Here is a 144,179-nt window from a genome sequence, read left to right as displayed (position 1 = left end):
GTTGGCTAACGTAACTGGCCTAACGTTACAAAACGGTGGATGAGTAAAGGTTAAGGTTAGCTGAAACGTCACGCAAGGTCACGGCCATTTACCAGTACACACCGATCTTGGGTTTAGATAAACGTTGTGCTCAAGCACACCTGGGACCAGAGCTATCTGCATCCTACTTAGCTAATGAGGTACATTTAAGTATGGGTATAACAACCATCAGTTAACTACGGTCATTCTGAATTTAGAATTCCATGTAAAAAAAAAAAAAATGGGTGAGATGTAATTTTCAGCAGGGCATCCTGACTACATCTTTTGAACAGCAAGAATCTACTGAATTCCTTACAGTGACAGATGTTTTCGAAAATGCAGTATTCTAATAATTAATTATAATGTGCATTGACGTGCGTTGTCCCATCCATGTAGTCATCATTATGTTTTACAGCTGAACCTATACTTTGCCAAAAAGACATTGCTCCACTGGTGTGGTGCTTCTAACCTTAGGTATGACAGGGACAACGCGAATATCCTTTGCGCAGGAGCGCCCTCATGTTTGTGTACCTATTACAGAATTTTAGTATGTCACATGATAATTTTGAACCAGTTAATTCAGTTTGAAATGGATGCTGTTTTTTTCTCTCCTTCACTCACTTAATGGGCTACAGTTGTGAAGGGTTTTAGGCTGGTAAATCCTATACCTAACCTATAGTTGGAAATAGGCAGAAGTGGCCTTACCATCATGGTTACATTCAAGTTTACCTGGACAAAGGTTTGTGGAAATGAGTTATTACAGACCATTTTAGGAATATTTTGGTTCACACCAATATGAATATAAGTAAAAGATATATGCGGTGTGGATCCTGTCAGGGAAGATTAACTTTAGTGATAATTCAGGTAAATAGTCAAGCAATCTCAATAGATCTTCTCAGGATTGAGACACCTGTAAAAGGGTATCTCAAGTCTATACCTGACATTCTGTGGTTCATGCCCATATGCTAAGTTCTAACAGGTAGGGTTCTCCTGTTCTCCTGTTTGAGCCTGCATTCTGAATCCACTATCAGAGAACTTCCAAGTTTTTTTTTTTTTTTTTTTTTTAAATAAAGGTCTCACATAGATATTATATGTTCTATATTCAGCAAAAAAGCTAGACATTTGAACTCTTTATTCACGTTGATTGACAGCGTATTTATCCTTATTAGACATAGATATTCAACCACACATGCAGAGTGTAGGTGGAACTTTGCAGAGGCTCAGTTTCATAATGAGTGTCTCCCCTAGCACAGTAACTCTCCATTGATAATGCTAAACTGTGTAAGGCCTCTTAAGGACCATTAGTGGCTTGCATATAAAGTCACACACACTGAGTAAGCTTCATTGATTTAAAAAAAAAAGAAAAGAAAATTGAGTCTAAACATCATTAGTAAAACAAGCCAATAGAACTTGTAATCCAAACCGGTCTAAATCAAGCAAATAATTGGGCGAAGGAAAGACAACATCAGGGACAAGGGCTGCAAAGAAGTTAAAAGATAATTCTGAGAATCTTCAAGGTGAAGTTTTGGGAATTATAATGATGCTTGAAATGAAACCTAATATCAAAACAACTGCTAAACACACACAGTAACACTATAGTTATGTGGTCATTATCAGTTATTAAGCTACATATATACAAATGATATCTGAGCCTCTGGGGTCACCTTTTACATACATTTAAGTGTGTAATTGTCTGTACTAGAAATGTCTGTACCTGCTTAACCTCCCCAGGCAATTACAGCAGATATCAGGTGAACATTTCTAGCAGGACTGACTAGATAGAACTGTACTCAACTAGAGGAAATGAAGTCATCAAGAAATGTCTTCTAAATAAAAAAAAGTGCAAAAGAGGACTGAGCCAGTAAGCTTTATTGTACACCAGACCACCTCAGGGATTTCCACAAAGTGTAACATTTCATTACAGTAAATAACACACTTGCTAATTCTTGCGTTCTAGCTTTTGTGTTATTATTAGCTAGACCAAGCGTTCTAACATTTGGGTTTTAATCATGCATAGTCATGATTTTTTCCCCTCTCCATGGTAAATGTGAAATGTGTGACATGAAAACCAACATGGAAGCAAGATCAAAATGGTTGATGTAAGACACAGATTGGTGTAAGACACTTGGTAGTTGGCAAATGGTTGCAGAATGTTTGGAAAGGAACTAAAAATACCTAAAAATTTAAGGATAACCTGCAAGAAATGATTAACTCTAAACCAATGTGAGCAATACATTTCAATGATTTATTTTGCACAGGTTGGGTAGTAGTTTAACTACTTTACAAGCTCTGTGATGTGTTGACTCCCTTTAAATATGAAGCACCTAATGCACCACCAGAGTCAACAATGTGAGAATGTTGGAGGGTCACAGTTTTCTGTGTTTTTGCAGGGTTATCTTTTGGATGGGCAGCAGTTGTTTAGGTTTTCTGGAGTTTAAATATTATTAACTCCTTTTTGCAGCTATTTCCCTTCATTCTCCCCTGACTGCAAAATGCACTGGCCATCAACATTGCCTCAGGTTAGTTTCATATCTACAGGTGTAGCAGCCATGTCTAAAATATGAACATGGAAAAAAAGCGGAGTTGAGGATGGTGCAGTGTCATATTTACAAGGGCAATCCCTTGAACTGGGTATGACGGCAGCATTAGTTGGGAAACTGTCAAATATTCTTGATTAACAGTGTTGTAGAGGAGTGATTAGTTGTAGCCTTTCCACCAGACAAATATATATGACATGTTTCTTACTTCAGTTTGGAAACAATCGGACTGGTTTGCTGGAGGATTATATGTCATAATGGGTCAGCTACATGATGTTGCTTGCCTGTGATAGAATGGCCTTTTGGAGATATGGTCCAGTCACAACAGCTAAATTTTCTTGCATTTCTGCCTTTCCTCGCCCTTTCCCACAATCATAACCTTTGCACAGAATACAAGTGCACAGTGTAGAAGACTGTATCAGCATGACCTTTCCAGATGGAAGTGTCTTGAAACATGACCTCTACAGGGCAGGTAGGATTTTCTTTGCACCTTAAAACAACTGAAGAACCTATATAATGCAGGGGCAACAATTTATCAATATGTAATCCAACAAAATGTGCATAGTTCTGACTGCATTATATTTAATTTGTAGACATCTCACTTCATTTTAGATTATGACAAGATTTTTCATGTGAACTGACATTAAATATCCCAGAAAAGGGGGCTTTTTGGAGGGGAATTACATTCAGCCCCTAGAGGGCGTTCTAACACAGTTGTGTTGCTTAAAAGAATGGATGCTGTTATTGAACACTGGAAATTTTAGGGACTCAGTGCAGAAATTTTCTTGCATATTGACCTATAACATGCTGCATATCTGCTTTGTGTTTGGGTTTTACTGTACATATTAAAATATTTTTGTTAAAAATATATAGTTTTAGTGGTATGCCTACACCTAATCACATAAATAACACAAATAAGTACTTCATTAAGGAAACCTTCACTTAAAATTATTATTACAACTAATGTGATAACTGATCAGGCACACACGTACACATATACAGTACACTGTATGGACAAAGGAATTTGGCCACACCTGTTTTTCAGGGTTTAGGCTAGGCCCCTTATCTCCAGTGAAGGGCAATCTTAACGCTTCAGCATACCAAGACATTTTGGACAATGCTATGCTTCCAACTTTGTGGCAACAGTTTGGGGAAGGCCCTTTTCTATTCCAACATGAATGTGCCCCAGTGCACAAAGCAAGGACTATAAAGACATGGTTTGATGAGTTCGATGTGGAAGAACTTGACTGGCCCGCACAGAGCCCTGACCTCAACCCCACTGAGCACCTTTGGGATGAACTGGAACAGAGATTGCGAGTCAGGCCTTCTCATCCAACATCAGCGCCTGACCTCATAAATGCTCTACAGAATGAATGGGCACAAATTCCCACAGAAACACTCCAAAATCTTGTGGAAAGCCTTCCAAGAAGAGTGGAAGCTGTTATAGCTGCAAAAGGGAGATAAACTCCATATTAAAGTATATGTATTTGAATACAATGTCATTACAATGTAATGGTCAGGCGTCCAAATACTTTTGTCCATATAGTGTATATAAAATACTCACAAGATGGCGCTCAAAGACATGGTATAAACTCAGAGTACAAACTTCTTGAAAAACGGATCACATCCATGGAAAATACACATTATTCTTTAAAGGGAGGGAAATGGTGTATTCTCATGAATATCTCTAATATGTGTTATCCACCTATTAGTATACAAGCATGAGGTCCAATTAATATTTTGTAACCTAAATGGCAGAGTTGAAGTCATCCTGGGTTATACATCTTATGTTCAAACCAACTGAAGACTTACATTGCTGAACATGTAATAAACAATTTTATAAAATATACAATTGATTCATATAAATAGGATATATTACTAAAATGTCTCTATCACCTTATTTTAAAAAGGAAAATCCAAATGTGAAAGGCACCTAATTAATATATTTTTTTTAATTCATACAGGCTATATGTCTTTAAAGAGTGTCATTTTGTGACTTTTATTCCAAAAAGCAGTCCAGTAGATATATTTAGCTTTCCTAATTTAGTTGAATAGCACTCTGCAATGTACATATTGTATGTTGCAGTTGTTTGAATAAGATGACTATTTTTTAGATGGCAGAGAACAAAACATAACTACATCACATTAAAAACATTTCAGATGTGGGCTGGTCAAAAATTAAATATCAGTAAGGATGCTTGTATGGGACACAGAGCCAATGGAGCTATCAATTTAATGATCCGTTGGCCTACACACATTTGAAAAAACACTTTTAATCTCCAATCCATTTGAGTCTTCTTTCCGTTTGACAAAAGGGTTTATTAACTGGTAAGTAACTGAATATTTACCAAATATCATACATTAAATTATTTACATTATGGTAAACATAAAAAATGTACATTTGTGTTCATTCATGTTATTTTCCTTGTCTTTATACATCATTGATATGTTGATGCATGTTGCACATTCATTGCAATATATGAAAAAGGCCTTCCATAGTAGTAGGACGGAGTGTGAATAAAACACTAAAAATATAATTAACTTAGGTGATGCCTGGATGTATTTGCTGTATCTATAAAGTATTTAGGTTCCAGTAAATATGCTGCAGTATCTCGTTGACACCTCAGCCACTAAGTGTCATTTTTACAGAAATTGCATTACAATTAAAGTGAGATGTCACAGGCTGTTTTTCATATTTTTGCAGTTTGTTTAGCATCATTGCCAGCTACCTACATTACATGTACATGTACATGTTCAAAAAATGAGTTACCTACCTGTGTCTACCTTTCATGCAGTTATGAATTTATAAGGGTTGTAGTGGAGCATAGTAGTAAGGAGCAGGGCTTATACCCAAAAGTTTGCTGCTTTGATTCCCTGCTTAACCCAGAATTGCCTCAGTAAATATCCAGCTGTATAAATGGATAACATGTAGAAATTGTAACCCATATAAGTCACAATGGATACGAGTGTCTGCTGAATGAAAATAATGTCAATGTTAATGCTATAACTAAAATGAATGAATAGTGATACTAGCTGGCTCCATCAGTCTTCACCTCCCTTTTCAGTTACAGCCCAGGTGAATGACCCCAAAGGGACAGAGACTTCTTATTTGTATTAAAACAGGATACCTGATCTTATTAACAAGCCAGCACCAAGTTTGCTGTTTTAGAATCAAATAAATCACTGTATAATGCTTCACTGTAGTCCAAACAAGGAGCTGCACTAGGCAGATGTTGCATGGTTTCTGTGCAAGTTTATTAAGCTTTTGATCAAATGTAATGGCTTCTCTCATTCACTGTGTCTACTGTTTCAGCCAATCCACATAGTGCTAAGGTCAGTAAATTTGAACAGCATCTAACACCGTAAAATACAACCACAGTTTTGTAGCTGGTGCAAGAACATATCTGATTGACTGAATCAGTGGCCTGGTTGACCCATCTGAGAAAAGATAAACACTTTCTTTGGAATTTTTTTTTAATAAGCGACACATTTAAATTGTCTGTATAAATAACTCATTACTTAACTGTCGTTATTCTTGAACAGTTGAGCTAAGATACTATATACACTCGTTGTAATACATCTTGACCACAAAGCATGGGGGAAGCACACATTTGTTCATCCTGAAAATAAACCCATTCCTCCACACACATTTAACATGGGCTTCTTTTGTTGTGGGGCAGAGCAAAGTGCATCTGATCAATTGATCATTTTGAAGCACAGTTGACTGTCAGGGGAATATTTTATACATGTCTTCCAACAAATACCGTTTACTGATAGAGTCAATTCATTGTTCCCTTATTTCTGTGTTCAGCACTGTAATATCAGAGGATGCATGGAGATAGTAGTTCCAGCATTATTTCAGGTAAAAGCATTAAATGCTGAGATTTTTTTAACACTTGGCCAAGATGTTTCACACAAAACAACTCAAAACGTACAATACCAAAATGTGATCATTGGCAAAATATAATCCCTCTGCTCTGAGGTTTGTTCTGAGCCCTGACAGCTGTTTAAGCAGAGGTTGCTTTTTTCATTCCTAACTGATTATATAGAGTTGTTTGCTTGTAAGTCTGTGGGTTTCATCATTATGTAATTCTTCTTCTTTCTTAAGGTTACAGCTTCCTCTACTCTCTCTTCTGAGAAGTCATTAAGGTAAACAACAATGGTATTTCAATGCCTGTGTTTTCAGCATACAGCATTTTATTAAGACACACTCTGGATTAACTCTATTTTTATGCTGAGTGTCTAGAAAATGTGATTATTCCTTGTCCTCCACCTCTGTACCTTATGTCACCTCTGTGTTTCAGAGGTGACATAACCTACAGTGAGTGTATTGAAGGGTATCAAAATTGCACAGATGTCAACACAAGGTCTGTTCTGTTCAGACTTGGTGACCTGCAATTGAACTTTTACTTACTCTGTATTCAATATATCAAACATAAAAACACATCCCAAAAAGGTATGTCTAAATGCACATTCACCTGTTCATCAGAGGTTGCATAGTGCCAGATAATAAAAATGGACTTTTAACTAGCAACAGTCTTAAGTTCATGGCACACTATGTCCTCTATTTTGGGTGCTTTGTTAAGAGTAATTAATGTAAGGTTCAAAAGTTCCCAGAAATAGAGTTAAACTGTCTACTTGAATTCGACAAATGTGGCAAAACAATATTGTACACTGCCAACATAAATACCGAAGTGTTGATACTGCATCTCCATTGCAGCATTTTCACATCATCTCAGTTAAAAAAAGAAGAACCTTTAAAACTCAAGGCCACTGGCTTGACTGGCTGCTATCCAATGCTCAACACACCATGATGGAATTAGGCCCAACGGCTGTCAGAATTGTCATATTTGGATTTTTTCATCAAATACTGTCTGATTTCTCATTGATTTGTGGGATTATGGGAAGGCCAACTGGAGGTTTTTTCCATGTTCAAGTTGAGAATATTATTTTTTTGTTCACCTCATCTTTTACGAGCTGGAATTAGAAGTGTAGTCATTTAACGACGAATTTCACCGATGCAGTTATTATGTAGTTGTTGAAAAGGAACTTAATTCCTTACATTGATTACATTGACTTCATTGGCGTATGTGTAATGACCTACTGGCGTTAAGCTGTGCGTTGTGTTAACCCAGGCTACGAGTTAGGCCTACAGAGACCATTTTCTTGGTGGAACACTGAGGGATATCTGTCCGCATAAATGGTTCTGCGTTGGCACAGGCTGCGTTTTTTTTTCTCCCACTCCCTTCGATCGGCTTCCATTCAAATTTGGGTCAGGGGTGAGGGATCCCAACGTCACAAGCTTGCAAGATGGCGCTCGGAAGGCTGTGAGATGAGAAAACAGGGTGGTAAATTGAGAACGCTCCTGCCGATGTATTAAGGTATCAAATCATTATTCCTGTTATCTTACAGAATGTGAAAGGTGTCGGATGCAATCTTAGTTCGGATCGGCTTGCATTGTGTGTGAGAAATATGAGATTTATCATATTCTGCTTGCTATCGCGTGCCAGCAAAAGGGGCTTCTCTTGTCTAATGCCTACTCCTAGAGAGCCAGTAATACCCGCTTGGCAAGATGTGGTCGCTTCGGCTTGTCTTGCTAACCCCGCAATGCAAACGCTAGCAGCAGTGCGGGCTCGGAAAGCACACCGCTGCCGTTGGCTGCTTAGAACTTGCATGTTGTGTTCTGTTGTGAGGTGTAGTTTGTTTATTGTCGTTAATTGATGTTTTTAAAACTCTCCCTTGAGGAATATATATTTGTGAATTCATAGCTAGGTGAACTGGCAAATTCAATTAAGATCAACCAAGGATCCATTTCATCTCGTGCTTTGCGATTATCAAGCCCTTGTTTTCTTCGTTTTTTTTTTTCTTTTTTAAAAAATCTGTTAGCAGAGTGTCTTTAAATCTCGAATGCGCAGTGCAAGGTTGGCATGGAAATCGCTTCGGTGGACAAGATATAATGAAAACAGTGGTCGAACGGTAATCAAACAATCGCGCATCATTTTAAATTGAATGATTGAATTTCAGTATGCTACGAATCAGGTATTGTTTCGTGTTGTTAATGTTGAATTTAAGCCCAGTAATCGGCGACACCGGCTTTCTTTGAGTGCTTCATTCGAAGCGATGTTTATTTCCTCGATACATTTACCCTAATTACAGCACGAAGTGTAAACATTGTAATCTCTGGCATTCTCTATCTTTGACCATTCCATGCTTTGATAGATAGTAACATGGTAATTCAATGTAGCAGGGACGGGGTTTTGATTTAACGTGTTTGCTGCGAATATGTTTAACAATTGTTATTTTCTGCGCTTTGTTGTCGGAAGTTTAGGTAGAAAATACACGACGTAGTTGCTGTCGACGCTGTCTTCATTTGTGCATATGTTGGTATTGTATTTGAAGCGCGATCATTTGCGGAAGATTTGTTAATGGATGCACAAGCAGGTTACTGTTAAAATGTGTTATTGTGCATGTTCATTCATAACTGTGAATAGTTGTATGAATGACAAGTTCTTGTAGCCTACCGGAGAGAGGGGGATCTGTGGTTTGTATCTGTTTCTCATTGACCGGAAGGAAAGCTGTCTTTCTGACATATGTTTGGGCAGTTGCGCTTGCCAAAATAAAAGCAGACGGCAGGTTAACATAGATATAATTTATACAACAAGCAGGGTACGCACGTCCTGTACATCACCCTGAACGTTTGCATTTTTACCCAGAATTTTAATATAGGTTCACGTTATGCTATAGCAGACCCTGAATAATGCGTCGTTAACATAGTGAATAGTGAAACAAAACGTGTAAATAATGTTTAACTGATGTTTTCACCGTGGGATGATTAAGTATTGCACTATAATGGTTTGGTGAGGAGAAATGTACGGCACAGTTGTGAATGCTCAAAGGCTCCAGGTTTTTTTTTTTTGGGGGGGGGGGCTAATGGGCCTTAAATATTCCAGGGTCTGAAGGAGGTAAGGAGGTGAAGGAAGCGTCTTGCTCGGTGTAGAGTCACAACATGTCTACACTGTACTGTGATGCTCCCAGCTGTGAGGCAGGAACTTGATAGAATCAAACTATCCGGTGCTCTTTTTACTGGGTGTCTCTAGGCTTGGGAATCAGCTTCCACTTGCTTAATTGGTACGGCAAATCCCCCCTCTCAGGTCTAATGTAAGGGTAAAACTTGCTGAAGTCTGTGCTGATTTGCCAAAGTTGGTAGAGCGAGTAGTTGTTTACAGTGGAATAGGGGACTCTTGTACTTACTATAAGTATATTAGTGACTTAATGGATATAATTGGTCACAAGGACGGGGCACACAAATAGCTGGGTTAATGGGCCCCTAGCACATTGCTGCCCACTAGACCTACCGCTGGGTCACACAAACATATTCAGTTGCTTAACAGATGCAAACAGTCAGAAGAGTGTCATTATGGCTGTGCAGTTAGTTGGCAGCAGGCATGTGAAAGGGTATAATCGTTCTTAGAGAAATCCCTTGTACCACTGATGCCAGGATTATGGCAGATTATTTGTGTAATCAGTTAAGATTACAGGTTAAGTAAATTGTTTTGCTTTTGTTGCTGTATTTTTTCCACTGTGTTGGATATCTTTCAATTTCAATTTTATTATTAAAATACAAGGGTGGGGTGGGGTTTGGTGTCTGTAGAGCAGAGTGGCAACTCCAGGTGGGCTGCATTTATTTATAAAAAAATGCTTGAATAGTTAAATATGTAAAAGCAAATGTTTCTGAAGTAAATGTCAAAGCATTTATTTTGCATATTTATCTAAATATATGGACAGCTTTGTGCCTTAATTGTCATCCTTTAACCTGCATTCACAAAAATGAGAAGTGCATAGAAACGTCAGCATTGGGTGAATCTGAATCCAAAGTCTCTAGTGTGATGCATCTGGTGGGTTGTGATGTTCGTTGTAAGGTGTGCACAGACCAGACCCCTTTTGTAAAATGTGCAAAGATGACGTAAGGCTTAGAGTAAGTATCCGTTTAGCTGCATAGCCAGCATTAACAATGTTTTCAGCCAAGGCAATTATATCGCAGATTAAACTGTTTTGTAAGAGCTGTAGCCGATTGTGCCCGTTTCCAGTGGTGATTTCCATAAATGGTTCTCAGGCTGCTGGGAGCTTCACCATATAAGGCTTTTCACAAATGATTTATGAAGACTAATGAAAGAAGCCACAAATACTCCATTCTTAGGGTCTTCATTTCTTGCCAGTGTAACAAATATGTATGACAATATTCCTCCCTGGTAAGAGCATTCCTTTTCATACAGTGTAGTAAACTGCATGGAGGAAAAAAAATTCCACAGCAAATCTAGATTGGCTAGTTTAGCTGGAATGTTTTTTTTAAATATATATTTGAGTTGCATTGTGTCATGAGCACTAGAACAAAGCATGGGGCAATACACTAAAAATGGTGTGGGCAAGATTATGGGCAACCAAGTATGTGAAGTAGCGTATAAGAGCTACCACACCTAAACAGCATATTGCATTAGGGAGTAATGACAGACTACCTATTAGGGCATAAATCTCTCTTTGTGGAGAAAGTGTTGGCATAGTGGAATTGCTGTTCGGGCCCTTTTGCTTCCTCTGATGAATCCCGTCAAGTAATGCTGTGTCTATGGCTGGTGTTCAGTTTCTTTTTTCTCTTCAGTCTTACTCAATATGATTCACCTAATGCAGCTTGGTGGGTTGTAACCTGAGAACAACGTAGAGTGCACGTGATGGGGCGTGCATGAGGCTGACTGTGATGTGCAAAATAAGAGCCGGGCGATGAATGCAGAAAATATTTTATGTCCATGTAGGTTATGTGTGTACGTAGTTGTGGTGTGCATTTTTGTCCACTTGTCTCTGAGTGGAACAGTGACTTTCTTGACTTCTCAACATATATACTCGTCCACTCTGTGTATTTGAATTATTTATGATATTGAATGCTAAGGACTCTCCTGCAGGCAGTTTGAGTCTGAGTACTAAGGTTGTTTTTTTTTTTTTTTTTTTGCTTTAAACCATAGATTCTTGCTCAGACTGTACTTTAAGATAACAAAACAAACTGGGTGAAAGCAAGCACTGTGCTCGTCTTCAAAACAAGGCTGTAAGATTCAGGGTTGTTCAGGGTAGCTTGCTTAAGAACAGTGTGTAAAAGTGTCACTTTGATGTGATGTTTAGGTCCCTTTGTGCCTTGTCATGGTTCAGGGTTTTGCCTTTACTTCACATTGGTTCACATTAAAGCAGCACGTAATTTAAATTTTGATTGGAGTCCTTAAAGGGCGCCAAATGGGGAGAAAAATAAAATCAGAGTAAATGCGTGGTTGGATGCACCAAACATTAATCAATCTGCCTTTGAAAAGGCCATTCACTTAGTGTGTGCATGGGATGTCCAGCTAAACAGGGTGTTATTTTAAATGTGTCTTTAAGGCTTGTATCATGGGTTCTGAAATGGCGTGAGATCACATGACAGAAGAAGCCTTGTCAATTGCCCATCTACAAATTGCTAGCAGCCCCACACTATGGCAGAATTCATGGAAAATGCACCAGAGAAGATGTTGCAAGGACTATGTGTCACAAAGTACGAGCATGTGCTGTGATGTTTATCGTAATGGTAACGCACACACAGCAAGCTGTAAGGATATAAAAACTGGCAGCAGTGATAGGTTAAAATGCATACATGCTCTGATGAGGTCATTTGCAAGGGGAAATCACATAATAAAGTGTAGGCCCTCTGAATTACATCTGTATTTGTCATGGGTATTGAATATTTGAGCGCGGCTTATGTACACAGCAAATGATTCGTGCACCACTTGTGTTCATGACCTTACTTCCACATGGGCAGGAGAGGCCCTGCAACACCCCTGATTGCAGTTACGATATATTTGCACACATGATGCAAATGATAGTGGAGGTTTTTGTAGGCAGCAGTTTCTGTAAAGGCTACTTCAACTGCTTTTTGCCAATGATTTTATTTATGAACTGCATACCTAAACATTTTTTGGCAGTCATGTTACCCACATTGAAATGTAAATATGGTGTGAATTGATAATGATACATATTACTTGCTTACATTTTTCTGAGCAGATCATGAATGCTTGTGGTTCCTAACCACCTATTTTTTTTGTAGCTTGTGCAGCTTTGCAGTTGTTGCGATGATGGCTAAGGTGACCTGTTCAATGGGTAAATTAACAGCTAGCTAACTAGACATTGTCACATTGCAAACAAAGTGTTAGCTACTTTGCAGCCTGCTAGCCACGTTTTTGGCTCATACCAGCTCCGCGAAAATCCCCCCCCCACCCCTTGTAAATACTTGTGATGTTTCAATTTGTTCTGGGTGGTCCTAATTCTTTAGTTGCGGTATTTTTCTTAATAACACGATCGAGTTGCTCTGAGTTGAGGTAACATTAGCCATGTTGGCCTTGAACATGACAAGATCGCTGGCTGCCCCGGCGATCCCTACATCAGGTTATGTATGACGAAAGAATGTTAGTGCAAGCCCACCCGGAACCCATACAGATTGCATTGCAGTGCCTGCAGTTTGAAAAAAAATTGCCTTAGCATGAGAGTCTATCAGAGCAATCTGGGTGATTTTCAACCAGACTGTAATCGCCCGGAAGGGGCAGTACTCCACGGAACACGATTTGACGCTGATTGGACTGTGATATTCAGAGGCAGGACAAACTGTCTAGAACAGTCACAGCTAGCGTAACACTGTGATAGAATGTGATAGAAAAATTCCCTCACTTTCCCCCTTTGGTGATGCGTCGCCTGACTGCCCTAAGGAGCAAACTGCCCCTGGTACAATTGCAATTTTGACAAGGAGAAATAGACATAGTAGAATGCAGCTATACTAGCGAAATACCCATGAAATATCCTGGTAGATTTCGTCAGTCTCATGACGGTATCGAGACTTTTTTTTTATCGTAATATCACGAAATTTGATATCGTTACATCCCTACTGTACACTAATTCTTATTTAATTGGAGTTCAGTGGGGAAAAATTAAACACAGTCATTAAGTATGTATCCCAGTGGTTACACTCTCTTCAAGATTGTTTGGACACGAAAAAGAATCACATCATGGATGCATGATAAAGATGTAGTTTTTCTAAGCATGCTAGGCTGAGACTATATAAACTGCACGTAAAATAAAAACAAGTGTAACTAAAAACTTTGTAGTTTAAGCTGTGGTATTTTTAGATGTGAGAGATGGGTTAAACACATCTGTGTTTAGTGTTTATTTTAAGTTGTATAAAATATATGAATAGCTGTTTTTGCTTATTGATAGAGTAAAGTAGTCCTTATTTATTACTGTTAAACTGGCTTACTCTGACCAGAAAAGGGGTAAATGAAGTACTGTGCATCTATAGCACAGATGCTTGACTGCTTTAAGCAGTTTACTTCTTGTACAAACACATGAAGTAGAAAAGTATAGCTCTAGCAGTCGCTGTAAAAGGAAGAAACTGTTAAAGTAGCTTGGGTAACTCCCTTTGTAGTGCACAGTGCAGGCAATAATATCAGTAAACAGAGATAAAATTGCACAAGTGAGGAGAAAAAAGTAAATCAACCATTGACTATAATCAGTATGATTATATAGATTATGGACATAGATTTTTTTTTTTGTTTTCTGAAATATTTGTGTACTAATGTGTTTATTATTTTTAAAGTATTTATTAAGGATTAAAAAAAATATATTTTCTCAATGCTTAAAATTTTGAAATGTGACAATGGAATAGTCTAAATATTATTTGTATTTAATCTATTTATATTTAATGTTATGTTGATTGTTTACATTAAATATTAGTTTAACCCCAGCATTGACTGAATGCTGAATGTATGGCTCTACTCATGGAAGATGAGATGCCCCATCACAATGTGCAGTCATATTTTTGAATGATTTTTTACTTTACTTTTTTGTGAATTGACATATTTTGATTTTACACAGTTCGAGACCCCCTACTGATCCTGCGACCTTCCTCACACAGAAGGTTGTCCTCTGACCACAGTATGTTTACAGTTTTGAAGCTTTAATTTGTGGTTTGGCACAGACACCACTCCTGAAAACCCCACCACAGCAGGGGAACTCTGGCAATTCAATTTAAAAGGGTCTGGCATAGTCGCAGCTTTTTTCTTCTTCTCTTTTACCACTTGCTTAATTGAATGTCATATTACCGCCATGTAAAGATGGAGGACTTCATTTTCAAGTGCTGATGGAGCTGAGAAGAGATAATGCTGTATGTTCAACAGATGTCTTATCATCCTGTTTCTTTCCGTTTTTAGACACAAAAGGAATCCTGCGGATCAGGGGGAGCTGGGGGGTGAGGGATACTGTTGCTGTGTAGCATGTGTTCACTTTAAGGATGAGATTGCTAATTATCAGTACAGACCCTTTGTGAAGAATGGGAGTATAAATTAAAATTAAGGGGTGGAGGGCCTAGTGGGTTTGGGGGTGGGGGGGGTGGGGTTGGGTAATGGTGGTGGCTCCCTGCAGTGGCATGCACTTCCGTTTGCAAACTTCAGAGTCCAGGTGCTCCGTACTCGGGCAGGAATTCCCAGTATTTCCTGCATTCGGGCACCATTTCGTCTGAGGATGTTTCGTTTCTCCCCGTGCTAAACCGCGCACGCGCGCACAGCTGCACGTAAGGAGCGCGCTTCTGTGCTTGAGGGTTTTGTTTCAATGTGTCACGCCTTTATTTTCCCAGACGAGCTGGTGTTTGTATTGGAAATACACTGCAGAACCAAAACACGGGCAGCCTGGTGTGTCAGAAATTAGTATTAATTGGACTCCTCTCATTTAGCCCGCTGTGTAAATGATGGATTTGGTAATTTTTCTGAAACTCTGGGGTCAGCTGCATCTCTCGCCATAATTTTTGGGCTTGGAATAGAATAGACATGTGGAGCATAAATGAGGTGCTATTACACTGGCGACATACATGCCACCTAAAGCTGCCACTGATTTTATTTATGGGTTGCATGTGTTTGATTTCCAACATGATATTAAACTATCAGAACAATATACCCATGTGCACTACACAAAATATTCTGGGGTATTCTCACCCTCTTATAGAGGTAGACTGAATCTTTTTTTTGTTTTTTAAATATTTTTGTCATCTTATCGGGATGTTATCTTGATATGGATACCAAGCAAATATGTTCCTTTCATATCACATTAAGGATAATGTTAATGACTCAGGCTTTATTGGTGAGATTTTACTTGAGATTTTACTAATTCAGTTTCACTTTCTCTTGTATTTGACAAGCTTCTGTTAAGATGAAGGGCGAGTGAGAAACGAGCCTTCCTTGCAGATTTCACTTTGTTGGTAAGGAAAGTTCACACAAAGCTCATCAGATTATTATATAATTATATTGTAATTATACAGTCTGCCCATTATAACACTTATGTTACACTGGGTACAATGAGAGATTTATCTGTGTACAGTCATGTTGCGTGGAAAGGGAATGTAAAGCCCCAATGACACTAATCTGTATGTGGGATTGCTGTGGTATGTAGTTATTAACTAATACAGCAGTGGTTTTGACATGAAGTGATTTCCCATGTTGCCACAAGGAGATATTGCGCTGACCTTACTCTGGACTTTGCCTGGCCTTGCTTTATACAAGACCACAGGCTCTATGATCAGGACTACTTGGTGAGCAGCTTGGGGGCGTACCTCTTTGCCAAAAATAGACTGGCAGCATCTTATCAACTGCAGTGTGCAACTCCCCGATAAAAATATTACTCAGAATGTCATAGTATTTGTGTATACTGTCAGTGGGGGGTGATGTGATATTGAAGCTCGGCAAAACAAAATGTGCTGAAAAATTTAAGAGGTGGAGGGAGGTGTTAACCCCAAGCCAGTTTTGAGCAAGGCTTTTAATACCTATTTGCTGTTAGCTAGTAGAATCAAAGAAATTTGAAGCTAAAATTTGGGGAACCTGCAGCTTTTGTTGTGTTGTCCACATTCTTTGACAAGAGAGACAAGTCTTTGGAGATATGCTTGACATAACATAGTTTCCTCTGAGAAGCAGCTGATCTGATTTTCAAGTATCATTCTTTGACCAGGGGAAAGGAACTTGGAGGAGAATTTCATTCATATTGTAAGTACTTCATATAAAATGTGTGCAGGTGGGCTTTGGCCAGTGCTGCAAAGTTCATATCAAAGTTCACAAAAATAGTTATATTTCAAGATTTTGTTTCTGTTATTCTGCTATTGCATTTTATCATAATGTATTAGATAAAAATGTTAAAGCGGGTGAGAGACAGATGGCATGCAAATTTGCAACTGCTACTGTGAGTGCTGAGTGGATATAATAGTAGTTGCTTGTTATATCTATAAACCACAGATAACATGCAGGATGCGGTGAGGTACCAGGGGATCATAACATGTCAGGATATAGCCGAATGCAAATCAACACTACATGTCACTACCAAGTATTCCTTTTGCTTTTGCTCCAATATTTGAGTGGAATAATTCAGAACAACCTAAATCGTCAATCTCTTAAATATTTGATTTTTTAAAAAAATTGGTATAGTTTTGATTGTTACAGAAGTCAATCAAAACTGATACTGTGAAAGAATGTTTATATTTAGAATTCCTACAACTTCAATCAAATTTTCTTTTTGCGCTAAAGATGACTTTTTATGTACCTTATACTAATCCATTTAAATGAAAAAATTCTAATGTATTTTTCCCCCTGAAATAATGTATGTAATGTGGTAGTGTCACAACGCAAAATTTTGTGGTGTTTTGTACGGGCTTAATCCTTCATAAAACTCCATTTTTGATGGAGCAAAATGAAAGTGCTGGAAATCTTTTGGGTCGCAGGATGAAAACCTCAAATTGGCAACTAGTGGATTTATTCACATATGCACCTTCAGTACAAAGAAAAAGTTCTGTTTTGGTGTGCTAATACTGTATGTCATAAGGTGCTAATCATAATTATTATAATTCTTCTTAATTGCACTTATGTGTTTTCAAGGATATGGAAGTGCTTTTGATGTGGTGGGAGGGGCTTAGCTCAAGCGGCAGCAGTATTAGGCACCCACACGGGTGACTCAGAGCAGCCATTTTGTGCCAGAACCCTCATTTCACCCGTGCTTCTAAGGTGGAGAGGGAGGGGCTTACCCAGTCAATTAAAATGAAGAATGATTAGATGCCTAGATTGGGGAGTTTCACAGGGGACACAGGGGAACAAAATAAAGTAATTGCAACAAACGCTGTGGGGTCTTTTATAGGATATTCCAGACCAATGTAGTCATTTAAGCCTCATGTACAAGGTGGTCAAGGTGGGCAGGGAAGAAGAAAAAATATGGCAGTGTGCGGTATTAAGTATTCCCCAGTTATGGAAAGGCCTTGTGGAGCTGTGTGTTCAGAATTCCTTCCCAGCGCTGTCTCCACCACGTGGCCCTGCCCTAGAAACGGCGCACAGGAGAGCCTTCGTCCGACCAGACGGCGAGCTTGTTTATGCAGCCCTTAGCGGAGCTCTGTACCCACGTGTCACCAGGCTGCATATAGATCAGCCTCAGTCCATCAGTGGCTCCCATATCCAGCAGGCAAACTGGGGAGGGGCTGGCCCCCTTTCCATCCTGAGCTGGCTTCCTTCAGCTCATCCCCCATTACCGCCCAGCGCAAAGCTGCTTGAATTCCTCTGCACAGTGCCCCCAGGGCCTAATGAAAACCAGCGTAGTGACCACGGTCACACCGTGCGACCGGAGTGGCCTGTGTGTAGGTGAGTGGGGGCGGGGTTGCGCTTTACGCAACATGGAAGCGAGTTTGCAGTCGGACCCAGGTCGCACTGTACACCTCCCAGTTTGCTGACTGCAAATGTTTGGCCAGAAGTTCTGGTGCATTGGAACGAATGAAATCTTTGTTTCACCATCAGTGTTCAGATGAAGAAAGAAAAAAGAAATGTTTTTCAAATTAAATTTCATCAAAGATTTTTTTTTAAGAGTATAAGGCAGTGATGCTGACCTTCCTTTGAATATACAAATAAATTGAATATACGTGCCATTTATGCAGTTGAATACATGCTGCTGCTGTCATTTTAGAGGCTTGCTGATGAGGATGATTTTGTTTCACCTCTGATTTCTTTTTTTTGATTCAGTCCAAATTGTGAAGACATTCAAATCACCTGTGGTTGTAGGGCTAAGAGAGGAGCCAGTGTGTGCTGAATGTCCAGATATGTTCAGGGCATGCCAGACATAGGCATTTCAAAGGCATGTCTGCATGGAAACTGGATCATGCTGTGTGGCCATGCTTAAAAGGCAGCTTCTGCTGGTTTATTAGTAGAAAGAAAGAAATCCCGGCTGTCCTAATTCTGTGGCATGATAAATTTGAATTGGCACATTAATCCCCTGTCATTAATTTCTCTCTCATCCGGACCTCGCAGCTCTAATTGCTGGTGCAGTTGGCTTTCAGATCTTGGGGTTGTTCATGGTTCAGCGGTGTGGCAGCTGGGCAGCCGCATGGTAGCTGTGTGCCGGCGCTGTGGACATGCTGAAACCGCAGGTTCAGCCTGACAGTTGGCCAGAACCGCCGTACAGTCCTGTCCAAGTTACTCATTTACTCATCTCCACCTGTGTCCGGTTTGTGGTTCCCTTGCTACTGGCTGCCCAAAAGAGAGTATTTTTTTTCTCTCTGGTTTGTTGGCAATTATGAACAGAGATTGTAACCACAGTTTGGCAGATGTTATCACCGCATGCACATTGGTGTTTATTTTATTGCTTAAAATAAGGTGGTACTGTGGCATAGTGGTCAGGGACCTGGGTGTGTGAGCTTGAAACGCTGAGTCCTGCTTCGGTAGCTGATGTTGAACCCGAAGCACTTGAATGGACTTTCCTTACTGAATATCTTTATGAATGAAAGGTGTGTAAAACCTGGATCGTTGTGTATGTTGGTAAAATGATTGTTTCATTTGTAAAATTAACTTAACCTTTGGAACTGTCTGGACCAGATTAGAGTGCATGAGGGGGGCACTTTTTGAGATGGCTTGTGTCTGATAGATACAGTATTAATATAAAGGTATACAGACCTAGTTCTCAGAGTGATGTGATAGCGATGAGTCTCAATAGTGAAACTACGTTCAGGAATTATGCTAACGACCTCAAGCTGGCAAGCTTGTATTGCAGCATTGCTGACCTTGTTTTAATGTAGGAACTCTTGAAACACTGTTACCAAAAGTACAGATTTTTATTTTGCATGAGAAAACAAAGATGAATGCATGGCCAAAGCAGGCATACTCTTATTAAGCATTCTTGCATGCTTTGGTGATTGAGGGAATTATGTGTCTGGACAGCAGGAAGAGAGTGTGCCCAAACGTAAATAGATTTTAGCTGTATTATCACTGTCTGTTGTGCATTGCCAAAAGGTTTTTAGTTCTGTGTAATGGCTAATTTGGGAGCCTACCCTGCTTTCCTTCCACAGACTCGAATAGGAGAAGTGCTGTCTGATGAGATGCAATCAGGATCAAAGGTGCCTTTCAGCGAGGTTGTTTAAGCCCTCGACTTTCCTGACAACGTTGCAAGAGGCTGTCATGTTGCTTGCAGCTTCTCTGTTAAGTTTCCTGTCATGTAGGGTGTCACTTAGCAGCCCCTTTACAAATGCAACCACTGAGCAAAGTGATAAATCTTTTCATTTTTGTCCCTTTTTTTTTTTTTTTTTTTTTAAAAGGTTAGTGAAGATCTTTTAGGTTTTTGTATCGAAGTCTTTTGCAGAGTGAAGGAACCACTTTTGCAGTGTGGTGCTCTGGCAACAGCGTGATTAAACTGAAGGAATTACTGAATACTCGATGCTTCCACCATCCATCCCTGTGGAGATCTCACATCTGCTATGCTCGCTGTTCAGAGGGGAAAAGATTAGTAAGAATAAATCAAGGAACTGATAGGATAGGAAGCAGTTTTAATACATTTTATTATGAAATGAAACCTCCCGCTACTTGAAAACAAAAATAGGACTATCACTGTCTTTGCGTTTGCAGATATAATGGGTGGCTTTGAGTTTGCCGTTGATGCCTTTAAAATGAGAAGCACTTTATCCCCCATTTTGGGTTATTTATAGGCCATCTCACAAGACAGATCTCACTGGAGACACTGATAAAGGAGCAACACAGTCGAAAGAAAACGTTTTGTGTGAAGCTGGCTGCCCTGATAATGAAGATGGCTATCAGGGCAATTTTTTTTTTTTTTGCCTCAAATTCTTCTTTGAAAGACTGCCAGGGGCCATGCAATAGGGGCTCGCTTGTGTCATCATTTTCTTGAGAAAAGTCAGTTAATTTACTGATCTGCTAGCAGATTGTTGGCCTCGCAGGGTGAAATGTCTGTTTGAATTAAAGGCTGTTTTCCTCCCACATGGCCTTCTAATATGTTACAGTTGTGATACCGTAACCCTTTCTGATATCAGAACCACAGCAACACCTGCGTGATAATTGTTGTGCTGACCATTCACAGATGTGTGTTGTATAAGTTTATATGATAAAAGATTTTCAGTGTTGATAAATGAATATGAATAGCCCGCAGAATATTATTTCCTGCTTTTGGAAAGTGCAGAAAACTGTAAACTACAGGAATATAATTAGTAATTGACATTATGAAGAAGTAATAATTTTGCCTGGTAGTTTACTTATTCTTAGGAGTTATGTTAAGCAGAAACATGACAAAATTAATATCATTAATAGCTGCTGTAGGTATTGGGATATTGAAACCCTTGTTGGGGTACTGGAGAGAAATTTTACCCAGGGACAAGATGGAGACTTGAATTTATTGAACTTTCTTCTGACAGCTTTTCATGATCTGTGTTTATTCCCTTACTCTTGATAAGAAGAAAGTTGACCTAAAATCTGAAATTTGAGACTCATTGAAGATTTCTCGTATTTTTGATTTTATGGAAGCCTGTTGAAGGTTTGCTCTTGTAAAAGAATGCACACTTAGGCGTAGGTCTGCTGAGATCTAATTTGGTTTGGATTGAGGGAAATTTGTTGTGGGGGTAGGATGTTGATGGTAAACAATGGCTACCAACAACTTTACCCCATATACAAAAATGTGAAAATTTTTGTTTTTATGCCACTTGCGTCTCTAAGTGCACACAAACCATTTTTTAACACCTTGAGGCACCTGGCTTGGGGTGCAGCCTTGGACGATAGCCTTACATAGGGCATACATCTCGGTGTTATCTGCACTTGCAGTTACCACCATTGTGCCCTTTCAGTCTGAAAGTTCAAAATCCATTGCACCCAAAGAGATACGATGCCTCAAGCCCCTGAATTGCATCTGTAGTAGTGTTTTTTAGAGGAGGGACTATATGCAGTTATACTACAATTAGAATGGTTTCAACATGCTCATTTTGTCTTGGTGACTCATGGAGCTGGTGGATGTATTGTGCTTCTAATGTTAAGAGAATATGTGCCCTGGATTAAAAAGGGCTAAGTTTTTGGCCTGTTCTACCCATGGTATGGACCAGTGTATCCCTTTGTCTGTCATTCTTTGTCCCTCTGATTCACCCCTTAAAATTGGTGGAAAGTAATGATAAATGATAATCTTTTGCATAGCCATGACACCATTATTGTGGTCTTACATGGGTAGAAAATGCTGTTCTCATAACGCAGCCAGCCATTTGCCATTATATAGCACTGAATACCTTTAGAGTGTGTCCAGTCAAACTTTAAAAAAACTTAAGTATTGGTTTAACTAAGTAGTAAACAGATTACGCAAACGCCTGAGGAACTGCACGGCTTAGTTTATTCTGGATCTGTCTTGTCTCACTCTAAAGTGGTTGATGTGGTTTGGCAACACCCTGCATGGCGGGTGATACTCAGCTGATAAGTGATGAGCCAAGAAGTGGGTGGCAACTGCAGGCAAACCGCCGATGGGTAACCTGACTCTCGTGTGCATGCCAGCCAGACATGCTTCCCCCCCCCCCCCCCCTTTTCTCCCCCTTTTGCCTATGCAAATTGTGGACGCAAGCCAGGGCCTGCCAAGAAGGAGGCCATCGGGGGCTGGTTTACGACTGCTCGCCACACCCTAGCCCTGTTAAGGAGTTTTTCCTAGCTCAGGTTGCGCCTGATCCCACCCACAGCCCACCTCGTAACATCTGATGTTACCTGGCACTGGCGGATGGTGCCAGAAGTATTCTTGTAGCACTTTGAAAAATTATAGTGGTGCGTCAGGAGAGGGGATCGGAGAAAAAAGTGCCGTCACGCCTTTCCTGTTCCTCCCCTTTGTGCCAGAACAGTATATTCACGTACAGTACAGAACCTGATACCTGTGTGTTGTGTGGGCTTGAAATGGGAGAAGGCCTTTGAGCTCCCCCAGAGCAGTGGAGTGTGTGCCACATACTTTGTGTCAGGCAGCAAAATTTTTAAGTATTATTTATGGTTGTTGTACTTAATTGTTTTACTTCATTTTAGGACAGCGTATTTTACTGTTATACACTGAAGCATTTCTGTCCTTGTTTCAGATATTTTTTCAGGTCAGGGGGTGCTGGGTTATTTAGATTCTGTCTGCTTTGCCTTGCTTGTGCACTAGAGAAAATTACTACAAGGGCCTAATTAATCACCAGTATCTCATCCATTAGCCCTGACAGACCAACCATCTGATTTGCATTAATATGCTGTAATAATATTTGCAAGTACATTGGCTAGTCAGTTGTGTGCTGCACATCAGAAAGCAAGCGCTCGGTGCTCTCTTGCTTTATATGCTAAATGAAATGAGCAGCCAGGGTTATTTCTTCTGTTTTTGCATTATAAATGAGTCTGTGCATCATATTTCAAACCCCCCATCAGACCACCCAGTCCTGCACAGTCTCGTCAAGACTTCAGATACAGCTCTGTATCCTGACTATACATTGTCAGTGGCACATAGTAGGCTATCAGCCATTGTTTTGGTGTGTTAAAAGTAGCTAAGTAATATTACTCACAGTTGGAAGTATAGACTTCCCTGTCTAGACTGTGTTTACCACAGAATGTGTTATGCACCATATAGATGCCATTTTTGCTGATCTGTTGTAGTGGTAGCCTTTTAGTAATATTTAACAGATTAAGCTCTGACCAATGACCAACTACTATAGACTGCACATGTCCTGAAAACCCTGTTGATGAGAGATAAATCTTTACACTTGCATGAATTTTTCCTAAATATGGCATGGATATATCAGGCTACCCTCTGTAGTGATGTGGGAAGCAGTTGTAGAAATCTGATGTACAACTTTTTGTATCTGATGCACATACATGCACACTCTCACACACACCTTTTATTTGTCATCATTTGGAAACAAGCTCCTAAACCTTATGCAACATGTTATTGTAGCTAGCTAGCTACTTGTTAACTGCTATTGCTGCTGTCTAACTGCTATTGTAAAGCAAGCCAAAGTGTAAGAATGTCTTAAACGATTGTATAACAAAATGTGCCAACATGCACTTAGTTTAAAAAAGACAAAAGATCTCCAACAGACCTCAGCTGATTTATAAATCTCTTGTACAGCAAATGTTTTCATTTTTTTTATTTGGTAAATGAATGGACACACAAGTCCCACATGTTTGTTGCACTGGTGATATTCTTGTATTTGTATTCTTGTATTCTATCCTCCACTTGCCAGTGTGTATAGTAGGCATGTCATCAGCAGCCCCAGGAGTAGGCTCTTGTGTCAGTGGCCTTGATAATGTGTTATATTTGCGGGGCTTTCCCTTTCACACCTCTTTGAGGAAAACATAATTATCCTTTTTTCAGTTTAACTGCGCTGGAGCAAATTGTGTGCTGAAACCAGTTCTGTCACCCGCCCAGGGTGTTTCCTTGTGTAACTACCAATATGTTTGCTTGTTTGTGTATTTATTTGTAGAGGGTTTCTAAAATTTATTTCAAGAAGATCTCTTTGGCTGTTCCTTTTAAAGAAATGTGAAAAAATAGTTTTCTTTGGCTGTGGTCAGTATTGTTCTCAAATATATTTCTGTTGTATACTGTAGCCTGTTGAAAGCAGCACTGCCTTTTGTGAAGATGCAGGTAAACCATACTTCACAGTATCCATCATATTTTCCAGAGTAGAGAAATGGCAAGATGAAAAACTCTTTCTTTGGCCTCTGTTTTTATAAAGAATTTTATCTCCAAGCCAAGCTTGTCTAAGATGAATACTGTAGTGATCTGAATCTGCCTTCCGTGCTCTGTTGCAAGTTTTCATTCGAAAATGGAAAATGAAATACAATGGCTTTGATATTTTTTTGATACTATTCATGACACTCATGAATAAATGCATTATAGACAGAACAAGGCCCTTTGGATACATTTGGGTGCTCTTATTAAAAGGTTTTTGCTCTTTTGTAGAAAAAAAACTAATATCAGCCAGAGGCGCATTTTTTATGTATATGAAACTCACTTCCCTTTCTTTCTTTCAGGTTGTACAGGTGAGGGAAGAGAAGGTGGAAATGGAATTGCCAAATCATGCCAAACAATTGCTGCTGCAGCTGAATCAACAAAGAGCTAAAGGCTTCCTGTGTGATGTGATCATAGTGGTGGAGAATGCTCTCTTTCGAGCGCACAAGAACATCCTGGCGGCCAGCAGCATATACTTCAAGTCCCTCATGCTCCACGACAACTTGATCAACCTTGACACCGACATGGTGAACCCGTCTGTGTTCCGGCAGGTCCTGGATTTCATTTACACTGGCAAGCTCTTGTCGTCCGACCAGACCACCGACCAGAACTTCAACGCCCTCCTGACGGCAGCAAGCTACCTCCAACTCCACGACCTGGCTGCCCTCTGTAGGAAGAAGCTAAAGCGCAGCGGAAAGTCACTACCCAGCAAGCCCACCACCCCGAGTGTTGGGCGGCCACTCCGTAACCAGAGGCTGTCCTCCACGCCGGTCACTCCAAATCACTTTTCAGGTTCAAAAAACTGTGAGAAAAAGCCACGTCAGGGCGAGCTGCTGAACGACAAGCTGTCAGATGACGAGATCCTCATCAGCAGCTCCCAGCGCAGTGGCTCTGCTAACTCCCTCAGCCTGGCAGCCACAAAAAATGGCAGCAACGGCAACATTAACAGTAGCGGTGGTGGTGGCAGCGGTGACCAGGAGCTGGGCCTAGACCTCTCCAAGAAGAGCCCCTCAGTAAGCACGGCCACAGAGGAGGTCAGCCCCAACAGCAACCCGCAGGAGTCGCCCCAGTCCGCCACAGCATCCATAGCCAACAGTGCCTCATTCGAAGACTCCGCCACCAACTCCCAGAGCCTGGACAGCGGTGAGCCCATGGACCTTGGAGAAGGAGGGGGTGAGGACAGCCAGTCCCTCCCAGACGCAGGCCAGCTGCGCAAGAGCTCACGCCAGATTGCCCGCAAGAAGGAGTGGCCCAAGAAGGAGGGGGCCGGCAAGGGGGAGGAGGCGGAGCTGCCCGTGCCCAATGGCGTCGCCGGCGGGACGAAGGCAGTGGGGGATCAGCGGTCCAGCGGCGGCAGCTTCAGCTCGGACCAGTCATTCCGCTGCAAGGGGGAGGATGAGGAGGACGTGGAAAACGGGAAGGAGCATAGCGATGAGAGCGGGCAGAGCGAGGGCGAGGGTGGCCACACCAGCGCCAACTACGTCTACCGGCAGGAGGGCTTTGAGCCCGCCTTCGGGGACAACCTTTACGTCTGCATCCCCTGCGGAAAGGGCTTCCCCAGCTCGGAGCAGCTCAATGCCCACGTGGAGACCCACACTGAGGAGGAGCTGTACATCAAGGAGGAGGACGCCTACGGCAAGGAGGCGGCAGAGGACCTGTCGGCGCAGACGTCCCCGGCGTTCGGCGGCGAGTCGCGGCCCTTCAAGTGCTCAGTGTGCAGCAGGAGCTACAAGGACCCGGCCACCCTGCGGCAACACGAGAAGAGCCACTGGCTGACGCGCCCGTTCCCCTGCAACATCTGCGGCAAGATGTTCACCCAGCGCGGCACCATGACCCGCCACATGCGGAGCCACCTGGGCCTCAAGCCCTTCGCCTGTGAGGAGTGCGGCATGCGCTTCACGCGGCAGTACCGGCTGACGGAGCACATGCGGGTCCACTCGGGTGAGAAGCCCTACGAATGTCAGCTCTGCGGCGGCAAGTTCACCCAGCAGCGCAACCTCATCAGCCACCTGCGAATGCATACCTCCCCGTCATAAGCCAAAGACTTCGAGACATCCTCGTTCTGGAAAGCGCGCACACACATCTGTGCCCCCAACCCCCCCCCCAAAACCTGTTCCCCTTCCTGTGATGAGATTGGTGTGTGCGTGGATTCCTGACAGGACAGGAACGTGAACCTCAAACAACCCAACACACAAAGAAACTTGGGATGTAGAGAGGGGCGTCTCTGTTTTCGGAGAGCTCCGCGGTTGAGCAGGTGATTTGTCAAACTGGCAAAGTATTAATACTTGCTGTGAACATGGCTGGGGTGCTGCTGTTGTGTCATGACCACTTGAGACGACCAAAACCCACATTGCCCTTTTTCTCCATCCAACATATTGTCCATGGAAATTTGTACACCAGAATACTACCAAAATATCTGCCTGAATGTATTGCAAAGAGTGATAATTCAAACAGTCAAATATTATATCTGTGACATTATTTTAGTGTTCATGTAGGTAATACATTTTCCCTCAAAATAGATTGAAGTAATTTAACTTGTAAGTAAAGCAGAAACACACTCTGTGTTACAGTACTGATCTGGTCTGGTAGCCTCAGTGGTCTGAAGTAGTACCCCAACATACACAACCACCTTGCTCATGGTCCTTTTAATAGGATTTTAGAAAGGTGGTCTTAAGTTATGTTTATTTACAGTCAATGGGTTATTCCAGCAAAGAAAAATTAAACATAGTGGTACATGTTATTGGAAAAACTTGTTGTAATGTTAATGTGAATGTTTAAACTGGAAGTTCTAGGAATATTTCTTGTAGGGGTGGGGGTGGAGGTATGGGCTGGGGGTGGGTTTTGCTATAGGCTGGAGTAGGTACCATTTATTTTTGTGTTTGTATAGCTTTCTCCCCTCACTAAAAAAAGAAAAAAGACAGGTCTATACGAATAGACTTGTTACCTTGCTACCTCTTCATCCTTCAGAACAATATATGGATTAGTGGAAATGTAGGGGTGTCCTAATTGTAATTAAATGTATAAAGTCTGTAGAGTAACATTTTAACATGATGCTTTAACCTGCCCATCTCTCAACAAAGGTTTTAATGCTAGATTTCTATGAGGTTTGATACCGGTGATCGTTGTTTTCTTGTCAAAAGAAAGGATAGCTTTTCTGGTGTTGTGTATTCAGGTCCCTCCTCAAAATGTACTGTAATTTCCTTGCCTGGAGCAAACATCTTAAAGTAGGGTAGCTTTGCAGAAGTATGTTCCAAAGAGATAATGAATGTCAAGGATCTGACTAACAATAAATACTAAACTTTACTAGCAAAGTCCATAACCAAAGTTTTAAAAATGAGTAAATATACAGTGTAGCTGACTAAATTATTTTTTTTTCCTGTACATTAAAAAAAAAATCTATCCTAGACCAAGAATTCTGTAGTGGGAGGTTTGAATGTTGATGCATCACTGTATTTATGACCAATGAAAGTCTGTGTATTTGCAAGTAAAACTTCTGCTGATTGGTGGGCCGGTCATTCTGTAAACTTTCAGCCTCAGAAGTTTGCAGTGTTCCCTTGAATCCATTTATTTCCCTTGTTGTAATGTTACCTGTCCTCAACAGGATGTTTAATTTCAGTGCAGACCAAAAAAAAAAAAGAATTAAAAAAAGAAAATGGTGAAATTTTAAATGTAATGGTGTGGAGTTAGGCTTGTAGGTTTGGTTTTTTTCTTGATCCAGACTTGTGAAGCTTGCATTGAAAGGCAAACAGAGACACTGGACATCTAGCCTCTCGCTTTTGACAGAATACATTTTTTTTTTTTTTTTTGGGGGGGGGGGGGGGGGGGGGGGTAGATTTAACTCCCATTTTGACCACTGCCACAGAATCATTGTAAAAGCAAATGCGACTGTTTGCAATGCAACTGTTTGATTCAAAATTCTGCAAGTAATCATACAAACTACAAACCATGAACCCTATAGTTGTTAGATGTCTTAATATTACTGAATAACAGTGAAGTCAGGAAAAACCTTGTAAAAAATTTTGCTCTCCAAATGATACAGTTGCTCCAGCAGGCTGTTCACACAAGATCCAGTGTGTCGGGTCCCGAGCAGAATTCTGCAGAGGGTACCATCAATGCAAGTCTTATAAGCATTCCTTTATGCTTGTTTAGTCCCCCAATTTCGTTCTGTGAAATGTATGTCCACATTGCGATGCAGCAACGGTCATTCTGAGCTATTGAGTGCGGTTTAAGGCAACTTCATCCTGGTGTTCTTTGATCTTTCTACATCACACCCCATTTTCTCACTTGCTTTCCTGAAAGAGGCTCCCTCCGGTCTCTCTTTTGAAATAAGAGACCATATCTGTTTGATTCATATGTACATGCGAATATATAATATATTTAAAATATAATTGTACAATTTAAAAAGAACCATTGATTTAGTCTGCTACCAAACCACCAGACCCTTCCCAGTTTAGCTTCCTGTCCCAGTTTTATTTGTGTCAGGGGCCATATGTGGCCTTTTGGAGGAGGTTAATGAAAAACTCTTGCAGTACTGTGCAGACCGAGTTTATGGGCCTCCACTTGATTTGCGGCATGTGGTACTTTGTTAATTTCCCAGCAGCTTTATGATCACGCTTCCCGTCCCCTTGTTTTTTATTTGTACTTTTATTTTCTTTTTTTTGATGAATCAAGCATGTATTTCCTGTTAAATGTGTTTTTTGTTTCTTTTTTGCTTCATTTTCCTGATAAAGCAAGTAGTACACCGTTTGTGTCCAGTTGCTTGGCAACACATTTTTTTTTTGTTGTTCTCCCCCCCCCCCCCCCCCCATCTATCTGAAAACTTCAGGAGGCCAGGATGCATTGCCTTAGAACAGTTGTGTACTACTCAGCACTTATTTAGTACAGCATAATGTCTGTGAAGCTAAGGTATTTTGTATAGCAAGATCTGTCAGTCTCTCACAAAGATGTTGGCACTGACTTAGAATGACTAAAAGGACCGCAAAAAAAAAAAAACTCCAAACTGTGACAGTAATACTACTATACAAACTTCAGGGATGGTTCTGTGTCTTTGAATGCAGGACTTTCAACTACATTTGTATGACATTTTATTGTATCAATTTCTGTATTTTGTCAAAGAAAAAGCAAAACACTAGTTTCATATTTAAGACTTTAAGAGGTGGGTTCCTTTTTTCAGTGAACGCAAAGAGCCTTCACCAAAGGCAGGGCAGCTCTAAATAAGATAGATACACTTTTAGTTAAGTTCCAGAGCGTGTTAAAGAAAATAATAGTTTACGTAAAAATTTTGAAAAGAATAGCTCATACCCAAATCCACAAACTTTTTTAAACCAAAGCACATTTGAATGAATGACACCTTGTGTGGCTCAAAATAGACGCGTATGTATTTATCTCATTGTTTACAAAAACTTTTACAGTTTCAGACCTCAAGCTAGGTGAGACCAGTCTGAGATGCTTTTGCTTTTCCAAAGGTTGCCGATACAAAAGCACCAATGTTGAAATGAGGTTTAACTGGCCTTGTCTACTGGCTACACTCAGGCTTCAGTGAGTCAAGAGTCTGGGTTTTTTGTTTTTGGGGGGGGTGGGCAGGGTGTTGCCAATATTTCTACAAGGAAATAGTCCCTAAGGAACTTTTTCATCGAACATAACTTGAGCTGAATACTACTTGGGTGTTAAGAAAAAAAATGTAAAATGTTTACATAAATGAGAGAAATAAAGTGGTACCTCAGAATAATCCATTTAGGATTCTTTTTTACCTTTAAGAATATCAGATGTAATTGTGGTATTGCATGTGAACATTTTTATCAGGTGGGGTCTTACTGTGACTGTCCCTTTTATTGATTTTTTTTTTTTCTTTTTTCTCTGGTTTTCTGACTGTCTGTAGAGGTGGAAAGCAAATCAATTCTGACTGGCCTCACTCCAAACAAAGTTGGTGCAAACACTTATTGACAGTGTTCTTTTTTATCAAATGTCTATTATTGTCAGTGATGAATGTATTTATTTCTCTGATCCTGTTTTCACTTTTGCTAAGAATTCCCTCAGTGTGTGAGTCAAGGTGTTCACAGGGTCCTTATGTTATTCTTAAATGTTTTTTTTTTTTAACAAAATTTCAAGCTGAGAGAAAAATGACACAACAGCCATAAACCATAACCTGTGAAGTTCTTTGTACAGTTCTAATGTACACTTATCTCAGCTATAATGTACAAGCAATCTATGTTGGTGATCTCTGTGCACTGGATAAAGTAGTGTGTGCCCCTCATATGGACACAAAGACTGTTTCATTTGTAAGTTACACACAGTATCCCTGTCTGTGTGGTTCCATCTGTTGATATGGGACTTAAGGACTCGTGATAGTCTCCACTTGTAGAATATGGTATGTGTATTCTACGTTGAAAGCATGGGTGTTGCCAAGCTACTGTTTTAAGGCTTCTTTAAAACAAACTGTTTTCAAGAAGACAAATGGTTCATCTTTGCAAACTGTTTCTTCTGAAAGCCAAAGCTTTTTTTTTTTTTCCTTCTTACATTCTCTATCCTCACTTTCTCTGCTTTGTTCATTTCATCCTAGGTATAGCAATGAATTGTACAGGTGTGGATTTGAATAGCTTTATGAAATGCACTTTTTTTATGTTGAGTCTTTAACTAGTCCCTGACTGGCACATATCGGTTCTTGTTATGAGTTTTCTCCAATACCTCACCGTTAAGAGGGTCATTGATTTGTCGTATCATTATCAGCGTTGCTAAGCTTTAAGTGACTCGGACAACTTCAGGGATTTAAGTTTTAGCTTCCCTGTGTATGTGCAGAATTCACATCATTGGCTTCGACTCTTCTTATGCCACATCAGAGGAGTCTGGGTAGCATCTTGTACCCATTTCTGATGTTTACGATTTAAATTTGATTAAAGTAGATTTATTTCTCTGTCTGAATGGTTGGCACCCAGCTTTTTCCTGTCCCAGAAACCCCCAATGGCGAGCTTGTTTCATCGAGTTTCGTTGCCAAATGAAACCAAAGCCAGCTTTAATACCCTGTCTGTCTAGCACATTGTGTGTCCTGCGCTTGGTCACTATCAAGTCAATGGTGTGCCCGATGCTCCCAGACACATTTTTAAAGCTTTAGTGCATAAATATTTACTTAATATGCTCCAGTGATTTCTCAGCCAAGTGATCCTCCAAGAGTTCTTGCCGTCCCATGTTGTCCATATCTACAGTACAATATGCTTCCACACCTGATACCTCAGCATTGATTTGACATGAGGGTGTCAAGTCAAACCCATCAGTGTTCGTCATTTACATCTCAGTAGTATAGTGTCATTATTTCCATTTACTTGTCCAGTTGTTGCGACTCTCCGACAATACCTTAATCTTTTATTTTTTTATTTTTTTCCTCTACATTTCCTCAGAGCATAGAATGTATTGCTCACCAACAAAGCGAGGATGCTGTCCCTGATGTCATTTTCCTTTTCTCCTGAAGGGGCAATTGAAACATACTCGCACACGAGAGAAGAAACCATGGCTGCTAATCTTTTACATGTACTTGAAAACGTGTGAAAAGAAAACAATTTAACAAAGATGGTAGTTTTTTTGAGCTCAACAGCGGGATTGGGTTGTCCGTTACCGCAGGACACAAGATGCAGGAGTTCAAAAGCCCTGAGGTTGCAAGGGCGTTTTGAGCATGAATGTTTTGTGGAGCAGTATGCACACACACTTCCTAGCCTTGAATATGCTTTGGTCGTGGCAACACCCTAGCTGAATGTTTCAACTCCTCAGAGAGCTTGTATTCAGGTCAGAGCTACATGAAGCATGCAGCTCAAAACTCAATGTGTCAAAATTTAATACAGTGTAAAGAGGTGAGCTGATCACAGCATTCACAATCTTGCAGTCTTAATGTACAGCAATGAGAAAAAAAACTGTTATTTTATGATCTTTTCAATTAAAAAGCTTGATTGAAAAAAATCCTGTGTGTTTATTTTGTATGAGTGCATAGTCTGTATAATGAGTGCATAATTGTAAGTGCCATTTGATCATTTTCACAGGTACAGTTCTGTTGTAATGATGTCCTCTTGGGTCTTTAGAGCATCTTCTTAACATTAGCTTCATTTTAGTCGGGAGGAAATGCCATTGTGACCCAATGAGATATGAGCCAGTAAGGGAGAGAGGCCGTGGTTTGCAGTTCCCTCCCTAAGAGCTTATGCTCATGTATTTGCCATCTGTTGTACTTCACCAGGGATGGGTCCCCCCTAAAGCAACGCTTATTAGTTTGAATAAGTTAAGTTTCCACAAACCTATATTCACTTCCCAATAGTGCTTGAGGAGTGATATTATCCAGGTTCACCCGCTGAAGAGTTGAAGACCGCAAGAACATAGTGGGCCTGTCACAAACTTGTGGGATGCAGTGGGGGTGGGGGGCACCAGTGATTGATGAGAGGGTGTGGGCCCTTCCTCCCCCTCCCAGCTGGTAGCCTGAGTCTGGGTCAGGCATGGCACCAGGCTCCGTCTGCTGTCTGTGGGAGCCCTGGGTGAAAACGGTCGGAAGGAGCACTCTAACCTGTCACCAGCCAACAACTTTCATCTCTGGCCCAGTGCACCCTGGCTCTGAGAAGCTCTGGTGCCAACAGAGTCAGAGTCTCCTCTCTCCCTAGCTGCTTGGAGGCCAAATGGTGTCCTGCCGCAGGCAAACGAGGGTCGGCGTTTTTATGGCTTATAACATGGGCCCCTTTAGCTTTGCCCCAACTGGTGTCACATGCCCAGTGACCCTGAATGGGGTCGGCTTTCAGAACAATGAGCTGGGTGTTGATACTACCCCCCCCCCCCCTCCCCTTCTGCTAACCCTGTACACACCCAGTAAAGGGGGGGGGGGGGGGGGGCTCGCATCAGTTTGGGCAAAGGGCTAGATGAGCTGTGTGGTTGGTCAGACGGCATCCTAGGTTTTTTTTTTTTGTGTTGGACTGATAGCACTTCATGCTTTAAATTGATAATCATTCAATTCTGACACAATCAATGCCATGCTCGCCTTTAAAGCTTGTATGTACAAGCTATGCTGAATGTTCTAAAGTCATCTTTGAAGCGGCTCAAAGATTCCAGCGATGTAACATTAGGAGGGTGTGATGCATCACATCCTGCCATGGTTTGCCACGGATGGCTTCAAAGTATCCTGTAGGCTGGGGTTTATGCGTGAGGCGCGGGAGAAGAACCACTCAGTCTGTTTTTCATGCTCTTCACTTTTCTTATCAACTATTAGTATACACATGCACTGTACTGTGTCTGCAGGAAAATTAGCTTTTTTTTTAGCTAAAGCAAAAATAACATCCATACTGGGGAAAAAGCTCTGGTGGAAATGGTCACCTGCTGAGCATTCCCTCACAGCAAGGGGCCCTCTTGCTGCTGGTGGCAGAATACTGATGACCGTCCCTGACTCCCAAAGGGTGCTTTTCAGCACACGTTCCTTCACAAATGCACTGCAGCAAATCTTTTCGGAAAAAAGGGCCTGGGTGGGGTGAATCGGACACAAAGCACTCTGATTGCTGGGCAGGGAAGCAATGTGCATACTCTTGTTTCAGCTGCCTCCTGGAACTTTCTCAACCCACTGTCTTGAGTAAATTTGTATTAACTGGACCTGGGGTTTTTGTGTGTCTCCAGGGCCAGGCTCCAGGGACGTTTCTGTTGCAGATCTACACCTTTGGTGCCTGTTGCTTTCTCACCAGCAAACTATTCATTAAAATGCCTGTCAAGCAAGATGCGCTGAGAATTTTCCCTGGCTTAATGTGAAAGATTCACTATGTGTAGGATTGTGATTTCAATCCTTTAAAGCTGAAATGGTTCTTTTTCACCAAGATGTGGAAAAGAATCAAGAGAATGAAGTGAGTGAATACTTTCAGAAGTATCTCTCTCCTCCTGCAGCTCAGTGATGGACCAGCATGCACTCACCGTGGTTCAGAGGATCTGGGCCTGGGAGGTTAGTGTAGTGCACTTGGAGATTCCTCCACTCACCTTGCATTTGGATTGATTTTTTTTTTGCCACACCGTGGTCCACCAGCCCCAGGTTCCTCGCTGGGTGAGGGCACATCAAAGCGTTTAATGTTTTGATACAAGAAGTCAATGCATTAATAATACATTGCTATCGGCAGGCGAGTAGATTGTGTTCGGTTTCATTAAGGCTTGAGCTCAATCAGAATTCCTCTCCAAGCTTTGCTGCCTACTGGGGTGATTTTTCAAGGTCTCTGAATTCGACTCATTGGTTTTCATTGTACACCAGCAGCTGGGTTATAGATTATTCTTGAACCATGTTTGAACAGTTCCTTTCCCTTGAACACTGACTGGACGTAGACTGGTAAGTTACTGATACTGATCAGGAGTGGGTTTTAATATCACCAGTGTTTAAAGGGCAAGTGAAGTTATTTTTGTCCAATCCAATGAGGATTTTTATGTGTTCAGATATATTTAATTGGCAAATTAAAATCTCATGTGTTCCCATCACCAGAAAGGGAGGCTGATGGAGAGAATTACACTGAAAACAATTAATGTCTAGAACAAACGCATTGAAACACATTCAATCATTGGAAAAAGAGGAACTTATGAGGGCTGGATATGTCAGCAGAAGAAGGGGATGTTGCAATTTCAAAGTCACTGGGTTCATTCTCTTTCGAGAGATTGCAGGACATTGCTGGAGACTGCTTTTCAATTCAGAGCTTCAATAGCTCTCACATAAAGGGTTTGTTATGCCGTAAACAAGTCTGCAGCTGTTAGAATCAAGTAGGGACTTATTAAACATCTGGAATAAAAAGTAGGTAATCTGAGCTGTGAATGAGATCATCCAATGAAATGCTGTCCAGGATTTGAGATATCCATCGCTGGTTAACCTCACTGCTGTCCATGAACATTGCACTCCGGATAGAATCTACTGCACACATAAACTCACAGTAAAATTACTGTGGCATTTGAGCCTCAGCTGAAAATGCTGTTTGTTACCTGGACTCATCTGATGGTGTGAGGATCCCTCATCACTGGGTGATGAGGTATGGTGTTTGGTGATGTTCCTGCATCGTCCCCCTGTGGGGTGGAATCTTTTTCCTGAAGTGCACCTCTCCCAGCCCAAGCAAAGCCTGAGAGAGGCATTGGTATTCTAGGCAGAGAGGGTTTTGAGGGGCCCACGGAGAGTGCCAGCAGAGTGCCCGCTTCTCTGGGTATTCAGCCAACCCCCGTGAACACCAACAAGAAAAGAGGGAGAGAGGGAACGGAGAGGGGCGCGAAAGAAAAGGACGGGGCCTCCCGGGGAGGTCAAGAACAATACGGGACCAGGTGTCAGCTGGAGTCTGATCAGGAGCCGCCTTTCAAACAGCAGATTAATGCCAAACGCAAAAAAAAAAAAAATAAATAAATAAAAAATACCTGCATGTCTGAAATGAATCTTTCTGCCTCTCTTTTCCTCTCCCCCAGATCGAATTGAATGTGAATGCGGTCTGCGGCCACGCCGACGGTGAAAGGCAATGAAAGGACTCTGCAGGTGGTGGGCACTGCGAGGGAGTTTAGCATATGGGTCCTTTCAGATGGCACATTACAGCGGACCGCAGAGAGAGAGCGCTGCTTTCCATCAGAAGATTCCCCCCTTTATTTACATTGTGCCATGGTACACTGCAAACAGGCTTTAGGGGGGATAATGGGATCTTTTTTTGGTGGGGAGGTGGAGGGTGGGCTGGAGGAGACAGCCACAAAAGGGGTGGAAAAAAAATTCAAAGTGAAATTTTGTCACCTGCTTTTCCTGTTCTTTTCATTGCATGCTAATGTAAGGCAACAGTTGAGGCAATTCAGGATGTTACCATTATGAGAGAATTGTAATTATTAAGTAATAGTGATATAAATACTGATTTTTGGGTTGGTTTACCCAACATTTAGCCAAACTTTTGATTAATATTACAGTTTATGGCATGAATATGGCATATATCAATATAATAAATAATTTACAAAGAATTTTTACAGAAAGTTTCCTGCCCATACAGTTTATGGTAAAACTTCAAAGCCTGTATTTAAGTTGTTTAGTTATGTGTTACCAAGTTTTCATAAGTGACATTTAGAAATCTCTCAGCCAGAAAATATATTCAGTTCTGCTTAAATACAGAGGATATTACATAGTTTATGTCAAATGTTTTGATGGAAAATAAACAAATACACTGTAAGAAAAAAAAAGATCTAATTGGGCCTCAGCAAGAACACAACTGATAAATGACAGTACAGAGACTGTACCTAAAAAATGCCTTCCAAATCAAACAGAGCTGACTCCACTGAGCTCATACATGTTGCTTTGAGTAATGAGAGAATGTCTTCACCACCTTCATTTGCACAGCAGATGTTCTTATTCAAGGCAGGTTACATTCTATTGAACAAAAGTGCCCCACCTGGGATTTGGGCCAGCAGCCTTATAGTTACGACTATAGTTCACTGACCACAATGCAATGTGCTGCTGTGTTATGCCGCTGTTTGAGAGTGCCATTGCATCTTCCGCTATCAGAAGTCAAACAAAGCAATGCATTGTGAGACAGCTGTGTATTTGTATGCATGTTGGTTTTAATTTATTTTCCCCTCAAAAGTAATTTAATGTTTATCAGCAGGACTGTAACCCACATCTAATTACAGACTGCCGCTGTTGTTGTTGCCATGGTGAAAATTCCCTTTGTGCTGTGTGAGTTCATTTATCATGCAAATATTCTGCAAGAGACTAATTGTTTTTTTCCTAGTGAGACCATTATGGGTAATCTGATAACTGGATGCGTTCATTCAGGCAAAGCCATTATAATGTGACTAGTACGGAAGCTGTCACTTCGATATTGGAAAAGGAGTGTTGCTGGACCAGAAAGCAGAAAGGCTCTGGCATTTGTAGCCAGCAAGCAAAGGAAGGGTCTGGGTGTTGCCAAAGAAACCTCACACATCAGCCCTTCCCTATTAACGACATTTTGACAGGACATCAAATGATTGTGAGTATGAAAGGCTTATGTGTAATGGCGAAAAATGTCTATGTAGCCATTAGCTTGAGGTACCAAGGCTGTCAAAGTTCAAGCAGTTTTCTGTGTGAAACCAATGAAAATGTGTGGTTGAACACAGCATGTATGTATCTCAGCCATAAAAAGGATATCTGAAAGGCTTTTTTCTCCTTAAAATACTGATGCTCATGATTGTAATATCTTCAGTCTCTTGGATATTTATTCTAGTGCAGCCCTATTATACACATGTGGTATCCCTTCAATCCATACCAATCATTTGACAGGACTCTACCATCCATTTTCACACAAAAGATTTTTACCAGAAATGTTGCATTGTCTCCCTCATAGTGTAAAATAACATCAAGAGGTATTCTTGAGTGGCCAAAAGGGTCAGAAATCTTTGCTGCCCTGTTGAACGACCTTCAACCTCTTAACAGATATTGTAATGACCCTCTAATGTATAATTAAAGGAAGTGAGTTAGATTTATGGCACGGAAGACTAGGCTGACATTACTCACTGTCGGAATAAGCCAAGTAAGGGGCAAAAGAAATGACAGGATGCTGTATCAGCAATTCAAACGTAACAAGAAGGGGAAAGAGAAATGCTTTTGTGGAGAGCAGAGAGAGGATGCCAAAGGGTGGAAGAACAGAACCATGTAACCTAGCATAATGCTTTTGATGAGTTTTATGTTGCTCATCTCCAAGTGTTGTATGTATGTGAAACGTGATTGAAAACACTTTTTACTGTGTTCATTCCATTATTTTTCTTCCTTGATGGAATTGGTTTTAATTTGAGGTCACATGCAGACATATGGCAGTGGCTAACAGAAATATATAATGAAAAAACAAATATTATGAAAATGATATTTGTTTAAAAGTAAGAATTAATATAGAATCATATCATTGTAAAACAATGCCACTGATACTCTCAAAGCGATTAGACAGAAAATGGTGCCGAAATACACATCCTCAATGACAGCGTTTGACCTTGAAGGTAATGTTCGTATTCCTGCCTTCCTAATTCCTGGAAATGGTATCTGAATAGTAGATTATATTTCAAACCATATTTGATCACAATACTGATTTTGAAACCTGATACACTGACAGAAAGTATTAAATAAATTAAGTCAAAACTATGATGCCTATGTCTTTTGGATAATGTGACATGACCGAAGCCAAAATGTTAAAGAACTTGATGTGGTGTGATAAATGCAGTTATAATTATATTCAGCAGACAGTCAATGTCTCATACTCATTTTACACAGTACAATAGTGTGAGGTGGCTAGGTTACTGGTCATTGGTTTCTGTCCGGGCTAGGACAATATCTTACACATTTGAGAAATACACATCATTTGACACCATGTAGAAATGGATGTTTTTAGATGCAAAGGAGGCAGATGAACTCATGAGTTCACTTTACCAAACTCACTCTCGTTTTTCATCCTGGATATCATTTCGATCTTGACTGAATGTAAATGTGACGGGCGTCGGCTCAGCGGGCTTTGTGAGAGCGGGCGAACTTAGCCGACAGCATCAGCGCTGCACGCCTGAGCAGCTTCTGCAATGCGGCAGGCCTGGCAGTCTGCCCTCTCTCATGAGAGGCCCAAACCCCAACTGGGCTGGGGATGCGGCAGCGCCAGGCAGCGGCCCCATCAAACGGGGGTCAGGGCCGGGTGCGAGGACCCTGGTCTGTGGGCTGCCCTGCATCCTGACTCCTGGTTTCTGCCGTCTTCGCAAACGGCGCCAGGCGCAACCCGGACCTCGCCAGGCGAAGCTTGAAAACAAATAACGGCCATTCATTAATCATTAACAGACGCCACACGTCTTTTCTCTCCAATAATCTCCTTCAAAGAGAGGGATTGTGAAAAGGAAACGGGAGGGGGGGGGGGGTGGGGGGGGGAGTGACTGGACTCCAGATTTTAATTAGTGCCCACTGTGTTTTGTCATAGCTACTGGAGAATTGCTCATTATGGAACTTAACTGAAGAAACCAAAGATCGACGGTTGAATGTAGACGTGGGTGGGGGTGGTGGGGGTTGAATGCGCTGCCAGTGGAATGGGGTGTGGGAGATGGGGGGCCAGAGAGGGGGGTGGGTGGCACACAGTCAGGAGCAGTTGGACAATGTTATAACGTTCCCTGGCTTGGTGCCCACGTCCTCTGTGGTGGTTATTCTACGATTTCAAGGATAACACATAAACACCGGCCCTAAAATGCATTCATTCAAGATGTTCAACAGTTCCTGTTCCAGGAAAGTACAGCCCAACTCACAAGTAAACTGTCTCGTAATGCTGAATTGATGTTATAGCAACAGTTTTGCAACTGTTATACATTTGTGAAAGGTATATTTATGTCTATTCAGGAAAAATTCTGGACTACACATACTTAAGGTGCAAGTTATAGGAGTAAGCTAGAGAATAAAGTGATATTTCATTGCAATATGAAAGTTTTCTGGACACCTCTATTGCCTTACATGTTTTGTGTTTTAGTCAAAAACACACAGCTTATTAGCATATTTTACTATGTCACTTAGTTACATACAGTTTGCTACACTAGAACAGTCATGTCATTAGGGAATAGAACACTGGGATGACAGTTAGTTTATGGTTAATGTTGCAATAGGGAAGTTGTGGTATTGCTTTCTGTTACGTTGTAAAACCTGTGTGATGAAAGCACAAAATAAAACAAAACAATCAACTGTCTTCTTCAAACAATAAAAAAGCTGAATTTGTGAAATGTGTGAAATCTCATAGCTTCTGCTCAGAATGTATAGGAAAGTTCCATGCAGACAGGCTGCCAACAAGTCGCTAAAAGAAGTTTTTTTATAGTGACAGTGAATTGGTCTCTGCTGTATTCCACAATTTGTATGTACTTCTGCTCATCTGTGAGGCACTTGCTGATGTCCATCACAGTAGTCTACACAAAAGAGGGAGGACCTGGCACCATACCTTGGGAGTCCACCTGAGGCGTCACTGACTCCACCTCATTGACGAGCACAGCACTGATGAGCACTGTGTGGTCATTTTGCCTGCAGTTGATGACTGTGCAGCCACCTTCTCACAGATAAATTGCTGAGCGGGTTAGAAGACGAACATGAAAAAGGGGCGTGCTTGTTAAGTTTTGTGGCCTGTGATCACCCGGGTAGCCTCGTCACTGATGGGTTGCATTTGCCCATAAAGGTTTGCCAGCTTAGAAACTGCTGGCTGTGAACACTTGGCAGTGATAATTGCTGGCAGTGATAATGTGTTGATAGCTGTTCAGAATGTGGTCTTGTCAGAGCATCTACCATTACACAAGTGCTCCAGATGCTAGCTTTTATGTTGCAGAAAGCTGTGGGTAAATTGAACCATGCACAATTTTTTCAATGTTGTAACAAAAAAAGTGGGCTAGCCAGCCTAATGATTCAGGGGAAGGGTTGTGTGCATGTGTGTTCATGTGTGTATTTCTCATTTCGGCACGTGTTATTTGCAGCAACAAGCAATATTCCTTTGGAATCTCCCTCCAAACTCCTTGCTCACCCCTTTCTGAAATATACGTTTTGGTGGCATGATTAAGGAACTGTTAATTTTTTTCAGCATGCACACTGACTACATTTGGGACCATTTTCTGAATGCAGGCTTATTCCAACCTTCAACAAAAGGCATGGAGGCCTTTGTCTCTTGATATATTACTTACTGCTCTTTTCCTATCTTGATTTTCACAGGTTTTGACAATGAACAAGCTCACCTCATCACCTGTGCCCCATCACTTCTCTGGCTCACCTTGTGATGTACCGTAATTGAAAGTCAAGTCACTTCAGTATATCACGGTCAGTCATGATCAACTAATCAAAGTTTTGCCAAAAACGTTAAATCAATGTTCAAAATTTGAGTACTTTATTTTTGCTAAAATTTAGCTGCATAAATACAGCTACAAGATCATTTTTGTTTCTATTTCTTATTTCTTAAAACTACCAGTTACATATGTAACAGCCTGTACCATGATGTGACTATTTCATACTCGGCGATCAGTCATAACCCTGCAGTGTTCAATAAATAAATATCTCAGTGTCCAGAGATATTATCTTGCTGTGTTTTCCATCAGAACTGTGTTTTCACAAGTGTATTTGTGTGTGTACATTTTGTACTTCGTTCCAGGAATTTTTAGTTTCAGATGAAGATGGTTTTGAAAGGGGGGTTTTTGCCAGCAGGGTCCTATTTCCCTGTGGCACTCAGTCTGGAATATTCCCTCTCCCAACACTGCCTGTCGGTTTGTGTTGTGGGCCAAAGAGCTACAATGGCAGAGCTGCAGGTGCTGATTTAATAACAGGGCTCCGGGCCCTTTGAATAGAAAAAAGAAGACAGTTTACGTAATTGCATTGTTGCCGAGGAACCTTGAATTCATCAAGTTCTAACAACAGCCAAAGCCCTCCGGAGCTCGTTTCTCCCAATATTCACCAACGTCTGTTAGAAAAAGAGAAAATAACACAGACGAAGGGACCTCTCAGAATGCATACAGAAGCTTATACAATTTACGTGTTGAGTAAAAATCAAGGCTAAATGCACGCTCTGTTTTTCTTTTCAGTGGTATTTGTGTGCTACACATCCTTACACAAAAGGTGAGAGGATCTTATAAAATGTTGCATTATACGTAAACTGCACTAAGTGGTGACCTTGCTAGAGTGTGTTCTTTGCCAGATTGTCAACAATCAATCCTCAGCCTTACGCATAGCTGTGAATTGAATGTGTATGTTGGCATAGTGATCTGGTTATGGTCTTTGAGCTTCAGCAGTCAGTTGCAGCCCAGATAGGTCAGCTTTCTACAGTTAAGCCACATTTCTTTCTGGCATTTGGCTGATGGGAGGGGTAAAGGTGTCATGTGAAAATGGTAACTGAAGTGACAGAAAAAAAGCAGTGTGTATATGCACCACAATTAACAAACCAAACAACAACTTGTATGGAGGAGCACAACATTTATGAATAGCACTGACCATGCAAATTAATGCCATGTTACTATGCTTTGGCTAACCAAACAAAAGCAACTGCATTAACGAACATTTTAACCAAAATGTGGGGAGGCCATCAGAGACATGGGCAAAAATTCATTCATGCCACAGAATTTATGAATCAGGAAGTCCTTGATTTTCCTATATGAACCATCAAATTCTTGTATGAACCTTTGTTCACTGGTATTGCTGAATTGCAGTTTACAGATTCCAAAAAGTTTGCAAATTTTTATCACTTGAAAGTATCTGTTATGTTTTCTTGCCTTGATCACTGCAAGGTGGATTTTGTCAGCCTTGTCTATGATTGATTAAGGAATATGTGCTTGTGGTAGTGCTACAGTATCTCCAGGGAAGTCTGGGTGGGCATTGGAGGACAGAAGATGAAAATAAACTGGTCATTGGGAAAAGAAATCTGTGTCTGATCAATAGTTTAAAAGGAAGAGAAAGAGTGATTATTGGAAAGCATCCCTGAAAGAAACTGGCTGGTGAATCCAGTCTCTGGCTTGCGGGCCAGAAACTGGGGTCAAAGCACACGCCTTGTTGTCTTTGGCCCAGGTCCTGGTAAAGCACGCCAAAGCACCGCGGCGGCCAGGGACAAGTGCCGGGCCATGCTGACTGCCTCTGATCGTAAAAGAAAGCAGCTGCAAAGGGTCAGATGCTTTGCAGCACTCCAGCCCTGCGATTCCCTAAGGGTCCCCGGGAATGTTACGCAGAGGAAAACCTTTCCGTTTTTTTATTGGATTAGAGCTGCTGAGAGGCATGGCTCAAGACAAAAAAAAAAAAAAAAGAAAAACTTGAGATGGTACAGTACAACACAAGCCAGATGCACTCTTCAGATTACCTGCACTGACATGCACGATTCAGTCTCTCCTTTGAACTTTCCAGCACCAGGTTCCTCTCTCCTGGGGCACACAGTTTGCAGACAAAGAGAGGACCTTGCCTTGCAGCCATTTTGACCTGAAACTAATCACCTCATCTCTCAGTATGGCTATTGTAGTGTTCCTGTTATTAGCATGCTTGCTCATGAAGGTGCTTACTCAAATTCCACTTCAAATATACGTTGATTTATTGCTAAGAGACACTTCCCCTTTGCTAAGTGAATTTGGTTGATTAATTGCAAAGCATTAATATCCCACAGTAAAGTCAGCCTCTGGTTTCATGGAAACAGCCTTATACATCAGGCACCAGGCTCGGAAATTCATAATTGCGTCCCTGCTTCATCTTTTATTGGTAATCTCATCATATTCATTTCCATTTTCAGAGGAGACATCTTTAAACCTTCACAACATAAAACTGCTTGCTCTTGTGCTGTGCATTCACTGTACATAAATGCTGGTTTGCCAAGGGATTCTATAGTTTAGAACTGATTTTAGGAGCATGATTCAGCCTTAAATAAAATAAAACATATGCTGAGATAAAATTGTCTTTCCTCAATTCCCAGCAGCTTTCAGTCATCCCTATATGAATACTTCACACATGATATAAGTCAAGAAATATTTGAATCTGTGCAACAAAATGAAAATATAAAGAAATAAATACTTATGTAAGTGTGTAATACTTCACACTTACTTAGTGCTCGATTACAAGAACAAGACATTCATGGCCCATAACCCAGGTAGCAAAAATGCTTCAATACAACATGATTTTCTACAGCTGAGTGTTCTGGCACTAAGCTCACAGAGCCCCACCTTTTCCTGGTCATATTCACCCTGCTTGCTGCATTGCACCACAGTGGTGTGAAGATTTCAGAGGGCATCAGAACAGCTAAAGAACAGCTGCCACATATCCGCTCAGCTGACATCCACATGCGCCGGTACCTGATTCAATTGTACAGGATGGAGCGATTAACTTAACAGCCAGCCTATGCTGCGGTATGCTCACATGGCGTCTTGCCATAAATTGCACCCCATTCTGTGCGGTCCTTATAGGACAACCAGTGCTATTCTCAGATACAGCTGTGAGGTCAGTAACAGCACAGATCATCTGCAATCTGCTCAAGGTTGCATGGATGAAGCATTAGATGATTCATATAAATGCATCTTCATCTGAGGGTTTGTTTGAGTCCAAATATGATATGGTGTTTGATAAAACGGGCACAAATGGCCTTGAAATACTGCAATGGAATGTTTTTGACAGTGAACCATCCATCTGCCTCAACTCAAAAAATTATTTCATTTTAAAGGCAGTGGGAAAAATATAAATATATTTTATGTGCGTGTTTTGGGTGCTGCGGTGATTCCTTTGTTGATGAAGGAAAGCTGCTGTGGCTGTGTTTCTGTGAGTGTGTGTGTATGTGTGTGTGCAGCAGATCCAACTGCTCAAACAATCACCATTGCCATGGTTTCCGTGACGTGCTGCCCCTTGAGTTGAAGTGTGTGCTCAGTAATCCCCTCATGCCCTCCAGTCTGGTGTTTGGCGCTGGCAGCAGCGGGACATCTGTGGCAATGGCCCGACCATGTCTGACAACCGTGTCCAGCGATTCCCAGGTGGTCTCTTTGAGCCTGAGCCCCGTCCTCTCCGAGGATCTGGGGTGCCACAAACCCGCGGCAAAATCAGGAGCCGTCTGTGACACCGGCTCAGCAACGGGCCGAGGACTGGATTCAATCAAAGAAAAATCACGCCTTTGCTGGGCTGCTTGCAGAGGCAATGCTCAACTCCTGCCTGAGTGAAGAGATGAGTCTTATCACAACGTGATTCTTTCCTTTTTGCCAGACGATGAGGCTTGTAGCTACAAGACAAGAGTTTGACAATTTGGCAAGATTGTTGCAGACATGCTTACTGCAGTTTTTCCCATAAGAGGTCCAAACATAATGGGTGCCTCTACTCCTCGAATCTCAGTAGATGGTCCTACCTCTTCAGACTGTGCTTCAAAAGGAATGTAGATTGTTTTCTCTGAGAGAGAGAGAGAGAGAGAGAGAGAGAGAGAGAGAGAGACAGGGAGAGGGAGAAGAGGCTTATTCCTGAGAGAAATAAAAACACTGATAATGGGATAAAAATGTATCATAAGCTCCCCTCTAGCTCATATAAATGTAACTGATCCCAGGGACAGCACCTTAGCTGTACAGGAGGAAACAATGCAATATACACAAAAACCAGACTGCCATTCAACCCGCACAAGGGACATTTATTTTTATTTTTATTGTGGGCTCTCTCAGTTCTTTTTTCACATGATTTGCATTACTGGCACCTATGTAACTCCTAAAATCTAGTAGTATATTTTAGACCAGAAAAAAAAGTTCAAAAGACATTCAAATTCATTCCAGAACTTAGGAGCAATATCAGTCATGTGGTTTATTAAGAGATGATGTTAGAGTGTAATTTTATTATTATTAATGAGTCACATTAATAACTGTCTTGGTAAAATCTGCAATGGCTTTAATAAGGCCGGCTCATGCAACTTATCAGAAGCCATGCCCAGAACAAGATGACAGTTTTGATGAAACGGGGTCAGTATGTTCACAAGGCACACATCCTAACAGCGTGGGCCTACACGTGTTTTCTGCGTGTTTTGCGATTGTACAGGGACGGACGGCGAGATAGGTGTGCCGGGCCGCGTGCCTTGGGGCGTGGTGCGTAAGGCTTAAACTTAGCAGATTTCACCCACCAAGGGTCCCAGGCCCCTGAGCGAGGAGGGTCACCCCCAGCCCACCTCGAGCGGACGCGATTTAGCAGGGTCAGCAACCCCGCCTAATCAGCCTTAGCATAAGCAGCTCTTCAGTTTCCCCCCCAACTCCAGGGGCCCACCAGTGAATGAGAGCGTCAGCATCCTATTAAAACTCATTGGGTCAACGTGGCAGGGAGCTTTGCTGCTTAAGGCAGGGCCATCCCGGACTCCATGAACAGCGAAAATAAAAACCTTTGCGCCTTTGCAAACATGCTCCGAAATCCATGTCAACAAAGACATGGAGGCAGGTCGGTTGAAAACCCCACCTCAGCAGTCCAGCAGAAATCCTGACGATGATGGGCTGGGGTCTTAGCAAGGGCTGGAGAGATTTATGGATTAGTGCAGCAGATTCTGAAACGAAACCTTTTGTCCACAACTGCCTCTTAAAACGAATACTACCACAAACATTATTTACATTTTCACTGTGGATTCTGTAATTGCAAAAATTAAATGGTGAGCAACAGACATATGATTATAAATGAATGAGTTTTTCATACGGGTGGTGAGCTGTTCACCTTCAGAATTACACTGTGGATAATCCAATGCACACTGGACTCCCAATACTTCCACTGCAAAACAATGTTTTGGATATAACTTTCCAGAAACTGAGACAGAGGTATTGCAGATGCTATGAAGATGATGACCCATATAAATCAATCACAAGAATATTGCTTTGAAGCTTATAAAAAATAATTTGTTTCTGTTAACCATACAGGTGATACAGATTAGTACTGTGATGATTAAGATTTATTAGTTGTGAAATTAATTGAATTGCACAGGCTATATTTTATAGTTTACCTGGCAAGCACAAATAAACATGGAAAACAGGAATGGTGCTGAAAGCAAATGACATTCATGAGGTTCAGCATTTTGACCTGTACTCACCCCCATTTTCATTTAAGAAAATGAGGCATTTGAGTGTGTGTGTGTGTGTGTGTGTGTGTGTGTGCGTGCGTGCGTGCGTGTGTGTGTGTGTGTGTGTGTGTGTGTGTGTGTGTGTGTGTGTGTGTGTGCGCACGCACGCGTGCATGTGTTTGGAGGGTAAATAGAAATTTATAAATTGTGAATGCTTGGATGAATGCTTGGATAAACTCTAAACAGTTGTAGATAATTGTAGGGGTTGCGAGTATGTGCATAGTGGTTAATGAGGCCTCTCTACAATCAAATAAAAATGAAAAAAGCAACAGAGAGGAAACCCAAATGCCACAAAATACAGCACCCTTATGTACCGGGAACAGGCACCAGACTAGACCAATCTATTATATTGTGTATGTCCTGGTATCAAATATTTGATATATCAAAAATTTTTACCCATATACAGTATGTGTGTTTACTTTATGCTGGTTTTAATGTCACAGTGGGAACCAGAATCTGGCATTTCTTCTCTGAGACCCTAATAAACTCTGAAGGAAGAAACAAAGATGCTGACATGGCCTTGACCCCTTACATTTGAAGTGACATTATTTTGAAACTTCTGCTCTTAATACACCCAAAGCCGTATTATACACACACCACACTGTAGCAACCTGTCATTCTTTTTATTTGTCCCCAACATCAAAATGATATAGGTGCTCTAACATCAGGAAGTGTGGCAGTCTTGTGCTAGGCCATAATTGGAACCAGCATGGTGCATATGGCCCAATAATGCATTAGCTCTGCACTGAGAGACAGCCCATGGCTGTGAAAGGCATGGTGAGAGCAAGAGAAATCTTGTTCTCCCTACAGAATATTTAGAGGTTACAATGAAAAATTTCAATTCAGTTGGCACATGTCATACAATTCCATCTGCAGTATTCCTGAAGGGCTGTTTTGGCACAGATTCGAGATGGCTTTCCCAAAAAAGCATCATGGATTTTATTAGGTCTTACTAGGTAAATTTAGCATATTTATGTTTAACCCAATTGTAATGTCCACTGCAGCACACACTAAAAAATGAATAAAATATCTTGAAATATTTTCCTTTGTAACATATGTAATATATGTTTTTATTTGTAATATGTTTTTAATCCTAAACACTTCATTTTGAATCAAAATTCAGTTTGTGTGCTGGGTCTCAGGAGGATATTTTACAGTAATATTATTATATTAGCTATATATTTGTATTTATATTTCCCAAGAATATTAAGATATCAAGAAACATCTTTTTTCTCATCATGTAGTTAGCTGAAATGGAAGGGCTCTGAGAAACTTGTAAATGGGCTCTCACTCTGTTCTGTAATATCTGTATTTTTTTTTTTATTTTAATCTGCCTGTTTTTTGTTGTTTTGTTTTGACCTGAGCTTCTTTTGTTCAAAGGGCAGGTCATGCAAGTACATAACTCTCTGGAGTTCAGCTTCTTGTGCTCTAGGGGAAGTTGTGACTGCTTGCAAAACCACGTTTTTTCACAATAGTTTTTGGTTTCACTGAAATTCGTCTGAACCTGTTTCAAGTGGATGTAGTATTGAGAGACAGAGGGAGAGAGAGCAAGAGAGAGAAAGGGGAGTTGGTAAAATGAGGTAACCTATCAAAAACACAGGCACACTACCTTATGCCACTCATATCCCAAAGCAAGGATTGCTTGATAGATTAAGAAATTCATCTTCTGAAGGGATTTAAGAAATTCATCTTCTGAAGGGATTCTTAAGGGACAAAAAACTTCCTTTTGCTTTGTCTCCCTATCCTTTATTTATAAACACGTGGCTTTTCTATGTATGTAGCCCATATCTCCATAACACTACTTTCATGTATAAAGATTTATCAGCTGAATCCCTTTAAGTTAGATTAGCTTTGCAGCAGCTAGATCATTTATTTTCTGTATTTGAAAAATAGGAAAGAAACCCCTGCTCGGGTACTTTTCATCCCTGCCCACTAGACAACTGAGGGCTAATACAGTGCAGGAGGGAAGGTAATAACAGTGTTTGAAAGTGTTCACCTCCTTAGACAGCTGGATTACAGAACGAATGTAGATGGAGCGCAATGAGATAGGAATCGCACAGTCAAGCACCATTCCCATTACGCAAACACACCTTTATGAAACATACTTGTGCTGATTTGCCAAGTGCACAGACACCTGTACGGAACTGCTGCCCAATGAGAGTTTATCACAAGAGATGCTCAATCACAGCAGAGAAAATCTCAAGTGTTTTATGGGTGCCAGTCTGCCTTGCCTGCTCTTGTCTCACTCAACACAATATGGCTGCATTTTTTATCTGGTCTTAATGCTGTCACATTTGTGAAACTCTTAAATTATTTAACAATGTATTTCAGCCAGCTGCACTGCCATTACAAGCATACAAATTCTGCTTCTTAAACAATACGGTTCATCTGCCCATCACCCAACCTGCTGATGGAGTCTTTAAGAGGCCGCATTGATGGTTCCCTTAAACTTGAATTGTTAATTACTTCATTTAGATGTATATTTTAAATGACCATTAAATCACATTCACTGTTAGGAGAAATATTCATGCCAAAGTACAGCTACATCTATTTTTATGCAAAACTGAAAACGGCCGCATAAATTTTCAAAAGCAACAGAGAGCAGGAATGAAAGATACTGAGTGTTGAACTACTACAGAATGGAGATCAATTTATTATGCATACCATTGCTGCTGATACCTCTGAAACGAAAAGATACCTCTGAAAAGAATCTTTTTGTTCCTGCTTCGGTGTATTGATGTCAAAATGCTTTCCCCTTTTCTTTCAAAAGGGACCAAATGGACCTGCTTTGTCACAATTTGCTGACTTCTAAAAAATGTCAGCTTGCAGCTGTGTTTATTGAATCAATCCCCGCCTTGGTTGTCAGTCTGAGTTTAGGACCTGTTCTTTTATGGCTCTCTCCTGCTCCGCAGCGAGGACGTGGCCGTGCCCACCACGGGCCTTGTTCCTTTCATTTCTGACAACATAAAGCACAGCACTGCAACACTGTAGGCATATCCTCGGTGACTGCCATAACAATGTGCAGATGTGCTTTTGGTGTAACACAATACTGTATACATTTGACTTCTGACACTGGTTCTCATCATGAAATGTTTGGATTACCGAGTCTACAGCTGACCTCTTCAGATTGGGAGGTTGGATGACCAGACCAGCTGCTCCAAATGACAAGTCTCTCCTCACTGCCGACCGAGCTGTAGCTGCTCTGATGCCACTGCAGGCTACACTATGGCTGCTCTTTTGCAATGCCACTGCTGATCAAGCTATGGCTGCTCTGATACTATTACAAGCTGAGCTGTGGCTGCTCTGAAGCCACTGCCGGCCAAGCCACAGCTGTTCTGATGCCACGGCACGTTTGACTGTTGTTCACCACTGCCACAACTAGCATCATGACAGTGATCACAGCCAGCAACTTCCGCAGCCACTCCATGTTGTCATAAACTGCCGCTCTAGTAGTAATGATCAATTAAGATTCTCTGAAATCCTATGTGGACAATAACGTCTGCATCCAAAAGCACTAATTGTTAAAAAAGTGTGTAAAATACTATATGTCTTTAGGAAAGGTAATAGCAATTAAATAAATGAAAAGTGATTAAGAATTTAATGTTTAACAAGTAAACATGTTTTGTGTAAAATTTTGGGATTTTTGTTGTTGTTATCTGGAGTTTTGAACATTTGATTATCTTTTTAAAACGTCTTTTAAAAAATTATAACACCACAAAATGCATTTGCTGGCACAATGGCAGAAAATGAGTAATCCCTCTCTATGAAATTTTCATTAAGACTCGTCAGCTATGTTTGATTAACATTAATGGGTCCCACCTCCTACACCCAAATGCATGCAGATTAACTACTGCTTCAGCGACAAATCAGCTACTGCAGATTCATGGCCTCCAAATTCATCAGCAGGCTGAGACTCATTTATCACTGACAAGCCGTGTGTGTGTGTGTGTGTATGTGTGTGTGTGTGTGTGTGTGTGTGTAAATGCATGTGTGCATGTGTGCATGATTGTATGTAAGTGCAGTTTTGAATGTATGTAGATATGCACATGGATACATGCATGCATGTGTGTGTGTATACATGTGTGCCTGGGTAGGAGGTTGTTTGTGTGTGTGTGTGTGTGTGTGTGTGTGTGTGTGGTGTGTATGTGTGAATGCTTGAATGTAAGTGCAATTTTAAATGCATGTATATATGTGCATACATACATACATGCATGTGTGTGTGTAATCATGTTTTGGGTAGGAGTGTGTGTGTGTGTGTGTATGTGCTTGTGAGCAGATGTATATATACTTCTGCGCATACAGTATGTGCACACAAGTACGTGTGTACATTTTCATGTGTGTGATGAGGGCTTTCACAGCCACCCAGTATGCATTACTTTCATATTTGCATATTTTCCTCCTCCCATGTGATGTTGCCAGCTACAGTTATTGTCACTGGGAGAGGCTTCCTTCGGGCATAACTTCCTGGCGATTGCTGCCGTGACTTCAGCACCCAGGGACACACTGGTGGAACTACAGAGTGCCCTGGCAGGCAGATCTCTGTATCACCGAGGCGTATCAGTCCACTGTCAGCCCCACAGGTACCCAGCCTCCCTCGGTCAGCGAAAAGTTCTCCTTCATCCCACCAACCCCCCCCCCCCCCTCCTCTCTACCACCACCAGTAGCACAATATCCTCCTTGGGGTCCTTTTGTTAAGAGAGACAATATCAACCTAATCATTTCCCATCGGAGGTGGCTTACTTCCTGCAGGATGATACTGCACCTTTGTGTGAGCAGGAAGTCCCTCAACCTTCAGTACTCTCGGAAGAAACTGTGCATCTATCATACCTGTCCTCCTGCAAAACACACAGCTCCCTGTGCTCTTTAATTTGATGATCTGCTTTAGTTGTGAAGGGGTAGAGTAAATTTAATCTTAAACAAATAGATGGGGTGGGGGAGGGGCTGTGTCCCGAGTGGCGCAGTGGCTAAGGCGCTTTCTTTGAGTGCATAATGAGTTCCATAGCCTGGGCTCAATTACAGCCGTACTATCAGCTGATGATGTCCCACAGCAGTGGAACAAAATTGGTTTCATTCCACTGGGGAATGAAATGGTTGGCTCATCCTCTCGACCCTCCCCTCTCAGGCACCCAGTGACTCATCAGCCTTGGGTGATGTCAGTGAAGTCGCGCTCACACTGTAACTGGCTCTTGTTTCACTGCGGTGTGGTGGGCAACTTGTGTACATAAGAACAGAAAAACATATTATGACGAGAACAGGCCATTCGGCCCAACTAAGCTCGACAGTTGTGGAAAAATACAGTTGGTGTGTGAGTTTATTGGATGATTGCCATTGCCATGCGCCAGCAGTCCTGCATGAGTACAGTGGTTGTTGGAGTGGGATGAGTATAACACATCCAGTGTGGAACATGCAAATTCTCCTTACAGCTGCATAGAGGGGTGGAAAGGAGATGGCGGTGTCAGCTAACATATACCAGTAATTATATAGTGAGGTGGATCTACAGTAGCTAGCATATAAATATGGTCACACATTTCATCCTGAATAAACTATGGATGAACGGAGAGACTTGACTTTTATAAGCGTATCTATGTTTTGAAGGAGCTAAGTCATATCGAATTGTTTAAATGGTGAGATGACAAAATGTGTAATTATCTATGAAAAAAATGTCTGATTAAATATACAGAATCCGCCTTTGTGGTAAACTACAGCATCTTTCAAACATGAGTCACAACTGTAAGTTAACCTGAAGGACTGGTGTGTCTGTTTTATGCGGTATCTCATCAATGCTGATTACTGCCCAGAGGGCATCTCAACTGAAATTATCATACTTTTTTGCAGATTTATGGAGATCACAGTTCCAATTTCAAAACAGAATGTGTGAGAAAAAAAAATCACTTGCATACTGTACAAGACATTTTGGAATCAGTTTTTATTATGACAGACTGAAATGAGTACATTACTGCCTGTGTATGTGTCCCTCAGGCAGGTGCATTGAGCAATAGCAGGGCTGTGTTTGTTTGAAGGTGGGTAACTCTAATTAGGACCATCTCTAGGGCTTATACAGCTGATTCTCAAAAAGCATTTTTTGTGATTGAGCAGTGTTTCTAAGAGCCTCAGATCGGCATGCTAGCTACTTCAAATCTGGCCACCTCTGAAGATTTTCCAAATAAAAGCACACACATCAGAAATAACCTGCATACAGAGGTTACTTATATTTTCTGTTTCAGGTTAACATTTAATAAACATAAAAACAGCAAATGTTTCAATTAACACATTTTCACTGTAGTAGAACTTGTATTCTTAAAATTCATTTTGGGGAAGGTTAACCATTAGGATACATGTAAGAATATGCTTCTGAGGATAATGTATTAAAAAGGATTAGGAACAGACACATTCTTATTTATTCTAATGAAAGTGATGCCCCTGCAATGTACAGCTCTGTTTCACTGGCCACATTAAACTGCACATTGCCTGCTCTGTGGTGGCTTAGAGCCATTTCAAAATGCTTATTTACGTAGGTAGGTGTACCTGACCCCTGACCTCCTCCAACAATATCTGAGATCAACTACCTTTCACTCTACCCCCCACTTGCAAGCTGATACAATGTCACAGCGAATGCTCATATTTTTACCTTTTTTATGCATGTATGTGATTTACTTTTGGCCAGTTGAAAGCTGGCTTGTAAGCTGCTCAAATGTGGAAACTGAAGGAGAACAAATCATTGTGCTACCGTTCTCCTACATCATTTTGCATATGCATCTGACGAAGGTTTGGAATTGATTGTTATTGATTCTCAGCTGGAGAGTTGGTAGCACTGAAATTACACCTAACTGTTTGTGTGGTTGGACAATGATCAGTTTGCTTGAAAGGAGTTTTAAGCTCAAATCGGAGGAAGTCAGTGGTTAAATGCTCAGCCCCTTCCTTCATCAATACACAACATGCTGTGTGTTCAGTTCTATGCCTTCAGACCACACACACCAACAGAATGGCTTTTAGAATCAATGTCTCTGCTGAATGCAGCTTGCTTATCATTAAGGGGCATTTTTCCTGATACAGCCAGTGAAGCATCATTAGTAACAACACATTATTATGATACTTAAATCATAACGGATAAAAATAGTTATCATTCATGGTATAGTTTTTCCTCTATTTTATGAGGTTTCTTGAGGTAATGCAACTAATCAAAATGCAAAGACCTATCTCTACTGCTGTTTTATGGAAGTCCTATCCCAAGTCCCTCATTCCATTAATATCCCATAATAACACAATTTCTTCTGCTCGGCCTGCAGCGTTTTGCGCGTGTCAAGCTTCGAATCAGGAAGTGAGTCATGAAAAACCAGTCCTTCCTCAGGCTGAGGTATAGGTGGAGGTCATGTAAGTGCATCTGCAACGCAAGGTGTGGCAGATTTCTGGATGGTGTAAACACACCCTAAGTAGACGTGCCATTTCTGCTGAACCAGGCGGGTGCCAGGGGATGTACAGGGAGCAAAATTAAAGGCAATTTCTTTGAAGGGCCTGCGAATGAATGGAAAGCGTAATAGTCTTGTCTGACGATGGAAGTGGCCTCAGGTCAGGTACCACACTGCTCTTCTTTTGGGGGGGGGTTTCCTGTCACATGAAGGACGAGTGTTTTAATTTCCCAGGTCCCCGCGGGACGACACGCGGCCTCTGCATGGGCCTGTTCTCAGCAGTGTAATTAGCAGAATGCGGGGGTAGGGGGGGTGTGCGGGGCCACGTCGCTCTCAGCGCCTGTCTCTCCTTCTTATCACCGGCCTTGTCCTGCTGAGACAGCAACGCTGTCCCACTGGGCTCCTCTCGAGCTCCCTCCCCAGACAGAGAGAAAAGGGAGGAAAGAAAAAGAGTCGTGGTCGTTTTGAAAACAGCGTCGTAAACGTGATACGGGAGATGGACTGCAGATCTGCGCCTGAGATGTATGAACAGCGCGTTGTCAGCCACGAAAAGCATTTGTCTATTGCTAGAATTTTAGTTGGCATAAACTGCCATGTTTAATGCCTCTATTTCCCTCGGAGGGTTATCCACAGATTCTGAAAAGGGCCCCAGCGGCTCAGAGGCAAGCTTTTTCGCTTGTTTACGTCCTCAGCATGCTTTGTCTCTGCAGCCAGCTGGTGTGGCATGAGGGTAGTAAATGTTTCTCTGTGGATGCCTGGCAGGGCAATTGCGGAGTCATCTAGTAACAGGCGAGTTTAATCTGCCTTGAAAAGCAGAGTGTGTGCCCAATCCTCCACAAGCATGCAGTAGGCATTTTAATCAGCTTGGGGTATTACCAGAGGAAAGCCATGGCATGTCTCGGAAAACAAAAGATCGGGAATAATTAAACAGCGTGATTCAGTGCCCTCCTACGCGCGGCAAAGTTTGCGTCTCGCCTGCGGTGACAAGGCTGTCATAGCCTAAGAATGTGGTCAGAGCTAGGGTTCGAGCTTTCGATGAGTAGACCAGGCTTCTGAATAGAGGCAGGGGAATTCTGGGCACACAAAATATAACCCCTCTCTCTGTCCTTCCCACCCCCCCACCCCCCCACCCCCCCCCCGAGCCTCTGTAGTGGGGCATCAATACACTCCTATCCTTTCTTAATACCCAGTGCTAGGTGACTGGTTGCCATGGAGATCCAGTGGCGTATTCATGCTTCTGTAAGAAAGGGGGCTGAGGAAGGGTCCAGGTCTGGACATCAGTACTCCCCCCCTTATACTGCCCCTCCCCTCCCTGCTCCCCAGTCTCTGTTCTGCTGCAATGCGTGCATACACAGACAGCGTCCCCTGCTGCTCTCCTCCATCCACACAGCCCTCACACCACACTATACAGCCAGCTCCTTGTTGCTGGCTTGTTTCTACTATTTACCACAGGAGTTACTACGGAACATCTTCTAAAGCCTCCTCACTTGCAGGTTGTCCATCCATGTCAACTATCATGCCTCTCAAAATATGAGGCATAAGATATGAATTTTCATTCACAGTGTGCTTCACATTGAAAATGCGTACCTTAGAAGTCTCATGAAGAATGCATAATCTGAAACATAGCAGGCTGTGAGCCCTTGGATGTGTTATTCTGAGTTCTTTTAGAGGGAATGGGGTCAGGGGCATGTGTGTGAATGTGGGAGCAATGTTGCCCAACGTTTTCCACAGCACAACAGATGCTCTGTGAGTTTATCAGGTTTAGCTGAGGGGCAGTGCTGCGGTACTGGTCGAGTCTGATGTGCTACCGAGGCTATTCAATAGGAGGAATGTCAGATGCTCTGGGAATGCAGCACGGCCCTGAAGGCTGGGCTGGGTCAGAGGAAATATTGCCAGTGAAGAAAAAACGACTGCTGCAGTTCGCGTATTTCCTTCAGTTTTGTTGAACAGAAAACCAAGACCTGACGGACACTGAACAGGCCCGCTCTGCCCTCCTCCACTGAAATGGTTAAAAACAGCACCAGGAACCAGGGGAAAGAAGGGTCACCTTTCTCCTTCTAATGTGGAAGGAGCGACCAAGAGTTCCACGTATCAGTGTCTGTGGGGATGGATTGCCAGTGTTCAGGTGTGACCTGTTGGGAGCTGCTAAGGCTGCACATTCACTCATTTCCCCCTGAAAATGTCAGGTAGACTAGCTCCTCCCACACAGTGCCATGTTAGTCCAAACTTTCACCTTACTTTTGAGAGGCAGTCTGGCTACTTGTTGTCACAATGTTTGATATAAAACTGGAGACACGTTTTGAGAGAGGTGGTAGTCAAACAAGCCACATGCCTCTGCGGGTGAAATAAAAACTGTCCCAAACTATTTGTCTAGGGTGACTGCTTTCTCAGTTTGGGCCTGCAAGCATGCCACCTGGGTCTGGGAGTCTGGGAAAGAGTTTTTTTTTTTTTTACGAGTGTTTTTACCAACGCACTGCAAGATTAAACTTTGCACAGTTTCAATCTGTGTTCATCTAATTAAAATAAGTGGCTTTGGCTCAGGGCATTTTGGGCCAGCTCCAACTGAGCCAGACAGCCCTGGCCAAGAATGCCAGCGCACAACAATTACCAGGCCTGGCTTCCAGTGTGGTCCCGCTAAGACTGGCAGCGTCTTGAGACAAGGCAAGTTGTTACTGGACCCCATCCCAGTTAACAATGTTTCAGTGTCGTGAGAATGTTATTGGTTTGCTGGGGCGGGCACTCTAATCTGTCTCACCAGAGGCAGGCAATCTTCCCCATCATCGCTACTTCTCTGGAAGCCTTTAAGATCTCTGTCACCGCACTTTCCATCACTCGACGCAAAGGCGATACTGACAAGGAGAGAAATCCTGCCTCCTCATTTTCCTGAAAGGCCAGGAATATAAATATACATATCCCGCAGAGCCTACTGTAGGTCCTGTGCCATGTGAGTGATAGAGATGGATGAGCCTGTGCTGGCTGTGTGTTGAGCCGAGCCTCCTCTGTCGAAAACCTGACAGCAGCGCAGCTGCAAACATTGCACTGGGTGATGGACAGTGAGGCGGGAGGGCGGGGAGGGGGATGGATCTCCCACCACTGCAGGGGTGGGGGATGGTCTCTGTAATGGTGAGGGGCTGTTACGTGCACAGCAGGAACCGGATCTTAGCAACCTGCACCATGTCTCCAGTTTTATCCCTCTATTTTTTTCCCCTTCTGTGTATCCCTCCTTTTTTCTGTATCTTTCTCTCTTTTTTCTTCTGCTTTTCACAGTTTGCGTCTCTCCCTTTTCTTTTCTCTCTCTCGCCTTCGCTCCCTCACTCCAGTAACGGGGTACCAAGCCGTGTGGCGATTCCTCCAGGGCCCGGGAAGGGATCACATGGTTGCAGAAGCGTGGAGCCGCTGACTGCTCCCTGACCCCGGCCATGTAAACACGGCCACACGCCAGCAAGGTGCTGAACGGCCTTGATTATGCGCCACTGCCAGGACGGCTGCCAAGTAGGGAAGACCCAGCGCAAGGCTTCCCCTGGCTGGAGGCCAGCCCGCAATTAATGCGCAGATTTAGAGAGAATGGGAGGTGGCCTGCCAAGAGCAAGGCAGGGGGAGAGAGGGGGGGGTTAAGAGGGAGAGTGAGGGGGAGGGAGGGAGGAGGGGTTCCTGCAGTGCATTACAGTATCTGCTGGTAATCGTGGTAGATTTACAGAGGAGATAGCTCACACATGACCTCCTTTGATTGCATTGGCTCCTCTTAGCTCAACAGATGATATCAGCATTTATGTGGCTGATGACACTGGATTATTAAAACATGTAAAGAGGCTGAGTTGCAGAATCCAATTTCCCCCCTCTTTATCACTGGCTGTAAAGGCAAGATGGTTCGTTTAAAAAAACCTCCCCAGCTGGGGAGAAGATAGTAAAAGCTTTGTTTGCTGTATTTAAATCAGTCAGCCAAGCAGGATGAAGGAACTTGATGTGTCCAGCACAATTAAGGAGAACCTACTTGCTCTAAAAGCATATCAATATACATACAATGTATGTATATATTATATATAGTCTTGCTTAATATCATTTATTAATTCATAATAACATAAAGTTAACATACAGTTATGGACAAAGCATATTTGATAAAGATGTATTGTTCTTAAAAAATGGAATTCCCCAAAAGCATATTTCAAAATTACAAGTGATATAAGTGAGACATTGTCTCATCATATATATGTTTTGATCAGCTAATCTTTTGTTGATGTGCACATCCGTGTTAGAAAGATCATCGCATGCATTCTTGTTTTATATCATCTATGCATGAGGTTTGTTATGTTTGCCATCATTATCCAATGCACCATTCATTTTTTCAACCTCAACCATACAGTCCCTGACTACCTAAATCAAGTTTCTGATAACTGACTAACTCAATCTTGCCTGCTTACTTACTACCTAGACCTGACCATGGTCCAGTCCCTGGAGGTCACTGACTGCCTAAATCCTGGCCATGGTTTAGTCTCTGATCATTGTTTACCTAAATCCTGTCTATATTCAAGTCCCTGATCGCTGACCACTTCATTCCCACCCACAAGTCCTGTTCCTGATCACTGACCACCTTGATCCTGCCTATAGTCCATGGCCTGATTACTGACCATCCACTCTTTCCAGCTTCAGCAAGACCCAACTGAATGTTTTATGTAATGAAGCACTGGGCCCAAGCCCTCCCCTCCCATCAATAATTCACAGGAGCGCAAGGGAGAGCCTCCCATAATGAAGGATCTAAAAGACAGAAGAAGAGAGAAGAAGCTTTGAGGGGGAGCTGTGGCAAGGGAAAGAGAGTGAGAGGAGGTGCGCTTGTGTCTGAGTGAGGGGGAGGGTGCATATATTCTTGCCTTGGGGTCAATCCCTGGTGCAAACTGACTGGCAGATCAGACCCACCGGATCAAAGGACAAGTGACCAAGGAGCGTCCCAGAGCTCACTGTGTCTCCCGGGTGACGATCAGAAGCCCAGTCGCCTGGAGCAAGGAGGGTACACAATAATGGCCTGTCAGCAGTCTCTCTGCCTCCCCTCAGAAGGGCCAAATCATGTCCTCTCATCTGGCCTCTACCCAAGTGACATAAGAGGCAACAGAGAGCAGGACCATGCCACTGAATTTTGATGAGACCTTAGGACAGCCCAGTGAAGAAAGGGCCTGCAACTGCAATGCGTTTCAGAGACCTGTAATCAATAACTGCAAAGGAGGCAGAGGATGTCCAGAAGAGGTAATTGTGGCACATTTTTTTCCAGAAGGAACACTGTTGATCAGGTTCAAGATATCAGAGTTGAATGCTACACGGAATTGCTTGTGAAGGAAATGAGGTGTTAGTGAAACAAGCCAACAGAATAAATGGCGACATGTTTGGCATGTCATGGATGGTGAATGGGCAGAGGGGGTTGGCCTGCTATGTTTTCTATAATGCTCCATATCAGAAGTAGGCCTATGTTGAACAGCACCTCTGTACAAAATGGCCAAATACCTCCAAATATGTGCCTATATGTTAAAAGCCATTTTCTGATGCTTTTTGTTGTACAATCCAATATGTGCCCACAGCCCGGCACTATATTTATCCAACATATAAGCATCTCTAATCACAACAGACCTCAAGAGCTCAAGTTGTCTTAAAGAGCCTCTGTGACCATGCCAAGGCAAAGGGACCTTAATTGGCTGTAATCAAGCTAAACAGTTAAGCTCGGGGAGATTATTTACTCGAAGGATCGTCTATGGCCAAAGGAACAGGCAGAGAGAGACGTGTTGGCACCCACGGCTTTAATCCCATAACAGCATTGGCCGCTCAAATCTCCAGGTCAGGTTATTTGTCTTCTGGCAGCTCCCTGTTATGGGTTTCAGGCATACTTCTGTGTTTCTGAATGCCAAGAGGCTCTGTGAGGAATTTACTAAGAGAGGAATTAAAAGGCACAAATTATTATGTGTTTTCTAACCATTTCCGTATGCTCCTGTTCCCAGTCTAGCAGCATATTTACTTAAGGTAATTATGTAAATGAAGACAACTGCAAAATTTGGGTTTCATTAGTGGCTATTAACAGCTAGTTTTATGGTGAGGTTCTGAGATGATCCAGGTGTCATGATCTGGAGGGTAAGCGGTAGACATAGTCATGTTTAACAGAACGAACATCGCAAGTATGGGCCATGTGAACAGGGTGCGCTCTGAAGGCAGCAAGAATGCAACATTTTAAATCTGAGTGCTTTCGCTTGCAGTGGCTAATCAACATTTTGCAATTACATTTCATGCACTAGTGCTTGTCAGTAAACACACTCAGGCATTTTATTGTGCAACATTACCATTTTGTAGTTATTAAACCCTCTAAAAACATACAGTGTATCTGCCCCTATGTCCACAAATCTTTTTGAAAAGCAAATACTGGCCACATGTATAACATAAACAATGACGCAGTTCTGTTGTTTTGAATGTATGCAGTTTTTTCAGCTGGTGCATGCCAATAGAACCAGGGCCAGAAAACCCCATTGTGATAATATCAAGGCAATGATGCAGGGAGAAATAACCATACAATTAAGGATGTACAGTTGAGCAAATGACTCGCTTGTCAAACATGTACAACTTCTCTCTACATTTAAATACCTTTCATTATGCAGTCATTTGCTCATTTGTACAACTTTACACCAATACAGAGATGTCCTGAAGAAGGCATTTATGGTCCTATGTGGTGCTGATTTTTTCACTTTCCTAATGTTACACCTGCAAACATACTATTTGGTGCCTGTAATGAGTAGAACTAAACTGCAGACTGCAGAGACTGCGGAGACTGTATATGGCAGCAAAGGCTTTGATTCTCATGGTGTGCCGTGTTATATTCTATAAAATTATCCATCATCCACAGTGCAGTAGTGCCAGCCTCCATCCATCACTTTACCCCCAACCTATAGGGATATAGTACTGACAATTATCAAAACCTGAATCTGCTGCACTTCCACTTGGTCCGTGGCCATTCACTCTGGTTACCTATTGCCATGGTACACTTTGAAAGGGTTGTTTACTACAAGCTGGCCTTGTCTGGACATACTACATGGCCAGCCTTTGATGTTTTGTTTCAAAGTGAAATGACCAGTGAATAGAAACTGAGACTGGAGAGCTACGGTTTCCATAGAAACTTTTCAAAAGTCTCCAGCCGTTAATGTCATACCCCACCCCCAAAAAAAATGGCCCATCTTTGTATTTCTTCAGAAAGAGATTTGCTTATCATAGACATTCATATAAAATATGCAAAATGCCACACTGATTGCATTATACTGTAAATCTGATTGCCTGCTTGATGCGTTGTCCTTAAACAACCCTAAATTAAATACCTGGCACTAAATTCGCTGGACCGGATTTTGTGCTGGAAAAAGACCCTGTGGGTCAGAATTGTTTTGGCGCTGGACAGGCGTTTATATGAATTTTCAACCGAATTCATGCAGATCAGATGTACACAGACTGGATTCGCAGATAAGAAGTCTAGGAGTTAACTGCAGCATTTATAATCTCATTTCAAGTCTTTTTTTTAATCACCGGATGCCATGTCATTGAGGTCTTCAATGGCACATTGTTGGACCCATTCCATCGATGTGTCTGTTGCTGCCAGTACAGCAGCGCTGCCTCTGCGTGGCCCTCGCTGCTCGCCCCTCCGATTTCTCACTGCGCCTTTAATTATGCAGCGGAATAACTCAATTAATATGGAGTAACTGGATTCTCAGCCCTCCCGCCACTGCAAATATGTGTATCATTCCAATTTAATGCATGGCTTATTTTCCCTACAGCTACGAAGTAATTAAAATGCGCACACGTTGCACCGTTCATCAGCGAGGTAGGTGGGGGGGTGGGGGTGGGGGTGGCGGGGGGCTGGGCTGCCGTCTCGTCTCACTTCGCTATTTTGGTTTGGAATATTTCACTTTAAACACAGCCACAAATATAAATTATGTAGTGATTGGATGCATCACATTGAAAACGAAGTTGGAGGCAGCAAGGTGCGGCTTTGATTTCTGTCCTCTAGGAAATGGGTACAAAGCAGTCCATTAAATGCAGTTTTTAGAGCAACACCCCTTGCTATCATCACCCTCCTGCTGTTCTCCTGTCAGATTTTTCAGTTTCAGCCGAATCCCTGCAAAGCTACTGCAAGGACTCATAATCCAGACAATGGCATTTTCCCCTCATCCTCTCACATTTTGCTCATGTTCCGGAAACGACACCCCCTTAACCCTCAAAGAGCCATGTTCTTAACCATCTTGCCATCTAAGCAGATGTCTGGATGTTCTCTCCTTTATCCGGGATTGCCTGCCCACTCCTCTGGGTCTGTTACCCATCAAGGGCTCCCTCTTATGGTCAATTCCTACATGGGGGTTGAAGCTTGAGGGATCCCTAAACCTCCCAAGCCTCACTCAGCCTGCCATCGTGCGGTGCACTATAACCATCGTTTTCCAGTGCGGTCGGTGCGTTTTGGTATTAATGCACTTCAGAGTTCTCCCCAAGTCCTCTGTGTCACACTCAATATTGTGAGCTGGCCTGACAGTTACGAAACCGTCAGACCCATGCCCTACAGCAATGTCAGCATGACTCCTGATCCTCTGGGTCAGGATCTTGCAGGGTCACATGTTAGCTGGAAAAAAAAAAAACGGTTTTATTACAATGTCACACTTCTGTTGAACCTCAGAGTCACAAATACCTTGAACAGCGTAGAATTTGTTCACACATTTTACATTTCAAGACCCTGAAATACTGCCAGGGCTTTGAAATGCAATGTATTGTTTCTGCGTATAAACAGTTACTTCATCTCAAATGTTGCTGTTTGAGTACATTTACCTGTTTTACTGTACTGTACTGAAATCTTACTGAGAATTATATTAAAGACAACATTGTTTTCTCTGGAGATTAGTTAGAGCTATACCCTAAAGAGACTGAAGTCAATGCATTTTTGTAAAGGTATTATGATTTTAGAGCAAGCTGAAAGACCAATATATTAACAAAGCATTCCATGCATCCTTCTTATGGGTGCAATAACTATATCTATAAACGATTTATAGAACATTTTTCTTATATCTTACTATGTGTGGTTGGAAACTGAATAAATGAAACATTTTCTGTACAAATTAATGAGATTCACTCATTATATCAACAACAGCATTTTTACATAAACATAAAAAATTACAATAAAGACAAGTAACATTTTGGAAAATAAACACATACGCACATGCAGTCACAAATACTGAGACAAGCACACAGTCACTGTAGGCATATCTCTGCGAGGGGAATTTGCAGCTCATAACCAGAGAGAATATACAGATGAAGAAGCACCATCTTGCGCAACATAAAAGAGCTCATATCATGAAGGTGTACCACTGGAAAATTTGTTTCCCAGTCCTGATTATATGCATTCATTGTCAATGAAGCTCACAGGAGTACCAACAAGACAAAGCTGGGCCCTCCCCCACAGAGCCTTACAGCTGGCATGGACTCAGTTGAGTCTCAGCAGGGAGTGTTACTGTGGAGCTCACTGGCTGCAGGGCCTTTGGGGATCTGCAAATAAAGGGTTAGGGATGAGCACCTGAATAAGATTTTTCCTATTTAATGCCAAGGTAAATGTACACAGACGCGGTTTCCAGACAATGTGTGCGTAACTCGTGCAATGTAACAAAAAGCATTTCATGCTAAATTCATTTGCATTAGGTTGCGTTTATGTGTAAGATATGTAACAATTACAGCAAAAAACAGAAAAGCAGTATAAGTATAACTATATAAAGACAATTATACTTTTTTCCCCATTTTCCCTCATACCTTGACCTGAGTAGTAGGATCTCTTCACTGCATCACCCTCTACATTCTCTTTTGCAAGGATCCCTAATGTGGGGTGACTGCAGTCCTTCAAAACTCTTGTCCTCAGCCAACAGCAGCAACAGCAACTTTCTGTGCAAATTTATTATTCATGTATATAATGTACAGTAATCAACCTTTGGTATAATTTGCCAGTTTTGCATTGTAATAATTAATGGTAAAGAGAAAAGAACAATGGTTAACAACAGATTACATAATAATACCCATAATATACTACTACTACTAATAATAATAATAATAATAATAAATATAATAATTAAATAATTAAACAGGTTTAGAGTTTTAGAGTACTAGGATCATTTATAGCATCACAAGAAATATCTCTAAAATGTTACGAAAGCTCCAACACTGCATAGGATTTACTAGCATGAAAATGCTCTTGGTTATATGGAACTTTTGTTCACAGTGCAAAAGTTTAGAAAACATGAATTTTTCATTGTTCAGTACTGATGGAAAATTTCGAAAGCCTTCAGACTTCAGAAAATGGCACCACAGGGAGGGTCTCTCATGACGTAACAGCGTCCTCAGGGTGTGAGACTTTCACAACGAGGGTGGGACGTTAGTCTCAGGCTGCACCACTCCCTATAGATCTAGACAGTCCAAAATCTACAGTAATCAGTTCTGCCAAAAATAGAGGGGCCCACCCACTGATCCTGAGCATATCTTTGGACTGCACAGGGCCTCCACTGAATATGCCATAGGCTGAATTGGTCATATTCGATTCTGTCACTTTTACAAACCAGCCAATAAAATAAATTGAATCTCCACAAAATACACTAGGTTCAGAGGCAGTGCCGCCAAAGTAGCATGAAGCCAAAATGTCTAAATTAGAAGCAGAGTTTAAGCCATAAATGGAATGATGAGCAGAGAGTTGAAAACTAAGCTGATTATACTGTGACACTGCAGCAATGTGCAGAAGGGAGTTTCTGACTATCAGGCAAAATGATGAGGGAGATATATGAACCCGAGTCACTTTCAGTTTAATGTGATGCAACTTGCAAGTTACCAACATGTAAGTCCTTGCTATAAGATCCAAAAATGCATGGATTTTTTGCAAATCATACCACAATAATCATGGATAAAATATTTTTACACCCATTTAAATGAGTGCCCGGCAACATTTCATTGGATATTTACGGTGAAAGAAAACCGCGGTTGTTCATGTCATTTATTCATGCAGAATAGTATATTATACTACCTGATCAAAACAATCAGTCCTCAATCATTTAATCAGAATACATAGCTGGTAAATTATTTTTCAAATTTGGTGTTAAAACAGTAAGCAAAATTGCAAGTATAATGTTTAAGTAAATAGCAGTTTAAACAAGTTAGGAAATAAGGCATTACATTGATCATTCTACCTCTGACATTCAAAGTCATTGTACATCAAAGTGTACAAAACTGGATGCATCTAAAATTGGTTAATGGGATGAGGTTGAACAGTTTACTTGCTTTTAGTTAAGACCTAAATGATCACAAGCTTTGCCTGTTGGCCTTGCCTCGTTGCCAATGTTTAACTTACGGTGCAATTATCTGGAAACCTACACAAGACCATGGGATTCCTATAGCCGTTACGTTCACGATATTTCTGATTGTGGCTGCGTGATGTGATTTCATTGTTTATTAACCTGAGATGCAAAATTGTTGGCACTGGATCCATTGCTGTGTATGTTGCTATTGGTTACAAGTGTAACATTATTTAATAGCAATATTATGTGATTAAATTGCTTCCATTGGATTAAATTCTACTGGAAGCATTCATAAGAAGTGCAATTTCATTGGGAAGCAAATACTGCCCTGCTCTAAAAAACTACTTCCTAGATTTGAAATTAAGCAGGTGGTTCATGGGAGCAATTATAGGAGCCGTAGTAATTAGACGGAAATTCATTTGTAACTGTTTCTCAGTTCCTACTTTGTAATTACAATAAATTTAACATGTCACTATGTGATAATGTGAATAACTTGTAACAAGTGGTCATCACTTATCAATTAAATTTTTTCTACTTGCTAATTATTATGAAATGAATTGAGCTGATTCTATAACAGTGGTTAACTGCAAATCAGTGTCTTTGAAATTACCTGTTATGCTGTGCAAACAAATGAAAAGGCAATTATGGTGCTGCATAATAAATGCTAAGTAAAACTGTCTGCCAATGTCTCATTTTAGTGTTCTCTTGTCAAAGTTTAATTCATATCCCTTTATTAGCTTTGTGAAGCTCTGTGATAGGTAATATGATTTCATTCAAAACCATTCTGAAGATGAATTAAAGCTGAATTACAGAAACAACAGTTTGTTGTTGAAGAAATCCAATACAATATAAGGTCCAAAGTGAAATCATTATACTCTTGCCTGCTTATATTCCATAGCCTGATAATCTGACATGTATGCAGTACATATTATCAAAATACCAAGTGTGAAGTGTAAGAGCAATTGAGATATCTAGAAATATTTAAAAATGATGTCTGGTGTATTTCTGTCAATTGGATCTTGGCAGCATACCAATTGCTGGCAGATTATTCCTTGCTACCTGGGTGATACACGTGATAGTGGACCCAATATTGTTACTTTTTTTGTGGTTAATTACCAACACATTGCAAGCTAACCACAGAGCTAATTCACATAATAACAGCATAGAATGAAGAAACAGCATAGCTGATTTCAAATTGTTGTTCTACTTTGAAATAGCAAGCTGTATTTGCAGATTGAAGGTGGTCTGCATGCATACTTTTTGCTGTGCCTGCTACCTCTCTGTGCTCCATGGGTGATAGTTCCTTCTCCTCAGTAGCCCCTTGGCTGTGGAATTCCCTACCCACTCACATGAGGTCAGATGACACTCTCTTAAAGCTCTCTTAAAACCCCACCTTTTCAAAACGGCCTTTAAGATTGAGTTAACCCATTTCGCTCATCACTCGGTTTTGCTATCTTAATAACATTAAATCCCATACATTACCACTCAGCATGTAACCTAATCACTGAACATATGCAGCAGGGTATACCTGAATTCATGAAAATATACAGCATGGTATCAGTAAATTCCTGTACATGTGCAATAATGTATACTGAATTTTTAACTGCTTATAACTGAATTTTTGATGCACAGTAGGGTATAGTAGAATGCTTGATTATGTGCAATAAGTTTTCCCATAGGTTTTGTTTAATATGTACTTCTTTTATTGCATCTTTATATTCATAAATTGTATCACGGTATTTTATCCTTGTCCTGAGCACAGGAAAGGCACAACAAATGAAATGGGTTGTTATTATTATTACAGATACCTACAAGTATGCAAGTCACTTTCATTGTGGCTGTAGATTAAACAATTTATCATTGTAAATTGAGACTAAAATGAGACTAATATAGTAATGATAAAACTACAGAGGTGCTGTGAAAAAATATATTCCTATTAACTTCTGTCTACGCAACTCTACTTTTCAATCATTTCAACGGGCATTTCATAGCTTGTTCTAAAACGCCCTCTAGTGTCCAATGGAAAATTTATTAAAGGACCTCCTTCACAGGGCATTTTGTATGTGTGTGTGCATTTGCCTTAGAAAATCAAAATGAGGCTGAGTAATTACATATACAAGTAGATTGAATAGTCAATCATCCAGCAGAACTTTTATTAATGACAATTTAGCAGCAAATTATGAACCACTTATTGAAGTAATCATATAATGTAGGCCTACATGATGTTGATGTTGTTTTGTAAACAATCCTCATTGACATTAATTAAGTTATATATTCAGAGTTTCTACTAATATCTAAATCATTGCTAATACTGATTGGTCATTTTAATACTCAAACAAATACGTACAAAATGTATACACAAAATTCTGTATGCCATCATAAATTCGCAGGAAATAGTGATAACAGTGGTAAAGTTATCATATGCTGAAATAGAAAACATAGAAATAATATCAGTAGAAATAATATATTGAATGTGAAAACCATTAGTAATTTCTCAAAGCAATCATTTTAGACAGTTAATCATAAGAACTGGCATTAATAGAGTTACATGCTAATTTTACTGTAATTTCCATGTAATCATTTTGTAGCAGGTGAAATGGCACATTATTACCAATTAGGGTCATGATAATTTTGGCATGGTTTCAAACCCTGTCCCTGCTGTTACCAACAACAGGTATGGTTAGACCCTTGCCTACACTGCACAAGCTGCAGGAGGGCAGGTGAGTATAAGTTATGATTCTTGTAATCCCATAAATAAATGAACACATAGGCTCTTCTCTTCCCCCTCTGTGTTTCCCACTGATCCGTGGAAACCTTGAGCCCTCAACATGTCAGCTTTTAGCCATGCATCCCAGCACTCCTGAAAATATTTCATCGCACACCCACCAAAGGTTACTATACCTTAGTTCTATCCAGTAGTGTATATGTTCTACTCCCCAGACATACATTCTAGCATAGAAGGAAGTGAAATCACAGTAATTTTTTATAGTAAACAGTAAAATTGCTTGCTTTCACACCCCCTGTCACTCATCTCTGGGCCTGGACCTAGCCCGTCGTGCTGCGGAGTGACCATTCAGCCCTACTAGGGGAGGCACTTTAAAGGCGCATACAAGCAGACAAAACACAGAGCGTGCAGCAAGGAGGGAATGGGACGCCCCTCACTGCTTCAGTCTCATAACCAGGGCCCTAAAAAACTCAAACTCAAACTCAGTTCAAAATGGGTGCTCCTGGGGTCAATGCTTGACTGGCTCTTTACTCTAGGTTTCGCTGCTGGTCACACCACCATCCCCAATGCTGGTGCACTGGTGGTAAGCACAGCCATCTCCACGGGAACAACTGATACACATCAATGTGTGTACAGTGTCGTCCACTGCTCTTATCTATAAGAAGGGGTGTGGAGAGCCTCTGTAATCACTCCGTGGCTCGTTGGCCTCTGCTGTCTCCTCCAGCGGCAGCAGCATCACCGTGGCAAACACTACAATGTCTCCTACTGGGAAGGCCCTCGCCGCCATCGATTTCCTGTCCTGCCCAGAGCACTTACGTGCCTCTCGCTCCCGGCTCTCTCGCTGTTCCGTTGTTGTTATTGGAAATCCTCGCTCTCTGCTGTGCTGAATATACAGTCATTCCCTCACGTTGCTTCCTCTCTCTGCCTGCAGTTGGTAGGGTTATAAACAAGGTGCCGTTGCGTGCCAGCGAATTCAGTGGCATCAGCAACCAATACAGACATGAACAGGTGCATGTCTTGCTATTCAGTTCCCTGCTAATCTCACATTAACCCACAACCGCCTGGCACTCTAACGTCAACACTCTGACAAAGCTCCCTCGTGCTTAATTAACTTACATATTAATGTCATAGTATTGTTCATGTAGTTACCCATTAAATCTATTCTTTTTACTATCCGGTATAGCTTTACTTTTAGTTAAGAGTAACCATTTGGTAACTGGTCCCTGCTAAGAGATTGGTAACTTTATTTTTCTGTAATATTATCTGATTTTGCCGACAATGTCACCACAACGCAGGCAAGACACGAGCTGTTACAACAAGTAACAAAAATATAAACTATGACTGTGAAGGCCTGCGAGACCAAGAGAGAGTCTTAAGTAAATCTTGTTAGTGGTTATGTCTCCTTGCTATTTTTGTTTTGAAAGTGTGATTTAAAACTGTTCCAACATTGCTCAAACTTTGGTCATGTCTGAATTAGTTGGTATTCGGTATTCATATGGCCTTGTCCAAACATTACCAAATAACAATAACAAATGAAAAAAAAATTAAAAGCCTGAAATTAACAAACTGTCAAATAGTTTTACAATTAAATTAAGAACCATCAATTTAAACCAGCATTGTTAAATACCATAGTGCTACATTTCTCAAATGTCTGTGGGGTTCAAATTATAATCTTGCTGATTAAACCAGATATGGAACTTCTGGGTGGGCATAGTGCAGGCCTTCACTTCTACTAGCTGTGAATTGGACATGTAAGCAATGAGACCCTGTGAGAGAAAGCCCATTAACTCAGTGGTTGTTCATCTCAGATAGTGACAAAGACCAGTGTTCCCCGGCGTGGTCGGCGTCCCGGATGCGGCCCACGTGGTCACGCCCCATTCATTCTGCGCACCCGGGAAGTCAGGAGAGACGGCTATTCACGGCTCCACGGTTCCCATTAAGCGCGCATCAATGGACACAACTGTCTCCCATACATCTCCGCACAAGGGCTCCTTTCTCTTCCCTCTGCTTTTAATTGGTCCAAACTTCACGGTGAGGAGTTAATTATTGAGAAGTGACGAGTGGATGTTGGACTCCCCCCCCCCTACAATGCTTTCCTGGAGAATGTGTTACAAGAGGCTGATTGACTTATTCACATGGGAGTTTTTTTTCTATGGCTTCTGTATAGGCAGGCGAGTGGCATCAGCACAGCTTGATGCTTGCTAACTTTGGTAATGGAGCGAGAGAAACACTAATGCAGAAACAATGCGTGCAGCTGCTCACTTTGTCCTGGCTTGCTTTGTGCATCTTAGTGCGGAGGCACATTTTCAGTTGATTTCCAGTTCCTGGTATTTGTTCTATCTGCCTGTGGTTATCAGCTGTCAAATAGCAAAATGCATCGAACTCTGTTTCGACTTCAAGAAATTCAGGAAGAGACCACACAAATGCGATAACTTTTCCTCAGTAAAAAAAAAGGAAAAATGCTTAATATTGGCTTCATCTGTTCTCCAAATACAAAGGCACAAGAATTGCGACGTATAAGACACTGTAATTGAGTATTTGTATACTTTTTGAAATTTTATATTATTTTTATTATTTTAATTGTGAATATTACAATTACTTGCAGCAACAGTGTGGTGTAGTGGTAAGGAGCAGGGATCATGAGAAAAAGGTTGCTGGTTCAATCTTTCAGACATTTGTAACTTACCAATGAAATATATAAGAAAAACATTTTTTTGACATTTTAAGAAATTAGACAATATACTCTTTCAAGCTTTCCTGTTTTAATGGCTAGTGTGTTTCAGTCTACACTCTTCCTCAGTACCTCAGTCAGCCTCCTGAATAGAACTCTAATTGTTAATCAAGATATTCAAATTTCCATGTGTCGAAAGCTGAAAATGCTGTTTTGACCAAGTCATGACCGCTGTGCTGTCTGTTGGTGTGTTTGCGTTTTCAGGCAAAACACTTTCACAGCATACAAAGGGTCCATTCAAGTCTACACTCTGCTGCAGCAGAGGCTGAGAAAGCCAAAGGCGATGCTCCAGTTCCACTCTAATTTCAACAAAGCAAAAATCCCAGGAATGTGCTTCTTTGGAGAACTATGTCCTGTGGTAGTGGATTTGCCCTCAATTTTAACTTTGACCCAGAGGGCTACATTTGAACTTTGGTGGCAAACCCTCAGTTAGCTTCTGCTGTTAACAGAAGTCTATGTGTGTCTGGGGTGAATGTTCAATTGAAATGCCTGTGTAGGGAAAAGATATTCCTGCTAATGCTGTTTAGTGTTTACAGCTGACAGCTGACTACAGGAGGCCCTTGCTATTTACAGGGGATACTTGCTAGACATTCAAGTGAAAGGGGAAATCCCAAAATAGTTCATTGTACAAGCAGTAAAGACTGATACATAAAGGGGGTTTAGTTCCGGATACAAAACAAACACATTCTTAATATAAAACAATGTATTAATGCAATGAATAGCTTATATATGTAAGAGAGTGTGGGTTTGTGCAGTGTTCTGTGGCCTGGAGACAGAGAGTCAAGCATCTGTCGGAGTACAGCTGAAGCAGGCAAGCAGACGATGCAACTCCATGCCATGAGCCTCTGCTGTGTAAATCCATATTGATATTTTTTCTACCAGAAGTTGGGGAGCACTGCTCCAATCCTCTTTCTCAATGCCACAGCCGAAAGAAGAGGAGTCTGTGAGGGAGGTGCGCTCATCAGACGTGGCATCCCAATAAGTCATCTAGCCACAGGCAACACAACTAACACTCTACATTAGACAAAAAGCTTTATAAAATCTTCTAGCACAAAGATAAACATGAAAAAAGTATTTCAGATTAAAAGGAGCCAAATGAATCGGACTCCATCAAAGAAAGGTTTTAAAGCAAACGGGGCTGCTAAGGAGGTGCTCATCAGTGTCATTTGGAAGGGAATGCTACTTATCAAGGAGGGACAGCAGAATATCAGCAGAATATTTGCTTAAATTAAGCGACTAGTACACATTTTCTAGGTGCAACTGAATACCTTTATTTGTCAGGGTTCTCATGGGCTCTTAGTCTTCTTTACAGGGGTAGACAGGTTGGCTAGGGCTTAGCCATAGTGCTTCCCCAGATATCAGCCACTTTTATGGCATTGCTGGGATCTCCCTGACACACACAGCCCTAAGACACTGAAGGCTGTTGAGAACATTGCCAGATGGACTGGAGTACAGTGGATTATTTTGAAGTTTGCGGCCCTTGTAGTAAAAAGCTCTGCCATCTGTTCTGCTCATAGTAACACTGCAAATAACAAGCTCGCCAGTTCATTAATGGAGGGATTATGGTCGGTCAAGAGTCTGTTTGTTGTAAATAATCCATTGAACAGCAGTGTAGTGTAGTGTTAAGGAGCAGGGGTCATAGTTCAATGGTTACCAATTTGATTTCTAGCTGGGCCCCTGTTGTGGCACCCTTGGGCAAGGTACTTACCCCTGTAATTGCCTCAGTAAATATCCAGCTGTATGTATTGATAATGTGTACAAACTGTAAAATATGTCATTCTCTCTGGATAACAGCATCTGATAAACAAAGGTAATATAACATCCTTACCAGCTGTGAGCATTGAAGGGGAGTGTGCAGAGCGTATATCATTTGAATTATTCAATGATGTACTCTGAATGGATCCAACACAAACAACTGCGACTTCGTTTCATGTTAATTCAGCAAATTAGGCATATTGTGCAAAACAATCTGTCCATTCCATTGCCTGATTATCTTTTCACCTTTCCACTGAAAATATTTGTCTGATTTCAGACTACGCAGCTCTCCTGTGGATAGATGTGCAAACATTTGTTAAACACACTTGGGAAAAACTGCGTTGCAGACATTGCACAGATAAATCAGATGGCAATGAGTCATAGTAAACGGATAGCCTATACAGACATAAGATCAGAAGGCCAATCTTCAAGATGCTTACATAATCCATTCAAAGATAACCACAGCTGGGGTGAATCAAAGAACCCCATGCTTTTGAACATAGTCATTATAGAACATGTAAAGTCAACCACACAAAGCGCAACCTAAGCTGCAACTTGCACCAATATTCATTGGAATTACTAAAACTACAGCGCAGGGATAAAATAAACACACATACTGCTACCAATGCAATGAAACATTAATCCAAATATTGCACAGCTAAATGCAGCGATAACAAAAAAAAGATATGTGTTTATCAATATTGAGATCCTCATAATGACATTTCAGTATTCATGAATATGGAAGGTTTGTGTGGGAAGGCATGTGGATTCTCTACCTCTTGAGCTTTGCCTCTGAGCCCATAAATGAGCCATGTAGGAGGGGACTGGGAAGCCCGGGGCATGTAAATACACCTATAGATTTTTTGCTTCACTTCATATTTCCAAGGGCCTTCTTGTCTAGAGGTACAGCGCCTGCCTCCCTCTGCCTCTGAAGTGCCCGGAATGGCTGATGAATAATTTATTGGTGGAGGGCCATGGAGGCAGAGGTGCTGCATACCAAGCGAAGCACGCTTGTGGCTCCTGTTCCAGGAGAGGGAGGGGCCCCCGGGGGGGCGGGCCGTAATTATATGCAACGGATAAGGTGGAGAGTAGGGGGTGGGTGTGAGGTTGGCAGTCCCACTGATGGAGCCTTGTTGGACAGGGGAGCTAGAGAGTGGAGGATGACGTGCACAGTATGTGAATGGAAGAGTGCATAGACACAAGCTTTTTTTTTAATAGCTAAAGGGAAGATGACCCAAAAAAGAAGAGTCACTCAGAATACTTGTACAAATGCTACCTGCAAGTTATTGGTGCTTTAGGGAGGAGAACCTTGTTCAGTTCACACAAGGTTTATTTCATGCCTGTTTGTTTCTCCAGCATAGGTAGGCTATCATTTACAAGATGCCTTTCCTTGGTGTAACAAAAAGGCTTTTGTTACTCAAGCTTACTAGGAGGGTATCATACAGGCACTACTAGCTTTACAACAGGTTTAACAAAGACAACAAGCAGCACCTGGGCTGACAAAAAAATGCTGAAGCAGCCTTCCATGCTCCATTACCACTCCCCTGTTGTATCATCCTTTCTTTCAGTGGCAGCAGGTGAGCTGGGAACAGGGGAAGCCTGAATACTACCTTAGCTTTACACTGAGATTACACTTAGATTAACAATAAAACAAATAATTCACAGAATAATCAACACCAATCGCGTAATTGGAATAAATGATTATGCTCACGAAACACCGCAGATTGTCTGAAATTTGTGTGCTATTGCGAAAGCTACAGCATGAGATTGCTTTCTTTCAAGCCCTAAGAGTGTTATCTTTCTTGAGATTGTGTGCAACAGCAACAACATAATGTTTCCCTTTTGCCCCATTGGTCTCTGTACAAAACATGCAGTGCAATCATTTTGTAGGTATTGTCAAAATTTATGGCAATTGGTGACACAACCCATTTTTAATGTTCCATGGCTGTTGTTCCGTTCCCCCCAATCACTCTTGTGTTGATGTAATATTAAATTCTATAAACATGCCGGACTGGCAAAAAAAGAAAATTCTTCATCAAACACTGTTGGGAGTGCCGAAGGTTGGAGATAACACCTAGGACAAAAACAAATGCTTGTACTCACAGTTTGCTGAAATCTAAGAGAGAAATTAAAAAAAAAGATTTGTAGAATTTGATTGATTCTTTCAGTTAATGTTGCTGCTTGTGTCTACAATACATCCTTTACTGATTGGTAGTTCCTCTCTCATTGGTAAAGGACTGCTACACCTGTGGTGACGATTTTACTGATAAATGCAGTATGCTGAAATGTTTGAATTATCACTTTATCTTCACTGATGTATCTTTAGCTTATTATGTACAAGGACTGAGTGCAGATCTTATATGAATATGGGCCAAGGCACGACAATTTTCTTTACATGTCCTTGTTTTTATTAAGGGCACTGTACATTCTGGATAAATCAGTAAGAGTACACAAGAAAAATAAGTGTGCTTACTTTGAAATGATTGTTTTTGATGTGATAATGCTCTCAAAAACACCACAGAATATAATCTATTGTGTTGCTATTAAGTTGCTTGTCAAGAATAACTATAGTATAGTATAATCAATAAATGTACACATCTTTATCTTCCAAATACTGTATAAAGATAGGAGACACAATATTCCTTCAGTGTTCTATTCTGATACTGAATTTAAGACAACTGTTGTTGTACCTTGTATTTGCCATTCAGAACAACCTCTGTGGCTGATATCCTGTGCTGACATGTTTTTATAACAGTAATGATGCTTAGGTTCAAAGTGAGTCTTGAGGGTGTTTCCTTTATGTTTTAACTCTGATGGAAGCTCTAGTCTCGAACTGGGGCTTTCCCTGCCTATGAAGAATGTGGCCTCAGCGAACATCAGTCTGGCCACTTCGGGCACTCACAATTCCAAGTTCAATTAGCTGGCTTCAGCTCCTTCAACGTAGTAACTCAGCTTCACTTAAATTCACATTCAGCTTTCATCCTGGATTCTGCTCTGAGTACTTAGTACAGTACAGTAGGATTTTAACATCATGTGTACTGCAGACATAAATGTTTTTTTAAAATTTCATTTTATTGAGTCTTGGCAACAATCGTTTCACTGACAGTGGATTTCATCCATTCAGTTTTCCCAGAAAGAACTCTGCACCACCTGCTGTTATTTAACAGAAATCATTGTATTGTCAGAATTGCAATTCAGTTCCAACTCAAAACCAATCACACGTCGATTCTACATCAATTATTCTGATTCCTAATTGCAATTATTAAAAAGCAGTTTAACCCCACTCAGTTCCACTCAGATTCCAACAAATTCCACCATCTTTCCTCTTTTTTAAAATAAAAACACTACCTGCACTGGGAAAATTCAAATTCACGTATTTGGGATCTAAAGAGTAAGATTCAAACTTCTGTATTGGACACTTTTTTCAAACATAACTTTCAGACAAGTAGAGATGTTTTAGTTGGTAGGCCACATACACAAACACAAAAAGACACACTTCCAAGTGGTTTTACCAACTAGAACATGGAACATTTGTTTTTCAAAATTCAAGAATACCAGATTAGATAAAGCTACTATTTGCAGGGTTCCCACTCTCGTTGAAAACAAAATATTCATAACTACTACACACTATTTTCAGACCTTCAACACTCTTCCATACTTAGCCAATCCAAACATTTATGAACACAACATGATTATCTGTTTACGGTACCTGTGAATACATATAACATAGCACCATACAGTTGTAGTAAACAAACCAATAAAACAGCTGCATTGTGCAACGTACTTGGATTTGTTCTGATACAGCAAGCTAGCTGACAAGCTTGATTTTAGGTGCATATTTCAGCAAGGAATTCTCTTTACACTGTCTGCATAGATTGATTGCGTTGACATGCATCTTTTTATATCCATTCAGATTCAAACATAGATTCAGATCTGTGCAGATTCTCTACTATTCAGAAATTTGACGACATGACCGCATTTATCAATAACTCACACTTAACAGCGTGTATCAACTACTGTACTCATGTAAAACAATCATACAAATTCATATGTTAACTGGTATAACCACAGCATCACATATGAAATCAGTCTCCGAAATCAGTTCAGAATTTTCCATACTTTTTCAAACTTGAGCGAGAACCCTGCACTTGCATGTGATAGATTAACATTCCTCTTCAGTAGAAACATTGCATAAATACAGCTGGACAGATAGGTAGAGTTGTTATCAGATGATAGGGAAGTCCCAGCAACTAACCAACAATGCAGGAGGTGGCGCTACACTGGAATTCAGTAACATGAATGATTCCATTCTCTTCACAGTACCAGTCAATACCATTCGATTCAAATTTAGAACGCAATACTAATTCCCTGTTCCACATCTGACAAAATATGGACTGTAACTGAACACAATTTCACTTTCATTTTGGATAATACAAATCCTGATTTTTAGTTCCATGAGAACACTGACACTACAGAGATTCAGAGACAGAGCAAAACCACTAACAAGTACATGAAGGACTTCTATGTCTGAAGTGAATAAAACTTCAAATAGGACATAACTGCAAAGGATCCAAGTGTTTGCAGCAATACTTTAAATTGCATATGTGTTACATCAGCTTATACATACTCATATACGTATACCTATATATTTTCAGTTGTGGAATATCTCTTAACACTTACTTTCATATTAAATTAAATATTCTCTAATAAATATTTTTACTACAATATGCATTCAAAAGAAACTTCAAAAATATATATTTGTATAATCACACCACAACAAATACCTTTCATACAGAGAAACACAAAAAAACCTACATGGAATCACTCTTTGCAAGAGTTGAGGGACATTTACATTTAATCAGGAAAAAACAGCATTTAAAGGTCAATACTTTGCATAACATTTAACTGTTTCAGGATATATGTGGCACAACAGTACTGTCTGTGCCATGGTCATAGAAATGGCTTTTTGGGTAACACAAACTAGACCCAATCCTGAAATTTCAAGTAAGAATAAAATCTCTTTGTATACAGAAACCTGTGCTCCAAAACACACATGTAGACATAAAAGAGAAATAAAATTCAACAGTAAGTTTAAAACAAACAGCAGGACAACATCTCTTAAAAATACCCCTGTACGAGACACACAGACTCACTACAGTAAACACCTCAGGGGTACTGAATACTTCACAGAGAGATTAGCCCTGAACTAAAGGAACCAGTGGACAAACCCAGTGGAGGGTTTTCATTCTAGGTCAGGGCTAACTGAGATCTGGGAAGCACGAAGTATATAAAGTGCACATCATCGAAGTATAGCAAAGTGACCTTGATTTCAAAAACACAAAGGATGTGGTGGGGGCACGGGGGTGGAGATGGGTGGAGAGGGGGCGGTGGAAGAAGGAGGGACTCTTTTTTTGCCTTCTCTCAGTATGGGATCTGGTTCTGGTAGTACTGGAGCATGTCATATGTTTTGCTCCTGAGGAGAAAAGAATGCAAAACAGTCTGATTCATCCTGAACAACAGAAAAGGAAAAAATGCCTGCACAATCAGGAGAACATTACCTGCCTCTTGACTTCAATATCGTTTAGCAGGAAGTCCTGGTAGCACTCTAATGATAAAGCTGTTTAACAGTGGCATGCTTTAACTGCACTGTCGAAATCCATGGCAGTTAAGAGCAAGGTGGGGATATTTGTAGTATGAAGTCAGAACCTTTTTCTGTTTATTTTGTTATTTTGTTAATTTCTGCACTTGTAGTGTTGTAGCAGTAATCAGAGATTGATTTTTGTTTCCTTCCACTGAAAGACACCTCCACAGGCGTTCACCACTAACATGACTTCATGAGAATCACTGGGAAATTCAGTGCCGCAATCAAAAGTTCTCTATCTTTAAAGATGACTGCAGTGTAGTAAACTGTGTAAATACCGACTATAAATAATAAAGATAAGGACTCTACTGTACCTGCTGCTGAGGAAGCAGCTCTGAATGATTTTGATGATGAATGCAGCAGCCTCCTTCTCACTCATATTGGGGTTGAACCTCTGCCTGTAAATACAGTCATGCATTACCACTGCTGTTACTGTAAAACTACTGCAGTCCTTTGCAGAATAAAAGGAAATATGTAACAACAAACAATCCATTTTTTTCCTACTGGGTTCTGTTAGAAATCATAAAACAATTAATGATACAACTTTAAGGCAAAATAAGTCTGACTATATCTCAGTTATGGGATTAAGTAATTACTCACTAGAATCTGACATGGTGACATCGTATTTACTGATATCTAACAAAAAATTCCAAACCCCAAATGGCAGTAATAATTGAGCTCTGGTCTACAAGAGGGTTTACTGACAGTAGTGCCTCCTTTTTGCCTGAAAGGTGGGGTGTGGCATGGCATAGCATGATACTGTCATGAGCGCGTTACTTACTTGAGCAGCTTTATTGTCTGTCCTCTGAAGCACGGCAGCCCCGTGTCCAGCATCAGGGTCACCAGGGAGACGACCGCATCCATGTAGGGCCTGTCGGGGAGTGGGATGTGAGAGAGATGGAGATGAGGCCCGAGAGAGACAGAGATGAGGCCCACGGGAAACACAGGCAAGGCCCGACAGAAACACAGATGAGGCCCAACAGAGACAAGGCCCGTAAGAGACAGAGATCAAGCCCAAGTCGACAGAGACGAGGCCCAGGGGAGAGAAGGAGACAGAACAGGAGTGGGTGAGTGAAAGTGTTCATGAGAGATGCTGCAATGATCAGCTCACGCCAGAGACTTCAGCTGGCCTGGTTATGCATTTTTATCTCTCGCATTAATTCCCTCGGCATGGAACTCTGTGCGGGTTTGCAGGCCTCGGTAACGCTGTGGTTACTTAACGGGTGCATTTCTCACCTGACAGCCAGGTAGCCCCGCACACACATCTCCATGAACCATTTGAACGGAGTGGCCTCCATCTTCCCACCCATAATCATCACCATCTCATCTGTCAACTTGATGTCTGGCTCCCAGCCCAGGTTTCCACCAGGAGAGCTCTCGAACATGAAGCCGAAATCTAGGAAAGAGAACACACATATACAGTAACCATACACACACACACACACACACACACACACACACACACACGTTATCCTATGCAAGATGTCTTGGATAAGGATGTCATTGAAAAATAAAACAAGTAAATGTTCTAAAAGATGAAGACTTGCTGCTTTTATAGTGAAATAGTGATCTTTGTGTGCTGAAGTAGGGCTCCCCCTATCTTCCTCCTATCCTCCCAATGTGAACTGAGAGCCATGCCTTAAAGTGTAAGTCAGACTGCATCAACTGAATCTTTATTGTCCTCATCCCATATATGAGCGGCTAAATTCTTGTTTTCTCTCCAACGACCACGTAACAGCTATTTTAACACTGTACATCCTGGTTCCTGTTTTGTTTTTTTCCTGGAAAAAGGTGATTTTTGCTATCTCTCTACTGGAGGGTGAAGTATTGATTGTTGGTATCCCAGCATCCCTCTGCTTAGTACAGTATATTCAGTGTGTCAGAGCTGCGGCAACTCCCGCTGACCGATGTGGATGAGGTGGCCCTTGCTGTCCAGCATGATGTTGCCGTTGTGCCGGTCTTTGATCTGCAGCAGGAACAGCAGCAGGCTGTAGGCCGCCATGCTGCGGATGAAGTTGTAGCGAGCCTTTGGGCCGAGCAAGCGAGAGAGAGAGAGTGTGAGAGAGAGAGAGTGTGAGAGAGAGAGAGAGAGAGAGAGAGAGAGAGACAGAGAGAGAGAGAGAGAGAGAGAGAGAGATGTCCTGGTCAATTATACCGAAGACCCTTTGAAGTACAATACTGTCTTATCTTTCAAGATCAAACATCAGAACAGACACGGGGAGCGAGAAAACCGATCAATTAATCAATCAGTCAATCATCAGAAATGAATTATGGGCATGAAGAGTGAGAGGAACACGGCAGTAACATTATAAATGGAGCTTTGAAGACAGTCAAAACCAGGGAGACTCGACCACGATCACACAGGGAAGCCCTGCAGCAGGTCTTTAAACCAAGACCACCCCCTGTATTAGGGATTAGAGGTCAAATTTCATGATGACTTTTTGACTCAGGTAGATAACGGCTTGCGACTGGGCAAAAACAGAGAGACAACACAAACCTCCAGGACCAGGAGGTGAGTGGAGCGGACATATATGTCACCAAAATGTTTAATAATATGCAACATCTACACAACAGTAACCAGTAATCAATGGAGACCAATCATCAACACTTACAGCCTGTGACCCAATACTGAGCCGCGCAGTTATCTGTAATGTTGGCGGAGACACAAGCTTAGCTCTCACCTTCTGGAACGCCAGCGTGGACTCATCTCCATACTGGTTCCTGAAGTAGTCATACATCCCAAAGTCCGTCTGTCGGCCCAGCTGGTCCCGAGACTTACAGTCCGGGATGCATTCGATGACGCCGCACTGATTCATGGCAAAACAAAGAAAAGGGGGCGGTTGTCTCAGATGAGTCATTATTTCAAATGCTGTTCAATCTGAAGGCAGACAGCAAACAGAGCCAAGGTGGACTCTCACCCCTGGGGCAGTGGCCACCACTCGGTATGGGAACACAAAGAGGTCCAGGCCCACCAGCTGAAAGATATTCTTGAACAGGCCGATGATCTGCAGAGCTAGCATGTCCTGTGGGTACAACACCAGGGTTGCTGAAGGAACGAGCCACAAAATGTTCTATTGAAATTGAAATTAAATGTTCTATTGAAAAGCCTCAGTACATTATAGGAAATGCTAATACTGTGCTACTACTTGCTAGTTCTGCAATTACTGGGCTCCCACTTAACACTTCAGTAACCATAAAAGTACTTTACATTTACAAATTATCTATGACGCAAAAGCGATGTTGAACTAGTGCAGTGCTACAGACAAGAGCCACACAAGCTCCATTTTCATAGGAGGTCTGACAGGGCCAGACCTTGTGTTAATTATGTAATGACCGAGAGGCGGCAGGAGGCCAGTACCTGTCTGCAGTCGTCTCCCACTTTAAAGATGGCCGCCTGCCAGCAGACCTTGCGGCTGCCCTCGCCGCTCTCCTCCCCCTCTTCCAAGGAGTCAGACTGGCAACGGAGCCCTGGCAGGGAGAGGCAGAGGTGTGCCAACAGAGGTTTGCATACACAATTTTCAAAATCACTGTACCTATAATGCCAGAACTGGTTTTCCAGCCAGCTAAGGAAACGTGCACTTCACAGCAAAAACGGAACAGGCCACCAAACAAAATGGATCTCAATCCACAATACAGTGTGTGTAATATACCAAACTTAATAGTTACCCGACTATCAGTGTCATACTGTTGAATGTGGGAATTCATTAAATGCCAGCTTTTCTTACAGTGTGGGAATACACAGAGCATGGTGAGGTGAAGTTAACGTCTAGTCACTGGAGCTACAATAAGCTATACATGAGGCTGTGGGTAAAAGATAAAGCAGAAGAACATGCTGGTATGGCCAGTATGAACAAGACAATTTAGTGCACTTGAATATGCGCTTAACAGTGTGAAATCATATGTGCTTTGACCCACCTTCTTTCTCCAGCTCGCTAACGCCACAGCGCTTGACTTTGAACTTGGCCAGGTATGGGGCTTTCGCAGCACTGGATGTGAGCAAATTACACACAGCCAGTTAAAGACCGACTCCAAAGAAAATCAAACGCTGACCTTGAGTATATCCTGTTAATACATTACGGGGTTAGTGCTCCATTATTTTAGGAAAATGCATAAACACGGCATTTAACTCATAGATTTTAGGTGACAAGATTTCAAAAAAAAAAAAAAATTGACACCACAATGCCTTTGGGCATTGATGTTCTGAAGATGAGAACATCGCTTCAGGTGTCCCTATCTGTATGGCACTATGCCTACTTGGGTTGTACAACTTGGCAATGAAAAGCAGTTTACATACCAGAGCTCACCACTCACAAGTAACCGTTTAAAATTTTGGCTCTGCCATTTCCACTGTGACGGAGTGCCGTCACTACGGTTGAGTATGCGCTCTGACTGCCATACCAACGAGCCTGGCTCTTTGGCGTCGCGGTCAAAGTCGCATGTTTGGTACCCCGTAGACCTGGGTTCAAGGCCGGGTGGGGTGACTGCTCTCGCCCTTCGCTACATCCACTCACAGCCAACTGATTTTGTATTGAATCTCAGTTTGAAGATTCAGTGCAGCTTATGTAGGGTATTTATTTCATTTACCTATACTGTATATGCTGAAAAAGTCAGTTACTCTTCATAGTGAGTGGTACAGGTTTAAATTTTACCAACATTCAAACTGAAAAATACATCCCCTCCAACAATAACTATGCTGCAACTAAATAAATGTTAAATGTTTAAAATAAATATAGTCACAGGCTATACATGTGCTAGCTCAGGAATTATACGAATGGAAACCTAAATGGATACACTTATATTCTACTGTGCTGGAAGTTTCTCTGGATAAGGCCAGCCTGTCTGCTACATTAATGTAATGTAATCTAAACCAGAGGGGTTTTCACAGTAGGCACACATTTATTTTGTATTGGGGAGAACTCAACATCTAAATCTGAATCTATAAGATAAATTGCTTCAGTGACTGCGCATTATAAAAACATTCTGCAAGAACATTATTATGACGGGAAAGGTCCACTCAGTCATTTGCTAGAAATTTTTTGTACTTTGTAGTCAGTTCTACAAAAACGCCTGGAACGGACTGGATGTATGATATTCACAAAAAATTATGCTGAAATTCCAACCTATGGATAAATGAGTTTTACTGTATACCACTGACGTTGAAATAAACATAGAAATCGTGAGAGTCTTGACAGCTGTACCTCTGCATGGGTGTTCCAGACTTGTAATCAATGTCCAGCACAATGGCCTCAGGGTTGCTGGGTAAATAACAGCCTGGGGATAAACACAACATCAGAGTCAGATACCAAGACCGCCCAATCAGTCCAGATCAGAATAACAAACCATCTTATGGGCCTCTTTTTCACTTGCTGGATTGTGGCAAGGCTGTGTTTGTGAGGAGAATTCAGAATAATTATGGCCCTTTTACACTATGTATGGCATAGTGATCCTAACCCAGGCATAACATGCAAAGCAAACATTTTATGAGATTGTGTTTCATGTACTTCAATGTTAGTGAAATATACACTCACCTGGCTGTACTTTAATATCAGACAGTGCTTTCAGACACGCCCTCTTTCTCTCATCACCTTTAGGGGTGGGCCTGTTAAAACACCATTAGCTAAGTCAAACGAGTATCTGTTCAGTCTGGTATGTTTATTCCTTTAGCTTTTTTTAGCCCATTAAAACTGATACCAGAAGGCGTAAAACCTTATCTGGGTTGTTAGTCATAATACATATCTCTAATTGAAAACTGGGAAATGTCATTTGTCTGAATGAAGTTGAAAAGGACTTCTGGGGACAGCAACAACCAAACAGTACCCTGAGGCATTAATTACTTTCTTTTTTGAATCCTCAGCAGCAATCCAACTGGAACACAGAATCTGATGGTTTTCATCCTACTTCAAACTTGAATTTAGTGAGATCATTTTTGGATGGAAGATCGCTTGTTATCCCTGCTTTACGTTAATTGTTCATTAAAGTGTAACTCTTGTCCTTTCAGGGCGGGAGTCATCCTCCTCTGGTCTAGAGTAGAGGACTGTGAGGCAGTCAGGAACTGTGGTGTGGGTTTCCCATGAGAAGCACTGATTTTGGTGGCTGGGTTCTCACTTGATGATGGCAGAGACGTTGGTGATCTTGTTGAAGAAGTCAAACTCGCGCTGGTAAAAGTCTTTGGCTGGCCCTGACAGGGATCCAGTAATCTCCTCCACCATTTGCTCCAGCAGCTCGCCAATGTCAGCTACAGAAACAAAAGGGAGCATAAAAGTAAATACAGAACCACTCTTAATACATCCCTTTTCAGTTTTCTCTGGCATGGAGATTTTCAAAAAAAAAAACAGGACACAACTTATATTCTTTGTAATTTATATTTTAAAAAATAAGCTGAGAAGCGGTATCTTCTGGGACATATGAGGCAGCGGCTCCATAAAAGACTGCCTGATAAGACGATACTTCCTGTAAAACCAATCCAGTTCACTTTACAATGTTCATTACATTCAGTATATATAAGGGTCTCAAAGATCATAAGCAATGTTCAGCAACTACCTACATTATGGCACACTAGTGGCCATATTAGCCTTCCATTTTTCATACTGGTCTTTATGATTATAAGTGTCACTGTTGTTATTGTTATGAAGGGGAACAAACTTGCCACTTTTTACCTGTTTAACATTAATGAAAAAGACATCCTGGATATCGGTCTTTGCTTCTGAAAACTTAGCACTCAGTTTTGATCATTGGGGCCCACTTAAATGAGCTGGGCAAATAAGAAGCTTTGTAATATCTTTCTGCAATCACGTCAACACTCTAGCTGACTGTACTATACTTTGCTGTTGTACTTTAAGGCTGTTTAATACATGTGCCAAAAATGGTCAACTAGTTAAGTAACAATGACCATGACATAATACTGCTTATATCCTGAGTATAACATAATATTAATGCAGCTAATGCCATACAAAATGAAAGCAATCAAAGTGATTAAGATGTTGCTTTTAGAAAGATACCAAGTGGGAACCAATCTAGAGGAGGCATCCCCTAAGGTGTCCAATCACAGACCAGAACATAAGTTACTTACATAATAAGTTACCGCAACCCAGTCCAGGGTGAATTGTGACAGTAAATCAAAAAGCAAAAGACTTAAAGCAAAGCGCTGAAAGCAAAGCACATTGGCTATTGCTTTGTGGTTAGGTTTGAACTGACATGCATAAGACATTAATTGCAGTTAAAAATCTATCATCCAACAGTGACTTTGTATTAAAATCACAAGAACAGAGTAACAAATTTAAATCTGAATCACAATTATTAAGCAAGCGACTAAGCAAAAGGAACGTATGAGAAAAAAATGGTTACTCAATCAAAAATCAACGGACAAGTCAAATACAAGGCAAGAAGCGAGCAGTGTAGAAAATTCAGAGGGGGTAGGAAGTGCTGAAGAAATTAAAGAGGTGTGTCTTTAGGAGACAATGAACGGAAATAATAAGACTGAAGTTCTGTTGGTGGGGATTTCACCACTCGAGAGCTAGAGAAGAGAAAGACTGATTTAGAACTGGAGGGACAAAGACATGAGTCTGTCAGTCGCAGATGATCTCAGGGGAGAAATGGGAGTGAAGGAAAAAGACTGAGAAGAACAGTTAAGCAGCAGTAAGCAAGAACAAGGGTTTGAAATACAAGCTGCAACACAAGGGCTAGTGAGGGAATATGAGAAAAATTAAGCAAGAGAGAAGTGAGCTGAGCTGTGCCGAGAATGAGTCAGAGGGGAAATGCGTTTGGCTAGGGGCAAGGAGGAGGTACAGTGACCACACTGCTTTACAGAAAATGGTGGAAGGGAAGGGGTGACAGACACCATGACACAGGGACCACCAAAGGGACACCAAGGGGAAGAAATGAGGACAGAAAAGGAAATATGAAGCTTAAGATGGTGTGAGTACATCCAGAAGGAGACGTCCGAGAGACGAGCTGAAATCCGAGAGGAAACCTGAGAATCAGAATAGGGAAAATGAATGAATACATCATTCTGTAAACTGCAAAAACCAAAATTATGCAACCACTTGAAGTGTGTATGTTTAGGGGGGAGTCCTTTTGCAGAGTGGACCATCAGAGGTTTGGGACTGTGTCCATGAACTGAGTGACCCATGTCCTACTCACGGTCTTTCTGATGGCCCTCCTCATCCAGGTAGATGTTGGTCTTCATGTTCCAGATGAACTGGTGGGCAAGGAGCTGGGATTTCTGGGCCGCCCAAAGAATGTACTCACGCACGTATCCCATCTGTGAGAAACCACAGGAAGGATGAATCACCAGGAGGATGACTACACAGCTAACAACCCTCCAGAAATGTATCACGCTACTTCAACTGCACGTCAAGGTTGAGAGAACATTACTTGTTATCTTGGTAGACAAACCACAGACTGACCCAGCACCAGCAGATATAAGACATGATATTATAAACCTTATACTGCATCAGCAAATCTGACAGATGACCTCTTGAAGTCATGGCATTAATATTTGTACATCACAAGGACAAATGAGGTGAAAATCAGTCTAAAAAACAGCTTCCAGGAAGCCCGGCTCCCCCTTACCTTGTCGTATCGTAGAGCTTGGACAATCTGAGGAATGTAGAATAAAATGGCATCCTGGCAAGAACAGAAATGATATCCATTACCAACCTTAAATAACTCACTCCAAAAACTCAAAGATACTAGCCTCCTGAAGCACAGTATTTCCACACTCCCACACCTGGTAAGCAGAGGGTCTAAAAAATTAAAAACCTTACCATAGGGGTTATTAAATAGTAGCTTAGATACATTTACCATGCTTCTGCAGGTCATGAGATTATGTGCAGTTTACATTTCAGTTCATGTGCAACATAGTTCTAGATTAATGAATTAAACAGCTTTCAGATAAAAAAGAGCTGTTATTCAGAGATAAAAAAAATGAATGCAGGACGTACGGGTGGGAAGGAGCGTAGCACTTTGACGCCGTACTGGGCGGTGAGGGGGTGTGGAGGGTACATGCTGGAGAAGTAGGAGAGGCCTGTTGGGGGGTCAGCGGGGGCCCAGCACAGGATGTGACTCAATTCAGGGGAGTCTGCATCGATGGTGTGCCAGGTGACCAGGAACTACACACAAACAAATGGACCATGAAATGACCATCTTTTTCTATCAAGACATCAACAGATTGTTATTTCAAAAGACCGCCTCAAATCCATAGGGCCTTTTATTTTAGCAATCTGGAATCTTTTAAAAACATTTAACCTGAAATAATGAAACCACCAGAGAACAGCAATTTCTTTACTATTGATGCTTGTAAGCACCCTGAAAGCCTGAAACATTACAATAATAAAAAAATAATAAAAATTCCATAATTCACTTTACACATATTCTCAGATTCAGATTTGTACTGATATGGGGTTTCAATCTAAGAGGTCACTACAGTTTAAGAATCTAGTAGTTGTGGGGCTAACTTTATGATGAAAATTAACAGCAGCATGACCTGAAAGACCACTTGTCACACCCCACCTTGACCGCCTCTGGAACGTCACTGACTGCACCCGGGTCCAACCGCACCAGGCGCGTCACCTCAGCCACAATGGACTCTGCATTTTTAAATCTACAGAAAACCAGAGGCACAGCTGATCAGGTGATGTAACACTCCCTCCCCATTTAGAAAAAGCTATGGAAATTTCTGTGAAAAAAATGACTTCAGAAATTTTATTCATGCAGACAAAACAACTCACATTGTACAGGTAATTTGTATATGCCAGCCCCAAACTGACATCCTTCCAAATACATACTACTGTTAATCATGTGTCAGCTGAAACTTGCTACTCTGTGTTATCATGTGACATCAGACTGTAACGAGGCCCTCTTGTGGTGGAGGCCAGAGTTACAAGTTGTGGGTACCTGGGAGGTAGCTGCATGGCCAGGTAGGGGGAGATGCTCCAGGCCAGATTGACATTGTCTTTCCACTGTTTCTCACTCAGATTGATATACTTGGACCTCCAGTTGGCGATGCTGGTCTCTACTGACTGCTCTGTAGAAATGCCCAGCTCTTGGGTGGACAGGGGATTGTACCAGGTGGTTAGACGCTCGATCTCGCTGGCCTGCAGGGAATATGGTCAGGAAAAACGGTTAGGCACACTTCTCTTGCTGGCTGAAAATGAATCCCAGTTAAGGATGACAGAGTATTGTCTTACAAGCAAAGCCAGCAGCAAGGTCCTGCGTTTCATGTAGTACTTATGGAGCTGTGTCCCTCTGTTGCTTTTCTTCGACATTCCTGGAGTAAAGATACAACATAAGCACTACTGCCAATAGGTTTTAAAAAACCATACACCTTCGGAGCCATCCCAGACCTTAGCTACAAGCATGCAAACTACAGTCTATACCACCAAAAAAAGCATGCTCTATTCCAAAACAATGTTCACTTTATGCAAACCTATCAAGTTCTCTAAGACCCTGAATACATTAAACATTAGTGTGACAAGTATAAATATATTATTATTTCAATATTTACCTTAATTAGCTCAAAAACATTTTTGAATTCTTTACTCAAGATTGTCTCATACTTAAAAATGAAAGTCCTATCAAATAAATAAATCACCTAATATCATTTCTGTGGAGTATACCAAAAATTATTTTCTGAGTTTCAACAATGTTTCAACAATCAACTGACAAGACTACAGCATAAACCAATTAACTAACCTTTAGTTATAAAAACTAAACTAAAAATATCAGGAATTATACAATGAACGGCCATGAATTTCATGCTCCAGCAGGATGTGTAAGCCTGAACAAGACACTCCTCAAAAGAGGAACTCAAATGGTACACCACTAGCCCTCAATACTTCCAAACAGGCACCCTGGCACTGTACCCTGTAACTGCCCCACATGTTCACTGCCGCACCTGACTTCTTGGAGATGGTGGACACGCCGCTGGACAGAGGGTAGGTGTTGATCCAGCCCTGAGCGCCCTGCTGCCGCGACCCTGCATCCACGTTCCCCCTGGGGTCGGCCCCCGGCACCACAGACAGGCTGTTCATGGTTGGGTCTTGGGGGTCTGTCGACACACAGAACTGATGCATTCAGTACTTTTGGGTGTAATTCACTGAAAAAGCCCCAGACCAATATACAAAGCCTGCCTTTTGCACATACGCACCTAAATATACATCTAGATCTTGGCTGAAGCAATTCATGGTTAGTCCTTGGGTTGCACAGCATGCATAGCAGTTAGGCAGCACTTTCAAGGACCTCAGAGAAAATGCCACATTCCCAAGCTGTACTCATTCGTGTAATAACCATCCATTCAATCATGCATTTAACTAGTACTGTCAAATTCTCCAAACTGTAACTGTTGGTCTGGGGAACTGTAATCTGGGGAAATGGCCATTTCTCTATTTATATGTAACTTAAGAAAAGAAAAAAGAAAAAGAAAAGGAAAGAAAGAAAGAAAGAAAATAAAAAAGAATCATAATAATCATGCATTTCACTACAGATTTCAAATTTGCATCAGCAAATTTGAACTGCAGATACATGCTCCTGCTATACTGTATCTCTACAGTATGAGCAAGGGAGGCTTACTTAAGATTGATATCGGAGAAGTGCTGGAAACGATAAGAGATCCGAAAATCCCGGCGGATAAGGAGCTTTGAGGGGGATTGGCGCCAGGCTCACCGGGTGGCACGAGCTGGTTGGCGGTAAGGTACTTTTTGTCTGACAGGATACTGGCGTAAAACCTGGTCATGATACTGATGTCCTCGCGGAGGTGCTTGTCTCCCTGGGTGGGGAACTTGGAGGATACGCTAGGGAAAAGCCGGCCAACAGGTCAGCACAGTCAGGAGTGTCCTGTATGCTGTCAGGAGATGAACTGTCAGTCCCCTTCAGTAACACCACTGCAACTATTAAACCAAAGAAGGCTAAAAGGAAAGCTTGCAAGACTTTTTTTTTTTTTTTAAGAATTTACACTTTTTATATAATTTGATTTTTTGTTTATTTAGGGGTGTTACAGATGTTTTTGAAATCCTACTCCTTCACAGGTTCATTTACGAATATGCATTTAATTACAGGACTCCTCCTGTGCCTTAAAATTTAAAAATTAAACAGGGATGTGTATTTCCTAAGGATTCAAAAATAATTTGTCGGCTGAAATTCTGATTACTCCTTCAATTAATTCTGCCAAGCGGACAATACCTAACACTTATGCTTAAATACATAAAATGTGAATCATGTTTGTTATAGTACCCTGATAAGTTAGCCTGCTACACATGGAAACAGTGCACAAACACTCTGTAGCCCATGTCCAACTTCTTTATGGACTATTTCAGCAAAACCTGACAGATGTCTGAAAGGACTTTCTAACGAGCCGGAAATTTGGTCGGGGAGTACCTGAAGTAATCAAAGGCAGTGGAATAGATCTTCTCTCGAAGGACATTCCGGATGGTGGAGTTTGTGACCACATCCGAGTGGAGGAGGGCCAGACCCAAAGTGAGTAGCCTGGCAAGGGAGACAGAAGGGTTGCTCAACTGGTCCAGTATCTGAGCAGGGGTGGGAAATTAGCCACTGGGATTTTCGACTATGGCTCAGACTCAGAAAGATCCTTCGACCGTGGGAAAGCAACACTCCGAGGCTGAACCATTGTGATGTAGCATCTCAAATCGCATACCGCGTTCCCTTACCAGACTAGTACATCCTTCCCTCCCCAAGAAGTATACTATAATACATCTGTGTAATGAGCAGGCTAGTAGCGTATTGCTATCAAAAAGCTGAAACTAAAAAAAAGTTAAAGAGAAAGAAGACAAAGAACAAATTTTTCAACTGAATAATGTTTAACAAATGGATCATGATATCTCAAAGCAAATTAAAGATTGCAAAACACCTGCAGAGAGTCGCCATACCCAATTATAAGCCGTTTTAAAGAAAGGGATGAGAGCTGCTACTGTGGCTGAATCCGGGCCTGACCTGAAGCGGGGCCCGATGGCTGCCACGTGCCGGTTCAGGCTGCTTTTGGGGCCCCCCACGTTGAGGGACAGGGACCTCTGCAGGAGGCTGCCAAAGATTTCTACCTGGTCCGCGCTACAGTACTTGGCGATCTCGAAACGCTGCACCAGGAACTGCCCGAGAGGAGGGGAGGGGAGGGGAAGGTTAGGAGGTACTGAGGCGGCACATGCTGTAACAGGATTGCAGAGGATTTCTGTATTCATTCACAAAATTCATTACAGTTGTTGCACATTATATCCACTGATGACAACACACGGTAGTTCAGTCCAATATCCTTATGGTTAAGGCTAAGCAAAACAAGTGACTGTTTTGACAAAACGGGGTTTCTTTCTGCAATATTGTTCAGCAAAGCTTATTCAAACAACATTTAAAAGACCATTAACTAGCTATATGTTTTCTTAAATTGTAATGTAAAAGTGCATATTCTTATTATTTATGGCTGAATGAAAGCTTTATTAATCCATCTCATTTTTTGCTGACAGTTGTAATAACGCACAAACTGAATTTATTCTACTAAAATATTGTTTCAATAATATTTCTTTAGCAACAGTGTATCTCTTTGCCACCGAGCAATTTGATTTCAGGATAATTTGAGGTCCCTCGATGTGCAGCAAGGCAGGTTGCCGGCCTGCTGAAGGCAGAAGGACAGAGCTTGATGGCTCACCTCAATCCAGATGAAGTGGGGCGTGACATCCGGGGGGCATGGCATGGGCTGGCTCTCCTCCGAGGCGGCCAGGGGGTCAGCCTCCACTGGGGTCTCCGAGAACAGGCCCATCTTCAGCTCCACTGTCATCTGCCACGCCCCCGCCATCTCACGCATGAACTGAGGACACACGAGCACTGCATCGGTCGAGAACCTCGGATACGACTCCACCAAGCCAACCAACAGCACAACGCAATATCATCCCTTTACATTACAGTGGGGCTCTGAAAACGTTTTGTGTATGAGGTGGGGTGGAAGTGTATGAGCAGGCCGGTTGGTGGGTGGTAGAAGGAACAGAGGTGGGCCGCCCTACCGGGACTTCCAAGCCCTCCCTAGCAGCCAGGAGCCACTCCCAGCAAGCGATGGCGGTCTCCATGCCGTGCTCGGTGAACATCTTCAGCGGTGACCAGCACAGGTGGTGGAGGAGCTGCGGGTCAGTGTCTGTAAGACAGAGGAACAGGACAGACACATACTGAGCTAATAAACACAACAAATGAAAAATGGGGAGGCAGTGTAGCAGTGTGGTAACCGCTGGTTGGTGGTTGGATTCCCTGCAGGGGCTCTGGTATTGTACCCTTGGGCAAGGTACTGAAGCCAGAGCTGCCTCAGTAAATATCTAGCTGTATAAATGGATAACATGTAAAAAACTGTAACCTATGTAAGGCCCTCTGGATAACAACGTCTGCAGGACATGAGGACTGTGACTTGCCTTCGGAGCTGATAAGCAGAGCAGCGAGCTTGAACATAGCCTGGGTGAAGGCCTCAGGCTGTCCGCTGTCCAGAGCCTCCTTCATCTGACCAATCATCAGCCTGCTCAGGTCCAAGGTGCTCCGTGTAGCTGCAGAAACGTTGATCATCCCCGCTACCTGCCAGAGCCACACACACACACACACACACACACACACACACACACACACACACACACACACACACACACACACACACACACACACAACCTGATGAGCTCTTGCACAGGAAACTGACCTGAAAAGGAGACCCTTCCACCAGTATCACAAATTGCTTTTTCAATAAACTGTTCTTCAAGCAAACTGAAAAATGTAAATTAACCAAAAAGAAAAAAAACCCTAGAGGATAATTAAGAAGAAAGGGTTCTCTGCACCTCCCCCGCATAGCGGTTTCGGAGATTGAGGGAGGCCATGAAGTTGGAATAATCCTTCTTGACGCAAGTCGGCCGCTCTGTCAACTGTGTGGCCTGCAAGAGAACCAGATGGACTGCTGAGCAAAAGACACCCCAGGAGAAAAACTGCATGTACTACTCACAGATTATTAACTGCTACTGTACTAAAAAAACAAATGCTATGAATTGTTTGCAGGCACAGTTTAAATGCACACATGCTACAGAAACATACTTGGAAAAAGACAGGGCGTTGCATCCATTTTAACAGGTATTCATGTCATTCTGGTTGAAAACTTTTCTCCCCCAACCGAGACAGAAGTTGGTTTACGTGTTTAAAATGTTAACTCAGACGTTTGCCAAATTAACTTCCAGTAATTTTAACATTTGAAATGTCTGTGCTTTCAGACAAGAAAATTCAATGTAAAAATAACTCTCTTACAAACAAAATCAGACTGTTAAGGACAGAGACATGTGTACAAGAGTGAGTCTGCAGGTGTGTGAGTATGTTTATGTAAGACATCATGTGACCATGAGGCTGCATGAGTGTAGGTAAGGGAGAGGGTGTGTATGGGAAGGTGTGACCGGGTCGCCTCTCACTCACTCCCAGCGAGGTGCTCTGGCGGTTGTACCCAGCGAAGTGCAGGATGCTCTCGGTGGCCATAGCAAGGCCCGTGTGCTGGGACAGGCCCGAAACCCAGTTCTGGTGTTTGTTTAGGTACTCCTGTGGGACCGGGAGAAAGCAGCCATGAGGATTTCATCTGTCTCATAGAGGGATCTACAGCCCTCTGCTCTCACAGCACACTAAACCCAGATAGCAATGTTGACCTATTTACAAAATCCCAGAGTCTCTTGAGTGTTCCGCTTCAGTGTTCTGTTTGTACAATCACACTTGGAAAAAAAAGCACAGACGTTCTGCAACATGAAAACAGCTTTTACATGAAAATAATCAAGACACTGAGGAAGAGAACCAACAAAGCCTTCCGTCTATTGGCATGTCTGCACTAAAGAAAGTCAAATGACTACAAGGCAGCACTCTATGTAAACTATGTAGCCTAGAAATCCACCTAGACTTAGCGGCACCTTGCCTCATAGCTTGTCGAGATATTTCCTGCATTCCTAAAGTGGAGTACTGACCTGAAGGTGAGACTTGGTGACGGAGGGGGCCCATTTCATGGCTTCCTTCAGGATCTCCCCACAGCGTGCAGCGAAGTCCTTCACAATACTCTGAACACAGACAGCGACAATGGCCGATCAGAGTCTTACACCTCGCAAAGCAGGGAGACCATGAATAGAAAAGGCTATACTGATGCTGTTCAACACAAATACACGGCAATGACATGACAGATTATGAAAAAAGAACAAGACATGTTAAACAAAGCTTTTATATCCAAGATTTTAACTGCGAATTTGTTAACTAACTGTAAAAAAGTGATTAGCAATTATTGTAACAGCTCTTCATAGACCACCTAACATTCAAAACAGCACTGGCTGGATGCCACATTACAGCACTGTAAAACAAACCCTGCCCTACGGGAATGATCTCCATACCTCTCTGGCTTCATATGTGTCAGGAACGGTGATCCTATGAGGAGTGTCTGGAATGTCATAGTATGGCTGGTCCTTGTGGATGTCCTAAATGGCGGGGAAACAACAACCTTAATCTTCCACTGGAGATGGCCTCTCCACTCCACATAAGCATTGATCCAGAGTAAAATGGCAGCTGTGCGTCACCCAGGCAGGTGATGGATGAGTAAAACATCTAAGTAAAATATGTTAAGATCCTTAAACGTACTATACATACTTTCAAGTCTATGTCACTTAGGATTACCGGTGGCAGGTAGTGGCACTGCAATTGCCAGAACATTATGTGAACCTAGGGTCATTTGACAACTGTGCATTTATAACAAGCATTTGTGATGACTCACGTCTGTAACTGCATTTGTTTAGTTTAGTTACCATTCTGAATCTAAAATCCAGTTAGCTGAGCAATGGATGATGGGAACTGTTGCCCAAGCTGTTCTGGTTCTGAGAAATACACAGATGGCAGGATACATACGGCACTGAGAGAGAGGGACAGAGTCTGCAGGATGTCCAGCATGGTCTTGAGGACGCGGCCACTCCACAGCAGGTGAGGGAAACTGGGAGGAAGAAAGCATGGCTCAGCACTGATCACCGATAGTGCCCTCCCAAACATGCATATCTGTGTGTGTGCACATGCCCATGTGTCCCCACTCACGTTTCGGCCAGCCCAGACAGGTACTTGTCAGCCACCCTGCGAATCCTCTTGTGGGTGTGGTTAAAGTTGACTAGCAAGAACTGGGCATGGCGTTCCAGCTCCTCCTCATGCTCTTTGGTTTTGGGCTACAGAGAGAGGCAGGGAAAACAGAAAGATGGCACCACATTCCTACAGGAGTCTTTCCATTCAGGGCACCGGCTGTCACTGATCATGCCTACCTTGTCAGCCATCATCTGGAGGAAGACTTCAAACACCTTGTCTCCAACCACAATCACACACTGCATCATCCCTAATAACCAGGAAGACAGGACCATCTTGTAGAGCAATGTCACAAAGAGAACAAGTGAACTGATACTGAAGGTAAGGACACTCTCAATAGGCGATCCGTAGAGTGAGGCTCTCAATGTTTAAACTCCTTAGTTTTCCAAATAGAAAAGGTTTCCTGTCTGGCCTTCTTATAGATGTAGTGACTGTTTTCATTAAATTTTTTTGATCTAAAATTGTCCCCAGACACTTAGTCCTCCTGACATTACTAGTAGTAACTACAGGCCAGCGTAAACCAGTAATGTCTCAACCAGAAGTATTTTGAACTGAAATGCTTTGCTTTTTCCAACGTTGTCTGCCTACCTGATTTGTCTTTCTGTATGGCTTTGTCTTCAAAATAGCGGAACATCACCTGGAAACGGTCAGCATCCAACGACCGCAGCACCCTGGGAGCAAAGATTAAGATGTTTCTTGGACCAAGAACTCAAAACAAAATAAACAGTCTCTGTGCATTAATGCTATAATGTGACAACTTGTCGAGGTGGGCACTAAAGTCAAAATTTCATCAAGTCACCGGAGGGAAGGTACATCCGTACCTCATGTACTCAAGCCGATAGACAGACAGTAGATAGGTGGACATGGCAAAGTCCAGCTTGTTGACCAGGGCGGCCACTTCAGGTGGAGGGTCTAGGAGATTAATGATGGTGCTTCTCAGGTCATTCAGCTCAGCCTGAAAGAAAGCTTTGCTTTAAGAAGTCTCCATGTTCTCTAGGCTTGGACACACATGATATGTCTCTTCACATAACACTCCAACCCTCAGGGTTTTCAAAGAGGTGAACCTCTTCTGTCTGTCTAGAAGTCCAGATGCAAGTCTTACGTATGATTTTCTGATACATGTTTCAAAATCGAACCTGACATTCTCAGTCAGAATGAGTCTGCAAACAAAAACTGGCCTCTAGTCTAGTCTAGTTTGTCTTCTGGAGATGTGAGGTGTGAGAGTTGGGGTGAGGCTGTACCGGGGTAACGGTGTCATTTTTGAGGGCGGAGTTGTACTGCAGCTCGGAGCGCAGGGGCTCCCCACTGGGGAATGTCAGCAGGGGCGATTTGGTGGCGATCTCGCACACCCCCTCATACCATTCCTCTGGCCACAGCCCTGAAGGAAGCAGAGGGTTATCCTCACATAAGGGGCGGGGGGGTGGGGAGAGCCTTCCGGTTATGCTCTCCACTCCACAAAAGGAACCGTTAGATAGTGATAATGAATTTGGACAAAGGAAAACTTCACAAAACCAAATATGCATTGCACTGGACTGTGGATTAAAGGACTGTGTTCCTCAAATGTCTCTGGTTGCCACCCTACCTGAGCCCTCCACGGCAAAGCCCATCACCACAGAGTAGAGCCAGAAATCCCGGAAGAGCTTCTGCAGCCTGGGCTTGGCCTCCTTGATTGGTGGCAGCCGTCTGGTTAGCTGGGGACAGAGGACACAAATACACGAGTCTGACAGAACATTTTGACACAGCTCAGGAGTCCTTCTGTTCAAGATACAGTTCATTACTCTCCTAGATCACACTCACCATTTCTCAAAGGAAAAAAATCAGTAATATCTGTCAACTTGTTTTAAAGGAATTTAAATCAGATCAAACAGCAGTGAACATAGATCAGTTTCATGGGAAAGCTGTAGAAACTCTACTCAGCTCAAGCCTGACTGAAAGAACACTGATATAACTTGAAAGAGGGTTAATACAACGTCAAAGTTCAGCTGAATATTGCAGCTTTACTCTAAGCCAGTGGGATGGACTAAGTGTCGTGTGCAATTGAAACTCACAGAGCATACAGTATGCAAAAAGAAGGCATAAAAATTAAAAACCAACAAATTCTTACCACAGCAATGACTGGAATGAGCACTCCTAGATTACCAGCACTGCTTGAAGCCTGCAAAGAGAAAAGACTGCCATTTTACACAGCTCTCTGTTTGGGATTAACTGACTTCCAGTCAGCCCAATTCAAGCTGCATTTCACAGCAAATATTTTATTTATTATATTATTCATCACCCCAAATACTTTGCACTGTGTGTGTCACTTGAACTGCCTTTTGTGCTCTGCATACACATGTATTACTGAGTTGGGCTTAGCACCACGTTCCAGAGAGGCAAGTGTTTTCAGTTAAAAATAGGAAGGGGACAGACGAAAATTCTTAAAGAATCTGTCTAGTTAAACTCTGGGCAAGACAGAAAGACAGAAACTGCCTACAACGCAGTTAAATCTTTCTTATGGGTAATTCAAGCTTGGAGAGACTAGAAAAGTCAGGGAATGGGAAAGGAAAGGACACTAGCGCTACAAGAGAGATGCACAGTGAGACCTGCAGAGGTCGAACCTTGAGCGCGGGGCCCTTCTCGCTGGCCCTCTCGCTGGCTCTCTTGCCCTCCAGGCCCAGCTGCACGAACAGCTCCAGCAGGTTGACCAGCAGCTCGTCCACCATCTGCTCCGCCTGCAGGTTGGCGGCGATGTTGGCCAGCGCGTTGATGACAGCCAGGGAGCAGTGTCTGCGCAGACACAAGCACACACACAGAGTGAACTAAAACTGCATGCTGGTACATTTACCTCTGAAATGACCTGGTGGCTGCTAATTCGCCATTTGTGCAGGGGAACCACTCCTCTTCTTTGGGGGTTTTGCTCCTATTTATTCATGTGGAAATTCTTTCCTCAACTAGATTTACTGGTTTTGTATATCATAAAACTGCATTGCTGCTAAATGGTAAATACATATGTAATGTAATGTAATGTAATGTAATGTAATGTACGGTAATGGAACCAGTCAGATATAATGAATGGTAGCATGCAAACAACTACAGAAATTTCTGAATCAGTGTGCATGCTTTGCACAAAACAGATGGAGCTGGGATTAAGAGTAGGCAGACTGCTCCTAGATCAGTTCAGAGGAGCAGTTAAGTAACTACACTGCTAATGTTTTAGCAGCTGTTGCATTTTATAGCCAAGCTTTGCAAGACAAACTAGGATCATGTCTGCTTTGCTTCACAGATTAAGTTCAGGAGACACTTGATAGTCTTGCTCCCAATGTTGCTGCTTTGCCATGCCAGCACTTCTGCACATTTGCTTGGTGCAGAAAAAGGCAGAAAGTTCTGTTATGTTTATTGGGACAATCAAAACCCTGACAAAGCATGTCTTTAAAGCATTTCATGTTTTTGATAGTGAAACTCTTTCATTTTCACCTATCATCAAATAAGAGTGAGCCAAGCCCACAACCAGAGTGTGGTTTCCCATTACTCTGTGGTCACCTGTAGCCATGGTCCTTGTAGTCCTTGGTGGAGTACACCATTGAGCTGGCTTTGACACTGATCTGCTGAAACAGGTTCCACACTTCCTGGTAAATGTATTGCTGGTGGAGAAAAACAACAAAGCGGTTAGTGGGCCAATTTTTGGGCCAGAACATACCCAGCATTGTAGTTAATTGTTTAAAAAGGCTTGTAACTGCCTATTTGTTTAAGCAGGCCTGAAAATCATTAAATGGTGTTTCATTCCGTCCACCACAACATGAAATGAGGCTATGCCAGTATGTGGCGCATGCACATTATGGTGAATGTGGTTTCCTGAAAACAGCCTGCTAAACCTCAGTATCAGGCACTTATTTAAGGATCTAACCCACTTAACTCCACTTAAGCCAATCCCTCTACAGATAATCAGCTGCTACGCTGTACCACAGGATGAAGTCACCAGTCGAGGTGGTTAAACAGAGTTGGGCACAGCTGGGCAGCAGTGTAGCATAGCGGTAAGGAGCAGGGCTCGTAACTGAAAGGTCGCTGGTGCGATTCCCCGCTAAGCCACTGCTGCTGTACCCTTGGGCAAGGCACTTAACCCACAATTGCCTCAGTAAACATCCAGCTGTCTGAATGCACAACATGTAAAAACTGTAACTTTCTGAAGTTGCTCTGGATAAGAGCATCTGCTAAATGACAATAATGTAATGTAATGCAATGGGCAGCCCCTGATCCAGACAGATGAACATGGCGGCTACTGTCTTCAGGAGTGGGAAAATGTGACAGGAGGGGACCTACGTTGCCGGTGATGACCATGCAGCCCAGCTGGTCGATGATGAGCACATCCAGCTGGGAGGGCGGCTGGCAGAACTTCTGCTGCAGGATCTGCAGGATGGGCTCCATCACCCGGGGCGTGTCCCGCAGGGCCACCGCGATGTGACCCAACGCCCGGATGGTGTGGTCCGGGATCAGGTGGGCGTCCCTGAGGCACAGGGAGGTGGCTGTCATCAATGTCATCATCGTAGCCACCATCATTATTACCATTAAAATTCCCATCATTGTTATCAGTTTTATACGGTGACAGCAATTTATCATTATTATTATCACAATCCTCATCGTTGGCATAGGTGTTTTGATGACGGATTCATCACTGTTATCATCATATCAATATTGCTACCATCTAATCCCATTTCACATCTCCACACTTGTTACACACAGTTCTTTTCTTCCTGCTCTTTTGTTTTTTTTATCGGTATGTTTCTCTTCCAAGTCTTCTGTGGAAGAGTACAGACCAGATGGGAGTCAGGACTCTGGGGTGGGGCTCACTTGTCATTCTCCTGGGAGATGTAGAGGCGGTTGGAAAGGCTGGCCAGGAAGGCCTCCACGATCACAGAATCCATGGTCAGCCCTGCTTTCAGACACCTGGGGGAGAGCACAGTTATCCCTACAGCACCGACTGTACTGGACTGGACACGTGGCAGGAAGGCACTCCATGAGCTACAGCACAATAAAAGCACCTTTTGCTGCAGCTCTATGGGATCACAGTCACCGTAACCATACTGCCCATTGAATATCCTTCACGCAATCAAATGCGATTTTGTCATGCTGCACATTCATTCCCTGCTTCAGACTTCATCATTGCCTCGCAGCAAGTTGTGCTTTTAAAAGGAAATGTGGAAACAGGCCATGATGAGATACACTGCAGCTTCCCCAGTTTATACAAAATACAATATATGCATGGTTATATGGAGCGATAATAAACAGTACATAATGAGCCTTTACCCTCTTTATTGATTCAGCTGTTTAAGGCCAACACACCAAAGATAAGTATAAGTAAGATAAGTATTTATGCATTTATTGACTTTCTGTGTGCATGCTTTTTGATAATAACAACATGCAGCAGTTATGTTTAAGTGTCCATTTCTGGTGCGTTCATAGGATTACACAGGTGGTCAGGGGTCTAGAGGTCCGGGGTCAGGCAGGAGGACTTACCGGCAGATGTTGTCGATGGAGATGTCCCTCAGCTGCTCGTACAAGGAGGGCTGGCCCTTCTTATTGGACAGCATGCTGAGAGACTGTGAGTGCTCATTGGTCACGCTGATCTTGATCTCCCCGGTTCCTTTATAGAGAGAGGAAAGGGGCCTTGCATTTAAGGGTCAGGGGAGTTGCTGCCGCCCCCACCCAGCAGTCTGCTGACACCGCTCCTGCTCTCTAACAACCAGCAGTGGATTTCCAGGCAAACAGGACCACCCCATCTAAGGGCTGTGACAGACAAACTCCTTTTTCTTGGGTCTTCCATGCTGGCTGACCAAACCCCAGAATAAAATTTACCACAATGCACTTTGCTATTTACCTCGGTTAAGTAAGTTAAGGAACTTTGTTGTGCGGGGCCTCTTAGCCAGGCCATTATTCTAATTTAGAATTTACTCTTTAACATGCCTTGTTAAAGATCAAATAAATAATTAAATAAAAGTGTTAGGTTCTCCTTATTTATTATACAACATCATGAGTTTGGTGGTCAAAAAATAAATGAAAAATGTATAAGTAATGGAAAAATAGGACACCCTTAAATTCCCTACTCAAAGCCCTAAAGGGCAAACCACATTAGAGTTATTCTGAATCTGTGCCTGTGCTCCCAACATTAACGTTAATCCTATCCATTTTAATCTTTTTGATTTAACACTGAATGAACTGCAAACAGACCAAACGCTGACAAATTCTTCTAACATCTGTTGTTAATCTCTATCTGTTATCCCTCTTACCGACAACAGACTGATTCCACTGTAGGCCTGCCAATTACTCTGCCCGATCATCCAGAGCGGATGCGCTCACCTGTGCTGTACTGGCTGTGGTACTTGTAGAGTTTGACCAGCACAGGGGAGGGAACTACCAGGAAGTCCCTGAGAGACATGGTGACGGAGTGGGCCACCACAGGGAAGCGCTCGCACAGCCGTCCCAGGCCCTGTAACACACAGACAAAGAAGGGATTACTACAACAGACATTCATAGCATTAAGGTCATCACTCACTCCAGAGGGTTATGACTGGTTATCAATAGTGTTATATACTACACAATGACTATCCAGCACAACACAAAATGAAATGTAAATAGAGCGTAATGTAAGAATGCACATGTAAACAACACAAAATTAATGTAACAGAATGATAATCCCTACACATGCACAAGGTGGTCAAAAACAGGCTGCATCCAGTTTAGCACATATGCTAATAGAGGGGAAAGCTACAGGGCGTCACAGTGTAAATAGCACACATTATAGCAAACACTGTAGGATTCGACCGCTCCTGCTGGGGTGTGAATACTGTCATCATGCTTAAGAGAACTGCGCTTATGAAGCAATGACACATGACATCTGGCTTGACAACCAAGTGCCGGAAGGTTCCGCAGCGTCTCCATGGTGACGCGCGACAGAAAGAGACCAACCTGAAGACAGCAGATGAGCAGTGGCATGTGTGCGATGATGACTTTGCTGGAGGTCTTGGACTGAAGCTTCTCTGACAGTTTGACGCAAAGATTCTCAGCGCCTTGGGAGAAAGCAAAGCATAAGTCACTGGTCTGAAATGCTCACTTACATGTAACTAAAAGGAGACATTCACTGCCAGTCAGGGTATGAAGAGAGAGTCAGACATTACACAATGGAAACAGAGAATTTTACTGTCCTTTCTATTCCTCTCTTGAGGGCACTTGGAAAATGTTACTTGACTGGTAGAAAAAAAACATATAACCGAATTTTCTTCCTGTCATTATGTTTGTGCCATGTGATCAAGACTATGAGTGGTGTTAAATACAGTTTGACCTCCAACTGCTGATTCTAGATCTTCCATCCAAAATGGCTGGGGTGAAGTTTAACAATGGGTCTGCTGGTCCTGGATCAGTGGTTGGTGTAAGAGCATTCTGAGTGCTGTACTCTCGTCCCTGCCCATTGTGTGAGTGCGGCAGAGCGGGCAGGGCCCTACCTTGCTCTTCCGTGACGGCCCACACCATGAGATCCACACAGGCAGCGTTGGCCTGGCAACGCAGCTTCAGCGGGCTCAGCTCTCCGTGCACCCGCTCCACATCGTGCAGGATCTTCTGCAGCTCTGATTGGCTGCTGCTGAACTGCTCCAGCACAAAGTCGTGCACCTCCTTTACAAAGGAAATCTGCAGGTCTGCAGGAAAGCAGGGAAATCATCCATTTCCTTTAGGACCCAGGGTGACAAATACTCCATGTGGAAAACACTAGCACAGACACTAAGTGCACAAATTAACAGTGCAGCAGTAGTGTGAATGTGGTCAGATTGGAAGTCAGATGGCCAATTCATCTAAAATACAGACAGAATAACTATAATAACAAAGAAATACATATTTCTTACCTTTCATATAATACAATGTGTCCCTCAGCATTTTAAACATGGCCACATACAAGGGGTCGCTGAATGTTTTGTAGTACAGATCAATAGTGGGATTAACCTAAAATAAAACACATGCAAACTGTCAGCAGTCCTTTCAGAACACCTCTCATCTGGGAGGAGGTATAAAAGGATTCGACAATACAAACCTCCAAAACTTCAGCCATGGTTACATCCAGAGTTTTCAAAAAAGATTCTGCCACAAACTTTTCAACCTGCAAAGAAAAAAATACAGAAAATAAAGGAAAACATAACCACAGATAATGAAGCTGTGGTTACACCTGCTTAGCTTAGACTTGCGTTATTTATAAACACAACCACTGTTAGAGGTATGTTGTCATCCTCAGGAACTGAACTGATGGAAAAGTATAATGGGATCCGTGCTCCCTAAACAAAGAGGTGGTTCCTGAAGCGCTGAGTAAAAATCAGTAACGATGCCAGAGCGGAAGATCTGCCAGACCACAAGAGGAAAAGAGCTAAAATTATAAAAACTGAAGTCACCTAATTACCACTCCGAGAGCTGTTGTGTGAAACTCAATTTATACATGAAAGAAAACTCTACGAACACTAAGAGGCTGCAAAAACTAGGCAAAATCTTTTTATCGATGAATTTCCTTTTAAATAAATGAACAAAACCAGTTTATCACACATAAATGCAGAATAAACTATCAATTTTATAGACTTTCAATGTTTTCCATTTCAGTGGCTACAGCTGTCCGTATTTTAAATTGACAGTCTTAACTCATCGCATACCTGAATGTTACAAACCCATGGATGTAATGCGGTTTAGCTGGTTTAGCTGTCAACAAGGAACCTGGTGTGATATTTCACCATCGGTCATGACTACGTATGTCATTCAAAGTACTGTGGGAGAATGTTACAGTGTATATGCCATTGTGGTTGTTAAACTGTAGGTCATTGGAGAAGATCACATGGAGACAGAACCATGAAAGGATGTAATACTGACCATGTGCAACAGAAGTCGCAGCATGTCCAGAGGCATGCTGAACTCCTTCCCACTGCTGCCCGTGAAGAGAGGAGACACAGAGAAACTGGAGCTGATGGTGCAGAAGTAGTAGTCAGGGTCCACAGCACTGCCATCGGGGAGATATGAGCCTGGAGACCAGGAAACGGGGTCAGTCAAACATGTTCATTCCAGCACCTGACCTCACTACCCAACAGGCACTTCGGTGTCCTGGAACATGACAGACGCGACATCTTGCTAAATGCCCCTGGTTCAACGCTGGCCTGACTTTGTGGGTTTCCACCCACAAACCAAGAAAATCTGTCAGAGGTGCAACTGCTTACCTGATTCTGTCCAGTGGCATGCTCCTTCCAGTAAGCGTAAACAGAGGCAAGCCATTTCCTATCTACATGTACCAGATTGCGTTATTTGTTTAGGCCAGGTGCCCACATAAGTTTGCCTTTACCTTCAAAGTACTGGGCAGATGATTCAGCTGGTGAGCCAGGTGGGAAACCTCCACGTTCTGGACTAGCCTGAAAAATAAAACATTTACACAACATTTGTTATTCTGCAATCATTACCAAACTGGGCTTGTCTACCTGTGACACCTCGGCTCACTGGCTTGGCCCCCCACCCTCCCCTGATGGGGGCGCTGTGACCCACCTGCTGGGACATGCTGGACACGCTGCTGGTCTTGCGCCGGAGCGTGTCGCCCTGGCAGACCGTGAGCAGGGAGCTGGGCAGGATGGAGCGGAAGTCGTTGAAGGAGCGCCGGCGCACGCCATCCACCTCGTCGGCCACGAGCACGGCCTGCCCCACCCCCCGGGGGAAGAGCCTAGACAGCAGCGGCTCCTCCGTGTTGCTGTAGCGTCCAAAAGCTCGCGCCACGCCCAGCAAACTGGGCACGGTATACCTACACAGGTATTCTGAGGGGAAACGGTGCCACAGCATCAAAATACATGTCGCTTCGGCTCCATGTGGGCATGATTCAGACATTTACTACTGGTCCTCCTAGGTCAATGCTATAGTATAGTGTATTTTGTTATGTATGTTTTCTCAGCTATATGTTTAAATCCGAAAGATGTATACAAGACTGCTAAATGAAAGAACTGGACTGGTTACCTTTATCATGACTCTCTGGTGCCTGACACATTTCCAGCAGGACTTGCATGGCATCCATGATGGCTTCCAGAATCTGAAAGGACGGCATAGAGTGACTTTACTTCCTACCTTAAAGTTTAATAGCACTGTATGTTACACAACAGCAGCTGAGCCTGGAAGTCAGATGTTAATTTTAATGATGCGCTTAATCACTTCTGCAGGGCAGTGGTTCACATTCTTTGGTGAAATGACTAATGAGTTACCTTACCTGGTTTCGTAAGGTCTCATCTCTCTGGGCCACATCTGAGAGTAGGGTCACCAGGCAAAAGCAAAAATTCTCCGCAATGGGGAGGGTTTCTGAAGTAACAAAAACAGAGCCACATGCTTAATGTATGCTAAGGGCGCTTGAATATATAATGCACACACACACAAATCACTGGACGGTAGACAAACTAGGCTCAATAGATTTTTTTAACTGTATGATGACTGTAGGTAATTGAGACTTATTGGAAATAAAAATTATTTTTGCTTGTTGATGTACAGTTAGTTTGTTAGTTAAATCTGTATCATTACCCCTAGGTTTCCTTTCGGCGCTCTCCTCGATCCATTGCACGCGAGGTAATCCCTTCAGCAAGCCGAGCAGATACGGAACGATTTTGTCTTTGTGCTACGAGAAACACGGATTCATGGAACCCTGTTAGCAACCCTCCTGTGGTTTTACATGTTTACAAAAAGGTCAGGAAAGCTGATTTTGCTACCTGCAAATCCGACTCCACCAGAAAGATGCCCAAAGCGATCACGGCATCTCTACGCCGCTCGTCCAACTGGAAGACGCCTCGAAAGTCCACTGGGCACATACATTGCAGTTTCTGAACCTGCGGTGACAACACACGACTTTCATCTGAAGCGTTCACCTGTACGCTTTTGGCTGTCATGTGGTTCGAAGTTAGATACAGTAACGCTGGCTAGCTTGCAAGGTTAGCAAACTACTCTACTTAGTGTAACTGTAACGTATCAAGAACGCTCATCTGTATTACTAGATTTGTTCTGTCAATGTTTTGTCAACTGACTGTCCTGATGTATTTCTGAAATTTGTTTGCCAGCTTGCTACCTGGCCAGCTTTAACTACTGCTGTTCACGCAAATATAAGCTAGCTAGGTTACTGTCAGTAACAGCTGGCACACTAGCTAGCTAGCAATATGGTAACGCTTAATCTCGACATAGCCTGCCACTCTACGGCAAATTTTTAATATGCTTTTTATTAACTGTGTTAATATGATTTACACCTTGGTTGTACTCGAATATACAAGGAAAATGCAGTTTTAGCAAGACGTGCAATACTAAGTATGACGGTGACATCTCTGCAAATCCAGGTTAAAGGCAGTGACTGGAAGCAGACAGAGAACGTAAAACTGCAACGCACTAGCAAGTTCCAAAATGTTCATGTTTAGAAATCACACCCGCACACTCACCTTGTCATCTGGGGCTAGATGATGCGCTGCCAAAGACCGAGCAAGTGATAATACTGTGTTAAAATAAAACCCTTTCGATCCTACCCCTTTAACCGACATCTTTGATCCTCCATCCACCAAGGAAAACAGTAAAGGACAAACATAAGCCGCAAATACGGCAAGCCGGAATGTCCAAGTAGCACCCTCCAAGACATTCGGAAAAGCGACGATAGAATGTGTGTAAGTAGGCCATGTATACACGGTCGTGTAAAAACACATGTTCATCAAATAGACATTGCCTCTCACAAATTAATATATCGCAATACAGGATAAACCGGAGACAGTTAAAGTGAGTAAATATATTGCTATTAGGGTAGCTTCAGATCAACACATCAGTTTTGCAAGGTACCTTAAAATATGACCCTGTAACACGCATACATGTTTTCTTTATCTTTTTTGCTCTGTCTTCTAACGTAAAATACTAATTAAATTAAATATAATTGCAGCGCTATACAGTATAGTTGCTGCATGATTCCCAACTCCACATTGACAGTTTATAACTTAATATCACGGTTAGAAATAGTGATTTTTCATAACTTCCTTACTGACAACTGTTTTATTGTACTTCCATTGCAATTCGGGAAAGTTCTTCTAAAGCTGGATATCGTCTGCTATTTGAACGCGGTCTGATTAGTCGAGAGACATCACCGTGAATAGGAAACTGTGTAGAGCGCCTATTTTGTAACAGGTGTCACCAAAGCTCAAAACACATCTAATTAAAATCTTTGAATTCAATGACATCGACCGAGCGGTATGGTTTTCGTTGGGAAGCTAACTCACGATAACATCTGATATTTTCATTGCTTTAACATTCTGGGTCCATTTATACAGATCAGTTGTACGCTGCACAACATGGAACTTGTTGGGCAAGTTCTTGTTTCCAACGACAGCACGAGGGCCCCGAGCACGCTGCAAAATGCAATGTACCTTCTGAGTCCTTTTGCCTTTGCAGCCAGCAGCTCAAAACAGAGCAATGGCCGACAGCGAAGGGCATCAGCTACACTGAGAAAATGTTATGTTAATTAAATCTTAAATTTAATGTTAATTAATACCCCGTTATCTCATTGTGTGACGGCACGTACCGTCGACATTAGCTGTGAGAATGAATCATCTTCACAGACGCCTACCTTCTAATTATGTGCTGTAATTTCTACCAATGAATTTCAAAAGCGTTTTCTAATCCTCGTAGAAATAAATGAATAAAGCTATGCTGAAAGCCAAGGACAAAACAAAAAAGAAGTTTCGGTTTGCGTTTTGTGTAGCCACCACCTGGGGGCGCTGTGAATCTTACATATGGACACCCATGGATAATTTGATGCTGTATGGTTCTATATAAAGTGCATCAACAGGTCTACAGTAAATACCGGTGCCTTCGGTCAGCAATATGACGGTATATATAAGGTGAGCCAGATGTATTTCCGCAGTAGATTGAATCAAGGTAAAAAGTCGAGACAAAGTTTTGTGGATATATGAACAAGCATGATGTAGGCTGGCATAAGCGCTGCCAAAAAAGTGAACCTGTAGAGGTGTTCTGGGGTCAGCAGCATATGACCAGTGAATGAGGCTCCACTAATTGAAATGCAGTATGACATTCTGGTATGTATTGTATTGAAGCAGCAGATGTACAGGAAAGGCATGTCAGTGGAAACCAGGCTAAAGAAAACCATTTAAAACTTCAGCTGTCCAATGCTGTCACTCACAACAATGCAAGTCATTCTCATAATCATGATTTGATTTTGGTGTACTACTAAAAGTAAATAATAATAAATATTCACAGTCAACGGGACAAATAAATACACATTTTATACTAACCTGCTATGGTAAACAAGATCTAAATTTGACAAAATCAATGGACATTATTTTTTAGAATTATTGTATATTGTTGCAGAGAAACACTCTACAATTGATGATCACGACTGAATAACAAACCTGTGTTTGTAGATTTTTCATCACAAGTTAGTGTATAGTATGTTGTGCATGAGCCTGCAATGTCATAAACACAAATGACATAAAATTTTGCACCAGTACTTTAATATATCTCCTTTCCATGAGCACCATACAGTGTCTTGCTATTGAAAAACAATCAATAGATGTTATTTATTATTGTCAATACCTGTTTATTAGCATATGAAAATTCTTCAATAAATAACACAACTCTAACACTAGATGTGAAAGCTTCAACTCCCTGCCATAGACCCCACAACCTGTTTTCTTGGTGTATACCATAATTTTTTTTTTTTTTTTTTGACAAGAACAGCAGACAGTTGAATGCACCATCTTATTCCAAAAAAGCTCTAACTTCAGTTTGTAAACTTGGGTTGCACAACAACAGAACAAAGATGTACTGTAATGTATCACTAACAGAGAGTGCCAGTGGAACTAGCACAGTAAGTGTTAATATATTTAACAGAAGATACACAGAAAATAGAAATTTAATGATAGCTTAAATGAACTATGGAGTTAGTGAATGTAAACATTGCTTAATGTGTGCTCTTTTTGGTCTCATTCATGAAAGATCTCTCGTGTCCTGACCACGGTGCTTAAGGGTAAAGTTTTTTTTTTTTAAACTCATTTTCTTGTTGACCTCAGATCAACACGCAATGAGCCAGCAGAATTAACAGTAATTGCTCAAAATGCCCATTTTTTTATTTAATTTGAGCATTTTAGCCTGTGGATTGGATTGGATTTATAGTATAACAACAGCACAGTAAGTTAAATTTTAAATGAATAGCGCATGCCTTTTAAGGGCCCAGACTGTCTCTAAACGATGCAGTGTTTCAAAACCTGATCAAAAAGACGCTATATCCTGCCTACATAAAGCCTCAGGTGACAGATACCTGGACATACTGATTCAGGATCAGCTAATCAAACCATAATCCTACCCTTTACTGTTTCATGCTTGGGGGCACTGCCTACTTAAAGCTTGCAGATTAGCTTCACTTCCTAAAAGCAATGTCTCTTAGAACAACAAACACATAAAAAAATCATTTCATAATCCACTGAAAAATTCCAATCATAAAAGCACGCAGAGCAGGATGTGAAAACAATGAAATTGAAAATGAAAAAAAAAAAAAAAATCAGTAATTTTTCAGTAAATGCAGAATAAATCAAAATGAGTCATCATTGTTTGATAGTCCCTGGTCTTGCAGGCATAACTCCAGTGCATGTGATGTCTGTGGTGCACTAGTCCCCTGACTGCAGAGGCTACAGGTCTCTGCTGATTCCCCTGCCTGCTATCACTGCCAAGATGGCAGCCGCAGCCCTGGCTTTTGTACAGCAGAGCTGCCTCCCTACCTGCCCTTGCTCCAGGCATGGGTATTCGCGTCCTCTCGTGGCTCTCTCTCTTCCCCCTTCTCATTCGCAGTTTATGCTTCCCCGGCAGGCAGACTGCCTCTGCGCATCCCCAACCTGCGACTTTCCCCTTCCCCTAAGCTCAAGGTTATGATGTCAGAGACCATTTCGTCAGTCGATTGGAGAGTCTGCCCGCTGCGCGAACAGACCCCACCCTCCGGGACACTCATCAGCTGCTGTTTGGGTACGCAGTCTTATCTCCACTGGTGCCTCGTGTCAATCAGATGAGGTCCGTTCGCATCACATCAAACAGAAACACTGGGGTGCGTTCCGTTTGCATGCTGTGGGCATCCCCGTCAGAGGATCATGTACTGGTTGTCGATGGCTCTCTTGCGGCCTCTTTCGGAGGGCTCCAGCTCGTAGTTGGAGGAGTCCGGACGCGGAGGGAGGAGGTTGGGGTGCAGCTGCAGTGGGCGCCGCCCCACAGAAGCGCTCCTCCGCAGGGCCTCGGCAGGGTGGTCCGGGTGGGAGGGTGCCCCTGGACGGGGGTGAGGGCCATGGCGGGGGAACTGGGCCGGACTGCATTGGGCCAGGCTGGGCTCAGAGCTCCAGCGGTGCAGTGAGAAGGGCACTAGGACTGCGGCAGAGCTGACTGCAGTCTGATCTGGAGAGGCACGGGCACAACAACATCACCGTCCTTCTTTGCATCACACTTAAGGTGTGTGTGTGTGTGTGTGTGTGTGTGTGTGTGTGTGTGTGTGTGTGTGTGTGTGAATAAAAGCAAGAATTAGAACTTAAGTGTTTGCTCGACACTCTGTACATTTCCATCAGCAAACATGTAAGTCCTGCTCTTTGCCAGATAGCTAATCAACCTACTTTAATAAAGCAAAAATCTTCCACCAAATACTGGCACGTGCATCTGTGGTTAAAGGCATCTGTTGTGGGTCTAATTAACATTTTATCAGTTGTGCGCTAAAATCTCATTCTTCATTAAATATTCCTTCCCATAGCATTTTATAGAGACATAATTTACACGAGATGACATCCCATGAAAAACCTGAACAAGAAAATATGCTTCCCTGAGGTGAGAGCTCTGCTATGTTGACTCACTTTCTACCTCTATTGTATCAAATTCCTTGCGTATCAATTATATTTCTATTGTATAATTCAATTATATTGCTATGACAACAGCCATGGTTATTGGTCACATGTCCACAGAGGGGTTTTATGTAGGCAAAGCTAGCTGGGGAATAGAATGTGCCTGCTGTACTCTCAGTCCCATTTAACTCACCCTCATCAGGCGAGGCGGAGTTAACTGCCACGAAGCTGGAGAGGGTGACGTTGCAGGTGGAGGCGCACTCCAGCGGGATGGGGTGGAGTCGATAGTGGCTGAGCATGTCCATGACGGAGGAGAAGTGGAGGTGCTGCACCCGACACTGCCCCCACTCCGTCAGGGTGAGACGCAGGTGCTGGGAGAGAGCGATGAGTAATAGGGCACGTCAAGTTACGGCTGACCCTAACAAAGGATGCATTTTCACATGCCAGTGGTTTGGTTTTGCTCACCTTTCTCGGCTCCTAATTGGAGAAACCTTGCGGGTGTAAAATGGAAATGCACCCAAGCCAAATGAATGAGATGTATCATTATCATTTTCAACTTCATTATCTACAATATTTCAAAACTGTCATAAGGTCAATTAAAAGAATTGTTATCAAAGGCCATTTCTGGCACAAATGAGACATTAGGGATGTCACTCAGCAATTGACTTTCATAGAAAAAATGTGCACAGTGATGATTGTGTGACTCCATCCTCATTCAAACAGCCTTTCAAAAATCTGATGACAATGGTGTGCTTAAGTGAGATAATTATTCAGTGACTACCCTTGATTGTGTTGTGTACTTAAGCAGTAACCATTTGACCCATGTGTATTGATAAATACTTACAGCATATTGCTCCTGCATTTGAATCACCCACTGCCTTTGATTGCTCCTAATTTGCCCATATATAATCTGAGTGTAGAACAGAGTTGTCACCTGTCAGGCTAGACGCACAGCTGGTAGGCAAGGCCAGGCGGGGAGTACCTTACCTTGGCCTGCCCCTGGAAGTTGAAGGTGAGCACGTAGTCTCCTCGCCGCGTTTCGCTTTGCCGCACCAGGAACGCACCATGCCCTTCCGCACCCGAGCCCTGCACCAGCTGGGCCGCCTTCACCCGCGAGATGGCCCCGTGGAACCAAGGGTATGAGGACAGGAGGTGATCTGCCCTGTGGAAAGTCTGCTCCGACGTGGCGGGGCGCAGAGACCCTGGGGGAAAATGGATGCCAGGCGGATTGATAGGCAGTCACACTACTCATCTAAGGAACAGACTCATGAACAGAAGATGATGCTTTTAAATCTCAGGTGGCATACTGATGTTATACACTTAATGCGACTTTCTTCAGTACAATACATCCAGCTTTATAAATTCACCTGCCAAAAAGTCATATACAAGGGGCAGACAAAATAACAGAAACACCAAACAATATACGAACATTTATTAACTAATAAGGAGTTTCCCCCACTTTGTCCTCAGAACAGCTTTAATCCTTCTTGGAATGCTGTTATACAGGTTTCGAACTGTTTCTATTGGCTATTCGATCATTCTTCTAGAATGAAAGCCTCCAGCTCTTTGAGACATGAAGGAGGTAGAATGTCACATAAAGGTTCAATGATACTTAGATCTGGCAATGGAGTGTGTTTGACTTCATCTTGGTGTTTATGAAACCACTCCTGAATCTATTCAGAAGTGTGTATGGGGGCATTACCATCTTGGAATATGGAAACACCTTGAGGGAACAAATATTTACACCAAAGGGTGAATCTGGTTGCCTAAAATGGCTTTGTATTCCTTGGCTGTAATTTTGTTATGCAGAGTAATAATTGGACCCAATGTCTCTCACAAGATGGCTGTCCATACCATAACAGACCATGTTTAAAGGTTGGCAACAAGCAATATGGGTTGAAGGCTTCCTTTGGCTTTCACCAGACGTCCATTCAGATGCAGGAAAATGAGAGAAACACAACTCATCAGACCATATTACTTTTTTCCACTACTCAGAGGTCCGGCCTTTGCGTATGTAACACCAGGTTATGCATTGTTGCACACTGGCCTTGGTTACATTCTGAATTTCCTACCATAATTATCAGCTTTATGAAGCTCACAACATACAGTTTGTGGTTTTTAGCAACTATCCTGCTACGTGTCTGTCTATCCCTGTCAGTGACCACTATTTCTGTTTTCTGATGGTTTTTCTTTGTTTGGCCTACGCCGTTTCTGTGACTCACCCACCTGCAATTCAGGCACCAGCTATTCAACCTCTTTCAAAAACTGTTACTCATTTCTCATGCTGCTTTAGAAACTCACGTAAGTAAGGAATTGATTTCTTTTGTAGAAGAAAAAATTGATAGCTAGTATTGACATTACTATGCAACGCATGTATAGTCCTTTTTAACTGCGGTTTAGATATTCCAAAATCCAAGTCCTTTTTAATTTGTTTTTTCCATTATCTTGTCTACCCCCTGTACATCAGCCCTGAATGAGGACCCCTGCTGTGTGAATAAAGATGAGGACAAAAGGATACTTAGATTCCTGGTAATTTCACATCATCCTGACAGATATACACATTTTCCCAGCACCCTTTAAACAGAGCAGTTTATATATTACCCCATGATCAAAATTCATATTATATGTATGGATAGATAGTAATGTGCAAATTTGTCATCCAAAACTGTTAAGGAAATAGGCCACTCTTCTCTATAGCTGATCAACTCAATAGCTCATAGCAACAGCAGAGTTGGGTGCCTGAATTCCAGGGGCAAACTCCTGTTCCCAGGAACACAAGCAGAAGACCAGGAACATATCGTGTTTTATAATTTGTTAGGTATTTTGTATTTGACTTCTCACTGGTGAGCAGAGAGCAGTTCTGACTGTCTGTGAGGTTTCACAGTACGTTCTTACAGATAGGTGCTGGCTGGTACCCACCTGGGCCAATGGACTCTGAGCGTCCCCTCCTCATGGAGACCAAGGGTGGAGAGGTCAGCAGCTCAACATCCACGCTGTCAGACCTGTGGGAGGGACTGGCAGTGAGGGCTATTTACAGAGGGAGCACATACAACATCACCATTGTAACCTAGCAGCACATGTATGTATGCTAATACAGAAACTCTACACCAGTATAGTATGAAAAGAGGAACAGAAACAGTCAAGGAAGTTATAATGAGGTGAGCAAGTTTATTGCAACACAAAATCCATCTGTGAAAAAAGATAAAATCCCTCATTGTGTATTCATACATGACACACAACCCTGAGACTGAAGGATATTCTCTTCTGAAACACAAACTGGCATTCAATCCAAGCAAGTTCAATACTGGATCATTTCATCAGTATGGGTTTATATTTTATGATGTGGGTTTTTTCGTGCTATTAATGTTGGTGAATGAACAGGGAGGAAGTAAAGGGGGGTTACCATGGAGGGGAGAAGGAAACCACACAAGGCACACAAAGAAGCGGGTGTGGTCAGGAAGTGCGCCTTGTAATTCTTGGAAAAGAGAAATGTTATTGTTGCTGCTCCCAGGCAACACAATAAGGACCAGCAAAATCTCAGTTCAGCACTCGTTCAAGACATAAGAACCCAGACAGAGATTTCCGGACATCTGCAAAAATGCAAAGGGTTATGATACTCCTTACCGTAATCCAGACCCACACCTATACTTACACCTACATGCACCCACGCACATACATACACACACACACACACACACTTCCTGTCTTAGACTGTAGCATGCATTGTCTCAGAATCAGTGAGGCCTCTGCAGTTCCACTACAAATACCCTCTAACAGTCACACTCACTCATACACACAGTGCAAACACACACACATTTGCACCAAACCCTTCCTGTGTATTTTTGAGTGTGACCAGTTTTGTTCAGAGTGATGTGATCCCCTACCCAGTATACTCGGGGTAGATACCTTCAAGAATGCAGCTGGCATGTTAATGAGGCATTACAGGGAATGGCATGGCCACATCCATACCATATTCAAGTCCTTGTAGAATATTAGTTCATGATTTCTTATACTAATTACAAAAATCAGCAATGCAAATTGCCAAAGTCCCATTGCTCACCCAGTGTTGATACAATCGTTGATTTCTGTTGTCCAGGAGCTCACTTGCTGGTCATTATCAGTCTCAAATATAAAACTGCCAGGGTAGTGATTAACCTGTTGTGAAAGGAAACAGAGGCTCTTGTGTTTCTCTGTGCATGTTTCAATGTCTATGTGTGTGTGCATGCGGTTGTGTGTATGTATTCTTGTGTAGATGGGTGTGCATGTGTGTGTTTGTGCATGTGTGTCTGCATGTATGTCAGCATGTACATGTACATGCATATGTGAGAGGGAGTTTTTTCTCCAGCTGCTATGTTGTCTCTGCTTGAGTTCTTTTTCACAATAGTTTGCAAACAAATACAACTTGATAATGTATGTATAAAGGACAGACCGTTACAGTAATAAAAGCAATCTCTTTAAAAAGAAGCTTTCAGCCTTAAAAAATCATTGTGTAAAACAGAGCCTCTTCACTTCAGTGATCAGACATAAGTCAGGAAAGAGGTTATGTTATGCTCTCACCTTTAAAACAAATGTGTATATGTTGTCGGGCATCTCCAGGCGGTTGCAGCGGCGAATCTCTGAGATGTCAGAGCATCGTGCAGTCAGCTTGGGGCTGAAGCCCTGAAAGTTTGATATTATTCAAACAGAAGAACATTTTCCCAACCCTATGTTTGCACATGCCATAGCCAGAGAAAGTGTTTGGCTGTACAACATATCAACCCTTTTTCATTCAACAGACGTCAAACCAAATATCTTCCTCAGAGTTCATTCCCAAAAACTTTTTGAAGAAGGCTGAAAATGAATTTCAGTTCCCATTTTATACACATATTAAAACTAAAAAACTTACGATAAACTATGAGCTTTTTCAGAGAACTGCTCAATTGGAAAACCTCACACATTTAGGCAGAGTCCAGACAGTTATGGAAAGTATGTAGGTCTCAGCTTAAGTGCAGAGATAGAGAAACCATGCTTAGGTTCCTTGTTGGTTATTTGAGAGGTTTAAGACAATATTGTATTCAGTTCTGGAAACTGAAATGAATACAACTCCCAGCAGCCATTAGCACGAACTGCATTAAAATGTTCTCATACCTTGGCATTGGGGAGGGCTGTCTTGCAGCCCATTGTTGACTGACTCATCATGAATCAAATATTTTGAGTATGCTTTAGCTTTATCTGAGCTATGAACCAATTCTACTTGCATAGCTTGGTTGATATAATTCTGAACAATGTAACAAGACCAGTCAAAACACAGGATGTTGAAACTCCCCTTCAAAGGCAATGCTCTTTAAGTGAAACTATAAAAATGAGTGAGCCATTTTGGTTTGGTTTCTCTTCAAAGGTTGTTTGAGAAGCGTGTGTGAAGGTTTTCAGGAAATGAGTTGTAAATATAGAAGCTCAATTGATAATGCAGTTCTGAGAAGTCAGGCAGCAGTTTATCTGTGACATTTATCTGGTTGACACAGGCTGCTTTTAAAATTAGGATTTCCCTGTCATGTATTTCTCATGCACAAAAGTTATCAGCAAGCAGACAGCTTCCTCCTTCTGTGAAATAACCCTGCCTTGCCATGACAGTGCTGTTATGCTTTAGAAACATTAGGCATGTGTCTCGGTGCCATCTCCAAAAGTTATGCATCCAGCATTTACTGGCAACAAATATACTTGCAGCTGGGAATTCCAGATAGCGGAAATGATGCAAACATATTAGGCCCAGTCATGTATTCTCTACAGAACAAGCTGGGGAAAATGGCCTTTGTGTTCATTTTGTGGCTGTGTAACATTTTCAATTTAACTGAGAAGTTGTAATGCTGTGTTTCTGCCCAATTTGTTTTTTGGGTATAAATGACAAAGGCCTAATTACTGTAATCACTACTACTCTAAATATGCGCTACATTCAGTAAATTGGAACTATTTTCTGACTTTGGCTCCATAGTACACAGAAGATACCTCTTCATAATACTACCATAAGCACAGCAGCACTGAGTATAGGTTGCACCACTTCTGTATGTTGGCTTAGCAGACTAGCATATAGCATATATATATATGCTACCATAGGTAAGACCATTGGTTACTTATTGAGATCCACAAAAAAAGAAGGTATCCAAAAGTCCACAAACTTCAATACTAGAGTTATACAATTAGATTTGATGCTGCAGATGCATCTTACAGCAACTCCCATGCAAAACAGATAAAATGATAAAAATTTATCTTTCATAAAAGCTTTTCCTCATATCAAACAATTAAAATTCCATAGCAGGGAAAAAGACATGGAGGGCCATCTATGCTATTAAGATATAAAACCCACCAATGAGTCCCTCTGTTACTAAAATGAGTTGAATGATTTTTTTTTGTTTGTTTGTTTTGGTTTTTTTTTTTTTAAAAAAAGGTCACCCATTAAATTTCCCAACAAATTATCGAATGAGACAGCAATGCTCTCTTGACTTCCTGGTTCACTGAAACAATGGATTGTGTTTCAGAGGGAATACCAGATGCCAACATGACATTTGAAGACACATGACATTTGTTTCAACTGTGCCTCTACCTGTCACAAGAGAATTTATGATTGTGGAAATATATCCTTGTAAAGATTTTTGTTGGAATAAAGCATTGTAAATTTCCGTTTTGTCATTATGACACAAAAGCCACATGTGTGATTGGCTTTGATCATGGAATTTCAACCTCTGTACTCCCTTTCTGCGCTCTCAGTGTCCTATTACTCTTTTATGGCTCAAGTTTTCAATCTGAAGGAATGTTCCTGTCTCCCCAGTGTATCCACTTAGACCTATGTACCCTTCCTATCTTCATATTACCTTTTCTCTCTCCATATTTAACAATGAAATGAAACAATAAAATAAAAATGTGTCATTTCCGTAATATACCTTAACGAGAATTTTTTTTTTTTGCAAGAAAATTAAGGTACCCCAATTCACCCCAATTCATTGATCAACTGACCCTTGTAAAGGTAGTTCAAATGGAAAAGACAGTGTGTTTGCTCACTATCTGTCGTACAAACACCTACTTCCAGGAATGAAACGAAAACATCACTCGGTGGCAGCCCTACCTTGGGTGGATCAAAGAGTTGCAGCTGGTAGGCCTCTCCCCCGGGGCCTCCCCCTGCTCTCCACAGCAGCAGTTTGCAGCGTTGCCAGTCAGCACGTGTTTCCGAGATGGCGTCATGCACCACAAGGTAGTTCAAAAGGCCCTCCTTGCAGCTGTCCCTTGTCTCCGCCCACTCCGGGGGACTCTGCAGACCGAACCTGCAGGCCAGCCGGTCCATCCAGCGGCTTGCCGCCGGAACGTTTGGGGGTGGCAGGCCTGGGTGGCTCGGGGAGGGGAGGGGCACTTGCTGCACAGTCCCTGGTGTGCCCCCTCTCTCCTTCAGGCTGCCCCTACCAGTAGGCTGTCCGGATCCCTGCAGACGCTTCTTGAGGAGGCCGCAGACACTGCGGCGGATTTGTGCAACAGAGAAGTGTGTGACGTTGCCGGGAGCCCTTGGCGGGGAGGCAGGGTAGAGGGGAGAGGGGTGGGTGCTCCAGTCAGCATCAGGATGGCCCCATGTGCCTCCTCTGTCAGCTGACACATCCTCCTGACTGCAGCTACTGAACAATGGTCGGATTGGGCACGTGGTCTCAGAAGCGGAGCACTGCACCGGTAGTTCTTGCCTCTGAGGTGCCCTGGCGACCAAAGGGTCCGCCTTTGAGGCCAGTAGGGTGATCAGGGTCCGCGGGCCCTGCCGCTCCATGTACCGATACTCCTGCACCCCTGAAAAAGACATAGCTCTCCAGCGCCCTCTCATGGGCGGGGGCAGTGGAGGAGGTGGGTCCGTTCTCGCCAGTTCGCTGCAGAAGTACTGCTCAAACAGATCGCTGAACTGCTTGGAGAAGCTGTCTGCGGACACCACATCCTGCTGCCGCCGTTCTTTAGCAAAATGGCGGTAATGCTTAGCCAGATCCTGAGCTGTAGCGAGGGCATGAAACTCACAAAACTCTTTCCAGCTCTGAGGCTGCCTAACAGAAGCTACAGAAGTCCCTCGCTGGACAGTGTTTCCGTTCATTGCAATAACCGGCACAGCAGAGTATCACTGCAAATAGGAAGGGGGAGGCAGAAGAAATAAAAAAGGGGGAAAGCTGAAATTAACCAAAGGTTTCTGACACGTTCACCTCATGATAGGACAGACTGTTCTTCCGCTGTTTTTTTTTGTTTTTTTGCTGACACTGCTGAGTCTCTACCATTTTCATACAAACTCCTGTGAAGTCATTGAGGAAATCAGACAAATCTCATGAAAAGAAGCACATAAAGAATTAGAAACTACAAAGAAAGATACTGCCCACACATCAACCTTTAGTCAGTACCAAGATTTACTTTGATTTACACTTCCCCAATAATTTGGGGAAGCGTATTAATGCAAATGTAGTATATTTTAATAGGAAGTGAGTAAACCAACATTCAAATTGAATTGCCATTGACAAAAAAACTGTAATATGACAGCCACATTTCTATGTGTTCTATTTTACATAACAAAGGTATATAATACATGAACATCTACTTTAACTAGGCCTTATCACATTTAAGTAGATAAATCAGCACAAGTAGAACAGTACAAACCTAACAAAGCTGCAATTATGTTCCATTTAGCTTATTCTTATCCGTGGGAGAACACATTTGTGTATATACATAACTCATGCATAAAGCAAATTACTGTATAGTATAATTCAATCTAAAAGCAACTGCATCTAAGTATGCCTAAACCCACCAAAAATCTGTGTAACAATGAATGACATATCTAAAATATCGCTGAAACATTTGTTAGTTCAGACGGAGGAAATGCACACATTTCAAGCAGATTGATCTCACTAAATTAAGTAAAGTATCTGAGAGCTTTGTGTATTGTAGTGTTTGCAATGTGAAGTGAAAGTGATTCTGTAATTTATTAGTACACTGCATTTTCTCACTAACAGGAACTTTTGCACACTGAACTTTGACAATGAACCATTTTACTTCAACAGGTTATTTTATTATTTTATTACTTTTGCAAAACAGATTTTGAAAATTCCATGCAATAACCAGGTTCTTTAAATAATGCCCTTTAGGGCCAATATTGTATTGTTGCTGTTTCCTGTGCTTCAGATTCATTCACTCTGATATTCTTCTAGTATTCTACCTATTGATTTGCTTTGTAGATAATATCTGCAGTGGAGATGGGCACGGTAATTTTAAAGTCCTGTTTAACTGTCATTTTCTGCAGAATCAAGTTCGTCTGTTACCAATGGCTGCTTATCTGTGGTCTGGAAGCTCATTATCTGTTATTGTTTTGTTTTAATTGGTTTTGAATGTGCTCTCTCCCACATGGTGCAAAGACGTCACTGGGTGCAGGGAGGGGGGCGGATGTGCGTTCGGCGGGCATCTCCCTGTTCCTGTGGTTCTCTCACTCTTTGCCGTCTCCCTACAGTGCTCCCAGTTGCAGATGACTCAGCTCACTGCCTATGTTCTGCCTCTTCTCCTGCTCCTCTCCCACTTCCACACACATACACACAAACACACCCGTGCTGTTTTGCCCACTGCCCCTGAACTTTCTGCTTTGGCAGACCTTGTGGTAAAATCCGCATGACGTGCCAACCTCAAGCTCGTATCTGCTCGCATCTCCGGCAGCAATTCGGGCCCTTCCCCAGGACCAAGAGCGTCAGAAATACGGAGGGAGCGGAGGCCAACTGTTTCCTTCCCCCGCTTGGCAGCATTAAAAATGACACCACCAGCTCTTGGCAAGGCAAATCTGAGACTGCCGCAAAGCTGATATGACAGGCGAAGCGCATTTGGATTGAGTTGAAATTTACGTGCATCTCGCTTTTCTCGGTCGGACGTAACGTAGTACACAATGTTTACGATGCTCTTTTCACTGCAACCAAGTTTTAGGGTAGGCTACGTGACTACGAAATATAACAGCGAATCACTATCAATTTATTTATATACAACATCATATGAAACAATATGATTTTATAAACGTACTGTATGTATATACGAGTATTGACCTTCTTAACGGCACACTACGACACAAATGGAAGTAAGTAGCTATGTTAAGAAACAAAATATGGCATTATCGAAGTAATTAATATGTGGTTAGTTGAGAAATCTAAAAAGACTGAAGAAAACGGTTGGTGACCAAGTTAATATGTCAAAGTTACTAATTACGTAGTTTAAATAAAAGCCTCAATCTATCAATAAAGCAATCGTGTTGGAAACCTTGGTTTTTTCCCTGGCAACTTCGACTATTACCTGTGGACTTAGTGCATGAATGCCAGGATTTTTTTTTATCTTCATGAAGATAGTTTTAATATTTATCATTTTTATGTTTGTGCCTTCTTAATTCAAGTTAAACAATCAACAGTAAACTATTGTTTCAACATATAATTCCTCAAATTGTGTCTCAACCTTACCACAGTGTAACATATTCGAATGCCCTGTTAATACACTAATAAATCAAACTATGACAGCGTATCAAAACCACAGCAGTGATAAATTGATAAATTGATCATCTAGAAGCGTGTGTTAAAACTTAGCTGAGTAATGTAGCTACTGAAAGTCTCACCGGATACTGACAACTGCGACGCGAGGAAACATAACGTAGATGCTTTTGCATGAATGAAAGTGACAAAAACCAAACAAAAATAATCCCGAGGCGTGTCCCGACAAATAGCGACATCTTAAAATGCCACTTATCAAAGCCGACATATGTCACAGGCTGTAATGTGTTATAATCTTTTCAATACATGACTGACTTACAGTAGGGAAAACAATAACATTCTTGTAGTGATAAAGTTAGCCAGTTAGTGTTTCACCTCGCCTACTGGACTATAAAAACACTACTATGGCAATGGCTATCCCAAAGAGTATTTTAACCTCTATAATTAAAATTAAACAACGTTGATAAATGCAAAACAGGCAACCTAATAAATTCAATCAGTGAGATGGCTAGCTGGAAGTTGGAAGTTTTGGTGGCTAGCTAGACTGCAGAGCTAGTCAGCGCACACACTGTAAGGCTTGGATATTGGTGACAAAAGCCTCTTGTTTTTGGTGGCCTCAATATTGATTGTTGATGACAGTTCTTTCCCAGGCTACATGTTTGTACTAGACCTTAAATCGTTTGTCATCGTAGCTCCAATTAGACAACCTAATGAGGCGGTAGAGCCAAATGAAAACTAACATTATTTATTAATAACTTTTCAATATTGTCTGACACCAGTGAGCTAGACCTATAACCAAGGTATGCTATAAGAGTAATTGATGCTACTAGATGGCATGACGTTTCAGCGGAGCGTCCCTGCTTTTGTCTCATGTAGCCTTCACTTCCGAAACTGCGCGCGATTGCAAGTTGACTACACGGTCACTTTCATGCTAAACCTGTGGTGCTTTCGCTCTGCCCTTTAAACCGTAATCAATAAGTTGATTGAACCCCGTCGACTTTAAGCTTGCCCCGTAAATCAGTAACAAAACAACACAGACTTCAATTTGCAGAGGAAAAAAAACGAATTTACCTGATATCCCAAATGCCCGTTATTTTCTCTCTCATGTTAGCGGCGCGCAACAAATTTTCGCAAAGTTTCAGGAAGGAAACCAAGGAGCGGAAAATGCTTAGGTAACTCTCATCATTTCCGTTGTCAGAAATGTCCCATTAATACCGTTTTTTACTTTCCTCAGAAATGGTCGGGTGGGCTAAAGTGTCGTTTCTTAAGAATCATGTCCGATTTGTTTTTCTTTGTCTTATGGGGCTGTTGTGAAACTGCATAATTTTCGTCACTGGCAGCTTTATATTTGCATTTCGCTACATGTGCACTGGATGGATTGAGTTTGTCTGTAGAATGCTGTCAGATTTTACTATGTGTTTGACGACCTGCTGTTTGCATATTTATTAACTGATACTGAATGCCCATCATTTCGTTTATCGTTCTATTTGATTAACTGGAAATAGTCACCTGCTTACAAGCCAATATTTTTAATGAAGAAAGATTGTACGTAATTGCGTATAGTCATTTGCATAAGCATATAGTCATACTTATTTTCCTAAAATTTAAAATGTTAAATGTAAAACGTAAAATATAGTAATCTAATTTGAGGCAGCAAGAGACAAATTCAGTGTTCCTCATCTTAACAAGAGGAACACTGAATTTGAAGAAAATGTGATTTTTAAAGGTTGTTTTTTTTTTCTTGAAACAATAGTACTAGCATTACATAGAGATTCATGATAATAATAATGTAATACAATTTCAAGATGATTGTTCCGTGTCATTAAGACTGAATTTAAATGTTTACAGAAAACAACTGTAAAAACTATTCAAAAGGCTGTAAAACAGTGGCGTCTGGTGGCTAAATGTAGTAAGTAAATTTACCGAGGTGTGCGTTTCAATGTTACCATTGTAGCTATGTCTTCCGCCAAACGAGTAAGTTCGCTGTTATTTTCCGTTTTAACATTTTAACATTCCATTCTAACAAATCAACAGTAAGCATGTAAACGTTTTACACAGAAAGAAAACGACAAGAACGTTACAAAACAAAGACAAAAATTAGGATGAGTGAGGAAAGAATGAGACAACAGCAATAAGACAAACAGTTGTGGAAATTCAAACAGGATAAACAGTCTGAAACAAAAATACATAACATGATGATATCGCAGATATAATAATAATAATAATAATAATAATAATAATAATAATAATAATAAAGACCGAGTAACAAATAGCGGGAATACAAAGCAGTTTCAGTATAATTTCAAATTCAAAGTAATAAATAAGAAATGCATTTAAAGCAATAAAAGATTAGACATATGAGATGATGGTAAACACCAACAATAGCATATAAACATATAAACAAAATAAAATCTCTGTGAGATCGTACAATAAAAATAAAATTGTTCAATAATTCCAGTCCAAAGGAAACACACCCTTCTGGGGAGGAGAAGGGATGAACTTCCATCCGCATCTCTTGGTGAAACTTGTACCTGTCCTTCAGCCTTTAAGCGGAATTGCACACTCCCTATTTACAGAAATATTAGTCCCTGATATATGCCAGGGGTGCACAACCTGCAGGTACTTAAAGCAGGCACTTGATGGTCCTACATTTACAACATGAGATGCAACTTCCACAGTCTGCTTTTGTATGCATGCACAAGACAGATTTTCCTGTTGCTGATGGCTCCCAGTCATCACTAGTTAATGATAAGGCTGGGATTAAACCAGATGTAGAGCTAAGATTGTCTTCAAAAGGAATGCCCTGTTCACTGAGCTACTCGGGAGCCACAAGTCTGTGGCTTTAAAAGATCTTTGGAAAAAGTCATAAATAAATGCAACATTGTTCAAATTCAGTTTGTATACTTTAGGTGGACACTTATTATGGTGATTTTAAAATAATGACCAAGATGTAAAACAATTGTGAACAGCCACCAGAAAAAAAAATCAGAATTTATTGATGACACCACTTTGTGGAAGGCGAGAATATACTTACCTGTACAGTTACTTGTGTCAATCACACTTTCCCATTACAATTGTTTTTAATCATCTGACCAGTGGTATAACATTCTGTGTTGTAAAATAATAATAATAATAAGACTGATCATTGCTCCCCATGACCAGAGCCTTGCCACCAGATCCTACCACCATTGAATAATCGAAGATGGAACAGATCTGTTATGCAGGATCTGTGGTAAATTTGAGGAAACCATGGATCACATTATCTTAGGCTGTCCAGAACTGGCAAAACAGTATATATTTCCAGACACAACAAAATAGCAACATATCTGCACTAGAAGATCTGTAAGGAATACAATATTGAAATAACAGACATGTGGTACCAACATCAACCCAATGTTGACCAGACATTGTTATGAAAATGAACAGTGAAAGAAAGTGTATATTCACTGATGTAGCTGTATCACCGGAACGAAACACGTCAAGCTACCTGAGAAACTACCTGAGAAAGTACAAGGATGTTGAGATTGAGATAAAAAGTATGTGGGGAATCTCCACAGAGATTATACCAGTGGTTATAGGAGCTCTATGAATTGTAAAAAAAAAAAAAAGTGCTCTCCTTTACGTGAAAGACAAGCTATCCTATAGCACCCAAGGACCATTGTTTGGACCCTGTTCTATAGGTGTATAACAAGATGCAAGAATGAAAAAAAAATCATAATAATCATGATACATTTCTTAAAGCTGTGACAACCGTGCTCTGTGTGCACACAAGACATTTTCTTAACAGTATGGTGTACTAGAAATATATGATCTGGATATTGACGGATAGTGAGCTCATATGGGAATGCAGAAATTATGAGTCTTCAGTCATACAACCCAGGTCTGGACTTGTTTATCGCTTGGATGGGACACCTCACGGGAGGTGATATTGGTGGGCCAGCAGGGGGTGATCTTGCTCACCGAAGCCCACTGTCTGTCTTGGCCCCTGTGTGGTGGAACGAGCTTCCTGTTTCAGTCAGAACAGCTGAAATACTGGCCATCTTTCTTTGCAGGCTGAAAAGCCACCTCTTCAGACTGTGTCTCAACCTCCTTACCCAACCGTAATCTTTTGTCCCTCTTATCTTCAATTATACATGTGGAAGTGTACTATATATATATATATATATATATATATATATATATATATATATATATATAGAGAGAGAGAGAGAGAGAGAGAGAGAGAGAGAGACAGAGGTTTACTTACATGCTTGTGGCATGTGTTACCATTATATTTGGAATGATACAGTCCTTAAATCGCACGTCTTGGTTTGCATGTCCATATATGCATGCATGCATTTGTGATCTCAGCACTATGTTTAGCACTGATGCTTGTTCATGTGTGGTCAGTGGTGTCTTGTTTGTGCAATTTTATTACATGCACTGTGTAAGTGCACTGCCTTTGTACTCACCATTAAAATATCAGCCCCATATTAGAGCACTGTCATATATAGCATCAGAATTCAAATGTGCCTCTGTGTGTGGTCAGAATGCAGATGCATTATTGTGAAACCAGATGAAAGGTATTTTAATTCCAATTGTCTCCTGGATAGATGTTTTGGTAAATTAATTCCTCCAAAAAAGTATTGTAGGCAAGGAGGTAATGTGGTTCACACTCACAATACATATGTTTTAGATTTTGCGATAATGTAATAATGTAATATAATGTAGTGTAATTAAATAAATTGTAGGTACAGCAGCAATTTGCTGCAGAATATGCTTTGCTTGCAGATTTGACCGCGAACTGAGGTCTCTGTGGTTATCAAAGATCCAGGGGCACGTATTGCTTAGACAAGGGGTTTTCCCCCTTGTCTCGATCCCTCAGCTCCTTCAGTTAAATCATGGCTGGTTTGCAACATCCGGTTAGGTACTAACTGTTGTGTTGGATGAGATGCAAAACCTGCTTTCCCTGTAAATTATGCTAAGCTCTTTAAAAGGGATAAAAGCAGTATCTAATTTAAACAAATTCATTACATTATATCTGAAGCATTATGTAGCAATGTTTTACATTAGTCTTGTAGTGTTGAATTTAGTTTGACATGATCTTTTGCAATATCTACACAGATTGGTGCTGCAGCAGTATTCATACAGTATGATGACTGGTTATAAAAATGCTGTTCTTGTCAAACACTGATAAGCATTATCATTTCCTTAGAGGTCTGCGCATATCACCATGAGGATGTTGATTCACTTCAGAGGAACAATTTCACAATTAGAACATAAGAGTATTTCTAGGTTTATCTCAGGAAGTGTTAATGGAAAATAATTGTTTATCCTTAAATACATGATATCATGCTTTTTTCCATTCCCTCCACTACCTTTGTGCTTTCCATTAAATTATTTGTCCCACATTAGAGCACTGTCACATATGCTAAAAGGATTCAAATGTGCCTCCACTTGCACTCAGAATGCAGACATACAGGTGAAATTAAATTGAAGGTATTTAAATTCCCAACTTTTTCATGGAGAGTCAGGTTGGTAAATTAATTCGGTCGGAAACATAGAGGCAGGGGGTATTGCGGTCCACTACGACAGTACATACATTCTAGACCCTCTGAGACATCATTCAGCCTAAAAAAGACCTACCTATATATATAAGATACCCGGTTCCTACACTGACACAAGCTGGACATGAATTAGCTGTTTTACAGTTAAGGTCATTTAGCACTTGCTACTCACTGGTTGGAAAGCGGCCTAGCAGCATCACGCTGACACATGCGCAAGAACCACTGCGCGATTGGGCTGCAAGTACTGTATTTTAGGGTTTTGGTGGTGTTATTTACCAAGAAGCTGACCACTTGCAGAAATTACATAATTCTGAGCAACATATTCCTATGCAGGCAGTGACAGAACTACAATAACATGTTTCAAGTGTCAGTAGACAGATACTATTTAAGCAATGTGAAACCAGACGCATTCAATTTTGTTTTCTCCTTAGTGATGCACCGGAAAGCGACAGCCTAGAATTCAAATACAAAGGGCTGTTGGAGGGCATTTCAGAGTCAATAGTTTGTTAATACAAAAAATACAACTGTGTAAAAGATTATCACTAAATAAAACTAAATCATCTGGACATACCATGTAAAATCTGGCCACAGACTGGTTTAACAGTGAGATGTTATATTACATTACACACATTTAACAGATGCTCTTATCCAGAATGACTTCCAGCACAACAGAACATAAGTGTATCCATTCAATTTAAATGAGCAACAGTGTCAGACCAGGCTAACAACACTCCCAGACCAGTGAGTGTGAGAATGACACTGTTGGAGCCCTACCACGTTAACTTAGCATAACATTGAGATGTAATCGGGATACAGACATACACATTTTAGTGGGTGCATTGAAAGGTGATTTTTTTATGTTTTAGCAAAGTTTGCTGAATCTGGATCTCCCATTGATTTAATGAATAGAAAGTAAACTGGCATTATAGATTTGCATGGTGTTTTTTTTTCAGTTGGCCTGCAGACCTGTTTTGGTTTCAAGTCCTGGTGTTTTGTTACAATTTACTTCAGTCAAGTTTAAAAGGAAATAAGCCAAAATAACTCCAACTTCCGCATACTGTGTTTTACACTTTAAAAGCACAGGCATGCAACTTACAGAGCACAAACTCAGCTTTTTTTTTTTCAACAAATGCCAAAAGAGAAAAGGCTGTTCATAAAGTGAGTGCTGAAGCCTGGTGCAGATTTCCTGATTATTTATTTATCTATTGATTGATCAATTTTTTCAATAAGGAAGAGTCAAGTTCTGTGATGTGCGTGGCATAGTGGGGAATGAGCAGAGGTCTAAGTCTCTTGAGATCTCTTCGGTCACTGAACACGGTTACACTACAGTAGTCATGGTAGTGTGCCTGTGTGTAGAAAATTAAAGACAGCAACAGGTTTGTGTTCTTTGAACTGGTAGAGGAATTGTGTATAAGTGTAAGACTAATGTGTGTGTGTGTGTGTGTGTAAAGTGTGTGTAGTGTATACAGCCAACATGGAGATGGAAAAAGCTTACAAAGCCTTACTATTAGAAGACCTACACTATATGGCCAAAAGTATGATGAATTAGAACGCCAATTGCAAGCCAGGCCTTCTCATTCCAACATCAGTGCCTGACCTCACAAATGCTCTTTTGGCTCTTTTGGCTCAGGGGCACAAATTCCCACAGACACACTCCAAATCTTGTGGAAAGCCTTCCCAGAAGAGTGGAGGCTGTTATAGCTGCAAAGGGGGGGGGGGGGCAACACCATATTAATGCCCATGGTTTTGGAATGGGATGTCCAATAAGATCATATAGGTGTGACGGTCAGGTGTCCACATACTTTTGGCCATAAAGTGTATGTTTTGCTTACAGCTGGGAAATGGAAACCATTGTTTAGTCTGAGTCAACAGCCCTCCTCCAGCCCTCATGTTCCTTTATGGACCAGAAATGCCATGACAGGAGACAGATTCTCACACTTCCCAGCATGAATCCATTCCTGGAATTGTACACCAGCCCTTCGTTGGGTCTGAGGAATGGTGCATCTTACAAAATAAATGTAATAAAAATGGATATCAGTTACAACAAGCTTGGCAGTCCAGCGGAAAGGTCTCTGTTTTGACAGAACAGTGACAGAAAGAAAGAGAGAGACAGAGAGAGAGAGAGAGAGAGGTCTGGAGGGTAGATCCTGCCTCTGTTTTTGTCTAACCTCGCCCCTGCCCTCTAATTTCCTGATTGCTCCACACTTCTTCCTCATTCCAATTACTGTCTCATGTTTCTCTTTCACTATCTTTCAATGAATACACACATACACACACACACACACACACACACACCTCTTCCTCCACCACCACCAGCATGTAATTTGTTTCTTGCACATTGTATTATTTACAAACTATAAGGACTTTTAAATTCTGGGTAAAGCCAGTTCGTATACAGTTGAATGCTTTATATGACAGTTGATTTTGTAAAGATAATAGGAGCAAGTCTAAAAAAACATACAGATTTTTTTCTCAAAAGAGAATAATAGAAGTGTTTTTTCACTTTCTCCCATTTGCGAAGAAACCATCTTTCAAGAATATATGCAGTTTATTTCAGGCTCTCAGACTGGAGTTCATTTGTTCTCTGGGCTGAATATATTGAGTTTTCTGTTGTAGTCTGGTCAACTTCAGTATTACAGGAGAGTGGATAGACACAGACACAGACATGGATTTCATGTAAGCTAAGACCACTTACTTTCCCAACAAAATTCTCTTATACCTAAGCCCATACTGGAACATACTTGTTTTGACTATTGGTTTGGTTAAAGAATTAAAAACAGGAATCAAAAGACAGAAACAAGAAACAGGAGGGTCTCCTCCTAAATTCCCTGCCCACAAGACAAACATTCATCGACAAACCTAACCCTCAGACTTAGGGCAGACTACAAATAGTAAGATTCCAGACAAAGTCTTGATGATTCTGCCAGAAGTGGACCCATATGGTTCTGTTGTGTTTCCTTTCTCCAAGACCTGCAGGGAAAGTAGTGAGCAATATTTCAGGGGAAGAACAGTGCAATAGTGTGTGTCTGAATGGTGAACGTTGCAAATATTTTAGCAAGTACAGCATGTAAGTACTGTGCTTAGTAAATACTGTAATTTAACAGTCATATCATTCAAAAGCATAATTTCTCTGAAAACTAGCAAAAAAGGATGACATAAGCCTGTCTAAAATGGCTGCACAGTTGACATATCAATCTGCAGTTTCACACTACCAGTGCAACGGTGCCGGAATGAGAAATAAACCCCAACTTCTCACACCACAACCAACAACATTATCACATTGATAAGAGCCTTATGTATGCATAAAAAATCAGGCCATCTCCTACAGTGACTGAGAACAGTTCTGAAATACTTAAAAGAGGTTGAAAAAGCAGATGAACACATAGACTGCTTGCTAGCTAGCTAGCACAGCAGATGAGATATTTAGAAACAGTTGCATTTTGCACACTTAACTAACTGTAGCTTGAAGCACATTGTGTGTCATTCCTTCATTTAACCATTACAATCTCTGTGGCAGTACTCACTGTTGTTAATGCTTTCATCCATATTTGATCACTTCTCACCTAGTACAGTTAAGAGATACAGACACACTGGTGCGAGAGAACATTTATGTGTAGAGTTGTTGTGATGGCTTCAGAATGCTCACTTTAACTATTGTATGTTGTTTCTCCTGGCACTGGGCCAGGAGAAAATACAGACGGGTGCAATTGCAATCCACCGGGGGGGGTGTTAGTGTCTTAAAAAAGTAGTATCTTAAAAAAAAAAAAACGTAGTAAATACTATGTAAGCCCCAAAGCACCCCCATAGCAACGTGCCTGCTACTGCAGCACATGGAGCAATAGAGGTGGGTATCTTTCTTTATGTTATGGGGTAGGAAAACAGGAAATTACTACAGATGTCTGCATAGCTTACATCACAGGCTAGCTAATAAACAGCAAGAAGAAATAACAGAAGATTAGTTCCATATGGCTTGCATTATTCTTACGGTACTGTTACCAAATGAATTTGTAAACGCAGCACTCATTCTGACTTTTCTGTGTCTTCAATGTTAAAACATAAAACGGAAGCCCTGCAAGATTTAAAATCAGATGTATTAGGAAAAATATCAAGTACTTACATGCACAACTGAGCATTCCAGACCACATCCTATAAGCCTAGAAGCTTAGATAAAACGTGCCTGGACAACATGTCCTTTCTAGTCTGGAAGTGGAAGAAACAACCAATAACGGAATATAAATATTCAGATTTTGCCAGGAGCAGGATGATATGCAAGTTGTTCTGCTCAGCTCCTTTGTTTTTTCCCCCCTCTTTTTACACATGCACCCTAACTAACGGAACCACTAGCTGTGTGCATCAGAATACACTCACCGTTCCCAAAGCAACCACTCACTTGCACAGGGCTGCTGCAGCACAAGGAATGCAATCTTCCAATACATTTGTGTACAGCCAATGGCTGTTTTCCGCACTACATTTCCCACAGTGCACCAGGAAAGCATTTACATTTACATTTACATTTACAGTTATTTATTTAGGAGACGCTTTTATCCAAAGCGACTTACAAAAGTGCATACAGTAAGTATAGCGACAAAGCAGACTCTGGAGGATAAGCGCATCTCCCCAGTGTCAGCAGAGTGACTTACAGGCATCTGACTGGGCAAAGAGTATATGAGAGTAGAGTAATGAAGCCTTTAAGAAACCCTCTCAACAAATGTACCCCTACCTTGGCAAAACAAGGCTTGTTCAAGTCCACAGGAGCTTGTTCTGCTCCTGTGGACTTCAGGTCATTGTCAGCCCATGACACAGCTGGGAGCAAACCTGGGTGAGTTATACACAGTATGTGGAAGTTGGACTTATATTAGCTTATTTCCCTGAGGTGTTCTGTTCAGTTTCAGTGAAACACTGTTAGGGTTGTGTATTATAATGTGAACACCACTGAATAGTTCTGGCTGGTAGTGAGTCCAGTGGAGCCATCAACTCGAGGCAGAGGGTTGGATTGGAGGTTTTCAGGACATGATTCAGAATGCTCAATTACGCATGTAAGAACTTGATACACATCATAAAACATATCAACTTTTCAATTTTTACCCGGCTTTCCTGTAAATGAAACCTCAGCTCTAAAGATGGGCAACCTCCCACTCTTACACATGCCACAATGCTAGATTTCACTGGGTTTACAATAATAAATGCCTTCCCCTGGGGCGATCCCTTAGCATTTTTGACAAATAATCTTGTTTAGTACTATTCAAACACCAAGACTACATCTTGAAATGTTGGTCAAGGAGTACAACAAGCTCAGAATAAACATAAACATTTGCCTTGGTAACTACCTTGTCTTTGCTTCTTGTTCCCTCTTACAGCATTGATAGATAATATGAGTCCTATAATAATAGAAATAGAATAATAAAGAATAATTATAATAAGTACCAGATTTATGACCTTCTTGGGTGCAAAGCAAAAGATGACATCAACTACTTAACACAACAGTCATTTCCAGCACTAATCAACTGTACACAACATTAATCAACAGGCATGTAATCAAAATGCAATGCCCAGCATTAAACACATAATTTAGAATGTTACAGTATCTCATGAAGTGAGATTTAAGTACATCATGACTTAAATGACTGCATATAATGCATTAGATTCTAATTACAGAGGCAGATGGCAGAAAACATGACTCAAATAAACCATTACTCACTCAAAGTCGGGACTACGTGGACATAACCTCAACACTTTGGCTGGTGTTCCAAACCCAACATGTAAATACATGCCTCTCGTTTACAGCCCGAAAGACACTTTGTTTGAAATATTTTGACCTCCTTTCCCCCCGTCCTCTTGTTCCCCCACCCTCCCCTAACACACTCATATACATCCATTTACCACTTCCTGTTTGAGCTGCTGAGTATCAAGCCAGTTGCCACTCGAGCTGAATAATCTTCATGTTCAAACAGCAACACATCACAGGAGACAGTGTATTAGACTTAAAAGGAGCATTTAGTAGGTTAGTTTGCAAACTGCTTGTTGCATACTACTTATATTGTATACTTAGCTTGTATGCAACATTTTATTTTGGTACAGACAACTTGGAGTGACACAGTGGTATGGAGGCAAGACCATGCTGACAAGGAAACAGTTGGATGGCTTGTGGACTTACTCTCAAATCAGCTGTGGAAAACTTTGATCAGGAGACCAGACTCTTCAAGCGAACACCGCTTCTGTGTTTTGCTGGGTTTTTTTTCCCACTCTGAAAGTGAATTATGAGCCTAAAAGGCTCATTTTGCATTACTGCCATTTCTGATTAGCCACTGCTGTCACATAACAGACCTAAATAGTCACTTACGTCAGCAACACTACAGACTGATTACAGAATTTGAGCCAACCAGGTTCTGAGAGCGTGACCTTAATACTGGAATTTTTTTTAGGAGTGTTCAGTGATTACTCATCATTACAGAAAAGACAGAGAGAAAGCGTTTAGAGAGAGGGAGGGAGAAAGGAGGAAGGAGGAGGAGGAGCCTTCTTCAGACAGACAGCAGTGCAAGCTGAGAGGGTGTGAACTAGCAGAGAGGGTTGAAAAGTTGCAGCGAGCCGCTCTGGCCCTTGTGGCAACCTGCCTGATCAGTGCTGGAGCATTTCTTTTGTTCCAGTATCCAATGGGATCAAGCTTAGAAGGGAAAAGGCTTGGAGCCAGGAGATTACCCAGTGCCGCTTTTCCCGCCGTGGTAAGCAAACACCACTGCCTCTTTCATTCTCGATATCTCTGAGCAATTTCTGCTGGCTGATTTCTGCTCGCTGCTGGGAAAATAAGCTGTTGTGCAATGTCAGGTTCTTATCTAAGCTAGAACTGATCTGACACAGGGGTCTTAACAGCAGTGCGAACCGTGAGCTATTGCATAAAAGAGGTAGCTGATAGAAAGGGTGTCACTGCAACAGAAATACAAGAGGGTAACTTTCCACAGTCAGCTTTGCTGAATACGTGCAGTTGGCCCAAGTGCTGTTTATCTTAAAGAGCAAAGAATTGAAAAAAGGAAATTCTGTACCACAGTCTTACCCCCCTGCAATTTCTTCTTCTAGATTTTAATGCAGTTCATTTCAAATGTCCATTTGTCCGTGCAGACAGGACATCCAGCAACTGTGTCAGCAAACATGAGGTCTTCAGGAGAATTCAGTGGAGAATGTCTGGAATGCTGCAAGCTACTTACAGAGAAAAGTCAAACTTGCACTGGCCTCTGTCACTTCGTGTTAACTTCAAAACTGCTCTTGTGCTTTTACCCTCCTGGTGTATGGCTTGCTTGCTTTGTTATTAGCAAAGGCCTGGGCTGTGCCTGAGTTGTTTATGTGATTCTGGATTGTCGTTCAAACCTTAATTCAAAGAGCATCTTTAGGTGGGACTGTGCTGCACCTCTTTCAAATGCTAGGTGGCACTGCATTTTCAGAGTGACTGGGAGGCCTTGTTCATTGTTTCATCATAAGCATAGGATAATATCTGTTCACACACATGTGTTACACAAACAGCTTTTCTCACTGTGTATACAACAACAACAACTCACTTTCATTTTACGGTCTCAACTAACACCAGGTGATAGATGCAATAACAAAAAAAAGACCAGTCGGCTGATTGGCTGCAAGCTTTTTTTCCTCTCAGAATGACACTGCATAAAGTTGCTCAAAGCTAAATGTTTATTAAACACAGATGGAATAATGTAAAGAAACAGCGGAATTGCCATGTGTCTCTTTGTCCACTCCACTACAGATACCGGTTATCAGCTACAGTATGTGATGACCCACACAAGTTAATCTGTAATGATTACTGCACTAAGCAGTACTAACAACATTTGTTACCTGCTTCTTGTGTTACTGAAGCTTACAGTTATTGCGTGTAACCATGCTCTGGGTGAACTTCAACATGGCAATTGCAGAAAGAGGAACTTCTAACTATATATAGGTTTTCTGTGAATGAAGCCCGAGTGCGTTGACTGCGGCAATAGTATAACTGCTCTGTGTTTTTAAAACTGTACCTTCAAAATGTCAATTCTTCATGAGTCACTCTCTCAAATCAGCTGCTTACTTGCTTACCAGAACAAACACACAAACCATCCAAAAAGAAAAATCCCTTCCATATTACACATACAGTACCAGTCAAAAGTTTGGACATACTTTTCTTTCTTTATTCTTCCTATTTTCCACATTTTAGAATAATAATAATGAAGACATCAAAACTATGAAACACAAATGGAATTATGCAGCAACCAAAAAAAGCGCTATAAACAAATGAAAACTAGCTTATATTTTAGATTCTTCAAAATAGCCTAATTTTTTTTTTTTGGGAAGAAATTCATACATAGGCGTCAGCTTCACAATTTATATTTGTCTAAGAAACAAATCTTAAGCATTTAAGCATAACTCTTTAGATCAAATTGTCTTTGAATGCATGTTTCCCATTATTTTAATCAGGTGTGTCCAAACTTTTGACTGGTACAGTTCTGTATAACCACCAGCTGCCACGTAGAATGACACACACACTCATGACACACACTTGCTCAGCTTGAGGGAAAGCTGAGTCCCCATGCACTCATTTCAGTCCCAGCTATGTCATCACCCAAGAATGAACAGGAGCCCGGTACAAGAGAGCATTTTGGCCTTATTTCGGATGGGTAGGCCAGTCAGAGTTTCTTCTACCACCACCCTCAGGGAACCTGCAATTTGTGAGGTGCCAGTGAGTTGCTTGATCAATGTCAGTGGAGTAGTGCCTATCCTCCAACTGCTATACATGTTGCTGCAATGGTGCACTGTGTGACAGTGTGAAAAATAGCTTTTGGGTGCTTTGGGTACTCATCTCGCTATTACAATGTTACAGTGCCTGCAGGGATGAGAATGAGAATGAGAATGTGCCAAAAGTACAATACAAAATTCCAAAAAGGGTTGCATGAATGAGAAAAAAAGATTTAAAATATCAGTTAACCCATTTCAAATTTTGAGGGTTAACTCATTAAACCATATTGTTAACAATACAACCTGAGTTCATAATTAAAATAAATTTTTCTTGGCTACATTTGCAGTTCAGTTTAACAAACAGCACTTAGTTTGTTGGGCAGAGCGAGTGCATATAGTACCGTGCCTCCTGTGAATATTCATTTTAGGGTGTATCAACCTCCAGGCAGTGACAAAATGGGCGTGGGTGGTGGGCTGAAAAACTTTTCATCAGATCATTCTAATAACTTATGTTAATGCTGCGAGATGAATCATACATCATCCATCACTCGCTTTTCGAAAACAGCCATGTGAAGAATGTGTATATCATCTGTCACCAGAAATGTTCCACCTGAATGGGTAGTGAATCACATTCCTTTACCTGAAAACACACTTGCGAGCTCTATCCTGGCCTACACATTTTACACTTCTGACCAGGGGTATTTTCAGTACTTTTTACGTTTTAATTTGTACAGTATTTGCTACTGTTTTACAGTCTTACTTATTATTGTAATGCATAGCTACATCTCTAATTTTAGAACTACGACTGATAATGTGAAAATGTGTAATGTAGTGGTAAGGAGCGGGGCTTGTAACTGAAAGGTTGCTGATTTTATTACTTGCTGGGGCACTGTTATTGTACCTTTGAGCAAGGTACTTAACCCAACATTGCCTCAGTAAATATCCAGCTCTATAAATCCATAACATATAAAAATCGTAACCTATGTAAATCACTCTGGATAAGAGCATGTGTAAATACCAATAATGCAGTATTCCAATTAAAGTTTTTTTACAGCCAACCTGCTGCTACCTTTTGGCATATAATGGCCAATGGCCAGCATATATATATGGGGGACAAGAAAGACCCTACTATACTGCGTGGCATGTACTGTGTGGTATGTTTTGCCAGACCTCTTTGGGGTGAATGTTTTTGGTATGGCTGATGACTCCTCTGTCTTGTCCCTCAGATGGACAACCAGGATACCTCAGAGAGTCCATCCGAAAGCCAGGTAGAAGAGGATGAACAAGCGGACGCTGCCCCTCCCAGCTTCTCTCAGTTCTCCGCCAAGCTTCGAGCCATGGTGCGCATCCGCAACAAGTACCAGGCCATGAAGAAGCGCCGTGCAGAGATGGCCGCGGGACTGCCCCTGAGTGGCAGCCTGCCGCGTTCCACCAGCCCCAAGATCTTCACCTTCGAAGGGCTGACAGCCAGCAGCAGCAGCGCCCCAAAAAAGAAGAAGAAAAAGAGAAAGTCACGGGTCCTGTTCCCCAGCCGCAGTCGAAGGGTTGTCCCCACCAAAGAGAGGAGCCGGGCCAAAAACTGCCTGTTCCTACTCATATTCATTGTGTTCCTCCAGGTGTATAATGCCATTGAGAACCTGGATGATCATGTATTGAAGTATGACCTGGAGGGGCTGGAGAAGACTCTGAAACGAGAGGTCTTTGGCCAGCAGGAGGCCACTGAGAGGCTGCTTGAACATTTGAATGATTACTTGTCCACCTATGTCCACAATAAGCCCCTGGTTCTGTCCCTGAATGGTCCAAGTGGAGTAGGGAAGAGCCACCTTGGACGCATACTGGCTCGTCACTTCCGCTCAGTTGTGAATGACCAACTGGTCATGCAGTACTTTGTGCTGCACCACTGTCCCCTTGAAGACAATGCTATGCACTGTGCCCAGTACCTGGCCTCCCGCGTCTCTGAAATAGTGACCCTAGCCGAGGAGGGAGAGATGATCCCTGTCCTAATCTTTGACGAAGTAGAGTTCATGCATATGCCCCTGTTGGACATGCTACACAAGCTGTTCCGCACTAGTCAGACCAACGAGTACTTAAATGCCATCTACGTGCTTATCAGCAACCTTGGGCAGGCAGAGATTACCAAGTTTGTCCTCCAGAACTCCTCCAGCGAGACTGCTATGGGGCAGACCAGGCTGGGCAGAGACCTTGGCCCACTACTGCACAGCACTTTGGAGAGGCACCATCCTCTGTTTGCAGAGGTAGACATCATCCCCCTCACCCTGCTACAGAAGAGCCATGTAATGGACTGCTTTTTAGATGAGATGACAAGGGAGGGCTTCTACCCTGACCACATGCACATTGAACGCTTGGCAGGGGAGATCTCCTACTACTCTATTGGACAGTGGCAGTTCTCTCAGACTGGCTGCAAGCATGTGGTTGCCAAAGTCAACCTTCTATGATACCCTTTGGAAAGTGTATGGAGAATGTAAGGCAGGTGACCGCATTGGCAACATGGTTCCCTCTTACAGGGAAATGACAGGATGCTCTCACAAGTGCACCTTAGATGTGTGGATGGTAACGCCATCGGGTGATGCCATCAGGTGCAGAGCCTAAGAAGTAAAGGGAAGAGGAACTGAATGACAGCTGTCTCAATATGTTGGAAAAAGGGATGGAGGATAATAACTTCTAGATCATTATCTAGAACGGATAACTGGAGAACGCCAATGTTTCAGAGTGCTGAAAGGCATGGAAAAACACAATGAGCAAATTTCTAGCCTGCTTTTGTGCCAAACTATTTTCACTGTGATTTGCAAACATTTTCACCCTTACACCTTCCAAACAGCAGTTGAAGAACAATGAGAGGAAAAAACACTGAAAATGTGACCATGCATTGGATAATATCCCACAGTATTAATGGAATCTCTGTGAGGTAACACTTACACAGTTGTAGAGTATGCTTTTATGTGTTACTGCTGTGTTGGCATAAAGTGCTCTAGTCTGTGCCACCAGTCTTTTGTTTGACTGAGCGACAGGGTTTCTGTTGCCAAGTTCCTGGGAATTGGCAGCAATTGTTTTAGCCATAAATCAGAGCAATTAAAAGCGCTTCATGTTTTTATGTAATGGCTATGTAACAGTATTTCGAGTTCTTGTATGTTAATGTCTTCTGCAGTGAGGTCTGAAAAGAGTCCTAAAAGAGTTCCCTGTGCAAATGATGGCTAACACCAGTCCTCAAATGAACCTTTTAAACTTTTTGTTAAAGCCTCTATCAAAAATGGAATCATGTATTGATTTAACTGAAATCTGAGTATATCATGGATGTCTCATGCTGCTTCCCTAACTGCCCCCTACAGCCCTCGTTCATAAACTCCCCTTACCCGGCCACCCCACTGAACCTGTCCTTGTTGTTGCCCCTGCCCCATCTGCGAAAGTGCCAGCTTCACAGCAAGGGGGTGAAGCTGATGACCCATAACTCTTTGCAGATACATCTAAAACCACTTAAGCATACCTACTAATTCAAGATAAAAACATAATGGACACTCATTCACTTAATTGCAAACAGCAGTAGATGGGTCGTCAATGTTTTCTATCACCATTATAAATTGTATGAATAGCATAGGGTATGCATTAACTAATCACCAAAGCACAACATTGTGTATGGAAATGTCTATTTAGAGCAATAAAGCAATTACTTGGTTAGATTAACTTGCTAGCTACATAAGTACAAAGGCACCAGCTACTGTATTGAGCTAGCTGGCAAAACGTGGTTTCCCATTCCATGGGGAACCTATCTGGTTCAAACAAATTGTGAGCTAGCTAATACATACATAGCTCACTTTAGCAGCATTCTAAGTAATTGCTGTCTTTGAGGGCTATTGCTGATAGACACCAACCAAGGATGGAGGGCATCCATTTAACTCCACCTTTCCCCCGATATCCTTACTGTTCATCAACGCCCATTTAATGATGTTGAAAATGGTAATGTTGAAGGGGGTCTCCGGTGAAGGGGACAGGGGAAGGGGCGGGAGCGGTGTGGAGCATTAGAGCGACTTATTGTAAAGGCATACATATTTGTTCCTTGAAAAATCAATTCTAAGTTTTGGAAAATACTTAGAATTGAAAAAAAGGCTATGCCTTTGGTTGAAGGTAACACATATAAAATTAAATGATTGCTCTCATTGGCTCTTTGCAAAATGTTTGATACAACATATTAAATTTGGTTTGTTTACAGCTGAAATAATTCAGAGCCTTAATTTGTTTGACTTTGTCTTAATACACAGCTATTTGCAAGGGAGTATGAATGAAGTAGACATATTCTTTGTTCAGATATTAATCCTTTTGATTGTTTGAGGGTTTTTTGTTTGTTATATTGGAATGTATTTTAACTAAAGCAACATTTGCCATTAAATAGAAAAGGATTCATAAAATCCTAGTAACTGTGGTGTTCGTTGAGAACTACATGGTGACTCACTCCTACTGTAATAAAAGTTTCCTATCTTTGCTGTCTTTAAAAACATAATAAAATGTAATTGTGGTTACCTGTGTAAATTCCTCCATTAATTTAACTCCCAAATTTAAAGCTTTACTGTTGCCTTGATGAGCAGGAGTAGATCAGGGGACAAGTCTTAGGAGGAAAATTAAAGTATATTTTAAAAAAAAATCTCTTAATCAATTAAGAATTTGTTTTAAAAATTATTCAATTAAGAGCTTAGTAAAATGACCTCAAGTAAGTTCAAATATGGAATGATACACTCAGCATTTAAAGTGTTCAGTATTTGCGATGCTTTATTAAATATAAAACAATAAATTGCATATTATTTCAATCCCAGCGTGTGAATTGGTCAAGTTACAATGCTGCAGCACAGTCAATGGCCTTGACTATATTAAAACATAAAATAATAATTTGGTTGAATTTTTTCCTCCAAGTGCCTCCATTATAATTGCTGCTGTGGTGTCTTGCCAGTTTGAATTTATTTTCATGATGTGACACCTTCATAATTCACAGAATATTTGATGGCTTTAAAATACCCACATTTTCAGCTCAATATCTTTAATTGTTCTATTGTAAGTCTATTGTAAGACCCATACAGGCAGAATTTTTAATCAAAAGAAAACATCTTTGCCATTTTTACCATGTTGACTGGAATCCTGGCACTTTGATTAACTGTACAATGTCTTCTTCAACATCTTATGTGATAGGCTTTAGTAACCAGGGGAGGCTATATGCATTCAGTTTAAAACACGTCGCACTAAAAAACTACAATAACACTAAAGTGTCAGACTTTTTCTTATTTCTGCTTAAGAGTATCCACAAAATAAGCAGTTAATAATGCTATTAATAAAATGACAAGAAGCATAGTATTAGCATGGTCACAGGGCACGTGGGCCCTCTTATGCTTCATGTTTTACAAGAGCCAATGTTTTTGTGATACAGAAAAGGTTCATTGTGCTGAGTTTTTCTCTCTCGTGGTCTTCCCGCTAGCTGGGTGTTGATTCGGTCAGAGCAGGGAAAATGCTAAAATGATGAGGTAATCTTGTATGGTTACAAAGAGAAAACTGCATGGAGAGACAGGGAAGATAGAGGGTAACATGGAATGGGAAACCACGTTTTTTAGTGTTGACACAGAACCACCGAAGACAGTACGTAACCTCAAGGTCAAACGCATCACCAACATTTGCATTTTATTGGACCAACAACAAACATCTTCGGAAAGGTGACTTTCCGCCACACAAATGACTACATACATTTACTGTGAGACCCAACACCTTGAACTGGCTTTCGTGACAATTCTTAGCCTCCTCAGTCACAATGATCCAGCATCTCATATAGAAGAACTGCAGTGTTTAACAGGCCTTCCAAACAAAACATAATGAAATAAATGGGAAGGAAATAAATCAATGACATGTTTTAAATGTTTATTATGGAAATTAACTTAATTTAGAATTTACCATACTTATTATCAAACAAGATATAGCTCCTCTAAAAGTTTATTTTTCAAAAATGTATTAACCTGCTGTAAAATACTAAAAGAGGACAGCCCAGATTGAGGTTCAGATTTATAATGTATAGCACTTCATAATTTTCTAAACCTTTAGCAAGTGTGACAATTCTAATGTATGCGTCACCCATAAAAACAGGAAGGAGGAAATTGCACAAAAATAAGGAACCAACTAACTTCTAACCACACATTGATTGGTTAATTGCTTTCACTAGTTAGTCAATGACTGGCTTCCCTCACAACCATGTTCCCACACACACACACACACACACACACAGATACACTTATCTGCTCTGCAATAAAGCTGATGAAAAGGTCAGTAATAGGACAGATGGGAACACACTTAAAACCATTCACCACTCTCACTCAATATAACATTAAAACCATAGCACTGGCTACTTCCTTTCTCAAAAGTCAGTTACAAATTCAAATTACGGAAAGGCCCATCCCTCATACCAAGATCCAGACTACACTTACGACAGTTTCAATTTATAAATGACCAGTTGTTAGATGTTTATTCTGAAATCAATTTGAACTTTTTTTCTGTTAATCATTCTTACCCTGGCATTCAGAAAATGTTATCTGAGTGTGTGTGATGGGGAAATGTCTGTGATATGTGTCAAAACAGTGTGGCATATTATCAGTTCAGCATTATTTATAGCAAACAACATGTTGACATGTATCCCGTGCAGCTGGGAGCAACTTTGCTTTGCTTTGTCATGCATTTGCCCGTATGTAATGGGAGGCCTCTGCTTGCTCTCAGATTGGGTCAAACACCCACTGCATTTTATTGCTCATTCTATGAACCAACATCTTCTCAGTTTAGGGCACAGCTAGTAATACTACTCTCAGCCCAGCTTGCTGTGTTCCAGCACTGGGTAGTGTTTGAGATGCCTTAGCTTAAACATTGTGGAGCAGAATTCAGAACGGAGGAATTTGTTATTACAACTAAAAACTTATATTTAGGCGAGCAGGCCTTGGTATTTTTTGGGACGAAGATAGCAGAAGAACTCATGTTCACAGCCTCAGAAAAGCATGCATGCTCCTTAATTATGAAATGCAAATTACTGTTAAGTACTGAAGACACAAAGGCAACAAACCAATTTTTAGGTATATTTTGAGAAAAAAAAAGGTATGAAAGAAAGGTACTTTACCTTTTAAACCATTGAAGATGGTGGTCTGAATGTCTCTTTTGGAAATTGAAAATATACCATGAGTAATGTATAGGTGAAAATTTGCATATAATACTTCATGGGTGGAAATGGCAATGCGACCAATTTATAGTTTTATAGTGCATTTCTCAAACATACAAAACATAGATTTAATTTTGCTGCCTTGTTGCATTTGTATTTTTATGATTTTGTTAACAGATAGCCTGTTCTGAATTACTCCAGTGTAATTTCCTGGTTTCTGTCCATGTAATTTAGTCATTACAATTTTTTTTCCCCCTCAAAGAATGACACACAACAAACATTCCTCTGGCATCACCACATGGATTAATAAACCATCCCTGTAACCTTATGCAAATTTACTGTATTTAACTTAACAGGTGAAAAACTAAATACACTGTGTGCTTTTTTATTCACAAGTCAAGATGCAAATAAATATGTTTTTAAAGTAAAATATCCTTTATTAAAATGGCTAAATAAAATTCATCTGCCTATAACTGTACAGTTCCAAAAAAGGGTGTATCTCTTATTTTATCATCCCATTGAGGAAGGCTGGGTAAGCAGTGATGGAATGTTAC

The 144,179-nt window shown here is 41.6% G+C and overlaps 4 protein-coding genes across 6 annotated transcripts; 2 read left to right on the top strand and 2 right to left on the bottom strand.

The window, feature by feature from the left end:
• The first annotated feature begins 7,866 nt into the window (after positions 1-7,866).
• hic2 (hypermethylated in cancer 2) lies at positions 7,867-26,714 on the top strand. The gene is made up of 2 exons (XM_036529736.1): positions 7,867-7,936; positions 24,920-26,714. The coding sequence occupies exon 2, from the start codon at positions 24,950-24,952 to the stop codon at positions 26,651-26,653; it is 1,704 nt and encodes a 567-aa protein (XP_036385629.1). The 5' UTR covers positions 7,867-7,936; positions 24,920-24,949; the 3' UTR covers positions 26,654-26,714.
• A 51,212-nt stretch (positions 26,715-77,926) lies between these two features.
• pi4kaa (phosphatidylinositol 4-kinase, catalytic, alpha a) lies at positions 77,927-107,384 on the bottom strand. 2 transcript variants are annotated; one of them, XM_036528604.1, is made up of 55 exons: positions 107,264-107,384; positions 106,550-106,666; positions 106,365-106,458; positions 106,060-106,148; positions 105,813-105,885; positions 105,354-105,616; positions 105,157-105,223; positions 104,694-104,842; positions 103,876-103,941; positions 103,691-103,787; positions 103,295-103,486; positions 102,762-102,862; positions 102,153-102,282; positions 101,313-101,439; positions 100,647-100,742; positions 100,119-100,302; positions 99,342-99,442; positions 98,420-98,588; positions 97,927-97,977; positions 97,405-97,513; positions 97,064-97,200; positions 96,644-96,777; positions 96,411-96,493; positions 96,002-96,072; positions 95,784-95,908; positions 95,604-95,685; positions 95,096-95,179; positions 94,682-94,771; positions 94,149-94,268; positions 93,530-93,622; positions 93,119-93,275; positions 92,723-92,850; positions 92,371-92,529; positions 91,668-91,819; positions 91,095-91,202; positions 90,291-90,511; positions 89,617-89,769; positions 88,910-88,989; positions 88,617-88,816; positions 88,233-88,323; positions 87,665-87,832; positions 87,294-87,347; positions 86,862-86,982; positions 84,828-84,957; positions 84,251-84,321; positions 83,921-83,993; positions 82,638-82,708; positions 82,081-82,190; positions 81,641-81,745; positions 81,404-81,529; positions 80,628-80,748; positions 79,959-80,118; positions 79,504-79,593; positions 79,037-79,120; positions 77,927-78,554 (listed from the first exon to the last, which is right to left on the bottom strand). In XM_036528604.1, exons 1-55 carry the CDS (start codon positions 107,360-107,362, stop codon positions 78,503-78,505), a joined length of 6,378 nt encoding a protein of 2,125 aa, XP_036384497.1. In that variant the 5' UTR covers positions 107,363-107,384; the 3' UTR covers positions 77,927-78,502. The 2 variants fall into 2 exon arrangements, with proteins under 2 accessions (XP_036384497.1, XP_036384498.1); XM_036528605.1 differs by having other exon boundaries at positions 90,384-90,511.
• A 3,565-nt stretch (positions 107,385-110,949) lies between these two features.
• LOC118778022 (SH2B adapter protein 3-like) lies at positions 110,950-123,315 on the bottom strand. The gene is made up of 8 exons (XM_036529328.1): positions 123,256-123,315; positions 118,788-119,807; positions 116,249-116,350; positions 115,752-115,846; positions 114,611-114,693; positions 112,679-112,893; positions 111,885-112,062; positions 110,950-111,257 (listed from the first exon to the last, which is right to left on the bottom strand). The coding sequence occupies exons 2-8, from the start codon at positions 119,778-119,780 to the stop codon at positions 110,950-110,952; spliced, it is 1,974 nt and encodes a 657-aa protein (XP_036385221.1). The 5' UTR covers positions 119,781-119,807; positions 123,256-123,315.
• Positions 123,286-138,895, top strand: tor4aa (torsin family 4, member Aa). Of its 2 annotated transcripts, none has more exons than XM_036529331.1 (2): positions 123,286-123,356; positions 137,666-138,895. In XM_036529331.1, the coding sequence occupies exon 2, from the start codon at positions 137,666-137,668 to the stop codon at positions 138,893-138,895; it is 1,230 nt and encodes a 409-aa protein (XP_036385224.1). In that variant the 5' UTR covers positions 123,286-123,356. The 2 variants fall into 2 exon arrangements, with proteins under 2 accessions (XP_036385224.1, XP_036385223.1); XM_036529330.1 differs by lacking the exon at positions 123,286-123,356 and adding an exon at positions 134,366-134,449.
• Positions 138,896-144,179: the final 5,284 nt, after the last annotated feature.

The sequence above is a fragment of the Megalops cyprinoides genome, chromosome 5 (genome assembly GCF_013368585.1).
Source record: "Megalops cyprinoides isolate fMegCyp1 chromosome 5, fMegCyp1.pri, whole genome shotgun sequence".
NCBI lineage: Eukaryota > Metazoa > Chordata > Actinopteri > Elopiformes > Megalopidae > Megalops > Megalops cyprinoides.
Note: the sequence above shows the minus strand (reverse complement) of the source record. Positions and strands in the feature narration are given on the sequence as shown.

Excerpts from the sequence above, each read along its gene's own strand:
- hic2 (XM_036529736.1), top strand. The coding sequence starts at position 24,950 with ATGGAATTGCCAAATCATGCCAAACAATTGCTGCTGCAGCTGAATCAA.
- pi4kaa (XM_036528604.1), bottom strand. The coding sequence starts at position 107,362 with ATGTCGGTTAAAGGGGTAGGATCGAAAGGGTTTTATTTTAACACAGTA. Across the intron at positions 100,303-100,646 it reads ATCTCCCAGGAGAATGACAA|GGACGCCCACCTGATCCCGG; the intron begins GTGAGCCCCACC and ends CCTGTGCCTCAG. Across the intron at positions 95,180-95,603 it reads TGTCCCTCTCTCTCAGTGCC|GACATCCACAAGGACCAGCC; the intron begins GTATGTATCCTG and ends CCCGCCATTTAG.
- LOC118778022 (XM_036529328.1), bottom strand. The coding sequence starts at position 119,780 with ATGAACGGAAACACTGTCCAGCGAGGGACTTCTGTAGCTTCTGTTAGG. Across the intron at positions 115,847-116,248 it reads TATACACATTTGTTTTAAAG|GTTAATCACTACCCTGGCAG; the intron begins GTGAGAGCATAA and ends CTTTCACAACAG. Across the intron at positions 111,258-111,884 it reads CTCCGCCTCGCCTGATGAGG|ATCAGACTGCAGTCAGCTCT; the intron begins GTGAGTTAAATG and ends GTGCCTCTCCAG.
- tor4aa (XM_036529330.1), top strand. The coding sequence starts at position 134,381 with ATGGGATCAAGCTTAGAAGGGAAAAGGCTTGGAGCCAGGAGATTACCC. Across the intron at positions 134,450-137,665 it reads GTGCCGCTTTTCCCGCCGTG|ATGGACAACCAGGATACCTC; the intron begins GTAAGCAAACAC and ends CTTGTCCCTCAG.